General features: G+C 38.6%; 14 protein-coding genes, 1 long non-coding RNA gene and 1 other non-coding gene across 22 annotated transcripts in view; 9 read left to right on the top strand and 7 right to left on the bottom strand.

Annotated features, from left to right (window-relative positions):
- Positions 1-2,821: 2,821 nt before the first annotated feature.
- On the top strand, positions 2,822-8,506 carry LOC131772673 (bcl-2-related ovarian killer protein homolog B-like). Its single transcript, XM_059088635.2, has 2 exons — positions 2,822-3,944; positions 5,151-8,506. Exons 1-2 carry the CDS (start codon positions 3,387-3,389, stop codon positions 5,361-5,363), a joined length of 771 nt encoding a protein of 256 aa, XP_058944618.2. The 5' UTR covers positions 2,822-3,386; the 3' UTR covers positions 5,364-8,506.
- A 1,672-nt stretch (positions 8,507-10,178) lies between these two features.
- LOC131772661 (far upstream element-binding protein 3) lies at positions 10,179-21,021 on the bottom strand. 2 transcript variants are annotated; one of them, XM_059088618.2, is made up of 22 exons: positions 20,902-21,021; positions 20,777-20,834; positions 20,625-20,657; positions 20,469-20,510; positions 19,680-19,743; positions 18,989-19,050; positions 18,823-18,894; positions 18,293-18,362; positions 17,859-17,916; positions 17,366-17,444; positions 17,022-17,053; positions 16,482-16,661; positions 15,630-15,707; positions 15,109-15,211; positions 14,646-14,743; positions 14,078-14,189; positions 13,155-13,256; positions 12,703-12,977; positions 12,141-12,171; positions 11,650-11,742; positions 11,165-11,414; positions 10,179-10,436 (listed from the first exon to the last, which is right to left on the bottom strand). In XM_059088618.2, exons 1-21 carry the CDS (start codon positions 20,998-21,000, stop codon positions 11,185-11,187), a joined length of 1,971 nt encoding a protein of 656 aa, XP_058944601.1. In that variant the 5' UTR covers positions 21,001-21,021; the 3' UTR covers positions 10,179-10,436; positions 11,165-11,184. The 2 variants fall into 2 exon arrangements, with proteins under 2 accessions (XP_058944601.1, XP_058944602.1); XM_059088619.2 differs by having other exon boundaries at positions 16,515-16,661.
- Positions 19,354-19,426, bottom strand: Trnai-gau (transfer RNA isoleucine (anticodon GAU)). Its single transcript has one exon. It is a non-coding gene; the product is annotated as a tRNA-Ile (tRNA).
- A 1,471-nt stretch (positions 21,022-22,492) lies between the features above and the next one.
- On the top strand, positions 22,493-24,646 carry LOC131772637 (uncharacterized). Its single transcript, XM_066165164.1, has one exon. The coding sequence runs from the start codon at positions 22,493-22,495 to the stop codon at positions 24,644-24,646; it is 2,154 nt and encodes a 717-aa protein (XP_066021261.1).
- A 3,256-nt stretch (positions 24,647-27,902) lies between these two features.
- LOC131780829 (uncharacterized) lies at positions 27,903-43,486 on the top strand. Its single transcript, XM_059097421.2, has 7 exons — positions 27,903-28,034; positions 34,148-34,294; positions 34,506-34,607; positions 35,878-35,980; positions 38,568-38,642; positions 39,035-39,069; positions 39,237-43,486. Exons 2-7 carry the CDS (start codon positions 34,154-34,156, stop codon positions 42,915-42,917), a joined length of 4,137 nt encoding a protein of 1,378 aa, XP_058953404.2. The 5' UTR covers positions 27,903-28,034; positions 34,148-34,153; the 3' UTR covers positions 42,918-43,486.
- Positions 43,487-45,522: 2,036 nt separating this feature from the next.
- Positions 45,523-46,058, top strand: LOC136280244 (uncharacterized). The gene is made up of 2 exons (XR_010717200.1): positions 45,523-45,591; positions 45,829-46,058. It is a non-coding gene; the product is annotated as an uncharacterized lncRNA (long non-coding RNA).
- A 4,196-nt stretch (positions 46,059-50,254) lies between these two features.
- LOC131772648 (syntaxin-binding protein 1-like) lies at positions 50,255-65,943 on the bottom strand. Of its 4 annotated transcripts, none has more exons than XM_059088604.2 (31): positions 65,865-65,943; positions 65,737-65,786; positions 65,536-65,617; positions 64,824-64,900; positions 63,747-63,822; positions 62,893-62,937; positions 62,398-62,450; positions 62,103-62,189; positions 61,133-61,198; positions 60,766-60,833; positions 60,159-60,246; positions 59,754-59,794; positions 59,454-59,499; positions 59,124-59,167; positions 58,826-58,872; positions 58,302-58,356; positions 57,881-57,941; positions 57,305-57,370; positions 56,706-56,789; positions 56,375-56,463; positions 56,018-56,067; positions 55,684-55,744; positions 55,333-55,381; positions 54,845-54,940; positions 54,315-54,399; positions 53,899-53,914; positions 53,703-53,736; positions 53,524-53,610; positions 52,768-52,804; positions 52,408-52,483; positions 50,255-51,836 (listed from the first exon to the last, which is right to left on the bottom strand). In XM_059088604.2, the coding sequence occupies exons 1-30, from the start codon at positions 65,890-65,892 to the stop codon at positions 52,422-52,424; spliced, it is 1,830 nt and encodes a 609-aa protein (XP_058944587.2). In that variant the 5' UTR covers positions 65,893-65,943; the 3' UTR covers positions 50,255-51,836; positions 52,408-52,421. The 4 variants fall into 4 exon arrangements, with proteins under 4 accessions (XP_058944587.2, XP_058944588.2, XP_058944589.2 ...); XM_059088605.2 differs by having other exon boundaries at positions 53,899-53,911; XM_059088606.2 differs by lacking the exon at positions 61,133-61,198.
- Positions 65,944-66,431: 488 nt separating this feature from the next.
- Positions 66,432-67,592, bottom strand: LOC131772671 (serine protease 23). Its single transcript, XM_059088633.1, has 2 exons — positions 67,461-67,592; positions 66,432-67,331 (listed from the first exon to the last, which is right to left on the bottom strand). The coding sequence occupies exons 1-2, from the start codon at positions 67,537-67,539 to the stop codon at positions 66,526-66,528; spliced, it is 885 nt and encodes a 294-aa protein (XP_058944616.1). The 5' UTR covers positions 67,540-67,592; the 3' UTR covers positions 66,432-66,525.
- A 4,039-nt stretch (positions 67,593-71,631) lies between these two features.
- On the bottom strand, positions 71,632-73,158 carry LOC131772689 (zinc finger protein ZFP2-like). Its single transcript, XM_059088652.2, has one exon. The coding sequence runs from the start codon at positions 73,156-73,158 to the stop codon at positions 71,632-71,634; it is 1,527 nt and encodes a 508-aa protein (XP_058944635.2).
- A 9,532-nt stretch (positions 73,159-82,690) lies between these two features.
- Positions 82,691-87,816, bottom strand: LOC131772652 (transmembrane protein 115-like). Its single transcript, XM_059088610.2, has 9 exons — positions 87,748-87,816; positions 87,542-87,669; positions 86,872-86,941; positions 86,538-86,612; positions 86,308-86,399; positions 85,516-85,627; positions 84,715-84,914; positions 84,016-84,168; positions 82,691-83,444 (listed from the first exon to the last, which is right to left on the bottom strand). Exons 1-9 carry the CDS (start codon positions 87,808-87,810, stop codon positions 83,246-83,248), a joined length of 1,092 nt encoding a protein of 363 aa, XP_058944593.2. The 5' UTR covers positions 87,811-87,816; the 3' UTR covers positions 82,691-83,245.
- Positions 87,817-89,894: 2,078 nt separating this feature from the next.
- On the top strand, positions 89,895-91,210 carry LOC131772669 (serine--tRNA ligase). Its single transcript, XM_059088630.2, has one exon. The coding sequence runs from the start codon at positions 89,947-89,949 to the stop codon at positions 90,805-90,807; it is 861 nt and encodes a 286-aa protein (XP_058944613.2). The 5' UTR covers positions 89,895-89,946; the 3' UTR covers positions 90,808-91,210.
- Positions 91,211-93,316: 2,106 nt separating this feature from the next.
- On the bottom strand, positions 93,317-94,817 carry LOC131772674 (adenosine receptor A1-like). The gene has a single exon (XM_059088636.2). It carries the CDS (start codon positions 94,693-94,695, stop codon positions 93,730-93,732), a length of 966 nt encoding a protein of 321 aa, XP_058944619.2. The 5' UTR covers positions 94,696-94,817; the 3' UTR covers positions 93,317-93,729.
- A 1,337-nt stretch (positions 94,818-96,154) lies between these two features.
- LOC131772656 (uncharacterized) lies at positions 96,155-105,366 on the top strand. The gene is made up of 3 exons (XM_059088614.2): positions 96,155-96,234; positions 97,770-98,780; positions 98,971-105,366. Exons 2-3 carry the CDS (start codon positions 97,772-97,774, stop codon positions 103,986-103,988), a joined length of 6,027 nt encoding a protein of 2,008 aa, XP_058944597.2. The 5' UTR covers positions 96,155-96,234; positions 97,770-97,771; the 3' UTR covers positions 103,989-105,366.
- A 1,970-nt stretch (positions 105,367-107,336) lies between these two features.
- Positions 107,337-118,562, top strand: LOC131772640 (putative helicase MOV-10). The gene is made up of 18 exons (XM_059088593.2): positions 107,337-107,442; positions 108,800-109,266; positions 109,793-110,031; positions 110,642-110,885; positions 111,563-111,667; positions 111,735-111,897; positions 112,300-112,445; positions 112,775-112,954; positions 113,543-113,687; positions 114,091-114,252; positions 114,441-114,553; positions 114,764-114,969; positions 115,287-115,470; positions 115,761-115,992; positions 116,377-116,559; positions 117,027-117,115; positions 117,273-117,388; positions 117,876-118,562. The coding sequence occupies exons 2-18, from the start codon at positions 108,812-108,814 to the stop codon at positions 117,947-117,949; spliced, it is 3,036 nt and encodes a 1,011-aa protein (XP_058944576.2). The 5' UTR covers positions 107,337-107,442; positions 108,800-108,811; the 3' UTR covers positions 117,950-118,562.
- Positions 118,563-119,960: 1,398 nt separating this feature from the next.
- On the top strand, positions 119,961-136,188 carry LOC131799811 (putative helicase MOV-10). Of its 3 annotated transcripts, none has more exons than XM_066165160.1 (18): positions 119,961-120,060; positions 121,252-121,738; positions 122,565-122,803; positions 123,370-123,613; positions 124,088-124,192; positions 124,260-124,422; positions 124,834-124,979; positions 125,425-125,604; positions 126,204-126,348; positions 126,758-126,919; positions 127,098-127,210; positions 127,340-127,545; positions 132,234-132,417; positions 132,711-132,942; positions 133,308-133,490; positions 133,938-134,026; positions 134,184-134,299; positions 135,250-136,188. In XM_066165160.1, exons 2-18 carry the CDS (start codon positions 121,263-121,265, stop codon positions 135,321-135,323), a joined length of 3,057 nt encoding a protein of 1,018 aa, XP_066021257.1. In that variant the 5' UTR covers positions 119,961-120,060; positions 121,252-121,262; the 3' UTR covers positions 135,324-136,188. The 3 variants fall into 3 exon arrangements, with proteins under 3 accessions (XP_066021257.1, XP_066021258.1, XP_066021259.1); XM_066165161.1 differs by lacking the exon at positions 119,961-120,060 and adding an exon at positions 120,487-120,686; XM_066165162.1 differs by lacking the exon at positions 119,961-120,060 and adding an exon at positions 120,789-120,878.
- A 1,966-nt stretch (positions 136,189-138,154) lies between these two features.
- LOC131772639 (putative helicase MOV-10) overlaps positions 138,155-140,321 on the top strand; it is a 24,142-nt gene continuing 21,975 nt past the window's right edge. Inside the window, exon 1 of the mRNA XM_066165157.1 lies at positions 138,155-139,478. Within this exon, the coding sequence (XP_066021254.1) occupies positions 138,242-139,478 (1,237 nt within the window). The 5' untranslated portion in view covers positions 138,155-138,241. The remainder of the gene's footprint in view (positions 139,479-140,321) is intronic.

The following is a 140,321-nucleotide window of genomic DNA, read 5'->3' as shown; positions in this document are numbered from 1 at the left end:
ATCATCCCCTACTAGCTGGCGAGAGAGCGAATTAACCGACTCGGTGGACGGGACGTCCCGAGAAAACGCGAGTAAGAGTAGTGAGTAACCACGCGTGATAAGGATTCCACTTGGACATGCTGCTGTACTGACCGTTTTCGGTCATGTCTTCTCACTCACACGTGTGGTTACGTGGCGTATGAATTACCACGTTTGAAAACCCGAGGCCTCTGCTACGCTCACTGCCTTACAGCTGGGAATCACGCAAAAAATTACAACATAACTGTAAAACAAAGAGGGAGTGGGAATGTAGTGGGGCTTCCGAAATGGACGACGCTAGGAGGCAGTTATCTCCTACTCTACCAAATGCTTACGCACGTTGCGGTGTGTGAATTTGTGCTGTCAGTATAGTGATTTCTGTTTGTGTTGGTTTGGTATCTGAAAGCACAAGCGACACAAGTGGACATACCTCCGACGCGGAAAATATTCGCTATAAATCATGAGGGGAAGCCTGGAAGTCCGCTGTTGCTAGACGCCAGAAGACAGGTGGTGATAGTCGCAAAAGGCGGGGAAGCATTCTGGCTCTTTCGTCAAGGGTGTGGTGTGGTGTTGGTTGGTGGGGGAGGGTGGGGGAGCTCTATATAGTATTACAATATTAAAATCCATTCCTCTGATTCCAACACTCGAAACAATTTGGAAGAGATTCCTAAACCCATAGTTCAAAAGTTGCCATAATGGCCTCACCAAGTTTCAATGCCTAAATGAAGTTTCATTATTTTTAATTTTTTTGACAAGAGCGTGCTGCGCATGCACGTATCTCAGCATTTGGAAAAGCTCCAGCTTATTGCCGAGAGCGACCAGTGGTCCATGGCAGAGTTTTTACGAGAAGTAAAGATGAGGTATCCAAGCACTATGTTTAATGTTCCATGTTGTATTCAAGGAGATTTGAGACGTACTAACCTATTTTCTGCAGAAACTCCAACAGCAACAAAAAGAAGACATTGATTTGTACCTTTTACTTGCACTTTAGAAAACCATTTTCACGGCTGGGTGCGCTGTGCGTTGACGCGGAAAGTATCGTTCCTATATCCAGCTTTTACTAGACTAGTTTTGCACGTTCTCCCTGCTCATATCATAGGCGTAACCCATTGTTTTTTGTTCCTTGGTGGTTTGTTGTAAATTCAGACTGAGAGGCGTTACAACTCCAAACTGTTTGACATGAGGGACCGGCTTGAACAAGCCAACAGCACAACACGGAGTATGCAGAATTACGTCTCCTTCCTAAAATCATCATACTCTAATGTATTTGATGAACTTGAATCACCAAGATGACCTACATATCGTTAGCTACCTTAAATGTTTCCTTAATAAGACTTACTTTTAATCAAAATAGTTTTTTAAACGTCAAAACACACCTAACGCTTTTTACTCGCCTTCCTAAAATTCGTTTTGTTATCTGTATATATTGCTGATTACACCTGGAAAACATCTAAACTTAACTTTTTGTCTCTAAATTCAGCATTTTAACTTGGTCATTTCCATTTACATTTTTAGTAAATATTATTATGACTTTTATACACACCCAAACATCCCCTATATAAGAACGGATGTAAACATTTTATATTTTGCATTTGTATAAAAGTTATCTCGTCGTGAGAGGTCTAGGGCAAGAAATATGTATCTTTTATTTTGTCCATTTTTTTTTATTCAAACATAGCCCATGTTTTAAATATTCTTCTTGTCGATATTAAAGGGGGTTTTTATTACTGAATGTTCCTGCACTTCATGTCCCATATGAAATACACAATACTGACAACCCTTGCGTTTACATTACGCCGGATTTTTTTAGAAACGTAGCGTTATTTCAATGGTTATGCCTACGTACTGTACACGCTAATTCGAATGAACTCTCCCCTGAAACAAGACTTTTCGATGACGCTTTTCAAAGTGAATTAATTTAAAACGCGGGCTTTAGACATAACAAAGTCGTGGAAATAAAACTTTTCGAAAAAGCTGACGCACCGGCTCTTGTCTTTTTTTATTTTTTTTCGGCGTAATGCACACGCTTCAGGGTGCATTTAAGCGTTCCTGTCACCAGTAATCGTAGTGTGAACACACAATATTAAATCTGTTAACCAGTCTGGACGGACAGCAAGTGCTGCGTTTCAGGTCGAAGACGCCCTTTTCATGTTTATCCGGCCTAGTGTGAACGGGGTCGTGGGAATCGCTTTCCTCTTTAAAAATATAAACCCAAGTACCTGACCACTGGGAAAATGGTAGTGCGCGACTGTAAAACGTTAATTAGGGACTGTCAGCGTGTAGTTGTCATATGGAACATGCAAATAGAAAAGGAATAAAATGGGTATAACTGATCTAAGGCTCATAGGCTTCTTGAAAAGGCAAATACATCAAAGGAAAAACGTTTTTGATGGTGGTGTTTGTTTTTTGGAAGTTTTATGTGGATGTCTCCTGATTAGAGACCAAGGAGATCTGTTTAGATGTATCAATGGAAAAATTTGAAGTATTTCTTGAGTTTTCATCCGCCAGATTTTCGCAGTTCTCTAGGCCGTCCAGCTCAGCGACAAGCCTTGCGGCCGTGTAGGCGCCGTTTTCTCAGGTCCGGTCTTCGAACCTCCTGAAAAGGCTGGGAAGGAGGGGAAGAACGAGTGCAGGCTCATTTTCCCGAACAGCGGCTAGTAATCTACCCTGTAACAGAGACGAAAATAAGTTCAACTTGCAGACGTGTTAACCTTAAAAGAACTCCTGTGTGGGATACAGACGCTGCGATAACGAAAGGTTTGGCCTATTTCACACCCGGTTAGTGAAAACGAACGAGAGAGCGTGAACAAGAAACGGTGGACTGGTGCTACCGCGGTTTTTCTTGCGCTCCCATAGTCTCGTTTCCTCGGTGCACATAATTTCCGGTTCATGCAACTTCCGGTTCGAACTAACTTCTAATCCTTCCCTTAGACGGATAGCAGCTTACGGCCATATCATGATCTGATATTTGGTTTGCGCCTGTATCACAAGATAAATACGTGATATCCAATGCATGTCACTCTGATATGCAGGTTGCTTTGGAGACACTGACGTGTGGTCATAACTCACTGATCACTACAACACAACCGCGCTTTTCACGTCAGCTAGCCTTCGCTCTTTTTACTGAGAAACAGTTCTGTAGGAAACCCCGAGTTAGGTCATCAGTGACTACACTTTCTACTCTGAATTCACAATTTAAAAATGAAACAGGACATAATGGTGAAATTTAAACAAATCTGTCGGTGGTACTTGTATGTTAATTTTTAGTGACCCGGTAAATGTTCAACCATTAATCTTAAGTAACGCGCGCTCAGTTTTGATCACACAATAGGGCTGCGTGTAAGCAGTGATAGAATCTGCTCGTCGCGATGAAAATAATTTTGGATTTTCTAACTCGTCTGTGGATTACTGTCATGAATTATTTATTTCCCAAAAAGATAAAGGAGAGAAAACGAACGCTGTCGGTTGAGGAAACTATTATTTCAGAGCAAGCCGCTTTTCTGTGTCAGAAATACATCGAAGCAAGATTCACGCGATCAAATTTGTGCTACTACAACCCGAAGAGCCGGAAGAGAGACGGAGAGCCCACAATTGCATGTCCCGAGGATGTAGTCAACACATTGAACGAAATGGGCGCTTTGCTTGAGAAAAGCTACCCAAAACTCTATAACAACGTTTTGGATCAACTAAACTGGCGGATAAACCTTGCTATTCTCGTTTGTAACATGTTCAATCGCGTCTCCGAGCAAATTATAGCTTCTGGCGTGAACTGGGCTCGGATTATCGCTGTTTACGCTTTCGCCGGCGCACTAGCCTACGATTTAACACAGACAGGAGACACAAGATTCATCCGATGTCTGTCGAGGTGGATGGGTCATTTCTCCGCTAGACGTTTGAGTCCGTGGATCAGACAGAATGGAGGATGGGTAAGTTTGATTTGCTTTTAATTTTTTTTTCGCCTTCGTATCTGGTTGTTACCTTTTGTGTGAGGACTCCACGAGATATTGTTTGCTTCTCTTATGGTAGCATATCATCATTTGCATATATCCGTGTTTCAAGAATATCGAATGAAAATAACGAAGCGGCATCGTGTTGGTTTACATTTTCTGAAATCTGATATTTGACCCTTGATTTTAATCCTTTGAAATAATGTTAGTTAATGGGTTCCTCTTATCAAGGCATGTTACCACAGATGCAGTAGTCTACGCGAGTTAGCGTTACCCTTTTAAGCTGGTTATATCAACAGCGTGTCGTCAACATACTTTCAAATCCCATAATCACTTCATTTTATTTGTGGAAGCTCGTCGCCAAGTGGTAATTAGTTTCGGTTGGATGGAAGCCAGAAGCTGGATGCCGACTCACGCTCGTCCCATCCACGATCGTCGTGTAACTTCGGTACCAGTCTTTCGGGATGTAGTTCTTTGATCAATACAGAAACGAACGAGGGCGATCGTCACTCATGGTTTTCCGACTACAAGTTATGAGCTGATTTCTGTAAAATTGAGAAACTTTGAGACTCCGACGATTTTTAGTGGATGCGTGGGAAGAATAGTTGTGTCGAAAGATTAGCTGTGTAGAAAAAAATAATTCATGTCATGTCTCCTAACATTGACCACTACCTCACAAGGCGTATATTTTTTTGTAAAATTTTACCCCGATTTTCTCTTTCATGCAAGGATAGAAAGGAGGAGGAATTCACCAAATTTAGTTTGTGACCAAGATCGTGCTGAGTATATAACAGGAAAACTCGAAAATATTTTTACTGCGAGAGTTTTTCTTAGTAACAGCCGTGAGGGGCTTGGTGAGGGCCGGGAGTACCAAAGCAGAAGCCACCTACTAGAAACCGTTCACCAGTACACGAAAATCAGCTGAAGTTCTTACTTCTAAATTTAATACACCACAAATTGGCGACGAGACGCAGCGCTAGACCTTTTTTGGGGGCGCTGTTTGCTTTTCGGTTGGCAAAATAAGAACACCTACTCGCTCGCCATTCCCTCATTCCTCCTTCACGCTTTCCCCGCTTTCCCCCCCCCCCCCCCCCGCGTCAAAAGGTGTGCGTATAGTTTCACCAAGTACATACAGTTTGCTTGCCAACTCAATTTTATTCAGTTTTTGTTCTCTTAAATCAACAGAAAGGCCTTGTGACACATTTCAAGGAAGAGGAACAGTCAGTGATGGGCTCGTTAAGTAGATGGCTTTCAGGGAGTCAACCAAGAAAGGAGCAACCAGAGTCTGAAACAGCCTCTTCGAGAGGTTCAGGACACGAATACAGTACGGGAAGGAGGACCAAAAAACTTAGTTCAGTTTTAGTGCAAGTCAGTGGCAACTTCAAAGTGAACCTCTAAATGCATGGAGCGCGAATTTTCAAAGACGAGTGTCACTTGCACCAATTGAATGGCACGGTGATATCAATCAAGTTTTGAGGTCAGCGGTGGATATGAGTCGCCAGCACAGGGAATTTTACCAGTTTACGTGGTTAAGTAACGGAAATGCAAGCTATCAGATATTCCCATTTTGGCGTTTGTTTCCCGACTTGAGATTCTTCTGCCGAGGGCGGGTAGTAATTACTCATACAAACTTAGTACGTCTAATTTTCATTGACGTCTGGAAAATTTTAAAAAATATATAACCAAAAAAGGAGGCTTCGAGTCAGTGGACTGGCGTCAACTTATCTTCTCGATTTTGCACATGAAGTTTGTTTTTCTTTCTCTAGCGCAAACCGCTTGATTCAGTCTCGAAAGAACTCCCACGATGGGCCACCAGGCACTGTAATTATGGGCTACTAAATTAAGTTTGGTTAGCTTTGCAAACAACGAATTTCTTATGTTTCAAGTCATAACTACAAGTCTTTTTCTTACCTTTGTCAAATCACAGCATTTCTTGTCATTGAAAGGTTCTTTAACCAGCTTTGTTTGCGAACCATATGTTAATATTTTCCATGTTTCTTACATGACATTTCAAATCAAAAGAAAAAAGACATTTGCTGCCCTTATCGAGGACTCACTCATACTGGATTGATAACAATGGAATAGTAGGCGTTCGAGTTGAATCCAGTTGCAAAAACTCATTCGACGCTATCAGTCTTTCTCAAGCCTCCGTCTGTTACCCGTATCCAGAGGAATGAACGCTTCTCAAGGGAACCACGATTCCATAGCACTTCCCGTCCCGCTCGCGCTTCGCTCTCTAGGAAAGCCCTGAAATGCTGGGGAGACACTTGGCGATTTTATTCGCCGATCGCGGCGTAAATTGTCGATATTTGACACGCCAAATATCGGTGTCTAAAATCGCTAAGTATGTCGCCGGCTCATGAAAGTCCCGCTTGACACTTAGAGGGCGGTTTTGGGGCATTCCATGAGAAAATTCGGCCAACAGACGCGCGCTTATCTTTCCCCGTGATGACTTCATAGGAAAGTGTACCAAGGAACAAATACTCGCGACAAAAATCAAAGGAAACAACTTTAGAGTTTCCACATTTTATTATTTGCATCATACAACAACCCAAAAACCCAACGTAAACAACCCATGTAACCAAGGTTTAGGTTCAACAGAACGCAAATACCATGCAAATTAACATACAATTAGCAGAAAATTAAACAATGTTTAGATTAAAAAAAAATTAAGGAGATCGAGTGACTGTACCTCCTTCTGTTAACTTCAACTATCAATCACAGCTCACCCACTTTGGGACGAAGATTGGAAGGTTTACTTAGTTCAAAAAGTAACGATGCTTGGTAAGAGGCCAACCGTGCTGTAAACATGTCATTTCATTTTATTATCCAGAATTTAGTTGTAAAAGGTTATCAGTTTGTTTTGAAATCAAGAAAAGCCTGTTCCAGGAGTTCAGTTAGCAAAACTTAGCGAAATATCAAACGGCGCGATAGTAGCGGAAGAACGAAAAAACCGAGGGAGAATTGGGTCTGGCCGGGTTCAATATGCGACCCGACCTTGACACCCTGCGTTTTTTTCACTCCTCCGCAACAAAAGCGCAGTTCACTATTACGCTTCGTTTTACAAAATTAATGCCAAGAACAGGCTAAAATAGGAATTGATAATACGTTCCCAACTTTAGAATCGGAAGGGTAACAAAAGTAACAACATTTACGTAGACACAGAATAGACACAGAAACGCAAAAAATAGAGAGATTAAACGTTCCTAATCAAGCACTATGAAATACTCAAGCGCACCTCTGACCAGGATGGACTGCACAAGCAGCTAAGCCCACACCAGTGGACCCGTTTCTTGTTAACTCTGTAAACAGTGTAAACTATCAACTAACAAAAATCACCCACACGTTAAAGACAATAAATTGTTCCCCAAAAGGAGTTTCCTCTCCTCCATAAAAAGTCATGCAAACGGGAAAAACGATTCACTAGCTTACTGTTGTTCAAAACGTGCTCCTTGTTTCTCGCCTCTAACTGGCCAAACAGTTTTTCCACCCTCAGAAGTAAAAATTACTTCACCCTCGTTTTAATTCAGTTCTTTAAATACTTCGCGATATTGCTGACACTGGAAGGCAAGACTTTTCTTTCCTCAAACAATTACCACAATAAAAAGCCACTAAAAACAATTAGTTTCAACGGTTTAATATAAAGGAAATAATGAAGAGATAAACAAAAAATTTGCAGAAAGCTTACTTTTGAGGAAGCAGGCTCTTGTCGATGCTAAATTAGTCTGTAAAAGAACACTACTCATTCACAAAAATGAATACAACACATCAATCACATGCTGTAAGGAAACACAGAAGACCTGAAGTTCCAGAACTAACCAACAAACGTTTACAAAACTCGATATGAACACGAGATACAAAATGAGGATGAAGCAGATCAAGATATGCCTAGAAAGAAATCTTTCTGTTGATTTACTGACAAAATAACCAACACGGGTTAATGGAAGAACAAGGGAAAAGCTGTAAAAGAAACTATAGACACTGCAGTAGGGAGAATGGAAACCACAGGGGCGACATAATAAGACAACAGTACGAACACTATATGAGGCTGTAGCAATAAAATATAATCATATTTATGAATATCTATCGCTCAAAGCTTACTCATGGCGACTGAAGAGCGCGTTTAATTACCAATGCTTTAGTTCATTCTGCAAAATAGCAATATTAGTTTACAAGTGTGTACGCGATTTTATTACATAGAAACCAACACTGCAGAAAATTCAAGTTTAAACAGTTCAAATATTGTTCTGAATGACAACAAGGTTATCGAAAAATATTGAAGCTGGGAAAATGAAGACACTATAATTTTAACACCAATAAATTAGCAATTATCCACCGAACTGGTGGATTCGTCAAACCAGATCCTTTGATTCCTTCCTAAGACAAGGGTTGCTGTGCATGTCATCTGCTTTCAAAGCTTACTGTTGGAGAGAATATGCTCTGGCCAACACTTTACACTTAATGAATGCAAGTATTAATGTCATAACTGAAATATATGCTATAAAGTTTAAGATGTCAAATTCAAACAACAAATTGATCATAGCTTATCTCATTATATCGTGAAAAAGAATAAAAATGATGAATAAAAGTCTTGAAGCTACCAGCATGCCTGTAGTGGACGTCAAAGTTAACATTTCAGCAAAAATTACTCTAGTAATGTGCAATGTATCTACAAGGAGCATCCAACCCCAGTTGAAAACAAAGGGGACTGCATTCTGAAGCATGCACATTCCATCAATGATCAGTAATGTAATTGTAATAAAAATATAATAGAGATTGACAGAGGCATCAACAACTCAAAGCTTACTGAGCTTGGAGAGGCATACTCTTTGCCAATGCTTGCGCAGGTCTGGAAAATAACACTATTTATTCAAGAAAACACAACGTTTGAAGAAACAGTTCAGAACTCCAACAAGAAAAAATTTAGTTGAACGACGACTGTCAGAAAGATCTAATGATAAAATAGGAAATGATGCTGATATCACAATGAAGTTATTAAATCAACACAACAAAGACATGGCAAACCATTGAATACAATAACATTGTTTTCAAGAACAAATCAAACTCTGTTATCAAAGAATCACTTCATACAACAAGCTTACTGTTGAGATGAACAGTTGCTCTGCCTCTGAAAAACAACTTTGTTGTCAGAGCAAATAGCAATTCAAGTAGCTAGCTACAAACAAAAATGAAAAACACTAGAAAAAACTGAAGGTAAAACTTTAAAGAATCAGCAAGAGACTATCAGAGCCAGCTATGAGCTCCACCGTCTCCACTGACTTTACAACAAATGTACAAAATTTCCCCGAACGTTGTTTTAGTCTGAAAAGCAACATGGTTATTCAACCGAAGCATACAAGAGCACGACAACCTGAAAAGACTCACTGTCTTCCATAATTTTAACAGGAAATGTATATCAATGCTTAATAGCAACCTTTAACAGAACACTAACAATAACCATGATAATGATAAACTGTTGATCTTCTGGACCACATCAAAAATAGCTCCTCTTTGAAAAGACACAGGCCACCCTGTGTTTTGCGTTGTGATTACGCCAGCCCTTGGTAGCCTTGCCAAGATGACCACAGCAGATCAATTTGTGACAATACAAATTTAAGCATTTACGAAAGTGCAACACATTTTATAATTAACAACAATGCATGGAAATAATTAATAAAACTGGCCCTTTTTAATATAAGCTCAAAAATTACGTGGGAGGACGAGGTAGGTAAATAGATTGCTAACCTATGGTCAACTGAGACTAAGAACGACACGATAAAGAACGTCCGTCGCTGCTTCTGTAGAATGTAAAGTGTAACATGTACCACATGCAAACAATACATAAAAACACTGCATTTCGATCAATTTCATTATCAATGCATCAACAATACAAAATTAACAAAACATTGCAAGTTTGAATACAAGACTAACTCTAACGAGCACGCATTGGCAACAGTGTATCAGTTAACATTTCAATGACTTTTAAAGCAATGAAGACAAGAATCAAACCAGAGGAAACCTTCAAATGTAACAGCTTTACTAAGAAATAATGCTATTGATAATAATATTTGATGTCCCAGACTACTTTTTTAACCCTATAAATCAATCACAGGTCTGTACAACTAGGAAAGTAAAAGCTTCATCCAACACCAAACCTGCAGATTTATTTCAGTGAAGTCAAAAATAGCAATAGTAGAATTACAACAAAATGCACACAAGAAATAAAATGTATCCTTTAATACCACGCCCATTTGGTTTACTTCGTGTCCTATCCTGTAAATTCATACATGTTTACAAACTCAGAGCATATTTGATAGCTGACTACAAATGCAAATCATATTAAAAATCAAAATGTCTATAAGATAGGCTAATAGGAAATCAATGCTAAGAGTAGAACACCAAAATCCTTTGTAAAAAAAAGAGATCTTCCTTGCAAAAACAGCTTTCTTGAAGACACCTCTACCTCTCTTCCTAGAAAGAAATGTGTGATAGAAATGGTATCGTTTAGAATAGCACTTACCATAATTTCTAAAACAACTTTAAAATTTGCTGGTAGGACTCAATAATTCACAGTGACATTTGTATGCACCATTTCAGCCCAGTAAAAATAAATAATTCCCAATATAATTCAAATAACAAAGGAGATATTGGAAATGAATAACAGCCACTTTGCTAAATATTAGCATAAAAATTTAAAGATCAAACTCAATCATGACAGAATGTGCATTATTTCACCAGCTGACCTGACTGCAATTCTCTGACTTTAGCCTTGTCCTTCTGGCTACATTTTAGTGGTTTACTACATAATTTTAATCTCATAATCATCATTAGTAAATGACAACAATGATGGAAAGATCAATGCTTTCAAACTGCAACATTATTAAAGGCCAAGCAGAGAACAAGCTCATGTATGTTTAAAATTTAAATACATGTACATCACTGGCACAAAGGTTAAAAAACAGAAAAGTAACAGTTCAATTGAATAACTAAAAAAAATTGTCTGCCGAAGAGAAAAATACAAACTCATGCTAGAACAATTCATTTGAAATAAAAACAAAGGGCAAATGGACAAACAAAACAAAAAACCAACTGATATTAAGCAAACAGGAAACTTTTAAGAACTACCAGCACAGATCAAGTTACACAGTCTCTTTTTCTATCCCTTTCTTCTCCCTCTTTCAATATAAGTAAAAACCTACCTTTACAACTTATGTTCCTGCTACTGGCCCTGTTGTCCCCCAGGGGGTCCAGGTGGAGGTCCCCCTGGCTGTCCCCCAGAGGGTCCTTGCTGTGGTGGTTGTTGTTGCTGCTGCTGTGGCTGTTGTCCAGGTACTCCTGGTTGCTGAGGCTGTCCAGCTTGTTGGTAGGGGTAGTAGTAACCTTGCTGTCTGTAGAACTCTGCCCATGCTTGTGTGTAATCAGGCTGCCCCCCCTGTCCTGCTGGTTGACCTGTATGGATTGAAAAACGGAATTAAAGGCAACTTCCATCACTGGCAATCTTGGCTAACTACCTAGCTCTAGCTAGTTGGTGAGTAATGCTGGCATCCAAGTTACTTGCAATCAAGTGCAAAGAAAATCTTGTTTTGTGTTATGTTTTGCAAAATTGAAAATTCATGTATGTAGACAGTATTTAGCTCTTGTTTGATGTTTACTGTTCTGGGAAAAGTTTACATTATTCTTATACCTGGTGCTTGTCCTGCTGCCATTACTGCCTGTTGTTGGTAGAGTTGTTGATAGTATGCTGCCCATGCTGCAGAATAATCTGCCTGGCCTTGAGCTGTAATAATAAACACAACATTATTCTTGTAAATAAACAGAAGCAACAGCAAACTCCACAGATTTACAGGGTTAGTATGCTAAAAATGCAAAATGTTTCCTCAAAATAAGTCATTTAGAGATCAAAATTAACTAAATAACTAAAATTCCAGACACAGCTAACTCTCTAAAACAGCATGAAATTTCCAAGAGTTTTTCCTTCCACTCATAATTTAAAAACATTATTTTTGTTCTTTACTGATAATGGTGATAATACTGTTGTGCTGCATTGACACCAAAACCCCAAAATTTTAACACATCACAGGCATGTAAATGTTGCCACTTTAAGAGAAGGCTGTGTTACTATGTATATACATTGCATAATTATGTGCTGTTGAAAATCAAGGAAAATATTCTTACCCTGACCAGGTTGCTGGCCTTGCTGTTGGCCCTGCAAAACAAACAGTTATTTAGTACAGAACAACTTTTTCTTTGCTTCCTTTTAAAACCTTTTTATCAATTGTAAGACTTAAGAGTACAGTCAAGCTCAGAAATCCACAAATAACAGAATTATTTTGAAATGAGGAAAGCATGTTGACAAATCACATCAGAAAACAGGCCTCATAAGCCAACTCCTAAACCAATAATACTTGCTATTTTTATTTTCTAAAGCAGAATCTTAAAACCTCAGAACTGATTGTCTAATCAAGCATTAATAACCACTGCAGCTTTTTACAATATGGTCCATGGTCTGGAATTTTTTTCACTACATTAGAGAGCAAAGTGGCAAAAAGGAAACCAGCACAAAGAACTTGGGTGTGTTTTCCTATACAGATCTCCAGCTCAGTAAATAACATAATATGTACTTTTAACAATTTGGTTCTCTCATTTCAGACTGGCTTGTTCCTCTTGACACTTCAATCCAGAAATTTTTCTGGTGTTATTGGTTTTTTTAAGGTTCAAACATAAACAAGCCACTAACTTGTTGCTGCGGTGGTTGCTGACCATACTGCTGCTGCTGTTGGCCATACGGCTGCCCTGGTTGTTGTTGAGGTTGCTGTCCATATTGCTGTTGTTGCCCATACTGACCATACTGTGACCAGCCCTGCTGTTGCTGCTGATGTGGTTGCTGCTGTTGTTGGTTCCAGCCAGGCTGGTTCCAGTTTTGTCCTTGATTGTAATTTCCTCCCCCACCTCGTTCACTTTCTATTTTCTCCCTGATCATTTGTTGGGCATGTTGTATCTGCTGCTCCGTACCTTATGAACACATAAACAGCTCTGATTATACTTTTTCTTGATCTTTCTTTTCACATCTAAGAAACTCTTATTGTGAACCACCATGTATGCACAATGTGTAAAGTGGATGAAATCAAATAATGGAAGCCTTAAACAAGTTTAGAATGTATAACATAGAACACAATATTGCCTCAATACCTCGGATTATAAAGCTCTTTGTTGGAGAGCTTTCAGGAATAGTTCTGTTTAATTCTACATGTGCACCAGTCATGTTTATAATCCCTCGTATAGTTTCTCCTCCTACAAAGAATACAGAGAAGAAACAGGTTGACAATTCTTTACTGGCTTCCATCTACAACAATCATCATTATTAATACAGTCAAACCTCCTGTAAGCGACCACCTGAAATGTCAATTCTTGGTGGTTGCTTACAGGAGGTCAAGCCACAGGGGTCCATATTTTGGGTTATTTGCATGACGTGACTGGAACCTTTTGCCAGTGCTTATCAAAACCTTTTGTACTAACTTTTAGCAGCTTGTTCACAGAAAAAATATTAGGACCTAAGGTGATTGGGAGGTTCAACTATATAACTACATTTCCCTGTCAGTCTTTTCCCATGCAGTAAAAGGCATGAATCAGGCCAACATGAGACTGCACCTACATGTCAAATACCACAGAGATAGTGTAAGGACAGCTTTTGCGTAAGAAATAGACAATTTCCAAGTAAAAACATGTCTACATATACCACAAATTCTCACACCCATGAGGACTGCTGAATATTTGATTTCTTTTCAATCTTTTTCTCTACTGTGTCATTTTAGAGGTGAAGTTTTTTTCATAATTACCTTTTTTAATCAACCAACAAAAATTAAAGTACAAAAATTACACAAAGTAGTAATGACCAATATGAAAAGGACAGTGACTCTTTCTACACTGCTACAGTGTAATGGTTCACAGGACAGAAGTCCTGAATAGGACTCTTGTTAGTAACAGATATTTCTGTAACCATTGTTTAAATTTTGTAATGCCTTTAAAGTCAACAGAAACATTACTTATCAAAAAAACACAACAATCACACTATACACAACCTCCTGTTACTCCAGTTATCATCATAAACATACCTTTTCCGATGATCAGGCCACATTTATTTCCTGGTACTGGGTATTCAACTGAGGTAACTCCAGGCATATTTGCTGGGGCACCTCTAGGGGGTGGACCTCCTCGCTGTCGAGACTGAACATCAAATCAAAACAGCTTGTTGAAACTAAAGTACTTTCCATGGTTAAATGCTTTTTATATACACATGTATATTGACACAAAAAAATGAAACATGTCGCAATTTGACCAGCAATTGAGATACAAATGAAGAAATGAACTTCAAGGTGAACTGCAATTCAAGAAATTGCAGAAAAGAAGCAAGAAAAATTTAAGCTTTGGTGGGATCCAGATCTGTGAAATTTCTGCAATTCCTTTATTTTCAACTCATCTGTCAGGAGCATGTCTTATATCTGGTCACATCTCCCTTGGACAACACCTTGGTATCGAGGAGAGTTAACTGTAGCCTCCAAATGCCCATTTTAAGGAATTCCCAACTTATCAATCTCCATTAAATGCAAGAGTCAACTTTGCATTTGCTCTTTTGTCAAGGCTGTTTCACATTTACTTCGACATGATTTCAATACTATTCACCTGTTCTACTATGTCTTGAATCATAGCCTGGACTTTTTGCACCTGCTCTGGTGTTCCTTGGACAGTTGCCATTCGTTCAGGAGCATTAGAGTTGTCCTCTGTAATTACAAAAAAAAACATTCAACAGAGCAGAAAGCATGTGCAAACATTTTAAATGTACCAAAGCAAACAGACTTTTGTGTACTAAATCAAAAATCTCAGAGCTCATGGTAGTTCCATCATGGATTTTTGTCTGCATTTTTCCCCTCATGTTCAAAATGACTAATGTCTTCTTTCATACATGGTATGTGGGTATAAAAATAGAAACGATTTCACACTACCAATCTATACAAATGAATCTAATTTGTTACCACAATCTATTCCTTAGTTGAAATAAACTCATCAAAGATCCCACTAGAAGTCTTTTCACAGCTTCTGGAAATTAATTCAATCCAAATCACAAAGAATGCACAAAACAACATACTCATATTGAATTGCACTTTTGCTCTGGTTTCAGCCTGTATTCTTTTGATGGTTTCCCCATTCTTTCCAATAACAAAACCAACAATCTCTCGAGGAACAGGAACCTGCCACAGAAAATTATTATCCTGTAATTAAAACCTAATGTTCCATAGCAAAGCTTGCTGTACGATATGTTTATTTTCATATAAAAGAAAGAAAGAAAGAAAAAGATTATAGCACAGTTTTGAAGTAGGTAGTTTTATTTTGTGGCCAAAGTGGCTGATTTTGTATCAGAGCAACTTCTCTGCATAGGAGCCACCTGAGATCACAGTGTTGTGCTCTTGGGTATGACACTGGTGCCTCTTTCCATTCAAGTTTTAAAATGGAGAATTTTCATAAATTGTTGGGTAGTACCTGTGATGGACTAGCATCATCTCTCTAATTAAACCAGGACAAGCCCTAGCAGAAGGGGGCATGTAAGCTTGTAAGACTGTACCTATGCTATAGAATGTGTTTGTGGAAGATATTTAAAGTTTTACATACCTCTATCTGTTGCATGCCAGGCTGATTTCTGTCCATCTGATGTCTGTTTCCTTTATAGTCCAATCCAGGCATGTTTTGCTAAGATTCAACAAAAATTATTCATAAACATCACAATTTGTGTAAAGTTTTAATCCAAACTATGGCAGGCCAATACATTTGTTGTCTTGCCTGCTAAATGAGCATGTGCAAGGTATTCCTTCTGTCATATATCAAAAAAGAGAAGGTTCTATTTTCAGTGTGGACACTTATTTCTGGTACACAACATGAAAACTGTACCAAGGATGATACAAAAACAGTGTTGTCTATGTATTAACTTAGCCTTAAACTCAATTTTTTTCAAATTTGCCATTGATTCGGCTACCTAATATCATAAAATGGTTGCCAGAAATGAGATTTCAGTCAGCAGAAGAGGGAAAGGGAAATCCTGGGGAATGCTACATGAGGTTTTGTACAAATGTTTATCTCACTTTAACTTTGTTCAAGTTTATAGAAACATTCTAGCTTGCTATATAACCACCAAACTTACCTGTAGGTTGCCAAATTGACCAAAATTCCTCTATTGGCCATAGCAACCTAAAATGTTGCAGCTCATCATGCTACTTAAGTTACCTTCCTCAGTGTTTCATTACTTAAAGAAATCCCTATCGTTCTCTAATCATGCAGATTATCAATAATATTTAGAAAAGACCACTGTGTTCTGCATGAAAAGTAACATCTCAATCACAAAGCCCAATTAACATGAAGTGCTTGGTTTCAAAAACACCACCAGTCAGACTCAACCACCTTTCATAGTAAACAAACAAATTGGTCTGACTGTGAATTCCAGTAAATCCCTCTTCGACCTGTCATCACCTGCCAATTCCTGTTTGTCCCTTGCCCACTGACCTCAAGCTCTTTCTCAGTAAGTAAATCTTGTACAAGATCCTTTCCTCTTTGTGTTCTCATGGCATCGCCCATGATTCTCAGAGGTTTCTCTGGTGCATTTAAATATGGCCCATCTTGTATCATCATCATTCGACACTGTGCTCTCTCCTACACATTTACAAGGAAAGTTACTTTCTAATATAATTCAAAACTCCAACAACAGGTAATAACACAAATTTTAAATTGTCTTTTGGATCAGATAATGGTAGGTTCCATACTTAATTGATTTAACCAAATCTTTAGTTCCATCCAGCTATCAGAGAAGCTAATTGCTTCATTAATAACAATGGCCTCAGGTTAAGCAGATATATTCAACAAAACCTAGTGAGATCATGGTCTCACCAAAGTACACTGTAGTGTCCTTGCATGGAGGAAAATCTTCAGATAAACAGAGGAAATGCATTAGAGAAATTTTCAGTTTCTCTCTTCTGCAGTTACTCAATAAATTCAAATGAGAGAACAACAAACCTGTAAAGCCTTGATGGTCTCTCCTCCTTTCCCTGTAACAAAAAGAGAATTGAAAAAGGATCAGCAAGATTTCTGTAACAAAGAGGTGTTCTAAGAGGAGCCCTTAAGTACACTGTAAATCCAAGAGAATCTTTCTGGCTTACTACCCTAGCAGAATATAGCATATAGAGCAAAGGATATTGTTTTTCTTTGAAATATTGAGGACTAAGGGTTATCTTTACTCTAAGCTAAGCTGACAGTTTTTTGTTCATCCTTTATTTTCAAGAAATACCTCCACCCCTTGAAAAAAACATGTAAAGTAGCTTATCAGTTTAAGAGACATCTCTGGTATCTTTTAAACTCACCAATAATCAGTCCCACTTTACTAGCAGGTATCATCATTTCAATGACTTGTTCACCTGGGGCAACAACTGGTGATGACATCTGGAACACAACAATAACACTCTACATTTACTCCTTTACACATCACATATCTAGTGTGGCTTAACCCTTTAACTCCCAGAAGTGATAAACATATAATTTCCCCCAACAACATCCCTACATTATCCACCATACAGGTTGTAAGAATATTCAAACTTATCAGGTACAAGTTCTTACCTTGATCTAACACCAAATTCTCATAACTAATTTACAAGGAAATTTGTATCAGCCAGTGGGGAGGATTAACAATAAGATCTTGGGAGTTGACAGTCAACATAACAAAAATTCTAACTGTTTCACATGCTGATAACTATCAGACACACATGTGGTGTAACCTTAGTTGTCTCAAAGTTAGCTCCTGTTTGTTGATAATGATCAAGGTTAAAACACATCCTCTTATAATAAAACAATCCTCACCAAAGATTCTGGAATCTTTCCATCCTCGCATATTTTGTTTAATAAATTCCTTGCCTTCCTGTTTTGACAAAGAAGGGAACAGCAATAAAATAGGGTCAAAAGTAGACCCCTGCACTAAAATTCACCTTGATCCATAAATATTCCTATGGTGCTTAGACTTGCATTCCTATCCTGAGAAAATTGAACCTTCAATTATTCTATAGCTAAAAAAGGGTGAATTCTTGCTACAGACCCTCAGTGAAGCAAATAAGATAAAATAACACACATTAAAGTACCAGTAACTAAAAATCAAATACATATATCCTCTCTTTTGACATAAAAGCTAGTCTATAAAAAGAGTAACATTTGTAGTTGGGAAGAAACTGCCATTAAACCAAGAAATTGCTGAAGAATCTTTAGTACAATGCAGCCTATACTGTAGAAGACAAACTTACTCTACAGCTTCTCGTGTTCCATTTATGGAGACATGACGATCTGGAGGTGGTATCTGACCAGGAGGAGGATCTATAACAAACAACATGATCAGTTCCCTTGTATATTGCAAGTTTCTAGATAAGAATAAGCCATCATCCCCAGGTGCACTTATATTACATTTAAAATGATGTGAGGATTTCCTGTACAAAAGTTTAGGAGTGCCAGTCACACCTACAACTTGTACAACCTAGTTCTGAGATAATTGAATATGGTCTTGCTGAACTCTGTTAGAGTTCTTTGGACAGTTTACAAGTGTTTTCCAGGGGTTTCAAAATGTTTTGAAGTAGGCATCATACTTGGCAAAAGTAGGGGACAGTGGAAAGTTCATTAAGGGCCAAAAGGTAATTATTTTGACCAGAGTGTCTGGTGAAATGTTATAAAGTAGCCAGCAGAACTCTTGTGGTCACCGGCTTCTTACGAAATCCCTGGTTTTATAAGTTCAAATTTAACCCTGCACTTTCACTTCAATGGAAAATAACACTGCCTTTACCTGGAGCAACTTGTATTTTGGCACCAGTTTCTGACTGCAATTTATTAATCTGTTCTCCACCACGTCCAATAACTGAAAGAGGTGAGAATCAATGAGTAACTGAAACTGTTCTGGATTTAACTCAACTATAACTCATAAATCTGAGAAATTATCTCTTTGCACTTACTTAATCCAACAAATCTGTTTGGGATTTTCATTTCCTCTGCTACTAATGACCCTAGACCAGCTCTGTTAAAAAAAAAAAAGAAAAAAAGGGCCTTGTTACTCTCAGAGAAAAGGACACCATTATTCAGGGTGGTTACATACAGAAATTGATAAACTGATAACATTTGCTCCATGTTATTTTATGATCAAATTGCAGTAATGGTGGTTCACTGAATAAGTTTGCTCTTCATCAGGAGAAAAAGTTACATTTACATCTGAGAGGAGACACTCACTCTAACCTCATCCCAAATATTAAATATAAAAGCTATCCTCACAGTTATGAATACTACAGAACTAGTAGTGAAAATAAGGCCTGAAAAAAAATTCAGGCCCATACAGGATTTGAACCCATGACCCCTGCAATATCAGTGCAGTGCTCTACCAACTGAGCTAACAAGCCAACTAGGAGCTAGTATTGCAGAGGTCATGGTTCAAATCTCGTACAAGCCTGAATTTTATTTCAGGCCTTATTTCACTACTAGTTCAGTAGTATTCATAACTGTGAGGATCGCTTCTATATTTGTTTCTTCAACCACAGTACATATACATTATTTTCATATAATTACAATCATGTATTAAATATAGGTTACTTCTTTTGTACTCAAATTTCGAAAGATGTCTTAAACATATGAGCATGCACAACTTAATATTACCTTTGTGCTAAACTTGCAGCCACTTGCATAGCTATTGATTTTGGATCTTTTCCATCCATGGGAGCTGGAAGCCAAATTTATATATGTCAACTAACTTAATATTCTTAATCATTGAAAAGGATGCCACTTTACTTACATTAACAAATATATGACCCCACTAAGGACTTTTTGTGCAACTCACTTGTTATACACCAAAAGTAGAATAACATAGCTTAAAATTTTAATGAACCAGATCTCCCAACAGTATCACCCCAGAGTCAAACAATTTAGTCACAAGAATAAAGGAAATGATCACAATCTAAAGAAGCTCTTGATTATTGGCCAAATTCTTCTTAAAAGTACCTTAAGAAATTTATGGAAAATAGTATGGAGGATATGCATACTGATGTTAAGATGTTAACAGTTCATAGAAAAGCACAGAAGTCCAACAGGTTGACTTGACAGCTAACAGATAAATGTCTTCAACTGGCAAAATGGTTACCTGCAATATGTTGCTTTCTTCTTCACAAAACAACATACTGCAAATAATCATATTACCATTGGCACGACTATGACGCTAAATACATTGGGCGATTCGAGCAAAGTTTTTTTTAAAGTTCAAAGCAAGTAGTCAGTTTCTGATTCATCTAACTGAGGTTCTAACTGAGGTAAAAAAAGTCACAACCGTCTTAAACTAAATGATCCAACTGAGCTAATTCAAAGTCGAAATCCACCATAAACAAGCCCTTTCGACAATGTTCAGCTTATCTTGAATTTATCGTTTGTTAATTTTTACAAAATAGATCCCACCTTCCATCGCTGGTTTTTTCATAGGAATTTCTTCATTACCACCTGGAAAAAATCAGACAACATATGACTTTGCGAGAACTTATACAACAAGGGAAAAAGCATGAAGATCTCAAGCTTTTATTAACGATTGATTTCGCTCCCATTTGCAAAACTCACCGTCAAACTCGAATGGTCTTTTCTTGCCGATTTCTGCCCATAAGAGACAAAAACAAACAATAATTAAATTTTGAATTCCTTTTAGAATTTACAATAATTTCTTTAACGTAATGAGACGGATAATTTCAGGCCGAATCAAAACATTTACACACCTTGCTCTGACGAACTTTCTGCAGCCGCGGCGCTACTTGATCCCATCCGAGCGGCGATCTAATTAATAAATTTCCTGTTAAACCGGCTCAGAAGAACACTTACAACCCCTTAGAAGCAACCTTACCTCTTTAGCTCTTTTCAATGCGTCGGCAAACGCTGAGGTTGGATCTACCGGATTTCCCGAAGGCGGTGGAACGTTATTGAAAGAGACAGCGTCCGCCATTTTCGAGCACGTGAAGAAGAGTAATGGCTAAAAGGGGACCGAAAGGCCTGATGGGTCCCGCTGCTTCAAAGCCTTTACGAGCGAGACAGCCGATAGGAATTTAGTGAGTTGGACTGTCGAATAACAACATTTTAAGAAACCGAGCCTACATGCAATTGAATTACAATTACGCTTACCCCTAATTTTTTTCAGTAATGATAATAGCAGTACTACTAATAACAATAATAGCACATCTTAGGACGCATTTCACAAGTCTCCCCATGTGTTTGATAATTAAATCAAATAAATTGGAAATAGACATAGAAAATAAGCACAAACACCCCAACTGCAGCCATGGAGGTCAACTCGGGGAAACTGAAAACAAAACCAGTGAGTAGTAAGGTGGAGGGCTTGAAACGGGGACCATCATATTTTGTCAAAATTTTTTTCTATTCTTCTTTTTCCTTCATTTTTTTTTCCTTCCACATATTTTTTTAGATCTACCAGAACGCAATCAATGTTACACTCAAACACTTGAACTCCAACTTATTTTATTAAATCCAAGAGGGGTAGATTTACTATTCATATTCATACAGCCCCTGAAACTCACGATTGGTGAAACTGGCCAGCCAGTGCAGTGAATTTCCATTGTGTTTGAATGAAGAACGTTTAAAGTACGCCCAGGAAAACTGATAACTTTCGCTGATAGGTATCACTTACAATGAAGTATTCAGATTATACCGGCTGGAAAATTGAGAGATGCTCCGGCACATCATTACATGTAAGAAAGTATGGAAGGAATCCGTTATGTACCTTTTCATCCCATCTTGGTTCTTTTAAATACAGTAAGGTTGAGAGCTATAATGAGGCCAAGCCTTGGGGTGAAGAGCCAGCCAGTTAACATCGACTACAGTCGAACCTCGATTATCCGGACTCATCGGGACCTCGGTAAATAGTCCGGATAATCGAGAGTCCGGATAATCGAAAATATGAATATTAATGAGATAGAAATGTGAAATAATTATCTGCTTATCTTTAATCAATAGAACGGCTAGCTTTCGCTTCGTAGGCATGTTTTTGATTGGAGTTTACGATGGGCGACCCTAAAAGCCAGAACGGCGGAATGGCGGAATGGCGGAAAATGACCCCAAATCCTAAAGCACGGAACGGCGGAAAATGACCCCAAATCCTAAAGCACGGAACGGCGGAAAATGACCCCAAATCCTAAAGCACGGAACGGCGGAAAATGACCCCAAATCCTAAAACACGGAACGGCGGAAAATGATCCCCACTATATTGGATTGGTTGGCTAGGGGATCTTTCACCCATACCAAACGCCCCTGTGTGCTTCTTTTTCAACCGAAAAATGCTAATATTTTTTATAATTATTTTTAGGGTTGAGTCTGACGATGACGACTCTGAAACATTTGTGAACGGTTCTGAATCCCAGGATCACAGTGAAACTGCGTCTTTTTATCTTGGTGATAAACACATACCGGTTTATGCCTCAGAGATGAAGGAATTGTCAAACAGCGACATTGCACGGCTATTACTAGATCCTCCTGAAGATAAAGTCGCTTCGAAACCACCCGTAAAGGGTCAAGAAAACAAAATTTTCATCATTGATAAAAAATCGCCGTATTTTCGAAACCCAGACGACTGGAAAGCAGATGGCCTTGGAGTCTACAAAAACGATGGAACTCATGTTGTTGCGTATTACGAGGACAAGAATCCGGAAATCCGCTGGATATCCAAAACAAAACCAGAAGATTGCAAACGCTCCACAGTTCTTCTCAAGAGAACGTACTGGACGCACGTACAACATCCTAATTTCCGCAGAAGAGCTTATGAAATACTCAGATATAGTGGGCACAGCTTTACGCCCGAGCGATTCGTACTTTTACAGTACAGTTTCAGCGGAAAACCACATGCGATCACGACCAAACCACACGGCAATTCTAAGTCCGAGAAAGCTTTTACTCGCACCAAACCTGGAGTTTTGGAGAGCATCAAGGGAAAGGTGAAAGGTTCTGCTCCTCCGTCCAAAGTGTATGACGAAGTGTTTGAAGAGGCTGGGGGCCTACTCAGGGTTTTCAGTGTCTCAGGTGTTCCCAGAAATAGAAAGCAAGTGGAGAACGCAAAATATAAGGGAAGGGAAGTTCGAAGTCAAGACGAGTTATACGACCTAACCCTCAAATCAAAAGAAGAGGAGGAAACGGGAAAAATTTATATTCGACGCCTGCAAGTTGCACCTAGTCCGGCATGCGTTTTGGCTTCTGATAGGCAAGTTCAGGATGTTAAGCGGTTTTGTGCCAATACAACTGAAAATTTTTCAGTGCTCTCCATCGACACAACTTTCAACATTGGCGACTTTTATGTGACACCTACAACCTATAGGCATCTGCTGCTGGACGACAGGAGAACTGAAAACCCCCCTCTTTTACTTGGGCCAACACTAATACACACGAGAAAGGATAGCGACACCTTCAGCTACTTTGGAGCCACACTTACAGGACTTGAAAACGGCACTAGAAACATACGATTTATAGGGTCAGACCGAGAAGATGCCGTCGAGAAGGGAATGAGTCCTTATCTTCCCGTTGCAACATGGCTTGCTTGCAAACGTCACGTAGTAAAGGACTGTAAAAGGAAGCTTCGCTTGTTAGGAATCTCATCAGAGTACCTTACAGCTTTTTTACGTGACATATTTGGGTCTGATGCCAACCATGAAATGAATGAATTCCACAAGTACTTTGTCGCACACGTTGCGGAAGACATGAAGAAGAAGATGATTTCCCCCGTTAGAAAACGTGCTGGCCTAGGGGAAGCCTTTTTTTACAACAACACAGCAGAGTCCAAACATCAGCGGATAAAAGCACGAAAAGGGCAGATGTACGGGGAAAGAAAACTCGCCTGGACTGAAGTAGTTGACTTGCTAAAATCTATTTCTGAAGAGGAGGAAAGGAATTGCGAAAGGGCTATTGTGGATAAGGGTCCTTTCAAGATAAGGCAGCAATACAGTTCCAAGCTTCATGTTCCCTTCTCCACCTACATCGGGAAGTCGCACGCCCAAAAGGAGAAGATTAATAGGAGAGTTCATGAAATTTCAATGGAGGCATTTTTACAACTGGAAGAAGGCTCGATCAATAATGCAAAGGCTAAGAACAAGAATCTGACCAAATGCGCTTACAAGAACATGCCAAAGTCAGTCGGTGGGAAACCTGGAGAAGCCGAACGGAAAAGAAAACGTAATCCCCAGTCCGAGCGTTCAACTAGCAAATACACAGAAAGAGTTCCTACCCCTCCGAAACCAACACTTAACACCAATACCTTCAAAGTTAAATGGCTCAAGAACTCGAGAGTTTACAGATGTTATGGGTGTCGGCAAAACATCCGTCCCAAACCCCAGAAAGGCGAAACGGAAGTTGTTCCTCCACCACCTTGGGACTTAGTTCTCGCACGACTGGAACTCCGGCTAATCTCTAATGGTGCTGGTGAGCTGAAGATGTCCATCAAGCCGGAACCAGTGCATTATCAGCCAAAATTGTCCTGCATTCACAACGCCCACGGCAAAAAGTATTATCCGTCGGTGGAAGTAACGGATGCTGACAAGGAGGTGATGGATGATATTCATCTTCGGCATTTACGAAGCGAGTTCGGTCTATGAACAGTCTGCGCAATAGTGACTACGAGGCCATAATTGCCGTATTTTCTCGAATAAGCGCTCACCCCAACTACAGCACAATCAATGCAGGTTAATAATCTCCTATTAAGTGCCCCCCTCGATTAAGTTCTCTCCTTATAAGAGCCCCTTCTTTTAGCCAAAAATTTAGATGAGCGCTCGGGTGCTTATTCGAGGAAATGCAGTACTTTTCAAGCCCGCTCGGCTCAGTTTGGTTTGTAATGATAGAAAAGTAATATTATTTCAAATACCTCGAAGCTTGTGTTTTTATGTAAGCAATTATAGCAAAAGTTTTCGCTTGAGTCGACCATTGTTTATGTTATAAGACGAAATCTGTGTGAACATTATTTCCAGTTTTTTCAAATCAACATCATTCTCACTTTTAAATTAAGCAACCGTGTAGCATATTTTGTCTAAAATTCACTCATTATTATTATTAGGGTTAGTTGGTGAAACCTGTGTTAAGATGACTGACATTGACAGGTCCCGTTAATATTAGATAATGGTATTCCTCGTTGATTTAAGCTCGATATATTTTCACTGATAATGTCGAAGTTTTAGTTAAGATTGCATTAACAAGAAGTAAGTCAACGCTATTGATTGCATCACTGCATGTGGACAAAGTCAAACCCTGACAGGCCTAATGTCAATTTTACTCAAAAAAGAGAGGTTGATAAATTAGTTAATGGACGTCCACAGCATGATATTAAACATTATTACGAGCAAAGATTTTTTTTTCCGGTATTGACTTAATATCCGCGGAAGTTATCCTCCTAAGGGGAAATTAGTGTGGGTACACTTGATTTTTATTTGGCTCTCTTATCCTTTGGCCTTGCCTATAATTCCATCTTTTAGGCTTTGGGGTAATTTTCCGCCATGCCGTCTTTTTTTCCTTTTGCTGCTAGCAAATGACTGGAAAAAATGGGGTCAAATCCAAGGGAAATTGGGTCTTGTTCGAGTAAGCGGGGGTTTCGCTTAGGGTTCGAGCACTTAATTTTAGTCACGCGCGTTATCGTCGTGGGGATAAATGAGCCAAGCGCTTGGTGTCTTTGTACAAAATTTGTGCAACATGCCCTGACATCCGTTCCGTGTTTTAGGATTTGGGGTCATTTTTAGCCCTTCGTCAGAGCGACTGTCGCTCTGACGAAGGGCTAACGCTCGAAACGTCAGCTTTTTTACCCTTTACGGTGGCTAATTTACGTTTTCAACCCAGTTGTTAACACTAAATTACCTGCTATACTCTCCCACCGACGCAGCACCACAGTTTCTTTAGAAACTTACCCCTTTATTCATCTGTTTACATAACCCACGCGGAAGGAACTAATCAAGCATGAAATTCCCTTGGCAACAAAACAATTGAGCCAACCATATTTCAGCTGAACGCATCAGAATATTTCTTTGTCTTGTCGCACTTTCGAATTTTGAAAAGCGCACAGGTTAATACGCTGTTTCAACAGTCTTTTGAAAGGATTATTGGGCTTTTTGCGACTTTGAGTTTTCAAGATCACAACTAATTAACAATCATGGAAAAATTGGGACCAGAGAAGGAAGTCCGCATAATCGAATAGTCCGGATAATCGGGGTCCGGATAATCGAGGTTCGACTGTACCTTTAATTCACGAGTAGACACAGCGCTAGCCAACTTCAAGATTTAAAATTCAGCCTCGCGGTAAGAACATATCTGCAACCATCCACTTGTTCTCTAAGACATTTTATGAGATTTAAGGGCGAATTTCTAATGTTTACCTTAGACACTTTAAATCAAAGGACTCGATCAGAAGTAGAAAGTCCGCATATTTGAATCTGATAAAAACGCTCAACGCATATTCGAGGGTAATCCGAGCAAATTTGCTTAATTGATCGTCATGTTTCTTGTAGACATGTGGAATGTTTCTTCGTGCTGAATAAAAAGTTTTTTTTACCACACGCGGTGTTGTCTCTGCACTTTGGCAGCGCTTTCGTAGAGAATCACATGGAGAAAAATGTTACTCTGCGCTTTTAGTAGAATGAAATGTCCTGTATGTACTAAATATTTTTAGTAGCATGCTTTTGTCGTTGGTACCTCTTGTTCGTGCACTTCGCTGTAGAACGAGGAAGACACCGACTTTCCGGCACTTCATGTAGTTCTTTAATTTGAGTACAACTAAGAATACTCTTTTTGTTTGTGCACTTCGGTCGTGATCTGCACGGATCATACGAGCCGACACACTTAGTCATGGCAAAGGAGGCTTCAAGTCTCTCCAATGGGATTCACTAATTGACTGGAAAACTTAACGACTCATGGATGCATTCGGCAAATCGTTTAACCGTCAAGGAAAAATCTTTGACGAAATTCATGGATTGTTAGCGCAGCCTTGTGACTCGAGAATACATTAGACATTAGGCATTAGACTCGAGGCAGTACATTATACGATCCGACAAGGATTGACAACTCAGCTTTCCGAATTGTTACAAGCCGTGGTATCGGACATGGATATGAGAAATAAAATAATATCTTGCCAACTAAACCTACAAATTGAATCTTTACTTTGCTCGCATCCAGTCATTTTTTATTTCAGTTATTTGCTTGACCTGTGTAACAACTGTCGCGTTATAATTCACGACTATAGAGGGGAGAAAAGAGTAAAATATCTCATGCCAGTGTTGGGTAAGGCATCACTAAAAAAAAACTAGATTTCAATGAAAATGTTAATAACGAAGAAGAGTGCTTTCTAAGTGCGCTGAATGCCTATCCTAGATATATTTATGAAGAATTACTATTTTTTCCGAAGAGTCGCAAGTGAACCAAATGTCTCCCCGTCAAATAGAGACTGAAATGTTCAAAATAAAAATCCGCTTACTGCTAATGAGCATAGCGGGGAAATTTTCACCGGTTGAACTGCCGAATGTATGTTGGCATGTTGTTGGAAATGAGGTTATGGCCCGGTTTGGTGTGCTAGTCATGCAGTATTTGTTAGTTACGAAGATTACTTATCACCCCCTTGTCGGTGAAATGCTAATGAACATTTACCGATACATCTATTCATATCCACTTTGGTGAATAAGTGTTTCTTCCGAATTACTCGCCTTGTCGTGATTGAAAACCATACATGAAACTTTTCGCCTTAGTTATAGCATCAATGCAGAGAGAGATTACAGAACCCTATTGTAATTAATCGAACAATTTGTTTGGGATTTTTTACATTGGTCACGGTATCTAAACACGAGGCGCATGCGTATCTGTCAACCCCTCGTTGTTATTTTTCTGGGAAAGATATATGACGTTTGCAACTTCCTCAGTCTTCGAATTTAGCTTCCTTCATATTTTGAAGAGATTAAGTTTCTGGAGAAGCATTTGTTCCACAAGCCAAACTTCTGGAGAAACTGGGTTCATGTAAGTTTCGATTTTTTTCCTATAAATTTTGAATTAGCAGGAAAAGGGGGTAAAGATGTTCTCTACTCAAGGGCTAATGGCCTCTTAAAACGCGATCTTGTCACGCTATTAATGATTTCTTTTCAGCTATTCTGTTATCCTAACTGAAACCGGTTAAGTAACTTTCATCATTATCTACGACTGGAGACTGTTTTAAAGTGTGGTTGTATATGGATTTACCAAGAAGTCGCTGACGAACCGTGAAATAAAGATAAAATTTTGAACGCCATCTAAACAAAAATATAACTCGCTTTCTCTCCGCATGCTTCAGTGGTCTTGCTTTGCTTTTAATAATCAGAATCCCACCTAAGCATATACGTGTATCGATACAGAATTTTTGGCGCTTATCGTAATATACACCGAGAATTCGATTCGCGGTTGTGAGACTTTCGAAACGTCATGCTGACTCGGATCAAAGGAGATTCAGCACAAACAAATCATAATTTAAACCCGCAGAGATAAACTTGAAATTTCGTAAGTTAGTTCGTAAATAATTCATAAATGGACTGATTATAGTTAACCAAAGAAGGCCAAGTTGCTGACACCGACTATACACTCTATGTTCGAAAATCATTTTTTTGGGAAGTGCATTTTGATAAGTTTTGCTGTCATTACAAGAGAGACCCGAGGTTTTATAGCTACGTAACACTTACGTAATTATTTTAGTTTAATGCTGATAGAGGTTTTTCTCACGCTCCAATAATTTAACAATTAATTTTATTAAATTTCTTTACTCTTATCGAACAGATAGTCTTGCACTGCGCTAAGGACAATTAGTTGGCAGTAATACAACATAAACATATTTATTATGGGGTCTGGGACCGAGTTGTGATATGCTAATCAGCGGTATTTTCAAGAAGCTGAGGACCTTCGTTGGGGTTCCTGATGTTTTGAACAAATTTTCGAAGACAGGGAATGTTTTCTTCCTCAGATGTAGTGTATGATGTCAGCATCAGTTGAAATTATATTTTATTGTGCCTGAGTGATAATTTCCGTTTGAAAAAAAAAGGGGCCAAAATTGAAAGAAACGACGGTAAACAACTTCGAGCTAAGACTTGACCGGTCGATTGAAGAGTATACACGTGAGAACAGTGAGTTTGTAAAACAATACGCCAGAATCGGGGTTCTCCTATATCTTCTCTTGAAGTTGCCAGGTATGACTGCTTGCTCCACCATTTTTCCCTGACGTCTCAACCTCCACTGATAAGCGTAGAAAATTAAAAGAAAAGTCATTTTCAACTCACGTTTAAACCTGTTATTTATTATTATTTTTTTACTTTTTCTCTTTTGGCTATTATCGTTTCATGAGTGTCCTCTGGCTGAAAATACATGGCATCTTTTTGGGATTTTTTCTGTTATTTAATTCGGTAGCCTCTGCTGTAACTGCATATAAATATAAGTGTCTTTAAGCCAGCTGTCCATGTTCTTAGCAACTCTGTCTACTGAATTACGAAATTTGTCTAACATGTTTCTTGCGTTACGTAAGTTTAAGGAGGATCCATGGGGTTTTTGGACCGCGTAAGATCTGGGTGCGAACAAAGCGCGAGCTTTAAAAGTGTCAACATGGCTGTCGACATGAAAAACAAATATGGCGGCTCGATACGATCGCACGATTGTTATCTGAAATGGTGTATTAAAAACAGTTCAACTCAATACAGTCTTATGTGATGGAATCAGGGGTTTCCCGAAACTGCTTTCGTAATATTCATAGGCCTTCCACCCTTGAAAAAGAGGTAAACCGAAAAGGAAACACCGTGGGAAAGATTGACCGAAGGCGAAAGATTCGAAAGTTTACGCATGCTCAGATATAGATCTTGGCGAAGTTATATTCCATCACGCAATGCTTTGCGACAAAGAAGATAGGGATCTTTCGAACAAGATTTATCGCGTTTCTGTCGGTGGAATTTCCTAAGATTTAAGATTTTAGATATATGAAAATTCATATATTTGCACTGCGGTGGAGAGATGAAATTAAGAGATCCTCGCAGCTAAGAACACTACTGAAACGAGTAGTTGTAAATAGGACCTGAAAAAAGTTCAGGCCCGTATGGGATTTGAACCCATGACCTCTGCGATACCGGTGCAGCGCTATACCAATTGAGCTAACAAGCCAACTGGGAGTTGGTCAATGAATTGGGTCCAAATAAACATCCAAGTGAATGAAGATTTTAGATGTATGAAAATTCATATATTTGCACTGCGATGGAGAGATGAAATTAAGAGATCCTCGCAGCTAAGAACACTACTGAAACGAGTAGCTGTAAATAGGACCTGAATTTTTTTCATACGATAGTCCGAACCTTGGTCATTGCCTCCTAGTGACTTTGAAAAGGAGCGCGCCAACAAGTAGAATGACAAATCTGAGGTAGGCTTAAAACAGAATACAAGACTCCTTAACAAAAAGAAAACATTGAGTAAAAACACCATAATTAGAATATCATAATTAAAACTTAATGACAAAGAGAGACTTACGATTCTACCATGAAGATATATATATAGAAATCTAGAGATAATACCTGCATTTAATTTTTACATTACAGAAATCAATTCCAAACATCAATCAAGTGTTCTCTTAAGTTTAAAAGTTGAGTTGATGTTGAGTTGGAATGGGCTCGCTCTATTAAAGAGGTTGAAAAGTTTTAGATGATATTCCCTCATTTTTGCAAATAAATGAATTTATTGGAAAGTGGAGTTGTTGTAACATGTTAACATGAAACGCAACAATAAATGTTACTGATACGTAAAAACGATTCATTGACCATCAACCGGCAAGTCTGCAAAATATCTCAGGCCCAAACATTTTCCACAACTTGTCAACACCATTACAAAATTTGGTTGAAAAATTAGAATTCAACGTTGGCCGGATAAACAAGATTCTTAGCAAAAGAAATGTGAACCAATGAAAAAGCTGAGAAAACTTTTTACAATACCCACCTGTGCCTGTACGGCACATATTCGAAGTATTCACAATCCTGGGTTTACTGTTGAAAACACACACACATGCAGATTTCCTATGACATGTAGTTCCAGTGTGCCATGACTTCAAAACTTCGATGCACACCTCAAAAAGAGGACAAATAAATTTTACGTTTCTATTTATTCAGTTCAGAATCAGGTAAAATTGAGTCAAACTTTCATGTTACAACAGGATCAAGAGAGGAGGATCCCTGCTTTTCCAGATTCCCAACCTTTATAACTCACATATCTTGTGACTAATTCTTTATATCGATGTTTAGTTTAGGTATGCGCATTTGTAAGAAACACCATGCACTATTGAAAGCTTGAGCAAGAGTATTTCATTTGGTGACTAACACAACAATATTATATAATCATACAATTCCAAACAAAGGAAGTCAGGTTATAGACTCACCTGCTTCAACTTTTGAGGGCTTACGGTACAGAGAAAGAGATATGTTAAACAGTTAGATTAATACAATCGATGCAGATAATAATATTGCCTTTAATTTGAAGAAACAAGAAATACTATGCTGTACATCTCTTGGTAGCAAATTACTGCTTCTTAAGTTAATCACAGATAATAGTAAGGATAACACTGGGTTTTTAATGTGGATTTCAAATTATTGCTTCAGCTGTATTTCCCAGCACAATAATATGAAAACAAAAGCAAAATTTTTAAGTACTATATTATAAGATTCAGTCCTAATGGCACACTTGACATATTTGAAAAAATGAATGACATAGATTTTCTTATTCAGTCATTAGTAGATATTGTAAAAAAACAATTCCAGAGTAAAGATGTAGAATATTGTATTAAATTTATATGTTGTGCAACTAACTTGTCAAATGCTGGAAGACAAAAGGTAATGGTAAAACACAAGTCTCATAGTCAGAAAGAACTACATGCAAAAAGGAAAAAAGGAAGCTATGCACAAATGGAACCTGCCATAAAAAGACAAGTTTTGTCTAATAAAGCAATATGGTACAAGTCACTGGATCCTGCAAAAAAAGAAAAGCTTTTATCTCGCAGAGCTGAATGGTATAAATCACTGGATCCCGAAGAAAAAGAAAAGCTTTTGTCCAAATCAGCAGATTGGTATAAATCACTTGGTTCTGCAGAAAAACAAAATCTTTTGTCCAGCAGAGCAATTCAGTATAAATCACTGGATACTGCACAAAAACAAAAGAGAGCAGAATGGTTTAACTTGCTCAATTCTGCACAAAAACAAAAAAGAGTAGAATGGTATAAATCATTGAATCCTGAAAAAAAGGAAAACTTTTGTCTGAAAGAGCAGAATGGTATAAAACACTGGATCCTGCAGACAAAGATAAGATTACATCACAAGTCCAAGTTAATAAGGAAGCCCATAGAAACTCAGTTCAACATGATTTAGGTCATAGGATCCTAGCTTTTCAAAGTAAGATTAGGGAAGGTTCATATTATATTTGCTCTGTTTGTAACAGAATACTATACAGAAAAACTGTTAAACAAACAAATGTACAACACTCAGCAAGAACTATTTACTGAGTTGTATACCCACGATTCCTTTCCGTCTTGGAATGACCCATCACTTATCGCCTGATGACAACCTTTTTTGAAATAGGTGTATGCCCTTGGCCAGACTTGAGCTCACTATTTCAGTATACTAGTCCGACACCCGTAGTATCACTACACTTGATCCCAAGGATCCAGTACCATCCAGGTATCTCAGTTACCCTGCTCACAGGGTCTAGTTTAATTCTCAAATGTTTGACGGGTTCTCACATGACAACATTCTCAAAATCAAATTACCGCCTCAGACTTAATGTAAACATGAACATCGCTGACTCAATCTCACTTTATTTCAATTTTCGGAAAGGCCATTACGTTATTCTTAAGGTAAACCCACACATCTTCGCTTTGAAATGTTATTTGAGCGATGAAATGTTATTTGAGCGTGAAGGTTTTAAAGCAATGAATGCCAAAGTTTTTACCGAAACGTGATTTAAATTATAATGTGAAGCTTTTCAATTTTTCTGGGCCTTAACGTAATAAAAAAACCCAGATAAGACTCGGCTGACCTCCTCTTCTTTCTCAATTCCTTTGAAGTTCGCTTTCTCTTCGTTGATGACCTCTTTTCAGTCTGTTTTCCGGAGCTCTTTGTATTTTCTTCTCTAGATATTCGCCTTTTTATTTTAGCCTTTTCCTGATCTCTTTCACGTTCCTCTTGCCGTACTCTGCCTATTTTAGCGTCCTTTCTAACTCTCTTTCGCGTTTTTCTCGACTTGTTTTATGCCTTTCACTTCTTGCTCTCATCAGTCGCGCTGTCTCTTTCTTTCATTCAAAACCATTTCTCCACGAACTTGAATTATAATAATTTCCTCCGGTTGACAAAGCGTCAGCTCTACCGGTGTTGTTGCTTTGCAAGTTGATTACAAATTGCAAAATACTGAGAATTACTATTCAACAACAACCTCACCAGTATGATACATACATACATAAATATATACTTTATTTAAGCTCGAAATTCAGTGTAGCTGTAGAGCTAACATCTTCGCGAAAAAAGCTAAAATGAAATAAAAATATGCTGTCTTACAATTTCAATATTATTTATAAACTATATACAACTAAAAGCTAAGAGGGAAAACTAAGAGGGAAATATAACTTGTAGATCTACTGTGGAAAAGCTTCATATCTGAGGATCTCCTGCTTGATTTCCCGCTCAAAACGCGGGTTACAAATTACCCAAGTTATGAGCGGGAAACATAGTGGTGAGCATACCCCATTACGCACATTAATGGGGTATTCAAGTTACGCATGCAATTGCGCCTGCACATTACCTTCCCCCTCACCCCTCCATTACGTAATGGCTAAAATAGCGCCCGCACTGCAGTTGGCCGCGCATGCTAAAAGTAACACGTTGTACGGTCGTACGGTCGTAAGTCCAAATTGTTTCGGCTTTATGGGTTACTATGTTCTATAAGTTATGGGCTACGCTTTGCGCGCTGCGAGCTCCGCTTCTAGTTTATTTATTTATTCATGTATTCCAAATTTTAAGAGGGAATTTGACATAATCAACTAAGCAGCTAGGAAACTGAGTACACTGTTTTTCTCCCTTTATTGGTTATTTTTCTAGAGCTTCATGGCAACAACGAAGAAACCTAAACGTTATACGAGTTGTCCAGCAGAATACAATCAAGACGTAGAAAACCCATGTGTTTCAGGCCGACAACAGAAACCTCATTATCATTGCCATATTTGTAAAACATTTACTGCTTTCAAGGTTGGTTTATCTTGATTAAATCAGACAATCATATCATTTGTAAAATGATGATAAGTAAGAACAAAATAAGGGGATTCATTTTCTCTTGGTAAGGGTTGTGAGTCCTATGAGAAGTATCTTGTTTTTTGGTTCGACTATGGGGTTACAATTAATGACGTTGGAAGGCCACAAATTTATCAGGGTTCCCTTTCTTTCCATAATTTTACGGCAGCCAAAGAGCATTACCACACACATAGAATTAATTCATGGAGAGACGCATGCCTTGCCGACCTCATCGATGACCGCTAAAAGGGAACAAATCAACGTCAGCCAGGTGTGTGTTGATTGTCAAGATTTAACAAAGTATACGACACAGTGGTGAAAAAGCCTTCGAAAGAAGCTGATAAAATGTACGACACAAGAATTCTATTACTGTTTCTAAAATGTCCGTTTTTTTTTTTCTACGCACATTTCTAGCATCAGTATCAGACTAATACATAAGTAGTTCGTTTTAATAAACGGCCTTCAAGTGATACAGTTCCTATTTGGCATACGACTTCGCAGACTTCGCTTATGAAAGGAATAAGGTATCAAATTGGAAGTTAGCTATATTTCATCGGTACGAAAAACCAGTGAACTTTTTTCAGTGCCATGGATTTGCATTCAAAATAAATTTCAATATAATGTTCACTAGCTCGTCAGTGAACTATCCTTCTAGCAACTTACACTGTTTCCTTCCGAACGATCCCAGAGTCCTTTGCGCGTAACACAAAAAATCCGATTCATCCGATCAATGGCAACCCATTTATCGAGCTGCGTTACTGCACGCAGCTGGTCGACAAGAAACATGACTAGCTAAAGATCCAACGCGACTAACCGATAAAAAAAGGCATTGGCGCTACTTTCCGCATTTTGTTACGCCATGCTTCGGTAGTTTAATCAGTTCGACTTGACTTCAGTTTTGCTGTTCTAGTTTGTCCACAAAATGATGCAAAACCTTTTAATCGGTAACTGCAAGCTGAAGTTTTTAATGCTTATTTATAAGTTTTGGCTAAAATCAAAAAAGACAAATCAGACTGAAAAATCAAAAACTATGATATTGTAATATATATTTAAAAGTTTTCTAACCCTTTCGAGACAAACGTTAAGAAGCGCTGATGATTAAAGAATTTTTGGTTATTCAGTTCAGTTTATTCCGAGAGATAAAGAGAATTTTTGAATGAGTGACAAGTTTAACAAAAGCAGAGGAGGATCAAGTCAGTTATCATGGCCTATACAATCAAAATTTAAATGATTTTAACTGTAGTTGACCTGTGACTGAGTTAATTTATCCACGGTTGTCTCCTACAAAGGTCAATATACGACTCATTTCATAAGTATTGTGTGGTATACCTGGAAAATCTTTAAACATATAAGGATAGGCAGCAAATGCAAATGCTAGTTACTATTGGAAATATCATCAATAACACAAACGCTAAGTAAAGAGTCAAAGTCTTCTTAAGAAACCTAAACAGCCAACTTTCGTTCAAAAGATTACCAGTAAGCTCGATTTTGTAGTGTGCCATATAATATTGCTCTAGTTGCCTCATGTGTTTGTATCACAGATGGTTACCGAAGATGGTGGAAGCAGAACTTTTGAGGAAGCCATTTCGACGGCAAGTCAGCCTGGAGATTCAAACAATAACGAAATTGAGGAAGACAGTAATTGTAAGTACAGATAGCGAATTTCAATTGGGTTGCATCACACCCATAACATCACACGGGTTCAAAAGCGCCAGTATAAAAATTCTCCGCTACAAACCTTGAAGATATGAAACAAGTGCATCCTAAGCTTTAAACTTCCTTGACAGGACTGCATGCAATTGGCCATTTCCAAGTTTTCTTTTGTTAGAGATCTAGGTTGGGTTGGATAATGCTACCCAGTTAAAGGCCCATTTTCACCCTTGATGCAACGCGCGCCACGACCCAATTTCGTGTAACACGAAATTCTCAGATTACTGAAAACCTTCTAAAATCGTCTTTCTCGTGAGCCATCCTGGACATATAGTCGTCTGTTTTACGGTTAATACATTTTTTATAATACAAGAAAATTTTTTTTAAGTGTCACGCTAGGAGCTGCACGTACACTGTGTACAGCGGGGTCGGCGAAAAGGACAACGTTGGAATTTTTTCAGTTTCTAGAAGCGCTTGAGGATTCTAAATAAAGATAAAATATTTTCCAATAGAAATTGGTATTTTTCAAAGAGAAATATGGAAAAATATCAGACTGCCGGACGTGAAGTTATCCGAAGACCGTGTCCGGTAGTGTTCGCAGAAAATTTTTTAAGTGTCACGCTTGGATCAACATTTTGACCCTCCGCAGAATATATTCGCAAGGATTTTCGTGGTCCTCTTTAGCAACAACCGATCCATAAGCGTTTACTGCCTCAGAATCTGCTAAATCAATGGATTCATCTGATTCCATACCCGGATTAAAACGTATGGTACTGTTTTAAACAGAAATATTTTGACAAGTTCACCAAACTCATCAGGGAGTACGCAGAAGCTATTTTGAGACAACGTGACAAGGTAAAAATAACTGACCAATCAGAGGCGCTATTTAAACAAAAGCGGTGGCTCAAAACAAAAACAAACGACTGCGTTGCATCAAGGTTGCAAATGGGCCTCTAACAGATAAATCACTTTCTGGCGGATAAGTGTTAACAGAACATACTGTGATATCCACTGGAAAATAATTTCTCCAGAGGATTTCATTATCCACCCTTTGAACAACCGGGGTCAGGTGCCGAAATTACGACGCGAGAACGAGGCTGAGTGCGAGGTCGTTCCCCAGGCTCGAAAATATAATCTCTCAGGGAGAATATTTTTGTCATTGTAACGAACATCTCGTGATGTTTCCAGAATGGTTTATTGTTCGGTTGCTTGCGACGCCAATAGATTCGTCGTGCTCGTGTTGGTGTTCTAATTCCATAGGGTACATGGAGTTGATGATGTATAATCAAAACCTAGCCATGCCATATTACTAACGGTTCTTGAATTTAATTTCCTATCGTGCCATTGTGTCTAAGCTTTGTCATGTACCATGATATCTTTCTAGTAATGTGTGTAAATCACTTTGGGTGCGCGCTCATTGAACGACTATTTTGTGATTTTGATGACGAATTGAGTCAAATGGACTCATCCAATATATTTAGACGTGAACCACGAAAACTGTGGCTGGTGCAAAAGGTCGAGGCTTCAGAAACCGATAAACTTCTTGAAGAAAGCAACTCGTCCTCTTGTCATTCAATTCCTGAATTCAAAACAAAAATATTTCGAAAAGGAACGTTAACAGGATAGCACGATCAAGGAAATTTGCTTACTAGCTTTCTTATCTGTATCCTGATCATTAGAAAAAAAAAACCTTAATCTTCATCCCCTACGAGAGAGATGTTAGCTAAGCCCTTCGAGCCTTTTTTACCAAACCGTAAAGGACTGGTGACTCTACAGCTTACAAAAGCCTCAGGTCTGGGAGAACGTCCGATATTCTGAGAGATCAACTGAGTGAACTGCTTGCGACACGGGTTATAAAAAAGTTCCCTTTTATCAGAAACAGTCTTCACAGCCACTGTTTCTTGTGCCAGGAAGGGAGGACCTATGTATCGTGTGATGAAGCTAGGCTATTATAGTTTTTTCCAGATAATAAAACTTTGTTTTTACCAATGTGTTCATGACAAATATAAGGATGTAAACTTTTCCGTAACAATTCACCAGTTTTCGTTTCATTTGGGCCGGAGCATGTTGTTAGCTCACGGCCCCTCGATCGGTCTTTGCTCCATCCAAAGAATATTCAAAACCCTATTAAATCGGTACTAGCCTTCCTCACAAAGAATTCAAACCTAGTCCGGCCATATAAATGAATAACTAGATGACTCCTTTCTATAACCGCAACAAAAGAGGAAGCTATCCAAAACAAGACGTTCGAAATGAGCAACAAAGTACTTGAAACAAGAACTAAAACCTAAACAAAACTTCCCATTGAGGACTATCAGCAAGGTCTAGGAAAAACCCAAACACGAATAGCGATGAGGATTATCGTACAACGATCATACTCTATTAAAACAGTCAAGGACACATCTCTCCAAAGGTAAAAATGAATGTGTGGTCTTGCAGCATATGACAAACCAAGGCTCACAACAATCGCACCAGGATTTTCAGATAATTTTACAGGCCTTTGCATGTAATCAAAGAACACGTGGGTTATTCAGAACTTGAATTACTGCTATCATTAAAGCCAGCTGTTCTTCATTCTTAGTGCAATGTCAAGAACAGTTACCAGAAGACACCGATAACGTCGTCGCTATTAGAGATGACGGCTTTGGATATCGAGGTTTGTTTTACTTTATTGCTTCAACCTGGTTTTTGAAATTTCATTGCAGTAGCTCTTAGTTGATTCTCTATTCTTACCTAGAAGATAACTTACTTTTTAAGAAAGAGGGAAAAAAAGTGAAAGTTCTTGCAAAACTTTATCACTTTCGAGAAACTATTTGACACGCTTGAAGAGGACCTGAAACGCTGAAAGGTAGTTCTACATCATTCATTCTATTTACGGGGGATAGTGATACTGGTATGAAAAAATGAACGGGAAAGGTATCAAAGCATAAATAGTTTGTGTAAAAATAGTACCCACTTTCAATACAAATAGAGTGATATATAGCACAATAAACCATTTAAAGTTTTCTGGGTGTTCTTAATTTTCAAATACTTCATCATGTTTTTCAGAGAAATTTCTTCGTGCCAATGAACCAAATAAAATGGTAAGTTCGAACTTTGTTTAATTTGAAGTAACATCAGAATCAGGATGATAATTTAAGACCTGTTTGGGTTTTTAGCTTTTCTTTTCATATCTGTGAAAATGATAAGATCCATTCGTTGCGGTTGTTAATTACCTTCCATTTATAACATTTTTTTCTCGTTATCGTAGGATTACGGACAAGAGTATCGTTTCATTCTTGACCTTCTGCTGCTGGATTTGCTTAAAGCCTCTAAACATCAGACAATGACGCTGAGTAGCATGGAGAGAGAGGTGCGACAACGAACTGGCATAGTCTTTCCTGCTTTACACGATATTGTTGTTGAAACTGAGTTAGGTTCACAGGGCGTCGAGGACTTCATAGACAACGATTCCCACTTCTTAGAAATGGTCAATTTGACGGACGAGATAAAGGCAAAGGATGAAATGGAAATTGAAAATCCATCAAATCAAGGGGAGACGAAGATCGATCTTGCACACGCTCGCTGTCGTTCTTGTAAGGATTACGTAGAGAAGTGTAGACAGGTGCCAAATGCTACCACGGCCATAATTGGAGAAAGCACCTTTGACGACGAAGCGGCAGTGGAGAAGTGGCCATTCGGAGTGCTCAACATTCTTTGTTGGTTTTGTCCAAAAATTCACCACATAAATATTACCGGTTGTAAAAAATCTGGTGACTTTCCAAGAATCATTGATTATCTGGATCCTTCATTCCTTGTCCATTGCAAAGACGCTGACGAACAAATTCGAAATATCATATCAGAGGATTCGATATCAACCTTCGTAATTCGTAAGGGTTGGTCTCTTCTTCATAGCGCCGTATTTCTTGGGGACGTTAACCTGACAAAGGAGCTTCTCGCCAAAAGAAGTTGGGATGAGGAAGATATTTTTAAAACTTCAGTAGAGTTGGCCATTTTTTTGCACAACTGCGAGGTTTTGGAATTGTTTAGAGAAGAAAAAAACATTGATAGTTTCATGAGCCCATTAAGACTAGTTGAACTGAGTCTACTATCGTCCTCCCTGTCTACTGACGTCCACCCTGTAGAAGTAATAATCAGCAACAAAGACGTCTTGCAAGCAACAATGGATGTGCACAACTCTCCACATCATTGCAGTTTTATGAAACTGCTTCGCACATTTTACGGAAAGGATGACAAGGATTCAAAACTAAAACTTGAACTTCTAGAGGGAATATTACGAACGATACGGGCCAATGCAAGATTAGATCGTCCTCCACTGTTTTCATGCTGGAACGAAATTGCAATTCGTGACACTGTGGAAGAATTAATGAAAGAAACTGGAAGCTCATCCAGCGGCGAAGTGGAAGGTAATCCCTACTTGATGTTCGCTATACCCAACGTGCCGCTGGCTCGCTTTCTTATCGATAAAGGTGCCTACATCGACCAGACGGATGATTCAGGGTGTACAACTCTTTTTCAAGCTGTAAGCGAGTGGCTGACTCGTCCCTCTTCTCAAATAGAAGTATTCGTAAACTTTTTACTTGTTAGAGGAGCTAATCCCAATTTGAAAAATAACTGTGGAGAAACTCCACTTGCAAAGAGTTTGTCGACATTTGAGGCCATAAGGAATAAGGATCATTTGCTAGAAATTTGGCGTTGTCTCTTAGAATCCGGAGCTAGGGCCAAAACCAAGGACGACTCTGATAGATCTCCCCTTCATATACTTGTAAGCCCATCTCGCAAACTATCACCTACATGTAAAACTCTATGTGAAGGCATTGAACTCTTTCACAAACATGGATGCGCAATTAACTGTAGAGATGCTGACGGGAACACTCCACTGCATCTATGGGCGAGGTTACCAGTTAAGAACAAAAACAACGAGGAAGTTGGAAATAGAATAATCGACTGCGGAGGAGCCGTCAATTCAAGAAATGACAGCGGGGAGACACCGCTGCATCTCGCACAGTTCTGGGAACAGGTAGATTTGTTACTAAGACAAGGAGCACAGCCAAACGCGCAAGACCTCAGCGGAGAAACCTCTTTACACAAGTTCGTTAACAGAGAGACTTTAATAACAGATAAGGTAAAGGTGGGTCGATGGAAGAAGTGCTTTACCTCTGGAATAGATCCATGGGTGAAAAATGAAGATGGAGTATGCCCATTTCAAGTTCTCTTAGAAAAGGGCTTTCTGAAAAGCTCGTTGAGGCTACTGAAAGTAATTTTCGAACACTGTGATAAAGAAACGTTTGAATCTGTACGATGTTTTAAAGATTCCGAAGGGAACTCCCCACTGCACTTGGCTTGTATCACTCAAGCTGAGGCCATCTGTGAGTATATGCTTCAAAAAGGGTTTGACGTGAACAAACAAAACCATCGTTTGCAGACACCGTTGTGTTTGGTATGCAGCAGGGTGGGAGGATTGCCACTGAAAAACATCCAAAACTCCATCCTTTTACTACGGAAATACCACGCTGATCCCAAAATACCAGATGCTGATGAAAACACGTGCCAGGCGTTGCTCAATGGGCATGAGGACCTAAAGAGATTACTGCGAATAGATATCGAGAAAGAACCAATTTCACCCATTATGAAGTGGCGCAAGGCGTCCGAAAAGCACAAGGATGCACTCTGTGACATTTCCTGTGGCCAAAACTGTCAAAGAGTTGAGAGCTATTATCACCACAAACGCTATATTGGCAAAGGCTCGTTTTCGTTAGTCTTTCCTGCTCTGGATGAAAGAGATGGGAGAGAATTAGCACTAAAGCGACTAGAAAAAGCCAGGTTAGAAGATGCGAACTTCAGAAGGGAGATTGAATGTCTCATGAAACTTAATGATTGTCCAGCTGTAGTAAACTACATCTGCAGCTTTAGCAGCTCCGACTTCCAATACATAGTTGTTGAGCTAATGGAAGGAACACTGGATGAATATCTCTGCACAGAGCATGAGGGAGTAAATGCAGTTGGGATCTGTTTTGACATATACTCTGGTATAGAGTATCTACACAAAAATGAAGTTATTCACAGAGATTTAAAACCTCAGAACATCTTGTACAAAACTACGCCGTCGCTAAAGATGAAAATTGGAGATTTTGGGCTGAGTAAAATTCTTCAGACGACGAAATCTTTTAGCTCGAGTGACACAGTAATGCACTCAAGGGTTGGAACAAAGTGTTGGAAAGCTCCGGAACTCCTCGCAAATGACGGTCAAAGCAAGTATAGCAAGGAGTCTGATATTTTCAGTTGTGGTTTGCTCTTCCACTACGGCCTATCCAGAAGAAAGCATCCCTTTCATGACTTGAAAGAGTCTCCAGGACAGATGGGTTCCCCGAATACAAATGAGAACATAAAAGATAACATCAGAAAAAATAAGACATACTTTTGTCCCTCTCTTTCGGCGGAGGCTGTCCATATTCTGAAAAGAATGTTGTCAACCAAACCTAACGAAAGGCCAACGGCTTCCTCCCTCAAGACCTTTCCCTTATTTTGGGATAACGCAACGAAGATGAACTTTCTCAAAAAAGTGGCAATGGAGAATGAGTTCAAAGAGCTTAGATCTACTCTCACTCGCCGGTTGACCGATGTAGAGAAAAAATTAGAGAAACAAATGAAAAACGCTCTTCCGTGGACGTCAAATAGTCTAATCAAAGATATACATTTGGAGGTCACAAGTAATTCTAAATGGAGAAGTGAGTACGACACAAATTCGGCTGTCGAACTCGTGAGGTTCATAAGAAATGCGCACGACCACCCCAAACCTCTTTCGAGAAAAGTCAAATCTTTACTGGCTAAAAATGTTTTTCTAGAACATTTTCCTCATTTGGTTACGGACGTTTTCGAATCATGTCAACAGTGGAAAAATAGAGCAGGACTCAAATCATTTTATGAGTAGGTTACACTAGCACGTACCGATGGAAACTTTATACTCACCACGATATATTTCACTTCGGTAAATCGGACACGCACACCACGGTCTCTTTTTGGCTTTGGATACTGAGTGTACCATTTGATATCTTCACTTGCTGTTGTATTGCTGATACCCCACATACAAATACCCTAGACAACATATCAACACAAAGCTCTCCACGTGTCTCTATCCAAGCAGTCTCCGAGTAACTAACTTTGATCAGCTTCACAGCGGTGACAATGGCTTATCTCATAGAAAATAAGTTGTTTAAGATTATCCCGAGGTATTTCGGGGGACAGTAAAAATAGGACATTGTGGAGAGTGCTGAGAAAGTTGTTCATTCACTAACGGTGTTTAAATGTAAGCTGAGTCAGGATTAACATTTGCTTGAACAATAAAGGATTGTTGATTGATGTTAAGATAGTTTTTGCAGCGTTTCTTGAACTATACCGGGCACGTGGCTGATGAAACTCCGATCAGCAGTTGAGGGGCTTGAATGAAATGATGAGGAGTCTGAGTTAAATTTCGAGTCACTCCAGGATTACTCTGTGAACTGCGGCGAACTTCTGGAAGCTTGAAAGGGAAAGGTAAAACCCACAGGTTTTCCTGTTTCCAGAGATAAATCGATTCGAAAGAGGAAAGTACCAGAACACACCGTCTGAAGACATGTCAAATATTTCATGCAAACACACATGTTTGTTGGTTGAGGTAGTATAAGATGAACTTTGCCTTTGATAAATGCTGTAAAAACCAACCCCTCTCCTAGCCCCAGTCCACGCGGCTATCCGTATAAGTTTGACTTTCGCGCGGATCATGCAAATAAAAGATGTGAGCTCGACTTGAAATGTAATCGCACGTAACGTTACATTTATGCCAGCCGTATTCCAAAATCGTTAGGTAAATTGCCCTTTCGTCTAGTGTCTTTTATTTCTTATGTTATTAGTATTTTCTTTGTTATTTCCAATCTTGTAATTAGTTGTTCCATTCTTAATGTATTATGTTCGTAATCAGTCCGGGCCATAACCATTTCTGGATACTTGATGACGTCACCAACATGGATGTCGTAGTGGGACATCGAGGAAACTCACTCATTACTTTATTCGAGCCCTAGCGACTTAGTTCCCTACCCATATCTCATGAAACCTTGCAAAATTACAGAAGACAAGCAACTACACACAACAAGCAAAGAGCTGGTGGTGATCGCGATGACGAGAAGGAAAAATTCAGATGAAAAGTCGGGTGGAGGTCCATGTTGCGAAGGGCTCGATCGAGGAATAACCTCTATTTAGTCGAGGTTTTCAGGTATGCAACATTTTTTTTGATTCCTAAAAAAAATCTTTTAAAAAACTAGAATAAATTTGCTTCCAATTTGTCAAAATTCCAATCGAGTGCACGAGGTTTTTGCTCGAGTGCACGAATGTTGAAAGTCTGTTAGTGTGCAAACTACCAGACGGATTCCTTTGTTCAGATCCATTGGAGTGTTGTGTAAACCATAAATTTTAACCATACGTTGTGGCCGACCAATTTAAAGTAAAAGGACAATTATTTATGGGACCTTTATAATCCTACATTGTGAATTTCAGATCAAGCCAACAGCATGGATGAACACATTCAGTATCTCGAGAAACTTTGTTGTCTTTGTGGCACAAATCTGCCACGGACCTGGGTCAGTGCTACAAACAAAGAATCTTTTAAATCGGAGCTCTGGATGAAATTTCGAATCAATGTACATCTTGACATCAGAGAGATTCATTCAGCCAAGGCGAATGCACACTAAAAAATAATTTCAGGAAACCACGGATCTAACACATAAATGTGATTATCCAGCGAGTAAGTTCTCCTTCGGGCAAACATAAAACAAAGAGGTATTCGTTCACTGAGCTCTCACATCTTTAGGTATCGTATCCGGGAAATGTGCGATAAGAGCGGCATGAAGATGAAAATAAAGAAATCACATCGGTGGAAAGCCTTGCCGAAGTGTCTCTATTACAGCATTCCGGAAACAAAGGTTAGAGTTTAAATACACGAACTGATGAGAGTGAAATTTTCGTCTAAAACCACAAGGGACTTGTCTGTAATTGTGAAACTCGTTGAGAAACACCGCTCGTGCTTTCACATTTTGCAGTGATTACCTAAACAAACTTTCTATACAGGGTGTTCAAATCAAAGGGTAATTGTAGAGGACATATTATTGCTGACTAAAAGCTGTAGGACCGAATTTGTAGTGTTCTGAGACCTAGATTCTCCCGCGAATCGATCAATAGCGCGTAAAATACCTTGTATGATTCTCTTGCGTTGAATTCGATCATGTGTATTCGTCTTAATATAGATTGTGACTACTTGATTTTATTTTATCCCACTCATGTTTTTATTGGCGTTTATTTTCCAGGTATCATAATTTCAAGATCAAAGCTCCACGTGGATCACCGCTTGTTATTCAAAGTGAAGACGACGACACGTATGACTCGCATGCACTGGCTTGTCTTCTTCCACGAGAAATGGAACGCATTCCAGAGGCTTTACGAGAAGTCCAGATTTTCAGCAAATCGCAGAGAAAGACATACACTTTAGGAGGTGTCAAAGGGCAGCAGTTCAGCACTTTCTAAACATACAGCTGCATGCTTTGCTTCGATGTGGCAAAATAACCAGGAATTGAAGGGTGAGTTACTGTTTTCTTGCTTTACTGTTACTTTTTCGTAAAGGCTTGCTGGACTGAAATTGATAATGTCTATTTAAAAATCGGAAAGAAGCAAGATATTGTCTTTCCTCGACCTATACTGGAGAGAAATCAAATTGTCCCGATTCCGCGATCTCACACCTCACTCGTCCCAATTGTTATCAGTGCGCGTTATTTGGTTCAACTTTATTTAATTGGTTTTCTTGTAACCCAAAATAGGGAAATCAACGGAGAACGGACAGTAACATCGAGGTCAAGCTTTACCCAGAAGTTCTCCAGATACAAACAGGCTGGCGGAGGAGCTTTTATTCCTGTGACGCTCTTGGTGGAAGGACCACAGCGTTACAAAGAATTTGTGCTAGAAAGAATCCGCTTTACTCTTCCAGAATGCGAGAATGTCGAGGACATGCATGTTGAATGTTTGAAATAAACGAATATTTTTAATGGTACCTTACGTCCAGTCCTTATTAGCGAATTTTGTTTCAGCTTACTACCTTACTACCGCATTACAACATGGCCGCCACAAAAAAAAAAAAATTAGCTTTTTCTTGTTTCCATTACCTCTCGGCCAAATTTGCTTTGTTTTGGTTTTGATCTCACCCAATCACAAAGCTCGAAACCGATATCCAGAAATGGTTATGGCCCGAACTGGTAATACTTTACTTATACCCCATTCACACCAGCAAAACATGTTTTGTTAAACTGGTTTTCATTGAATGAAAATTATAAACAGAGAACTGAAAAACTTGATTTTCCATTGGATTCAAGTACTAGTTAACTTGTATTTCCAATGTGCTACATTCAAGTCAAAAATATTCGGTTAAATAGTTTCTATGAAGAAAAAAAAAATTAAACTGTGTTTAACAAAACAACTTTTAAACATGTTTAAGCTTTGGTGTGAATGGGGCATTAGAAACCACTGGCAATGGAGTGTAAATAGAAGCGTTCGGTCGAGTCTTCAGGAAATTAGACTCTTCTTAAATTTACTGCTGGGCGTCGGTTATAAATTCAATGGCGAGCGACCATTGCAGATTTTAAAGAGTAATTTTAGGAACAAGGGCACGAGCAAACTTTTATCGGGCTTGAGGTTCTTAGCTACATCCAAGCCAGTCGTAAGTTCACTGATCTGACTTGCGTAGTTTGACATCTTTCTCCTCCCCAATGCCACTCGAGCATCTCTCTCCCACAGTTAAGTTGGGAGGTGCTCGCATTGCCCAATAATACAATCCGTGATGAGCTTCCGATTTTAATATGCAACGTTTCTCGACCAAAGAAATGCATTACGGCTTTCACATAAATTTCTATAAGTCCACCGATCTAATAAGCACCCACCTTCGACCTGAGGTCCTAAAAATCAATTTAGAAAAGCGTTTGCAGTATTTAATCTAAAGGTTTTGTCCCTTCCTGGACACAAGTAGATATCACCGATGTAATCCTTTAAAATTGAACTAAGAATTAAAATGCTTACAACCATCGTCCTTTTCTTTCTTATAAGATCATTTTTAAACTTCGTCTCATTTTTCAATTACTTATTTATTAGCATATTTCGTTTGCTTTCTTTTACTCCAAAGGACTCCACAAGTAATAACAAAGCAGTAAAAGTCTGAGAGTGATTTTAAAGCTTATTTGAAAACTGTTCTTCTAAATTATTTCCTCGATCACCACGGCCAATTTTTCCACTGCAGAAGACAACAGTTTTTCGTTGTAGTGAGCGATACTCAGGCGAATGCAGTTTTTGATCCTATTAGTAATGGATGAGAATCTACAAAAATAAGAATATAACAAAAGGAGAGTCAGGACTCAAGAGGGAGAAAGTATGTTTATGGAATACATCAAACCTGATGCAAGTAACAAAAGTTAGGCACCATTATAAACTGGGTAAACTTGTTCTAGTTGCAGGTCATGTTTTATTACACTTACCTTCAACCTTCTGAATGTATTCTTTATTTTACGAGCCATTTTATAAAATAGGGAAGAACTTGTACAATACTGCGCCGATCAACTCAAAGCTTCAACCCGCCCTTCACCTACGGGCATTTGACTGTCGACCGTGCCTGGGGTGGGGAACTTAAACTTTCAAGTGTTTGGGTGGCGTGAGAAATATGAACCAGAACTGTCAAGTCTTTCTAGCGGAATAAACGTGTTTTATCTTTTAATATGGAGGTGTTTTAATGTAAAAAGTTCACCTTCGCAAGTAGATGGCTCAGGAGAAAACGTCTAGAAGAAAGCCAGGGATGGTAATCTTGCCTTTTACAAAAAGATTGGTGATCAATTCCGGCGTTTGGCTAGGGCATTTGAACACAGTTTTGCCTGGGGGCGTGAATTTGAACGAACCAGTCTTCAAAAGTTCAAAAGCCAGGGGGTTGCCCGAATTGATCGAAACATAAGGAGACCTGACCAATTTGCATCATCCCCAAAAAATCGATTCAGTGCTATGCACTTGTGAGTAGCACATCTACTTCTTTACTTAAGCTTTCCTCGCGCCGTCTTTGCGTTCCCACGCAAAGATTCCGACTTCTCCAGCTGTTAGGATTCCTATAACCAATAAATTGGCAAGAACTTTTCATGCTTATTCTAGGCTTTAAGTCAGTGGGGAAGAACGAAAGATAGCTGGCTAGCCATTTCACCAACGACCGAAGCCACTTGCTTGCCACTTTAGCATACCCACTTTTTCCCTTTTTTCCACTGACTGCTTATTAAATAAGTGTTAAGTCTTGTGGCACTAAAATATTTTTCTGAATGCTGGACAAACTACATCCTACACACCTTTAATTCCACCCACCCCTCCCCCTAAAAAATTGTGAATTTGAACGTTAACCTGCTTTTTAGGCTGCAACATTACTAAATAAGGGAGGGAAGAGGAGGGGGAGAGAGAGAGAGAGAGAGAGAGAGAGAGAGAGATGATAAACAAATGAAACGTGGGGAAAAGAGATGCAGTTCTTAAAATTATAGTCTCTCCAACAAAGTTTCTTAAGCATGCTTGAAATAGCACTAGCACTCAACAGGAGCGCCCCCCCCCCCCCACCCTACTGGTTCCCTGCTTGTGTCCCTTTAGTTCCACAGACCTGCAACTTGAAACTTAAATGATCTTGAAGGCCAAGAATTCTTCTTTGATTTACATGGTAGGTAATTTTGAAACAAGAAAGAAATCTTGCGAGTTGACCAAGTTCTATAACACTAGCGATCACTCCACTCAGAAACTGCTGACTTGAACCTAAGTGGCAAACGAAAGAACTGCAATGAAGAAAATTATTTTAGCAGCAGAGTAAGGCACAGACTAGAGTAGATGGGTGAAGGGAAGGGGTTAATTTATTCTCTCCGTAGAAAGCAGAAAGATTTATGTCCAAAACTGCTTTTTCCAACTGAATCTGTCAAGAGTCAAAAAAAAAATATCATTAAAGGAGCGTCACAACATGCTGAGTCAACTTTTGAAACATAAAACTATGCTCAACTTAAGGGAGACTTCAAATCATTTGTTTAATAAGGAAGAAAAGTAAAGAAAAGGCATTAGTCAACCACGAAGGAACAAGCAAGGCCAAGGATGGAGGATTCACACTGATTTCAAAATGACAAACTTCAACAAGTGACTGAAATGCTTCTTTGACAGAACGTAAGATTATCAACTCACCTACTTTTCCACTGGGCCAATACATTTTGTGGGGCTTCGAGGTACCTCATTCTTAAACCAGGACTAAATACGGTTGAAAAAGATCCAAGAGACACTACATATCCATTTCCCTCTGAACGCACCGAACTGAAACCAAAAACTCTTAAACGGTAATTCAACAAATTTATTTTCTTATGTCACATAAATTCATTAATATGACTTTGCATTTCAGACAAAAGCTGCAAATGTTTAAAGATGACTGCCATGGTTCATAATTCAGTGTACATACTATCACAGCTTTAGCTGACACATTTTCTAAAATAGAGTCTGGGCAATCCAAGAGAAGCAAAGCCTTTGGAAAGGATCATTTCTTCCCCTAAACTCTAATTTTGGAAGGGAGGGCACTGGAGAAAGGTTTCTATTGCAATTCTTTCAAGATGTCCTCGGAATTTTCAGAACATGTCGAACTTCATAAATTTGTTGTTCCCTCAGATGTAATGAGATTCACAAAAACGAAAATGTTACACCTCTGAATCAAAAGAAGTTGGTTGTTATGGAAACCACTGGCTCAAACGTACTAACCTCCGATCATATGCAATCAGTCTTACTGGTGCTGGTTTAAATGGGGGATTGCCGGCTAAGACAGAACTTAGTTCCAGTTGCCGATAGGTAGCCTTGTTTCAGCGTGATCTACTGTGATATAGCTAGCCAACCCAGCAACATTCAGTTACAGTGAGAATTTAAACTGAAGGTGATCCAAATTACAAAAATAAGTAAATGAAAATAGAATTACATCGAAATTGGAATTTGAGTATAGACTTCTCTAAAGGAAGGAAACCTGGAGAATCCAAAAACAAAACCACAAAATAATACCTTTTAGTGAGATGTCTCCGCTAGGGATACAGTTCACAAAATTTTTCACTCGTGGGACACGCATGGCACAAACCTAACAGAGCTCAAGGAAACTTTAAACAAATTCCAGTGAGTTGACGAGGAAAAATGAACAAAGCCGAGGGCCACAAAAAAGCTCACAAAATGTAGGCGAATAACATTTTATTTCCAAAAAAGTATCTTAACCTTAAGAAAAATTAACAAATCTTTGGTTAAGTTTATGTTTAAGTAATAAAGAAATAAAAAATCAATAACTGACTCCATATCTCTAGCACCAGCGTCTCATTCTGCTAGTCAATAAAGTGTGTTGCCCAAAGATTGTTGTCTGCATTGTAGTCTGCGTTTGATATTCATAGTAATTACATTTTGTTTCCAAAGAGTAACTTTGGTTTAGTTTATGTTAAAGTAACAAAGAAATAGAAAATCAATAACTGACCAGTAAATAAAGCCAGCCATATCTCCCGATGCCTTGATTAGGCACACTGATCTGCGCGTTTGCTGCAAGAGCTGCCACTTGGTATTTAATTGTTTCTGTCATTGTTGCTGCCGCTTTTTTGATACCTTAGAAAATTATGATCAAAATTTTTCACGATCGTAATTCACAAATCGTTTCCTCGAAAACTCTTGTCCCTTCTTAGAGATCCCAGAGCTCTGCTGCTTCATCATTACCTCTTGTGTGTCTCTCTCACACATGGTATTTATATTAACGCTCTTCAAGTCTAGGGTAGTTTTTGCAAGACGCAAAAACTGAATAAAAAAGAAGGTAACTTCTCTTATTATCAAACAGTAACCTGTTGTGTTATGCTAATTAAGAACGCACGCAATTCGAAAAGCGGTCGAGAAATAAAAGACTTGAACTCGCAAATTAACATTTTCCTGAGAGGCCCCACTAGTGAATTGAGACCAAGATCTCTGTACACAAGAAGCTATTGATAAAATCTTAAGGTTTTCCATTCGCCAAAGGAATATTGGCAACCAATTAAAATAATGGTATCACTAAACCTAGATTGAGTGAAAGAAAAAAATTTAGCTGACAAAAGCGCTTTTAGGGAAAGGCGAAAAAGGAAACTGCGTGTAAGGCAGGTTAACGATAAAAATGGCTCGAATGTACTTTCAGCCAAACGAAGAGCGCAGTAGAAATTTATTATTATTCGAGGCACTTATTAAAAGCCGCTATAAATAAAATAGTAAACAAATAGATTCAATTTTGCCGTGTCTGTGCAGTCGTGGCGATGTGATGTGATGCCAAAAATAAAACACGAGCCTCAGGCGGGTGCATTGCCTACGTTCTTGCCAAATTTTGACATCGTCTGTGATTTATAACTGAGCAGACACACCAAAAAATAAATCTATCTGGCTTGTATAATGAACAGAAAAGTTAAATGAGCAAAAAGTCTAGACTTTTTACTTTAATGTTAGTAAACAGGTCCTTCAAACCATGTTTCAAGAAACACAGAACAAAACTTCTCCATCAATGAACAATCCCTAAGCTCGAAATTTTCAGTTCATTGTACAATTTCCATGAGCTTGTGCCAGTGGCAGTCTTTTCACAGTGGCACAAAGGTAAAGAAGAAGCAAAAAAGAACAACAGTGAAAAAAAGAGAGGAGATCATCACTGCCGATAAGAAAAAGACTGCCAGTTACACAAAGGGTGACTACACCTTATTGTTGTCCTACTGATAACTTTATTAATTACAGACAAATATCATATTCTCTCATCTTCTATTACCTGAAAGAAAAAGAACGAAATATCAACCCTTTAACCCCTCAGAGTGACAAGCATCCAATTTCTCCCAACAGTACCAGCCTTAAATCAAACATTAAGGTCATGAGGATAAAGGAAATGATCTCGAACTTAAGAAGCTCTTGATTGTAAGACAAATTCTCCTGAAAGGTACTACAGGAAATGCATAGAGAACAGTATGGAGAAAATCCATACTGATATTAAGGTTAAGATAAGTCGTACTATGGGTGATCACTAAAACAAAGACAAACTGACTACAAATAATTTGACATAAGCATTCTAATGGCGGAAACAATTGTGTGGAGAATATGGTGTTGCTCGGAATAATAAATCAAATTGTAGTCACATTACGACTTAAAGTCTTGTTCGTTATTCTATTCTCAAATTTATACTCCAACAACATCTGGGCCTTGGTACTAAAATAGCTGTGGAGTCGTTCCATGTTTTACAACTATGGACACAATAAAAGAAATCAATCAACTGCTTTTTATTTGTTTGGTTTCCTTGAGAAGGTATATGTACTTCTACCAAGTCTGGTATGAAAAAGACGACTTACCCGTGTTTTCATGTTTAGCCAGCCAACTCTCTTAATGAAGCCAGAAAACTGTTGGGAGTTGTGATGTGAGTGGAGCCTGTACAATGAAACAATAAACATGGCAAACACCACATTTGAAAAAAAACTGATGAAAACGTTACTTAGATTGGCTATAAAAACACCCTCCCTTTCTCTGCATACACATACCCAAAGCATGTGTAGTTACTACAAGTCAATTCTCTTCCGGCGTCTTCTCTCATGAGTGAGAGTCACGTGAGTTTGGAAATACCTCGAGCGAGGGGGTGATTTGCACCAACCAGCAATCATCCTTATTCTGTATACTATTACATAAAAAATGTTTTAAATTTGAAGGTCACTTACCAATTAACACTTCCCAATCCTTTTTCGCAGCAGTTACCTGTAGGTCAAAGGCACAAGTTGATTCTCTTTCACTGAACAAGAATTCGCAGTAATGGTTGATACATTTTAAGATTAAAAAGTGGAAACGGGGATAGAAGAATCCAACTGTGACGTGTAAGATCTCCACATTTTACCCAACAACAAAATAAATAACACACATCCTCTATTGTTATAAATTCTGGACACATTTCAACCCTTGCCCATCCCATTCAACCCATCATCCCACCCCAAACAACTACATCTTTCAGTGATCTGCAACTTCGGAGCTTCTTATGACCTCACAATTACTACGTTAATTTGCCATTGATTCATTTGAACATGAGAACATCTGTAGCAACGCTCTACGGCAACGCGATCTCTTTACCGTGGACGACGTTCTCAGATAACATGATTAATCGTTGCTGAAAAGCAATTCAAGGCAAATTTCGATGACAAACGAAGAGATAGAACGTTCGTTTTGCTCTACTTCGCTCTGTGATTAACAGAACGCGCGCTCCTCTCTCAGCCAATCAGACGCAAACTGAAGCTAAAACCAACCGCGGCTTTGTCACTTCTGCAGCACGTACTGGTATTTTGCTCGTTTGTACAATGCATTCTCATTGGCTCCATTTCCTTTGTTTTGATTGGCCCTTGAGACCACTTTGATGTTAGCTCCCGGATTAACAACTTGCCTTCAAAATGTGCTGTTATCGGTTGAAGTTAACAACACTTCGTTACCTCATACGCCGTTCTTGTTTCTGAGAAACAAACTCCACCAACAATGAAGATGATAAGGCGTGGGCCGGCTCGAGCTTCGGTGGAGCCCTGAAAGAGAACATTAAAAACTGTTTTCCAGCTGCGACTTGAAGCTCCGGGGCAGTCTTTGGAAATGAAAAACGGAGTATAAAAAGGTGTACCTTCTCCTTATGCCAATGACCATAAAGACGGGCACTGTTAAAACAATGAAAAAATGGTTACAAAAAAAAAATACTGGAACGGTTCTCGTCCGATACTATTTGACAATAAGTTGTTTCAAAATACATCTGTCCTAACGGAGACATAAAAAAGTTAACAATAACACAGTGCCTTCTTTTTATAATAAAAGACACTTACCTCACGGCTTTGCCTGCTTAAGGAAATGAAATATAACAAAAATGGTGTAAGTTTGGGCGACATTTTTAACAAGACAGTTAAGGCATCAACACTTATTCATCTCCCCCACAGACATCATAATTTCACCTCTGATTATATATATTCACGCACCGTGCCCTACCTCGAGTATTTGTGGCTGCACGACTGCTTCCTTTGAATAATCGAGTATATGACGATAAAAATCCACTATAACGGGTCGCTATTCTGATTTTCGCTATTTTCTGATAGTGTTTGGTGTTTTCAGGTTGCATATGCTCAGATAAATGTAGTCTCTATTTGGTGTTGTCAGTGCAGTATGTGAGGTAGGTGTAGCCTCAGTATAACGAAATCTCTGCAGATAGTGTGACCTAACGTGACTACAACTTTGTGTCACGTACCTAAGTTACTGCTCATTGCACCAGACGCTGTCCGTTGTGAAGCGAACGGGTATGAAGTGCTGCTGAGCTTTTCCTCCACAGCTTCCTTAGAACGAAAATAAACAAAACATCGCATGGTTAACTCTTAATAAGGAAGAACCTCAACTTTTAATACCCAGCAGTGGAGGAAACAATAAAGAGAAGCCGTCTGTTGGTAGAATACTTGCAGTTGTTGAATATCAGATCTAGCACAGCATGAATCTTGAAGTCTGTGGAATCGGGCACCCTCTTGGTCTTTTCTTTGGAGTTTTTTCAGCTTCTTCTTTTTTTCGTGAAAAACAATGTAGCTCGTTTGACAGTAGCCTCCCAGCAACCTCTCTCGCGGGGTGCGGGGGGAGGGGGGGGAGAGGGGGGTAGGGGAGACTCTCATAGAGAGCTTACTCGCAGGATAGTTTACAAGAACCATGCTTAAATATAGATTTCCTTGCAACAAACCGCCAAATATTGCGTTACGTTCCTAAAGGCGTAGAGAAAGGTTACTATATTCGTACCTCCATGATATCTTTTACGGAGGGAACCCAACGTGACAACTCGTACAAAGACTGACGTTCTTTTCTTGCCGGCTTTGCTCCTTTCCTTGCACCAGACTGAAGCAAGAATAATTAAGAAAAGCATTGTGTCAATAAAGAAAAAAATTTCCGCGATTAAAAATTTAAAAATTGTCAAATGGTTCGGACCCAGGTGTAACGATTGAAATCGGCCAAACTGACCAATCACAACTACCGATGGTTATTTGAGTCTTGCATTAATAGCGTCACAGAAAAACAAACAAATCAGCTGTTGCCCACGTCGTCACAGAAAAACAAACCAATCCAAACCAAACCAAACATACAAAATTCGGACGAGGACTTCTTAGGATGCAATTAGAGTTTTACGTCCTATGGCAAAGACGTATTACTCGGAATAGCACAGCTTAAAATCGCAAACTCAGAGACGAAATACTATCCCACAATCTGAGCATAACAAGAAGAATACATACATCTTGTAAAATGGGAACCCCAAGATACGCCATGTTCTTTATTATGGCACTGAAAACAACAGAAACAAATTCAAGGTTATCCAAATACGTACTGTATTGACAAGGTTAGTTAATGCATGGTGGAAAACGAAAATGAACCCGTAAAATTTATAATGATTCTCTTTTGATTTAATACTGATTAACACAGTTTCATTTCTTAGCCACTAAAAACAATACTTGTCGAATAAAACGAACCAAAATTTTTTAGTTATTTCAACTCTGTATTTGGTCAGTTTTCAGTCTTCAAAATGATCAGTAGACGAAAAACATAATATGCAACAAGATTAAAATGAAGGAATAGGCTTGACGAACCGGTAATCGGGTGGAATCTGCGCATGCTCACAGAGTTTTGCCAAATTTTCCTCGCTAATACCTATTAAAAGAAAGGAAATAAAACGTAGGGAAATATATTTAGCGACTGAAAATAGCCTACGCTTGTAAAACAAAACATTGTCCAATTCTTCCTGAAACATTTCAAAAGAGTTCAAAACTTACCATTTTTAAAAATAACATACAATAGGATGATCCGAAAAGAAAGGAAATAAAACGTAGGGAAATATATTTAGCGACTGAAAATAGCCTACGCTTGTAAAACAAAACATTGTCCAATTCTTCCTGAAACATTTCAAAAGAGTTCAAAACTTACCATTTTTAAAAATAACATACAATAGGATGATCCGAATTTTGTCAGAAATGCTGTAAAGAAAATAATAAGGTTATTTTGGTGGTGGATAAATAAATTTGATTAGTTACACCAACCGTATGAAAAAAAAAACGACAAGAATTGAGTATTTTCAATTGAAATCTTTGCGATTATGAGTCAATCAAATGTGAGGCGACGTGACTACACTTAAGGGCGAAAGAACTCAGCTTTAAGGCGACATAACTTGCGATGGGACGAAGAGCCATCTTCTTTTCACTCACGCTTTTCAAAACACTTGGTATATGTTTCCGCAAGTAGTAATAACAATAAGTAAGGAGGAATAGAAAATTTCATTCGTACTGGACATTGCCATCTAACAGCAGTGGTACAATGCTTTTCATGGGATCTTTGATTCCTTCACCATCTTTGTCAACTCCTGTCGCAAGATCCTAGGATAAAAGCACAGGTTCTAAGCTACTTGCATAAGCCTTGAAAACGGTTGACTCAATTGTTCAAAAGTTTGACGTAATTGTTCAAAAGTTTGACTTCTGTAAGCTTTCTTTGCAATTATATGTGAGGCAGGAAAAACTTAAACAAAGCACAGTTTCTGTGATTAGTAAATTTAAGACTAAAAGTTTGAGCATGGCTTCACCTCCCGACCCTTGCACTAATCTGATTATATCAAACCCACCTGTTCAACGGCACAAATGTCCTTGAGAGCTGTTTGGTTATACTGTTTCATACAGTCTTCAGCCAGGTGCAGATGAACGATGAACTGAAAAAATGTTCGAGATTTTCGTGTCAAAATGATATAAAATAAACGATTTTTTTCCTAACTGACCACATGAAAGTCAGCAAAACAGAAAATGTTTCCATACTGCAGTCTTATACCACACTAGTATCGAATAAGACCGAACCAATGTAACACCCTAAGTGTCGGCCAATCCGTCAGCTACTTGTTGAACAATACATAGCAACAAAGACCTTGGAGAACTTTATCGTCCTTTTCCAAGATATGCCACAAATTGATATTAATGATTCCCAAATTGGCCTACAGACCTTTGTTGCTTTCATCTTATGTTTTTTTCTTAGCGCTCGCTCTTTCGCTCATTTCTACAAACTGAAAGCCCAACACTGGCTAACTGTATAATTATTGTGAGCATAAAAAGGAACTTTCCTTTCAAAGCTACCTCTACATCCACAGCTCATGCTACTAAGTTCATAGTGTTTTAATGCAGACAAACATGTGGGAGGGAAAAACCCTTTTCTTAAACTATTCAATACACACACCTTGCTAACTTCTTTTTGATACTGCGGCATTTTCTTTAAGATCACTTGGAGATCTTTCATTGTTGTCTGAAAAACAAAGAAAAGGTTTCCCTGATATGGACTATGATTTGGAAACCTTTCAAATGTAGTACTCTCTAATTATGTGTCAATTTATGCAGTTCTACTAAACTAATGACCTTCACATTAAATAGAGTACAAAGCATAAAGGCGTTAAGATATGATATATAAAATAGTGTTAAAAAAACCTCGTCATAGTCTACTTTATAACCTTTCACTCCAAAGATCTCACTAGTAATTCTCCTTACTGTCTGCCGCACAATACTCACGATGTTAGTTCGGAGAATTTGGTATTGGATCAACTTATAAACCCCTGGTTGATATTTTTCTTTATTCTCATCACTTGTCTGCTCGATATTGTATTGCTTTTGTAAGGAGAAATTCTGTCTTGGTCACTCACGAGGTTAGGAGAATCAAAATGAGGCCAGGTTTTCAAGATGACTGCAATACAGTGAGAGGCCTAAATTTTTCTTTGTTTCAAGAAGGACAACCCATATCAAACAAAATCTCACATGGTACCTTGTTAGAAGTGGAAATTTTCTTGTCTGCTGCAAAATCTTTAATTTGTGAATTGACCTTCCTATAAAAAGTAATAATGGCTTTCAGCAAATGACGAAATGGTTCAAGTAATCTCAATATCAAATTGTATCATGGTACGAGGCCCTCCAATAATTATCAGTTAAAGAGAAAAAAAGGCACTAGAGAAAGTACATGCACTGTCCAAATAGAAGATCGTACCGGTAGATTTCAAAAATGTCTTTTATCACGCATTCGCACCGTGAAAAAAAGCACCAAAAATCAGATAGATAGATTGACACGAAGGCCGCCATTTTGTACAAAGATTATCCAAAACGGAGCTATAACGTTAACATTAGACAGAATTGTTTTAAAAAAGAAGCCATAAAGTTGAAAGCAACTACTGTAAAATGCACAACTGTACCTCAAGACATCAGCAATGTGTTCATGACGATGCCTTGCCCACATTTCATCATTTTCTGCAAATAGAGAAAGTATGACTTAAAAGACGAACAGTTTTTGTTTAGTAGTTGAACTTCACCAGAACCGTGACTTTCTGTTAATTTTTGAGTAATTTGTTGAACTTACAATAACAAGACTCTCCCTGGGTATCAAATAAACATATCGATGTATTTTTGAAGATTTTGAAAGTTTTCATCAAGGTTCCCCAAAAATTCATACAATTGCGGTGCATGTGTGTCGAGAATGGTTGGCTTTCCATCAGAGGCACAGAACGAGACAGGTGATGCCTTCCATAACTATTAATGGTGATTGTGGTAATCACTGTATGCTTTTATAGTCTTGTTACCGTTTACAGATGTGTATCCTGATTTCGTAAATCGCTGCATGAAGTACCGTTACAGTGAGAGGTCGAATATGACTGGTCTCCTTCTTGTGGCTACACTCAGTCAAAACACATCAATGCCACGAACATGATAATGAACTCACCATCAAGCACAGTCTCCTTTTCTTCATTACCAGATGATGAAATATATCTACCACAACAAGATTACCAGTAAACAAATGGTACATCAATAGTAATAACAAGAAACGTGTTGTGTAATACCAAACATGGAACTAGCAAAGTTACAGCTTCCCTTCACTATCATAAAGCAAATTTGTACATTGCTCACTAGTAAAATATCTAAGTAACTGATATTGGTAATTTAATTACAGTGACCATGACAACAAGTGCTTATCATAGTCACATTCTTTAGCTCCATGAAATGAAGTTAGAAAAACTCACTTGTAAACATCATTGACAATTGAAAGAAGATCATAAGTCATTGCCTGGAGATTTAGAAAAAATATTTGACATTGTGACTATGCAAAACTCTCTCAAATGGTACTGTAGAAACTGAGCTTGAAAAAATACAAAAATAGCAGGGAGACAAAAGAGAATGGGTTGCCTTTTGAGACACCATCCACACTAGTATTGCTTAAATGTAAATTATTCAATATGACCTCAGGTCTATACAGTTCTCAGATTTTTCTTTTTTGGAGCAGAGTCCATGCAATTGTTTAGAAGAGTCCTCAAGAATACACTTTGTACTTTTGAGTAACAGGTATTACAAACCTGAAATGTGAGTTCATGCAGGAGAGGTGAAACTGGGTCAAATCCTCTGGAAAAAAAGAAAAGTATGACATGATGATCCAGCATCAAGATAAAAATTTCCTACAAATTTTCTAAATACCCTTTAAGATCTATTGAATTGCACAATATAGAAAATAGTGGTAAGTTATATGACATAACCTGTAAGACATGCCAAAATGGCCAACAAGCTCAGCTGAAAGAAATATTATCTAACTTTCCTGCAGGACAACAGCATGTAGAAATAGATAAAAAGTGATAACTGAAGGTATACTAAAGAAGTACCTGTCTAGCAATATCAGTTGTGAGCGATGCTTATGTGGACCCTGCAATACACAAAATAAAATGCATGAGAGCAAGAAATATGGAAGGAAATTCCAATTAATTTGCCATGTAATGACCTATCCAGCTTTAAATGCTACTTAACAGAAGAGTCATAGTGTATAATTTTCCCTTGAGAAATTGAGGAGGCAAGCACTTGCTATATGGTAAGTACAAAAAAATGTGGCTAAATCTGAAGCAAAAGTCTCCATGTTGGTGACTTGTTTTCTGTAGCCAAGTAATATGCTATGCCATAAGATAATAATTGAAGAAAACATTGTATAGTAGATTGTCTAGTAGTGCATGACAAGTCCATGACCACTTTTTTACTGGCAGCTAAAATTTTTCCTCCAAAAGAGTTTCACATACCTCTCCCATACCAGCTGGATCATCTGCCTTGTAGGCATGTAGTTTGGTCTGCACAGCGTTTGCCAACTCAGCAAGATGAAGACCATCCCTGTTCAAAAACAATGTGTTACATAGCTGCCTCAGTTACAAGGAAGATGGGTGCCTAGGTAATCCAAAAAGCCTTTTAGTGTAGAGAGAAGACCACACCTAAAGCTGGAAAATCAACACAACCCAGTCATGAGCTCCCTTTCCAGGAACATATTAAAACTGATTGGACCATTAGAAAGATAGTAAAGAGAGAAAGCTATGAATGCCAAAACAACCATTACAAAACTGCTGAGGACTGCTGAAAAATAAATGTCATGTGGTTGCCTGGGAACTCAACAATTGAGAGGAAACACAGTTGCAAAGTTCCCAGAACCAGCACTTGTGCAATTGAAGGCTGACCAGAGCCTACTAAGTTTTAAGGACTACATGTAACTTTGTAAAACTGCATTTTCATAAATATAGGGATGAAAATAAATCTGTGGAAGAAGAGATCATTGGATATCATACCGAGTGAATAAGTCTTGGAAAAAATGTTTCATAATGGTTTGGTTGTGCATGTCTATCAAGTTATTTTACTTACTTTCTGTATCTTACAGATGGATATTCACCCAACGTAGCACACAGAGTTGCAATCTGTTCAGCTATTTTCTGTGCGAAAACAATCAGGCCATAAAAAACTTGGGGGATTTTTCTTTTGTTTTATATGCTCATTATCTGAGCACCATCACATACTAATAATTACAACCAAGGTATTGATAAAATGTTCACTGTCTGTCTTTAACCCTTTTGATGGCAAGTAAAATAATAAGAATTTGAAAAAGAATTCAACATTGTTGATAGTGAAGAAAAGTCAACTCAATAGCTTCAAGTTCTGAATACATAATTTAGATGATTGAAAGGTTAAATTGTTAAAGGGTTAGAAACAGTTCAACCAAACAACCTTGTACCTCAAAATGTGATTCCAGTGCACTAGCAGTTGAAAATGTTTGAAGCTGAATGCTTCCGGAATCACTCTGAAGTAAACAACACAACAGCAAACGCAAATGCCAAATATTATATTTAAATTTAAATTTGACATCTGGGCATTGTTAATTAAAGGATGGAAAAGGCTTCACTTATCATCTACTAGAGAGCTTAGTATTAAATGAATAGCATATTAAACTGCACCTTTTAACTAAAATGGGCGCAGCATAAAATTAAGATAAAACACCCTCAACTATCCTACAATAATATTTTATTACCTTCACACATTTTACAACAGATGGTCCTCAAGTAGTACTTAGATGTCACTATTTGTAGATTCTGTTCTATTTATTTTTCAAAAATTTTGACCAATGTCCTGGTGTGATAAAAGGCATTGCTCTTTTTCCCTCTTTCCTCACCAGTAAAAATAGTGATAAGCTAATAGCAATATCCTTGAATGAGCTGATTAACTACAGTTTTGAATTAATTATCGATAATCAGTTTTTCCAACAAAATTCATAACTACATGTAAGAAACCAAAAATGATTTCAAAAAGAAAAATCATGGAAGGCCTTCAAATTTTGTATTGTAGCCTCTCCAACTTTAAACAGCTTTTTGCTCTTTATTCCTCTGTTATTTTCAGCCCTTTATAACTGTTCCAAGTAAAAACTGCCTTATTTTTCCATGCTAATGGATTATATAGAATTCAAGGGGAAGCCAGGAAGAGAAATATAGGTCAGGATGATTCTAAACTTGATAAAGATAAAAATCCTATACACGGCCTCACTTAATTTTGATTCCACTTTAGGAATATGTGACATATGAAAGGAATTTAATAAATCTGGAGGTATTGTTGCCAAACAAAACTTTGCACCCATTTCTTACATGTAGTTCCCTTTTTTTGCAATATCATGATTATGATCATTAATAGTCCAAATTTTAACAGATAGGTACCTCAGAATATTGGAATCGCTGGGACTGGTCTGATGGTTCAGGCCCATAAAAACTGTGAAATGCTTTTGGAGTGTCCAAAGAGTAAACCTGAAAAACAAGTGATTGTTCAAGTTGGATCATTCTTTTAATATTATTAGTAGAATTAAATTTATTCTGTGATAGTCTGGCTAATACCTCCATACATTTGCTGACTCTGGGTAAATTTATTGAATTTACAGCTAAAAATTTGTGAAAATTCACTCTCTTTTAACAGTTACCAAGTACATGCAATAATTTTTTAACTGCAGCAGTTTACCTGAGACTCATATGGTAGAAATGCAATGTTAATTTCTTTCAGGGTCTTCACATCTAAGATAAAACACAAAATGATTGAAGATGATTATCAGACACCTGCAGACACACTAGCATAACGAAAGGAGGTTTTCTGGGTCAAATTTAGAACTTGAAAGGATGATTTTTGTGGAGGGAGGAAAACTAGATAACCTGGAGAAAATCTTTGAGTAAGGACAGGAACCAATAAAAACATTAACCCACACAGGATTGATCCTCAAAAGCTTATGACAGTACGAATACCTCACAAACAGATTAGCCTTAGCTTGTACACCAGAGAGTGACAGCTATAACTGTAAAGACTGTTAATTGCAAAGACAATTCAAATTGTAACAGGGCCAGTGCATGTTTTTTTCTTTCACCTTAATGTACATAGAGTACATATTTCCACTACATATCAGTAACCTTGTATCCAGTTCATTAGTATTGTACACTAAAGAAATACCAAACAAGTACTTACATTTGGAAATCTTTGCAATTTCACTGATTAAGGAGTCTGGACAAACTGGTGTGGAAAGAAAGGTACCGCAAATTTTTTACATTCCATAATGATACGATACAAAAAAGTAGAAACTTTCAGAACTCAAAAACATTTCAAACTAGTGTTAATCTATCTGCAAATGGGTTTATTCTAGAGCAACTTTGCAGGATTTCCACAAATTGGAAAAAAATGCCACATAAAATTTATGTTAGTGCATCAAATGGGGTACAAAATAAAAATTTAAAATAGACCCCAGGATAAATACTATTTTTTGGAAATAAATTATTCAAAAACATCACTGACAACAACACTGATTTGATGGCTGCTCTATAAACTTACTTTAAACTATTATAGCCTCTTACTGTCTAAATTGCCTTTCTCTTCTTCATTTTCACTTCACTGGTAAAACATCTCGGATTCTGCACTAATTCAAACCCTGGTTTTTTTCTGTTGCCAGGAATATTTCAAGATGGCAGCTGAGGGTCCAGCAAGTTTGACCCATGTTAAGTCTCAAAAAGGACTCAGTTTTTTTGGATTTGGTGCCAAATAGCCTAGTTGGACCTTGTTTCTTGAAAAAGGCTCCCCTAAAAATAATGAAGTGGGCCACACAATTTGAAGTCCCTTACTTTTAGTCTAATCCCCAGAATAAGAAAATTTTGCAGAAAATTTTGGTGTTTTCTTAGGAGAAGTGGGTTACCCAAGAAGGTTTGAACTCAAGACTATTTGGAACAATCCAAAACATCTGCAAAAATTAATACTTGAAGAATTCTTAATTATCCCAAAATATTTACTTTGTGCTGATATATACTTCTATGCACCATGGTAAACTGTACCTTCTGTAAAGAATACATGAGCACCCTTATATCTGTGATTTCCTTCTGTGAAGTCTTCAACCAAAGCTTTAACTGACTGTAAGAATTTGAAACCAAATATATTGAGGTCAGTTACTCAATTAAAAAGAACACTGAAACAGTACTACTTCATACCTGTAACCAAGATCACTTACACAAATTAACCAATCACACATAGTGTAGTCATTGAATGCATAATAAGTTGAGAATCCAAGGCCATCATATCAGCTCTACAATGCAGGTAAGGCCTTGTCATGCCAAAACTACTGTTCAAGGTTGAGGGTTTAATAGGTTCCCTTTTTGTTTCTTTTCTTAGGTAGGAGAGAGCAAACCTCATCACCTTTGACACATTAAGGAGTAACCTCTGACCACAACATAATATTTCTGCCACATCTATATCACCATCTAACAATAATTACCAAATCCCACTTGCAAACTATCAATAGCTGGGCTGTCAATAAGTTTGAAGAAGAGGGAAAATAAGAAATAGCATGTAGCCAGGTTCATGGACACTTCATTCATGTGTTAATTGTTTTCTCAAATTACACCCTTGACTGGGTACTATTGACAGTTGAAATGTCCCAGGCTTTCTAAAACATTTGCTTTTAAAGAAGAACTCTGATTGTAGAATTGATTGACACATCTAAATCTGTCGTTGGTATTCAATATCACTCAAAAACTGGGAAACTGCAGTGGCTGTATAATCTTCTATATTGGTATTTTAATATTTGTGTGATTTTTCATCTACATCTAAGGCAAATTAAAAATGAGGCAAAGGTAGTTATACAACCCACCTAGATAATTTTGGTAATTATCAACTGAGTTCTGAATGTCAATTGGCAACTACAAAGAGCTTCAAAGCTGACATGTCAAGCACTAGCCCTTTGTCGAAGCAAGTGTTTTGGCCCTGAGAAAGGGTTAATGCTTGAAACATCAGCTATGAAATTCTTTACAGTGGCCAATTTACATTATCAACTCAGTTGATAATACCAAAATTATCTTGTTATACTTTCCTAACAACGCAGCACCATAGTTTCTTTAGAAACTTAAATAACCCACCGTTTCCTCGGGTGTCAAAATGTATATAGCCTCAAAGGTTGGTAGTGGTTGGCGGACTTTGGAAATATCTTCAACAACTGAAAGAAATTCATCATGCAGTAAATATGAATATCATTCTGGGCAGGTGTGATAAACATAAATACATCACAATAGTAAGGGCTAACACTTGAAATGTCAGCTTTCGAATGTCAACTCACTTATCAACTCAGTATGTAAAGCAAAACTAATTCAATTAACCTAAATTCTACTGTCCTTCACCAGTCTGACAATGAGTACATACACAAATCTTGCAACTAGGCATTATCCGTTTCCCTCTACAGAACTTTCAATTTGCTGATTACAAAAAAACTAAAGAGAAAAAATGAAATAAATTACCTCTAGCCAGTTTTTTTATTCATAAATCTATTTCAAGATAATAAGAAGGTATCAAGTATACAAACGATATCACGTCAATGGACATCATATTCTAAATACAGCAGTGCTAGTAAAGGATCGATTTTGATCGAACAGTAAAATATTTACGTGCAATATTGCTGCAACATTTCTGCAGATGACGTTGCAGGTTCACCGTTGGGTAATTTATTTCATAGTTCCATGGATTTCTATCTGATAACGATGAGAAGTTATCACAATGATAGTCTTACAATAACCATATCTCTAAAGCTCAAACTTCCAGTGTTGAAGGTAAACAAATTTAAAAAGAAAAACTTACTTGTTATGCCTTCCTCGACGATGTCGTGCATTTTGCAGCATGATGAAATTATCCTGGAACTCAGACGATCTACCACAAGAACCTATTATTTTGAAAAATTCAAATAAATTATATTTCCTGTGTTTAATGGTGCTTCAGTCAGCCATCAAGTTAATGTTTACATCACTCTGACAAGTGAATCATAGTTTACTGTGTACTTACCTTCCATTCGTTGGCCGTTTTGACTTCGCGAATCACGTCTTGCATTAGACCTTCATGAAGTAAAACAAAAAACAGATTTCATGAATGGCTTAAGGAATAAAAATAATGAGGTAAAATATTCAACTCACGCTGTCCAACCACAGCCTTTAAAGACATGTTTCCTTCTGCTTCGATCACTTTTTATCCACAAAAAAGATGGCGACTTCCCTCAGCAACCTGGCCAAATGGGCGGTGCACACTCCTATTTCGCGCGCGGCGCGTGCTTAGGGCGCGTGAGAGCTCGATACGATAAGAGAGCTAGCGCCTCTTTTTCGAAAGTGTTCGTAGTAATCGACTTTCAACTTCGATCTTGTTTTCTCATTCTGAGACCATGGACTAGCAGCGAAAAAACTTGCCGAGTGTAATAAGATTAACGAGGAGCAGTTAGTTACTCCACAATAGTTTGAAAGAATTAAAATGGACACCTTTGTCCACCTATATTTAACGTGACAACTTTGTTTGCAATTTTATTTAGACATTCGGGATAGCCTGCAGCTATTTAATTCGCTATGTTGATGTTTTTGGTAATCATAAACTTATGAATTCAATTTACAACAAGCAAAGGAAGGAACAATCTTCTCTGATATTTTATCATTTATTTGTGACCTCAACGAAATTTGACATTCATTAAACGATATCTTAATTAACTTTAAATTCTACACTTTTATGTCACTAAAGGATTGCTGAAATTATCATTTTAATTTTAATTAAACTTGTGTAATCATAGAATCGATACGTAAGCGTTCAGTTTTATTGAATACCACTGGTGCGGCATCCTGATTTTGCCAACCTTCCAATCCAGCGACAAATTTCCTTCACCTTTTTCGAGGTCAAGCGTGTCATGACATTTTTCGCCTTGCTATTGACTGTTCCCGACAACACCCCGATGACATATCGATTTTGGTTCCTATTGTTTAACACATAAACGCCGGCTCCCGAGCAACCTCCAGCAGCGTCGCAGGTGTTCATGATGACTGTTCGGTAGGTGGTACTGTTCGGCTGCCAACCGACAGGGCACGTCGAATACCACATTGAATTTTCTCGTTTGTCGTTCGGAAAGCAGGCGAAGTGCATGGCGCTGAATTGCTGGAGATTCTTCATGGAGAAAGCTTTGATGCGGAGATACGGTCTCCCATGGGGTCTCTTGAGGGTTAAAATTGCATAATCGATTTCAGGATTCATAGGGGTTGTGCCGTACCATGCACGCGGGAGAGAAACTTGTCTGACACGATACCAGGTAAAACGTTGGTTACTCTGAAGCACACCAACGTTTAACGATCGCCTCGGTGCCAGTAACTCATTTCCGTTGTGAAAACAGTGTGCGGCAGATAAAACGTGCCGGGGCCCAACCAGGACTCCGGAGCATGACCCTGCGCTGGGACTGATCTTGACTTTCACCATAGCTCCAAATGGCAGGCGTTGCACTGATTCAGGTTTTACGCGAAGTCTATCATCTGAGCCCACGATACTCTTCCTCTTGTATTTGTCAAATTCATCTGCGTTTTCTTGTTCAAAGGTAGCCTTCTTAATCTCCACTTCATTTACGTTAACTGCATCTGTAACAAAATTGAATTTTTGGAAATTAGAGGGGAAATACTTTTTTAGAGCTGAAATCGACTCTCTGTTTACTGGAAGCATTGTCTAAGGCAGTAACTTAAATCGAAACGTTCTCTGTACTTACTTACCTTGATAATCATTTTCGAAACCTCGGCAAGAGATGAAATCACTAAGAATAAACACGAAAAGAATTCTGGAGCAAAGCATTTTCTTCACCAACCAGCGTTGAATTAACCAGTTTTCTTCTGGGTTCGACTTCAATTCTGATCGTCTTTTATAGAATTTGTTAAGAATAACTTAATTGGGTTTGTAAAACACGTACATACTACGCCCACGGCAAAAAAATTGAAAAATGACTATGTCAAAACAGGATAAACGAAAAGCTTCGTGGGGACTTCCTTTTTTTTTAATGGAGTAAAGAAAGTTACATAACAAGTTCTAATCATAAAACTCCAAAGCTAGAGCTGCACTTCTTCATTCCGAATCTTATGAAAACTAACAGAAAGGATTGTAAAATGTTACATTTGTAATAAAAGGTCGTCCAAGCTCCGTTATACGATCATATCTGTAGTATATTAGCAGATAATGCCATTGCGCAATGGGAAGATTTGTGTAAGGAAACAATTTTATTTACAATTCAAAAAAAAAAAAATGAATGGGATTTGCACTAAGTAAACTGATAAGTTGAAGTCTTTTGCTTCAAATCGTTTGGCGCTGAGAAAGTTGGGAAAATTTTTCTCAAAATTTAAAAACGCTTGGGGCTGACATAGCATTAATAGTTATCAAGCTTATCTAAATGAGATACATTTCTTCACAGATACATCGAAAGTGAATAGAACAGCCGCAGAATGATTCTTCGCTACAAAGTTAGTAAACAAAGTTGTCTGTTTATCTTTCAAACTTGAATTGATTAAGTTCATTTAACGCCAGATATATTTAGAGCCACTCTGATCTAAAATAAAGCCACACGTGATTACCCTTCTTAGCCACAGTTTATTGGAAATTATTAGCGACAAACGTTGAATAATGGGGAAATTATCTTTTATTAAAACAAATGCGTGGGCAGTATTTTATGAAAATGATATAAGGAAGAAGTTTTATTCAACCTTTGGGAGTGATAAGCTTTAAATTGCAACACACAATCAACAACACCCACAATCCATATTTAGGGATTTCCCAGATAATTGCTGTTTCGCAGTAGAAGAACAGTTTGTAAGGCTTATAGAGAGTCATACCTGCACGTGCTAAATAATTTTGTTTTAAGCTGCAAGGGAATCATTTTACAATACACATTTTTGATATGTCTGTCCTATATTTACAAAATTTACAGGAAATTTTGCAATTGCATATGAACATCTGGAAAACAGTCACGCCGTTTGAAGTTGTCGCAAGGAGTGTGAAATATCCCAAGAATAATCTCTGCAGCCTTTGAAAGGAAACAAAAACAAACATAAATCCAATTGCCTCTAATCTAAAAGTAAGGTTGGGAGAAGAAAGTTTAATTAAAAAAAACATTTTTTCCGCAGTTTTATTTGATTGTTCCGGTTGAAAATCCATTAGGTGTTAACAACGTGTGTGACTCAGACCCGACCAAAAGAAAACGCGAGATCGCTGAAAAAGCGTAACTAACATCAAGTTATCAGATATACGTTCCTGAAAATGCAAACTGCCAATGTCATGCAGCGTGGACCAAGGTCGTGAAACAAAAGCTTCCTTCTATCAGAAAAAGTATTACCATTCGAGGAAAAAACCCCTGAAGATATTTTCCGTATTCTATTCCGGGTTTAGAGCATTAAGGATTAGGAACTGTTCATGATAAAGTTTTCTAATATGGTCTTAGGTCAAAGTGCAGTTCTTTCATTGTATTTTTTAGTTAGGTTACAAACTAATCAAATTTCTTCAATATCTATTCCGATGCAACTCAGTCCAATCTTCTATTGCAGATTGAATTAATGACAAATGATCCTCAAAGTATAAAGAAAATAGAACCAGGAAGTTTGATATTAAATATAGCCTTGAAAAGATTGATTGATTAAGCTGACTCACACGTACTAGTTTCTCGGCATTCAAATTCACTCCCGAAACAAGCAAATTATCCATTTCCCTTTCTCATGACCACTCCCAAAATCACCGAAATACTGCTTAGTTACGCAAGAATTTTCGAGAAATAGCTCTCTCAAGATCAAGTATATAAATACCATGTATGGGAAATCATAAAAATGAAGATAGTCCAAATAAACACAGAAGGGAAAAAAAGCTATTTTTAAGGGGATCTTTTACATTCAGTATCGCCAAAACTGAGAACTTTCGCCCGCCCCTTTTATAAAATAAAATACAAGATTATTTCCGATGATCAAACAATATTTAGATACTTTTCTAAGACTTAAAGTATAGGTAAAACAAAACATTGCTCAAACTATACTGTACAAGAAAAAATGGTATGCTTTACTAATTTTGAGGTTATTTTGCCATTTCTGTATCTGTGTATAGAAGCATTAACGTCTCTTCTTAATTTCGTTGCTGCCTTTGTTTACACTTACAAAACATTAAAGGACAAAAGGTATATAATAATCAGAATTTTAAATCTGGGAGCCGTTACATATGTAAGTAGTCCAAGTAATTATTATGTCGTGCAAAGTGTAAACACAAACTTAAAATACCGAATTTCGGTAGAGGTAAAAGGTGAGTAACTCGTCGAATACTCAGAGTAAAAGGAAACCAGTGTTTCATTTTTGGCAAGCCTCTGTACATCCTTCACGTACATCTTAAAGTCATTATCTCGTACTTGATTTTTTTTATAACCATGACTTGAGATCTAAATTAGATCAATTTGGAGTTGGAGTAGAATTTTAAAATTGGAATACGAGTCCGACTTGGAGTAGAGGTGTAAGAATACCTAAATAAGGGAATTAAAACTTAGTTTATCCGGCTTCACGACTGTATATGTAGCAAGAGCAGAAATGACCACAAAAGCTTTCATTGCTATAAAATAAACGTAAGTTACTAGGATAAACATTAAATGCTAACCCACAATCGTTTCTTATCTAACACTGATGCCATAAGACAACATAAAAAGTTCAAACTAATAGTATTGATTCTTAATTTTCATGAAGAAAGGTTAGCATGATGGTGAAGATGTTTCATTAGGATTTGTCAGTAATAAATCCTTGATTTTTCTTAGGCGAAAAGTCCATTGCAGCTTAGAATGGTTTGTGATTATGCAACTACTTGCTGATATGCAGGGTTCCCTTTCGAAATCAAGGGGTGTTTGTAATATGCGTACAGCTACGAAATTTTTCTTCCTTAGAAAAAACTGACCATATTACTCTTTATACTGGTACTGGGTTGTGCGCGCCAATCATGAAATCCCCATTATTTGCTATGATGTTCAATACCCGGCTCTAAAATACCCCTCCCTGGTTAACCCCTTTAACCCCTAAGAGTGACTAACATCTAATTTATCCTTACAACATCAGCCCTGAATCAAACATTAAGGTCATGAAAATAAAGGAGATGACCACCAACTTAAGAATCTCTTGATTGTTAAACAAATTCTCTGTGTTAGAACCTTAGGAAATGTCTAGGGAGTAGTATGGAGAACATGCATACTGATCAGGTTAGAGAGTAAAGGGTTAATGAATAAGGGGTGGTAACGCCAAGGTAAGCCTGGCATACATTATTACGGTAATCTATGGAAAGCCAGGAAAATTATAATAAGTATATGCGTGGTTGTTCAAAACAATTATTATCCTCTTCTTTTGTATGTGAAGCAGAGTGCTTTAAAAGAAAAACAAATTTAGGCGAGGTTAACAAACCCCACACATGTTCTCTCTCGTGCAGCACTCAGACGAAAAGGTTGTGGAAGTCAGTAAAGATTAAAACTTTATTTGTAACATTTTTATCCATTTATCACCATTACAATCTCCAAATCACTCTAACACATATATATAACAATTCAGTTAGTTATAAACTTCCACCTTAAGGGAAAGAACCAACCAAAATTCTTAATTACAGATCATTCTTAATTACAGATTTTTTAAGAAAAAAAAAGCATCAACGAATATTTTATTTTTATAACTAGCTTCAAAACTCAGCTATCCGAAAAATTAAGCTATCTGCAATCTTATCTTAAGGTATCTAAATATTTTGTCAAAATGTTTGCTAGTTAAAATATTTTATAGTTTTGCCATAGTTATTGCCAACAATACAAATCAGCCCAAATTAGGAAATATTGTGTACTGCTTCTTTTTGGAGGATTCTACGCGCCGTTTGAGTCTCTTTTTAATTTGTACTACATCCTCACAACAGAGATACGCCTCCTGTGAAAGGATGAGAGGCGATGTAATGAGATTTAAGGGCATTCTTCTGATAAAAAGCCTTCTCACAGTACTGACACTGAAATGGCTTGTGTGGCGCATGTGTTCTCTTATGTGTGTTCAAAGTTGAAGCCAGTGTAAAACCCTTTCCGCAGATATCACACGTGAATGGTCTCTCTCCCGTGTGACGGTACACGTGCGCCTTCAGGTTTCCCTTCTGATTAAAGCCCTTGCCACAAAACTCACACTTGTACATGCGCACGTCAGAATGTGTTCTCATGTGGTAGGTTAAATGGGTCAGCTGCTTGAATCCTCGCCCACATTTCTGGCACTTGTGGGGCTTTTCTCCCGTGTGCGTGTAGCGGTGGATCTTCATGTCGACTTTCTGGTGGAACCGCTTGCCGCAAAATTCGCAGCTAAATGGCTTGTAGTCGGAATGTGTGCGCATGTGGGTGTGAAGGTTAGAAGCGCGGTTGAATGCTTTGTTACACTGTTGACAGATGTATGGCTTGGACGTTGTGTGAGTAAGCTGGTGACGAGTCAGGTTACCAAGCTGTCTAAAGGCGCGGTCGCACTGTTTGCAGACGTAAGGCTTGTCTCCAGTGTGAATTCGTTTGTGCGTTACGAGAGTACTGGAGCGAGTGAATGTTCTGCCACACTCATCACATCTATGCTTGGACCTGGGCTTTTTAGCATGGCTGTTTTCATACGCCATCATGCGTTGCTGTTCGCTAACAGCTGCAGTATCGGGGGAATTAGCGATGTCTGTTGAATCCACTGCTCCTTCATCACAAGTGTTAACTTTTTTGGCATCCAGTCCATCAGTCCGCTCTCCTTCAAGGGGAATCTCGTTTGAATCCTCCGCCTCCGTAACATTACGGGGAAAAGACCAATTTCCTGTATCTTGAACTCTCTCTTCACTCTTTTGGACATCTCTTGGCTCCTTCGCTATACTTTCTGTAAATGAGTTGCACAGTGGAGGCCTGGTATTCCAGTACATGGCCGAGATGTTGATCCCAGTCTCCGACTCTTTACCGTATGAAAAAAGCAGGGCCTGGTTGAAGGCAGCCGCTGATTGGCTATCCTCATTTGCGTTTGGCGTATTTTGGAACCATTGTTGAAGTGTCTCGTTGTTTTCTTGTTTCACTATTGAAGCTCTCTCACGTTCAAACTTTTCACGGAGGAAAATGGTACTGTGGTCAAACAAGGATGGTTGAATAGCATCTCTTCTAGGGAACATCGGTTTGAAAACAGGGTCAACAGTGTGACAAATGACGGACGCACGGGGGTGGTGACAAGCAAAGCGTGGTGCTTTTGGCTGCGGCAAGGCAAGTGATTTGACTGACGTCCCTGGTAGACTTTGGAACTCTGTCATATGACTGTGATATGGTAGATGTAATGACGGGTAGAAGTAACTTGACGCGGCTGGCTCACGATGGTACATAGAGCCTCGATGAACAATAGAAAACGCTGATCTGTGAATAACCGGTTGCATTTTCTTTGCCGCCATTGATTCATCAGGGTTCGAATTGTCTGCTGATAAAAATAGAAATGATGAGGGGTTGGAAAAATGAGAAAGTAGGAAAAAAAAAACATTTCGTAGGCGAATATTATTACAACATTGTGGTAGCAAAAAAGCTTTACACGTTTAAGGAATTTCGCAATAACTCTTAAAATGAAAGAAGCGTGGAATTTTTAGCCCCTTCTCTGCATTAATTAGTTGCGGCAGATCAGAACGCAGCGGAATTAAAATAAACCCCACATTGGTTAAGTAATTAGTGTAATAAGTACTTAATTCAAGAGATTGCAAAATCAGATTGTTCGTTACGAGGTCGAAAAAAGAGACGTGCTCAATCAGTTTAGATTTTAAAAGGAAGCAGTATCCAAAACAAGCATCGAGAAAATAAAATAACTCGGATGAAATTCTATCGAATTTTTGATGAATTTCGTTTTTGCTTGAAAATTAGCAGATACTAAGTTTTTTAGGTGGTTCATCGGCACAAAAAAACGGGCTAAATTTTATCAATCTTATTTGACTTTACGTAGAAATCAGTGTATGAAAAGACTAAAAGCTATGTATAATATGTTTCTTGACGCCATTTGGGTTTTTAAAGCGGTTCCAGCTATTTCGAGCCTGTCTTAAAATTTACCCGCTGTTGCGCAAACGTTGTCCAGAACATACTATTATTCAGTTAAACTGAAATAAAATAGTAAAAAAAGTGCAATATCATACCATGCAAAATTTCCAGTTAAGTAGAGACAGCCATATGGGTGGGTACAAAAACAAACGCATTAAGAGACCAAAAAATCCTAGACCACTTCTCCATTCAATCCACAACCATACATTCGATAAAAAAACTTACTGCGGCTGTTTTCCGCTGCAACGCCAGTCTCTTCTTTGATCTGATTACTCCTTACAAGAAAAGCTCGAGGCATCTCAATCTCTGTTAATGAGTATAAAACCTGCAAAAGTCCAGATGTAAATAACACAGTTATTTCACAATGGACTGGTGAGGCATATCTCTACGTAAGTACTCCAATTGGAAAGTTAAACGAAATCGGATTTTGAGTGCAAGCTTACCGTGCAATACCTGGCTGGCCTCTCTCGTGGTTTTCAGCACCGATGTGCATTTGAGTTCGAGCTGTTCAGAACAAATGAACGCTACTGGGGCGCACTCCTATATCAGTCTTAATTGCTGTACCTTTTGTTGCTTCGCAAAAGAGAAATACACCGACGTCATAAAGACTTTTACTGATTAAAATGTAAAACGTTAATTGCTTTTTAGACATCAATGGTAATAGACCATTATTTGAAGAACCTTTAAAGTTATGCAATAAATTCTTGACTATAGTGAAATTTATCCTCTCTTTGAGATATAAATTCACTTATCATCTGCAAAAAATGTTTATAACAGCTTCCAGTTTCTTTTTTTTTTTGACAGAATTGAAAATTTCACATACCATGGAAATCACTACTTTTTCTAAGTGCTATATTTAGCGCCATTTATTTCGACTGCTCGCCCATGTTTTAGGTCAGTCAAAGCTGCATTACTCAATAACAATTGGAGCCATTTGTTACCTAAGCTCCTATTGCTTCCTTTCCGCATAAAGTTCATTGAACTAACATTTCTGATCCATTCACTAATACACCAAAAAAAAACGGGTATCATTGTGACTCGGAGTTTCAGTGCATCAACGTAAAAAGAAAATCGGAGATCTAATTGAAACCAAGCAACGTGCTTTTTCTTCAAGCACGAAACAACTCACAATAGGAAAAGATATTCTTGCGAAATAAAAATGAAATTCATTCTTCTCTTTTTTAAAGGAAGTGACGGATTGACCATCGCACAAAAATAAACAGAAAACATCAAATCAGACAGGTTTATTTTCACACGTAATCAGTATGTTTAGTTTGTGCACAATTGGGTCGTAGAAAGAGAGGTAACTCATTGAAAAGAAGAAAACCTTTGAATAGGAGTGTTCAACCCTCACCCTGTTTTCTTGTTTTTTTGTTGTTGTTTTATTGCTATTTTTGTTTTTAAAGTTTTGGTTAAGTGAATCCACAGCTGAAAAGTTCATGAATTTACACAGTAAGATAATATAACTCTCAAGCTTGTAAACTTCTTTTTAAAACTATCTTCACTTCTCGGTAGCATTAACTGTATTTTACATCCAATTGTGGTTAAATTTATGAAATGCAGTTGGTTCCAGGCAGCTGTTCACAGCTTCTTGAAAAAACTCAAATGACAAACAAGACAGGCGTAATATTTGAGCAGGTGAAACATCAGCGCAAGCGTTTGTTTAACTTATATTTGGTGAATTGTAGTTTTGAAACCCACAATCACACGTAAAATGGGAATTCAGGAAAAGATTCAGGCAGTTGACAGTTTTCCATCGTCTGATGGAAACTTTCCTGCTGCCAAAGGAAATAAAAATGAAATTCAAACATGAAATTCAAGAAGGTTCCTTTTACCCGCGCGAAATGTTTTAAGTAGCATGTAGCACGCATGACGCGTGTGAAGAACTTCAATCTCGTATCCTCGCGACACAAAACTTCAAATCTTTCAGGAAAATTATGCCTGCTGAACGGTTGGTTTCCACAGTTTGGAAATTTACACAGGTTTTAACTGTCTACACTGTTTCTCGTATCGTTCTAAATATGGAAAATCCCAGTTTCTCTCTCCTTCGACCAAGTGAATACTTAATACACCACATAATTTTTTCTGATACAAAAAAAAAAATTAAAATGCGTTTGTGAAAATATTTGGTTTTTTTTTTTCACGATACTTGATTTATCTAAAAGCCTATTCTCTACGTTTGTGCAAGGAATTGTAACATGAGAAGTAATTGGCCCATTGAATTTCTGATAGTTCGATTGAAGAGAAAGAGTTTCTCGATTATTGAGAAGTTAGCTTTTTTTCTGCAAATAATTTTACTAAATTAAACAGTTATTAACGGTATTTCTCTAAAAATGAAAATTTATCATGACAGTATTTGTTCTGGAGACTATTCACCAGTTAAGAGTCAATGGAAACTAAGGGGGGTGTGTCTCTGCACAATTCTTTTGTAGAGAGAAACAGGTAGACACCGTATTTTAACAATGGATATCAATCTTATTTGTTCCAAGTATCAATAAAAGGCATTAAAAATCGAGTATTCATTTTAAAAGACTTGGGATAGATATTCGACACAAAAATGGCTCTAATTGATCTTTTTGTCCACACGAATTTAAATGCAAACAATAACTTTCAGGCTCCAGCAATAAGCTAATGGCCATCATGAAAAAGAGAATTTGTTTTGTTTGTTTGAAGAGATAGTCATTGAATGATGTCTTTGAAACCGCTTTCCTCACCAAAAATTCACCTATAAGGCAAGTAGTTTCACTTAAAGATAAGGGAAATGATAATTTCAGAGTCAAATGGAGTCCGCCTTATGTACTCGAGTGAACACTCTCTTGGTGAAAACTATTAAGCGATCACTTTGTGAGTAACCTCTTTGTTTCTCAGTCATGAACTGGCTGATGCTCGAATTCTTTAAATGTCCGCGATCACTGAAGTGGGCAGACATTTATCAAGTTCTTTTGTTCTGCGTCTTCTGTAAACTGCGACCGCACATATGATCCCAAAACAGTTTTTTGTTATCAATTATATAAATCCAATGCAAAATATACAACAAGTCAATCGAGTACTCTGGATATCATGAAAAAAAAGGTAGCTCTGTTATGAGAGACTAATTTCTAGTCCAAGTTCCAAAAACGAAAATGAATGACCGAGTGGATTTCGTGAAGTATGTTGCTTGAAGCAGGAAACTTTTTCTTACTATGTATTTTTTCTTTACTGTGACTTATAAAGCAAAAATATCAATAATTAGTAGATCTACGTGGTTTATTACTTTAAGCAAACGCTTTCCCAGCACCAAGGAGTGCCTTTTGAGAGACTGGGCGTAACTCAGTTGTTATAAGTTCCGATGCAATTTTCAAGCATGATTTTTAACCAAAGATCGTAATGTTCATACACTTTCCACACCTATACATAGTTCTCCGGATTATTTATGTTAAAGTTACTTCATTTTACGTCTGATTAGTACTTTTTGTAAAATGACAAGCGCTTCAGTAAAAATAAAACGACTTTCAAGAAGAGGGTGATAATGATGGCAAATAAACTCCTTCTGGTTGTTTGCGGCTACCTAATAACGACCTTCCTCTCCATCAAGTATTACCAGAAACCTAAAAGTACTTCTCTTCTACTGAGACTGGTCACTGTCATTAAGTTTTAGCCAGTTAAGTAAGTGCGAACCGACAGTACCAGATCTTCACAGGATAAATAATTTACCAGGAAGTCGAAGATTTATCTTTCTTATGGCGGTTGCGCTGCATAGATTAAGCTTTCAACGAACAATGCAGAAGAGAACAGTGCTTTTCATCTCATAAACACGACAATCGGGCAATCACGGAGTACAAGGGTCACTACACGCGTTAAAAGGTTTCAGTGGAGTGACAGCTTTTACGGCTAACGGTTCATTCCTTTCCACTGTGATTAAAGTAATAAATTTTCTGCGGTTTGGCTTTTTTACGACTACCAGGTAAAAATTTGTTAAGTTTTTTCGCCTAACGGCTAGCTTTTTTGACCGTTTTATGGCTTAACACCATTGAGACCCTCGTGTTACACATGGTAAGGGCATCTCAAGGTGATACTTGTTCATTGGGCTGACAAGTAGGTACCCGCTGTACTTAGAGTTTTTAATTTTTTCCTTTATTTCCCAAGCATTTAGATGAACATGATAATTATCGATTCATTTCTTGGCTCATCTGCGTTAAATGAAATGTTTCATTACACTCTTGAATCCCACGATGCCACTGCAAATAAACTGTTCAAAGCTGAGGTGACATTTACCTCTAGTTTCCGTTCGAAGAGCTGCCGTCGCACAAGAATTCATATGAACGTTTTTGTCAAGAAAAAAATAAGACACAATGCTTTATACAAGCTTGGTTTTTCATAAACCTGTAAAGCAAGTCTTTTATTTTGTCGGAACTATCGTAGTAAAATCATTTCATAATGAGAATATTTTAACAAGTCTCAGCATGAATTGATGGTAACAGTACGTGAGGTCTCTATTTCCAAGGTAGAGGATAAAATCGGGATAAGTTGTTTCGGAGTGTTTACTGAACATTATTTTCAAAGGGATTAAATCCGTAAAATCCGTATTCTCCTTCTTTTAACCGAGGTTCGACAAAGAACTGATTCAGGCCCATCAGAAACATTGGTAAAAGATTTACATTGTGCCTGAAAAACTTAGTGAATTGAAAAAATAACTCTGAAAAGATCAGACTGGTAGTATGTTGAAAGGTACATTACCTAAACGTGCAAGAAAATGGTAATCTCAGTTTTTTTTTAATTTGAAAGAGCCACTACATGCGCCGATTATAAACAGCGTTCAGTCTTTCAATAATCGGCGATCATACGAAATGTCCACTAAATCAGAAAAACTGAGTAATCCAAATTTTTTTATTCAGTAGAGAGAATTCTTTGTAGTAGTCTGAACTTTCTTTTGTATATAATTAGGCATTATCTTTCGAAGGAGTAGACCTAGGTCTACAGTCCCTAGCTTGTTCCAGAGTACGTCCATCACCTGTTCCCGGTGATAAGAATACTCTGAAGCCTCTCAGATACCCCACCTCTCCCATAGAGACAGACACCTGAGAAAAGTTAACAGACTGAATACTGTGTGAGCAACATTTATTGTTATTCAAGTACATATAAATCTGCTATAGTGTGAACCCTACAATGGAATATTGAAAAAGAACATCATGATGGTACAACCCCTTAAATCTAATTTAAAGACTCATTTCTCCTTGTTTACCGCAAATGTGTAGCTACTTTTGTTCGTGTTCAACACTTTTTCCTTTTCCAGGTATGCTTAAGGCCTTGATTGCTTATCGCTTTGACATGTTAATCTTTTCAACCGTTTAAACGAATAGTTAGTGGTGATAGCCAATTAACTCTTTTCCGCTTATCCAAGATCATAATTCATAAAAATCCTATATTCTTTAAAGAGCCACACAAATCGTTTCACTTAGATTACGTACCATTTCCTTCAAGTGACCAGTTATTTTTCATAATCTTTCTATTTGAAAGAGAGTAATCATAAGGAGATATTTGCTCAAAGGGAGTTTAATTTGCAAAGATGTAGTTTAACTGAAAATAAACAATAAATTCTTGTCTGCATTCACATCTTTTATCATAATACACCTCATTGTCACCGCTTGAGTTTTTATTGAGAACCTCCTGTAGTGTAGCAACTGAGCGCCGGTGTATTGTGCTTTGAGTAAGGATTACTCTTTAACGTGTACTGTGATCAAAGGTTGCAGCATTTCAGATTATCTTTTGCAGGTAAAACTAACAATAAACAATATTCTATTGTAGGCAGTCTAACAACAGAGGGTCGAACTGATGAATACTGCCACCCTAACCAAACCCTAACCCTCTTTCCAGTTATCTTTGTCATTCAAATGTGATTTCGTTGAAAAAAAAAACCAATAAAGATAATGCATCGTTGACTAAATGACAATAGTTGTTCCTGTTCAAGTTAACACGTTGATTTACAATTGATTAATAATTGATTTCTGATTAAAAGGTCAAGGCGTAACCAGAAAATTAACCTTTGATTCATAAGTCAAAGAGTTTTGGCCGCGCGTTCGGTTTAAGAGCACATTTTCTTCCCCTAAAAAAGCTGTTTCCTGACCCGCATGTTATCGTTTGACCGGAAAACAATTTGGCTGGAAAACGCCAATTATACTCTAAGTGATTTCATTTTGGTCCTCTTCCATGCAATTTTTATGAAACTTTCGTAATTAGATTTCTTACTTATCATGTAATTCCTTTTCATGAGATCGAATAAAGACGTTATACGATTTTAAGTCCAGCGAATTGTTGGAACAACACTGTGGAACAACAGTTTTCAAACGAGTGTCGCAAGTAATCTGGACTATATTGTCGATCGATTGCATTGGTTTTACTTTACTTTGCTCAGAGGCCAGAAAACTCGTGCCACTCTCTCAGCCAATCTGATGTAAGTCTAACACCAAACTAAACTTGGTCGCCCGTGTCTTCCCGCCCTTATTAGTTTTAGTTGGCCTTGGCTCCTCAGGTTACTTCCCTCTCTCCTTATTGGCCGTTGTAAATACATCTACTTTGGTTAACTTTGGTGTTGTTTTTACAGCACTCGATCGAAAAGCGCTTTAATGAAGCTTATTTCCCACTTATTCGTTCACTCAAATTAATTTCGACCAACGACTCTTAGACTCAGTGAACCTCAGAGCTATTAAATTAGGAAACCGCTTCAGGTAAATCTTTTAGTAATCCAATCAGAGCGTGAACCCATTTGACTTTGTTGACTACACTTAAATTAGTTTAAATGTGGCTCATACTCAGGCCTTTTTTCTGCTTGATTGTGCCAGGGAAATTCAGCGATAAACCACCAGAGAAAGCAAGCATTAATGGGCAAAGTCCCAAAAGCCTTCAAATAAGTTTAGTCCAGTTATTTTCTCCAATTAAAATACAATGACACCCATGATGTCTAGATCTCAGTGTACCACCTCATAACGTAATCGGTTTAACACTTTTTTCCTGTAAAGAATAATTTGTAACCTGTTGTCACTGCCGCTCCCCCTTTTTTTCTTGCTTCATAAACCGGGCCTTAAAATGATTTTCTTTTTTGCACTTCAATTGAGTCGAGGAAAGCAAGTGAGGCTTCTCATGAGTGAGACGAGGAGTGCATCCTCTCGCACGCGACTCCTCCTTTACCTTGTGCTTACTTTTGCTCGTTCGTTCCGGATCAAATCATATTGGTGAAGATTTCCTCATCTAGGATCATCTGCGTAGCTGGCGGATTTCGAGCACCCAATGACGATAATCAAGGTGCGCAGATGAGAAGCAATATTCTTTCCCATTCCTCTAGCGGCTTAGCGTCTCATTTTCACGGTCCATCGCTTAAAACTGTCACTTAACCCTTTCCATCACAATATTTTATTGGTAATTCTCCTAACTGTCAACCAGACAATTCTTATAATGTTAGTTTGGAGAATTTGTTATTGGATCAACTAATAATCTGTTAATTCACATTTATTCTCGTAACTTTCCTGCTTGATATTGTACTGATTTGTAAGGAGATATTGTCTTGGTCACTTAAGGAAGCAACGGGTTTACAACTATTGGCTAGATTCACGATATATTTCTCCTAGCTACTACATTATCTGACATTATAACATAGCGCGTAAATTTGTTCCATAAAATTCAATTGCGTGAGCGTGCTTCATATTCCTATTGTGCACGCTCATGACGTCCGCAAACAAATCCCTCGAGAAAAAAAATTTTCTCCGCCATTTTTTACTCTGGGATTTTACTATTAAAAACTGGTTAAGACTTCGGCGGGAATTTAAGCTACACATGGAAAGTTGTGAGCCAGCTGATGAGGAAGAAATGTTTTCCTGAAACAAAATTATCAACGCGCTGAAGCGTAGCAGAGGGAATATTAACCCCTTTACAACATTTAAACCATCGGGTTGAAAATGTTATAAAACAATTGGTTCATACGTCAGCTGTGCGTTCATTGAGATATGAAGCACGCGGGAAGTTTGAAGAGCACGAAAGATGCGTAAGAGTTGCTTGAGGCGTAGCCGAGGGCAACTTTAGCTTCTTTCGTGCTCTTCAAACTTCCCGCGTGCTTCACATCTCGATGAACGCACGCTGACGTATGAACCAATTATTAATTGAAAACTGGCTCAGTGAACCTTTAAGATTTGAGCATTTCACAACATAACTTATTTAGAAGATACCTATTCTGATAAATTCACATAAATTTCATTCTTTATTTGTAACATTTCCTTTTACTGAACTAAATCTTGTTCTCTCTCTTTATAACTATGATTAAATCATGTTTATAGATACATCAAAAACGTTTTTTTCGCATTTTCACATCCGCATGTCCCAACAAACTGGACTTGGTTGTAAGAATTCGTGAAAATACGAGCACCGCTTTTCAGAAAGCGCTCCTCCTCTAAAAATTGTTGAAACTACAAAACACTTCCAAGGAAAAGCTCGGCAGAGTATCAATGACTCGTGAAAGGGAGGCACTATGCTGTGATTCGTTTACATTTATACTTCCGTTCATCTTTTTTTTTTTTCGCCACGTTCTTTATCGTCGAAAGATTCCCATTATTCCATAATTCGTGCATAAAATATAAATACATAAATAAGCGAACAAAAATTAGAGTGAGGCAATTTTCAATTGACTGTCGAAAGTCATCCGGGCAATGCTCTTCCTTGACTTCGCTTTGTGATTACTCGAGAAAACTCGTACTACCCTCTCAACCAATCACACACAAAACTAAACCTTGGTCGTCCGCGTTTTCCCGCACTTCCGGCAGTTGGCCTCTTTTTACCCTGAGGTCTCAATGACTCCTCGTACTATTTTCCTTGATTCTGACTAGCTGCTGTAATTTCTTCGGTTTCGTTCAAGCGACACTCAATTAAAAAGCGGTCCACCACCACACCATAGCTTTAATGAAACGATCATTAATTCAATAACACTGTAAACGAGACAAAATTATACATATAACGCTTTATCAAAAACCGATAGCTCGCCACAGGTCTTTCTCTTTGCATCCGGTTCGTAAAATAGATTACTTCGCCGACAAAATGAACATTCAGTCAGCAATATAATTTATAACTCTTCTAAAATGTGTACATCCAGCTGCGCAGCAAGATTCATAGCTATGCAGAATGACTCTAAACTTAGGTGTCTCTCTTTGAGAGAACCGACCTAAACGCTTATCCTCACTGCAGTGTCTGCATATTTTACCTAACTAGTGACTTTACCCTAATCCAGAGCGGAGTATATCAGTTGCTCTTGATACCAATTTCAGAGAGTATTTAGAATTATTTATATATTACGTTGAATCGACGACAAAAGCTGAGCCAGGTTGATCAAAAGCTGTCTAGCACTATTCCAGGGTTTATTGCATATGTTACTGGGACAATTATACCTGAATTAAACCCAGTTATGCTTTGAACAACTCTACCCAGCGCAAATTCTATCTGTTACGTTGGGACACTTGAACTGTTTGGCACTCCTTCAGTCCTTTTTGATGTGCCCTGATCAACCACTATTTCAGGTACCTCTTCCACAGCACCTGGACTTTGTGGACTGTCTTTTCCTTCTGGTCCATCAAGCGAAGGCCAACTAGAGGTCTGCTCCAATTTTTGAAGCCTCTCATTTAAAGCTTTCAGCGCCTTTTGTCTAAAAAAAAAGGAAAACGAGGAAGCATTTGAAGTACAGTTCTCAAAGTTAGAGATTGAAATGGAGTAATGTTCAAGAGGGTTATAAGGAATCTGCTGGAAAATACAGAACCAATATGGTATTGTGTCTACAATTGTAGAGCAAGCTTGATATTTCCATCACAAGGTCCTCTACATGAAGCCCTTGGCTCCTGCCTCTACCAAATAGTTCAAAGAAACTCTTCAAGCACTTGATTGCAAAAATCCAGTCTCCCAAGTGATACTTAATGTTATATCAGTAAAAAGTCAGTTTCATCTACTCAATACCTATCAGCTGGTGGATAAAGAGTATACCTACAGCACATAGAAAAGCTCTGTCTAAATTTGAATTTACTCTAACTTTTAATAGAGTTAAGAACTTAAGAATTGAATAAGTTTTCAGATATTTACTTCACCAGTTATCAAAATGTTTCCTGTTTTCTTCCCAATTTTAATCAACCCTTACTCTACAAGTACCATGTCCTCAACATGATTCATGTACTGACCACTAAGTCTCAACCAGCACTATCTTCTGTCAAAGAAAAACACTCTACCTTCTCCTTTCAGCATCTGCTGGATCCATTCCTGGTAAACTGATTGTTATGGCTGATGGCGCCCCCACATCGTATGTTCTGATAGGTTTGTGGCACACTTTCAGACCAATCAGTGTGTTAAATACAATTGTTGATATTGTCTTCACTGGTGGCCTGTGTTAAAAATAGAAAGCATAACTATTACTCAAATTTATTTCCTAACACCTTTAGAGAAAATACCCGCTATTGAACCAGAAAACCAGAAAACAGGAATGTGTCTACAATGTTTATCATGATTGGGCCAATCACAATCTGGACATGAGATCAAACCAAAAAGCCAGTTAAGAAAAAAAGTGTTACTGCTTTCAGTTAAGTTTTTCTTTATCTAAATTTTTTTTTTGAGGTCACATCACTATTCCAGAAATATTTCAAGTGTTCAAGGTTTTTTGAGGTTCACATTAAAATACATTTGTTGCTAGTGTAGAACAAGAAAATGGGATAATGGTTGGATGATCCATCACTGAGCAAGAGGGAACTCATAATAAGCTGGCCATAACCCCTGAACCTTTAGAATCCTTAGAATTCTCATGTGTATATGTAATTCTCATCACATCTTAGCTGGATCATCTGTAAATATTGTAGGGTGAAGTTAACACTGGTCACTTCTGTGAGTTAAAAGTCAGATTAATTAAATATAAATACTTATAACAGCTCACTTACTGTGCAGCCTCTGGGAAAAAGCTTGCAAAGGAGAAACTTTCACTCAGGTCTCCTTTAACACCTTTGCCACGTGGCTGATAAAATCTCAAATAAACCCAGGCGATTATTGTTCCTGATAGAACCATGATCAAAAGAATGACAGGAAGAAAGCCAAGTATGCACAGGAAACTGTATACAATGACAACTAAAGATGGCACATGCTGAAAAAAATTGATAAATCATAAAAAGTAAAAATTTTCCTATTATCACTTGTAACATACTACTTGACCCTTTAACTCCCAGATCAAATGTTCATTCTCCTTACTATCAACCATACAATCCTTATAATGCTAGTTCTGAGAATTAAGTATTGGATCAAGTAATTATCCCCAAATTGATATTTTTCTTAATTCTCATTGCTTATCTGGTTGATATTGTATTGATAATGTGAGGAGTAATTCTGTGTTGGTCACTCATGGGAGTTAAAGGGTTAAGGTAACTTTGCAAAATAACCTCTTCTTTTCCCTTCTGCTGTGTTCTATTTAATAAGACCAATTCTCAATAAATTGTCAAAAGAAATGGTTTAGTTAAACACCAATATGTATGCAAACTGTATTTAGCTATGCCACTACCAACAAATGTTACAAAAATTTTCAAAAAGGGTGCTGCACCACATGTAACAACAATTTCGTTGACATTTGAATAAAATGTCATTATCCATCAAAATACATAAAAAAAATAAAGTGTTATAAACAGGGTGAACTCTGAAACCCACTTGAAACTTTTCTCCCAACCTGTGTAAATGTGCCCTTAAAAACTTACCTTAACACGAAGGCCAATTGAGGACAAGCCTAACTCCTGTTCAGGTTTGATCTGTTTGAATGCAACCACCATCCCAGATAAAATACCAGTCATGCCACTGAACTGTAAAAACCTTGGAGTGAAATAAAGATGTTAAACTTAAAATTGACAGTCTCTGACTCCCACTCTCACAATAAAAACCACCTGATCTTTGCCATAATTTCCTGGAACCAGATAACTCTTACAGTCCTATGGGGCCAAAGCACATCTTGGTTCCTGTAGCAAAGAGCAACTTGAAGTAATGCAATCCCCCCCCACCCCCCACAAGATGGAAAATTAGTAAGCCTGAGTATTATTTTTATAAAATAAAATCTACCCTGACAGTTCACTGATGACCATTTATACTTTTGAGCAAAGAGTACTATTGTAAAAAATAATGCAGTTCTACTTTAAGACAAAAAAAGATTCCTCAACTAGACCTGGCACCTTTAGTACTTGATTGAGAGTCCTGTGCTTGAAACACTAAGCTCTTGTGTTTCATAACATTGAAAAAAGATACATTGGTGGTTGAAAGTTACCCCTCTTAAAATCCCATGATAAGAGAAGCAAATGAGAACTTAAAGGAGAACAACCCAGGAAGGCAGGACTTAAAACCAACTTCTTGTTGTTAAGAAAATCCAACAAAAGACAAGCATGAAAGTTAAGGAGGTAAGTGTAAGAAAAGCAATTTACACACAATTAGGTCTGAGGTTTTACCCTGTTTTTCTGTCTTATACAAAGGAACTCAATAGGTGCCAATGATACATGACTTACCACATATGTGTGTCAAATGTTGCAACATATGCTATCACACAAACAGCTGATGTAATAAGTGATGTTCCTATATCCAAGATCAAAAAAAATTTCTACAAAAAGGGAGAGAAAGAAATCAAACTTTTAGTCCAACACTAAAAATTAAGACTCTTGTTTCCAACACATGCAGCAGTGACATGACTTCTATTATCAATATTTGTATAGAAAATCACAAAGAATGCCACACTTACCAAGAATTCAAGTGCTCCCCAAAGAGGTTCTAGCAGCTGGCCACACAACACAAGAACTGCAATATCTATTAACATCTAAAAGACAGCAAATGTATCTCTGGTTGATCATTTTTAGTTTTTAGTACACCTACAGTAAGGAATCCTTTGACATATTTTCTGAGCACTAAATAAAACGGTCACCTAGTACATGAGGTCTGAATCCTACTGAAGCATTTGCCATACATAATGTTGTAGAGAAAGGGCAATTCAAGTCATATCCATACAAAATTGATTCAAACTACATACATCAGTATATTTTTGCTTGAAATAATCAGAACATTTGGTATACACTCACATTCCAAATTCTATATTCTATAAATCCTCCAGTTATTAAGGTCCATATTCTGAAATGTGGTGGAATAATGCTGCAAAGATATATCATGTCATCAAAATACAAATAAAATTAAAACATTTCCTGGCAACAGTTAAAACAGTTATGACCTTGTTATACAAATAATAAACACATTTTTTCTGACAATCACAGTGGCTTAACCCCACAGACAAGTTTCTGGTTTGAGAATCAGATGACTATGTAACAACATAAATATAAATTATATTTTAGTAAAAATCATGAAAAATCGAGATGATATTACTAACACCACTTTCTTTTGATATTAGAAAATATTAACAGTAATTAATGTCAAGTGTAATGACATATTTTTAGCTTGAATCTTAAATTAAAACCAGCTCTACCCAGGGCATGCATGAAAAGTGTAGGATAAGTATTAAGCTTAAGTACAATTTTTTAAAAAGGCCCAAGATGCAATTTAAGTTTCAATATGTCTGTGGCTATCATTTTAACTCTAAAAGTGCAAGATAAAAGCTCTATTTACTTAAATTGCTTAGAATCGAAATTAGGAGAAAATAGAAATATAATTAATCAAAAATTCAGTTTAAGAAATCCATCCACAAGATTCGAACTATACACAAAAACATACATTAAATTTTAAAACATAGCAACTTACAATCCAGGGGTAACAGCAAGCACAGAATAAACATTAGGTAAAAAACTCAAGCAATACAGCAGACAAACAGTCGCACAGGAAAACTTTACTACCACAGAGGCATCCCCCAACGCCTTGTTTATTTGTGCCTAAAATCGGACATTCAGGGTGAGTACAAATGAAGGTGAATTGTTGGAAATTCATGAAAATTATCGTCATCCTGTTACCTTCACACGATCGAGATCAAAAGCAGCCATATTTGTTTGGATGTTCTTGCCACGCATGCGCATAAATCACGGATGACGAGTCACAAAATGACGTGTCTCGGTCCAGTCCTTCTGGAGAGATTCGCTGTCAGTCACGATATAAGACGTGATGATAAATTGAAAAGCAAAAAAAACATATGTATATATTTATAGCGAAAGAGCTATAGTCCATTACGGCCTTATTCAACTTCCCAGGGAAAGACTAGCATGAGAGAGACTTTCTTCATTCATACAAAGACGAAAACTCGAGGTCTGCATAAGGCATGAGGCATTACAGTAACATTTCATTCAGTTGCAAACTTCGTCATGTTCGTCAAAGTATTTCAAGCATTCTACAAATATACCTGACTGAAATTTTTCCCAGCTGTTCATTTCAAATTTATTTTGAGCGACATATCGCAAGTACGTGCTCTAATTTACATAACTAATAATTAATCCTCACCTGGGCGGAGAAGTTTAAAATGGTTAATTGGCAATGACATTTCACGCTGGTGTTCCATCGTGCACACAAGTTCTTTCACCTTTGGAGAAGAAACATTGTTGATCTCGCGGACTGAACAACGAAGCTTACACACAAAAGAGAAACCCCTATCACCAAATGCACTGTTTCTCTGCAAATTTAATTAAGCACAACATCAGGCGCAATTTCGTGATCAGTAACAAAACATCTATCGGTGTTTTTACTCAAGCTATTGAAACTTAATCTAATCAATTACTGGAATACAACGCGTGCTGTGCTGTGACTGATTAAAAAACCAAGAGGATTAACCCTAAGATTTAGGTACAGAAATTGTCGAAAGCGCCGTGTTAAACTGGTAAGGCAGAATATTCAGTACTATAGTTTTTTTAAAGACCGTTATATCAGGAGCGCGATTAGCAAAATAGAGATTCTCATACATCATCATACATTGTTACGATTGCCCAACCGAAAGATCTTTTCAAACCACAAACTGCAAAAAAAAAAGTTTGGAAGTTTGAGTAGTGATGCATGCTTAGCATGCTGAGTAATTGACGGTTAAGACTATTTTGGCTTTGATTTTATGGCACTCAGTCGCAAAGGACTCTTGAAAATTTTCTTTGTTATTAACGCAATTTATTAGCAACCGAATTTGTGATAAATTTGAGTTTTTTAGGGTCTTAAGTTTTATTACCAGTGATATACGTGACTATGGATGGCTTCACAGTAAATTCGAATGATAGCTCATCCAATTGACAACCAATAAAATCTACTTCAAACAATCTTACCGACACTTCGTTTATAAGTGTCGTGAGTTTACTCAACAAGGAGTGGTAAATAAACAGTTTGTTAATCCCTGCAGCTATTTTAGGAACTTTGGCACTAGATAATAAGTATCATTACTTCCCTCATTCGCTAATATTCACTTAAAAGAACCGCAATATGTAATTTTTGGCTTCATTCATTGACGATAAATTAACAAAGAAGCGCCGATCACACTTTTGCGAAGATAAGAAGCACTTAATTGTTTAAAAATTTAATTCGTTTCCGAAAAGTTTACTTTACTCATTCTGCTATTAATCAAAACTCATTAAAGTTAAGTTGAGTTGCAGCTCGAGACGAATGTAAACTGCAATAAGATGTTAAAAAACTTAATCCTATCTTCCGGGTCAAATATTGAAATCAGTAGAGTTTATACCACGTTTTTGTCTTTAAAGCAGCATCAAATTGCACAATTATACGAAGGAGTTTGATTGAAATGGTTCGAGAGATTACTTCAATATTTGCCAAGGAAACGGACAGCAAACCCAGTGTAATGTTGAGAGCTGACCAGCAATGGCTAAAGTTCCCTCTTATGAAAATTAATTATAAACTCCTGATGACTTCATGCCGCCGCGAAAACCTTAGCAGGGGTCGATTTAAGCCAAGTTCGTATTTTCACCGGTAGGCGAATCAAATTACGAAAAGAAGTCATTAGGTAAAAGGATGATTGCAAAATTCTAAAAGATACACGAAAAGTCAACAAATATAATCTTTTGTTGCACAAGATACAACAAGCTATTGACAAAGAGGGACGCTTGAGCAATCGTAAATTAAACCGCAAGTGCATGAATAAAATTAAGTACAATTTTATGACAAGGAGACCCTGAAATCTAGAGTTCATTGTCACAGTCCTATGAGGCAAAAAAGGAATTGAGAACAAAATGCACGGGAGGAAACACATGGCAGGTAGATCGGAAATTTCACAAACTTTAAAATTTAAAGGGATGAGAAACTGTCAAGAATCTAAGAAGCTTAATTCTTCGGTGGATAGGTTTAAAAAGGAATACGAAAAGAAACTTCGGGAATTGTCGGTGCAGCAATCAGTTCTCCTCGAATCTCAAAGGAGACGAGAATCCCGAAGACGCTCTCTCCCCTCAACGGCTGACCCAAAGAGCGAAGATGAAATGAGAAGCGTCGCCGAAAAGATCTTGCAACGGAGTTCTCTCTCCGATTCCGCCTTGGATCAGTACGCTAAGGGGCTAAGATCTGGATTAAAGGGCGAAAACAAATCTCCATTATCGACGTCTCCTCTTCTAAAATTGCCCAGTATAACAATCCAGAAAGATGCAGGAACAGGGAAGATAGAGTTAGAGGATGTCACATCGATAAAGACGCCAAAAAACAAGCTCAAGTACTCGAAACAAGCGCAAGCAAGGCTGGATATACAAGATTTAACGACCAAGCTATCGAACGGTTATTCCGCATCCATTATTGCATCTCCACCAATGACGAGATCAGCGCGAAGGGGGAGTTTACAAGTCACGAATTTGTTTTCTTCGGCTGTGGAAGTAGCTGTCTCAAATCGAAGGGTGTTGATGCGGAGAGGAAGCTGCCCTGACTTGAGCTTAAACCTGTGGGCTAAGGACAAGAAATTTATCGGGGGGAACTGTAGCGGGACATTCGAAAACCAAAACTTTACCAGACAGGTGGAGGAGATGAAGAGGTGTCGATATTTGAGGTTTCCCACTTCCATTAGAGAGGATGATGAAGAAAAAAATGAATCGGGTTTTACAGAAAAATGACCATCTTAGTAGCGAGTACGGCAACTGGGAAAGGTGTAACGATTTTGGAGGAAATCGTGTTTAAAGTTCAGAAACTAACTCTCACTGTGGATTAAAATGTAACAGCTTATTCACGGATGTACCTGATTCCAACAAAAGAATAAGAAGGCAAAGGTGATCCATTCTTCTGCGACAAAGTACAATGTTACTCAAATGTATGTACTGCACATTTCTCAATTTGTATTATGACTTACTCTTTTCCAAAGGCATGCACTTATCAGTCATCGATGTAATAAAGGGATTTCTGAAGAACTGTCTCTCGCTCGACTGTAGACTGTAGAATGTAACGGTTTCGCAAATTTTCAAACTTTTTTTGTAGTCCTTTTAACTGTGAATCATGCATTTTATGTTGGCAATATACAAAAAAAAATCCCTACAGGCTCTGAAATTATTCCCGGAATAATGATGCTGGAAGCTAAAGAAGTGATTAAAAAGTATGTTTTTTACGCTTTAAAATCAAAATGTTTGTTTGACAAAGTCGATTGAATGGTATACCTATTTAGATCACTGCCGAGATTGTATGAAGATTATGAGAACATAAGACATACAACAAAATAACTCAGTGGAACTAACAGCTTTTTCTTTCAATCAAATTTATAATTTATTCAATACCCTTGACACTATTGCCAATCGGTGAATGCATTCTCAAATAGTGACGATTACCTGCTAACCCTGAGCAGCCTACGAGCAGCCCTTCATCCTACGCTTCGGCACGAACTGTGGAAAATGTTTCTGTGACACCAAATAACTCACTTCAACACATGGGTCTTCATAAATTAGGTTTTAACAACAAAAACTTTCTCTCTCGCTACCAAAATTCGAAAACGTCCTGAGTCGTGTCAACACGATGTAAATTAATTTGCATAAGGTAATTGCCATATTAACGAACTTGTCATGCAAAATAAACGAAAACATTTCGGGTAGAACGCTTTTCCGCCCGTCGGAAGGTACGAGGCCTTAAGCAACGCGAGAGATCTGAAAGGGGTCTGGTACTGATTTATTGTTGCTATCAGACTCGCAATTGAGCAACTTTGGGCATTACAAGCAAGAACACTCCGCAACAAGTCATCATGCTACATGTACCCCGCGTTGCTTTACAAGCCGGTTGGCATTTTGCCAGCAATAAAAATTAGGAGCTTTATACAGTTGCAATATGCTACATGGCACGAGTAACAGGAAATGTAACCAAGCAGACTTAACATACAGTGAGTTTATGCTCAAAACCTGACCAAAAATATCAATTAATGTCCCCCGAAGATCTCTTCAAAAGAAAACAAACGCATGAATACCACACCTATCCCTAAAAATCTGCACAAAATTCTCAAAATTGTTGTTATCAAACAATATGAACTAAACTGGGCAAAAATGTCTCTCACAACCAACAAAGACAGCACTCGTAAAATTATTTCAGACAAAAAGACTCGTGCCTAGGAAAAGGACCGCTTTTAATAATAATAATAATTTATAAATCCTCAAAATCAAAAATTGAACTAGACTACCACCAACGTTAGTGGAGCAAGGTAGAAAATGCTAGATAATTAGTTACATGTTCTACCGTAAGTGCCTTATTGTCTAAAAATTTCCATGTTATCAAAGAAGTTTCAAGAATTAAACACAAACGAGACTGTTTACTGATAGTGAAGTCGACTAAGATGAAAATGAGTCCATTGAAGATCGGTATTTGTTTTTCTTTGCAAAAATTGGCGTCATGACCACCTCACCCGCAAAGAATTTACGTTGGCGGTGGTTTTCTTTGGTATCTGACACCTAAAATACGGTAACTAATGGCTTTGTTTAGTGGCGTGTCGACGACCATTACGTTTTTTGCATAAAGCGATAATATTTCAGTTTTTAAAATTTCTTTATATCAGACGATGGAAGGATATTTGTCACAAGAAATGCAAATAACTAAATTGAATGATAAAAACCTACACGAAAAGATGTATATGTCCAACATTGACGCCAAGACACGAACAAACAAACAGCATTTTCCCGTTCATCTTTCCAATTATCCGAATGGCCAGCTAAGTAGCCGGGGTTTTTCTCACCAATCAATGAACGTTTCATGTTAACATTTGAACTGAATAACTATTTTTTTTTTAACCAATTGATAAATTATAAACCAATTCCTAGAGACGAATTCGTACAATGGGCTCAGAAATTCGTCTTGCTTTCAAACCTACGGCCCATAATCATATCATTTTTTTTTAATTGGAAGAAGATATTATCTACCGAGTCAATATATAGCGTCTGCGTTTTAATCGAGTGCGCCAGCTTGTCTGATTTGTTTTCGTTATATGAATATGCATTTAAGATCATTCAGTTATCATGTTCTAAATTTAAATTTGTTGAACAAAAAACCAGAGTCACTGTAGTCCCACGGAAGAAGTTTTGATGTCCAGAATTATTCTCACAAATCTTTGGGTAAAGAGGAACAGCGAGGTCTGAGCATTTTAACTGGTTTGGAAACTACACAGCTGCCAAATTTTATTTTACATTCAGAACGATCCAGGCCCTGTTTTACATTTGAAAAAAACAGGAAAGAACTTAATCTTCTTCATTAAGACATCATCGCTTACAAAAATTTCTTTTCTAACTCATTTCTGCAAATTTTCTTAATTCAATAGGGCTTTAATTTAAGGTGTGAAGTCAATGTATTCCTCAGTGACTTGTTCTCTCGGTTATCTCTTCCGCATACTATTTACACATTATCTTCCTTGTTAAATGCGTGGCAATAATTGTCTGGTTAAAAAATATGCGCCCACTTGCGCTTAAAAAATGGTTTTAAAATAAAGAAGCTGTTTACATATGCTCATACAGCTGTTTGCATAATTTTTGAAAGTTTTAAACTGAAACTGGAAAATTTCCTCTGTAAAGTTTTATTTATACTTTAGTCTCTTCGCAAAATTCATTGACCAGTATAGTTTCATTGCCTTTGTTTGGAGGGAATTCGTTATGACTTGTTCCTCCCACACGATTTTGTTTTCTGGAAAACAAGGCTTGAAAGCTTTGACGGTATGGCTGCATTCTCCAAGCGTACAACAACGGGTTTAGGGCAGAGTTACTGTACAGAATCGGGATGGACAATCGATAACCTGCGATGCACCATTTTTGATGAATACACTCTTTACAGTAACGCCGGATGGTGGTGAATACCCAAAACGGAACGAGAGAAACGAAGAAGACAAGAATTATCAGACAGGCAGTCGTCATCAGTTGTTTCTGCATCTCAGCCGATCGCCTGGATATTTTCTCTTTTTGGTAGAGTCTTCCATGTCGATGTAGCACCATATAATAAGCTGCCGAGTATGTGAAAATAATCGTGACAAGTGGTAGGACAAAAATGAGGTAAAGAAACACAACATCGTACAAATCTCGCTCCACTACCAGCTCCAGACAGCTTGTAACAATGGCTAACAACCAACACAGCACACAACAGAGGATGGTTTTTGGGATGGTCACGGAGCTACGATAAACGTACGGGAAGGCAACAGCTATGAACCGTTCAACCGCAAAAATGATCATGATACAAACACTCGCGCGCACGGTTATCTGCGAAACGATCTTGGCCTGAAGCATGACATCTTGCATTGCCATTCCTTCCAGAATATGTGCTATTCCAACGTCTACGGCGGTTACACATCCCGTTAGAAAGTCTGCTATGCTCAGAGAGACCACAAGAACTGCGGTGGCGTTGCGAAATTTCTTCAGCGGATCTTTATAGATCATGAACAGGAGGATGCCATTGGAGATCGATATCAACAACGCGAAAAAGAGCAGTACGCCTCCGTTGATAATGAAGACATGAGATTTGAAGTCTTCATTGCCTTGATTAAGGCTGGCGGTCATCTTTACCAAAGTAGCAGAAGAAAAGATTGGGGACCTTTCTGTTTAGCGACAAGCGACAACTGGCGTTAAATGCGGAAATTCAATGTATACTAAGTGCTTGTGGTTTTCACGAGTCGTTTCGTTCGTTCAAATGATAATCATTAAGTTGCTATTACCATAGTACACCTGCCTACTTTAACAAAGGACAAGTGATTGTTATTTTTGTTTCCTCGTATTCGCCCGGCTGAAACCTGATTGGGAATCAGCCTCTTTGGTAGAGGATCAATGAATTTTAAATTATTCTGAATCACCGACTCCTTTTTAAAGGAACGCTTTCTTGAAAACCCTGGTTCACCTTGACGCACTTCAGTTAGCGCTGTTAATAATGCCCGTTTTAAATTATTGACTTGAGCATTATAAAATTTCCCCTATAATATTTATGTCTTTTAGGTTAAGTCCTTAATATGGGCACACATAAATAAGTGCTTTGTGATTAGCTCTGACAAGCCATATAGTTTTCCCCGCGCCCCATGAAGAACTCGACCGGATTGGAGATCAATATCAGATCATTGCAAAACAAGTTGGTGAAAGGAGTTTGTTTCCCTTGATACAAATTTATTTTCAAATTGTCTGTTTTCTGATTTCTAATGTAAAGAAAATGAGATGCTAAAATATATTTCGGACTCTCATTCCCGTAGTAGAAGAAGAGAAATCTGGCTTGAATAAATCAAAGGTTAAATTCCCTTTAGGTGCAAAAAGGACAGCTTTAATAGAATTTTCAAAGCAGAGAAACACTGGTTTAACTTGCACATACCAATCTAATCGAAAGCTTGAATGACCACATTTAGTTTTCAGGCCAGGCGCAATTCCAAGAATTGATGATCTTTTCTGGCTCTTCTTTTATCTACAGTTATTTCGTGGATAGAAGAAATGATTTGCTTTACCACATAAATCACGAAAAGTATTGAAAGTTAGCCGTTGAGAACAATAAAGTGATAAACTTAGTACACACTAAAATATCTTTATCGTTTCAACGCTATTTCAAACACGATCTTAGCCAGGAGCAATGAACTGAGACATATTTGCATCCACATTTAAAATGATAACAGTAAATCATTGAAGAATTCGTCAGCATGATTTGCAATTCATACTCTCTTCTTCTCCTATTGCACAACAATTTTACAGAAATATTCACCGAATAAAGACACAGAGAAAAAGTGCTTCTCTTGTTTCTGGTTTTTTCTCCTCAACACCCTTCAATTCTACTGGCACGTTAACACTTTCCGATTTTCATCGAAGATTCGAATCATCTGTAAATAAATGCAGCAAACAGATTCTGTCACGAGAGGTTTAAAAGTTGGAAGTCATTTGATGTTCCTCGCACTCAGTCTACCTCTCCTAATTGAATTTTAATGAAGCCCGCAGTGAACTATGGGAACGTATCCGAAAAAAAAAATCAAAGAAAAATCCTTTGGTTTCCCAGAAAGGTGACGTAATTATATGAATGATACCAAGAAAGTTACTCTACTAACTAACTACGTTCTTAAATCGACATTTAAGGTGAGTTTGATCCGAAGATGTAATATAGCGTCATTATGGAACACTTAAAGAGGAACTAAGTCAAGTTAGGGCTTTTCCTTTGGCGCCTTTTGCGGTAAATCAGCTCGAATATCTCAAAACATACTTAACGTTGAATATTATGCTTAGAATAGTTAATTAGAGCTGTTCTTCAGTGATCTCAACGCTCACTGTATATACTTGGAATAGTTACTAAGAGCTGTAATTCAGCGATCTCAACGCTCACTGTATCTAACATCAAATTGGAACTTAGAAATCATTTTATTTCATCGTATGAATAAAGGAACGACTGACTGGATACGGAATTTTGTCTACTTCAATGCGTAAACATCAAACTAATTAACTGTTCGTTCATTTGGAACCTGATGTACAAACAAATTCCTGATGAACATTCTATCAGGTTGCGTTAAAAAAGGAAGACAGATTAATAACCATGAACACGGTTGTTAGGACAAACAATGATTTTAACTTTTTAGTGACTTCACATTCTGCGGTGAAATCGACCGAGCGACTGTTGATGCCGACATTGTCAATTTTTCTCAGCCGGTAATATTTACGAGTTAGCCGTGAAAACATACTTGATTATCGAACTTGATGCATGAACCAGCTACTCCGTCGCTTTGTAGCGTACCTCTACCCGTTGTTACGTCTTTTTTTCCATTACTTTTTACCTATTGCTAGATGTTTGAAGGTAGCACTGCCAAGGACACATTTGAAGCAAAATCGAAACCGGAAGTTGAAAAAACAATTGGCTACGCTCAGACAAAAACTATTTATGTCCAAGGCCAAACCTTTTCAAATAATTCAGAGCTTAGCCGCCACTTTAGTTTTTGTTAAGGTTAAGAACAAGTTGATTTCAATAAAAGCTTTGAATTCGCCGACCACCATGCTTTTAAGTTGTACCGTAGCACGCTGATGGAACTTCTGGAGAGCCCCAGAGTAACCGACCTTACGATTCGCAATTACGACGTCTCAATAATGTTTTGTTTTGTCTTTTCTGCAGTCCTCGAGGTTTTGATGGTTTTCAATAAAGGCATTAAAAATTTTCGTAGAAACAATTAGCTAAAGCTCATTGCGTGTATTTTGTCATCTAAAATTATCTTCAAGTTTTAAACTCAACAAAGACAGCTTTGTATCATCGTCACACAATTGGCAACTCAGTGGTATGTTAAGTGCGGGGATTCCCCGAATTCAAAACAGAAGATGATGCAAAATAATTTCCTTCATAGAGCTTCTAACTTTAATTGCTTCAGCCACAACTTTCTTAACCGCATTGGATTAACACTGATTACTTTGTTCAGAGGTCGAAGATAAAACTGTAACGATAACATAAAATAAAGGATGAACCTTTTATCTGCTACTCCCATGTAGTCCGGCGTATTGGGTGACAAACAGTACTTAATATGCAAATCAATTATCGTCCATTCGCAAGCACTTGTTTATATTGAATCAAGACGACAAGATACCACAGTTTTCTAATTCGCTTCGTATCAATTATTTCTGTTCTTTCATTGAAGTAATGCCCTCCCCAAGTGCTCCTGGGACGATCGGACAACTAACAAAGCCGGAGTACAGAAACTGGCTTGCTCTCGGTCATGCGTTAACAACGGAGCTGCGTCACGGTCTTCGCCCTTTCGTTACCCGTGCGATGGAGTCATTTTATAGAAATGTGTCTGCAAGAGTTGCCGGACCCTGCACATGTGTCCATATCCCGAGAAGAAAACCAAATGAATACCACGACATGAGGACCTGTCAGTGGGCTCACATCCTTCAGGCACATCATGACAAAAACAGGCCAAATTGGAAACAAAGTGATGGTAGTAAGTGGATGGATCCAATCCTAGGTCCTTGGGAAATAGCCAAGCTCTTCCTCCCTGATCAGGGAGGCCATGCAGATATCAAGAGCGCAGATGACATGGACATCGCTGGTATTCTAAATCTGATGTCCTGGTGCAGCCACTTTACTGTTTCACTGCCCTTGATCAAAGCCGTCCGTGACATTCGAAATGACAAGTGGGTGCATGTGCCACAGCTAGAGTTAAGCGATGCCGACAAGAGAGTCGCCTTTGACACAATTGAAAATCTGCTTCAGGATCCCAATATAGTTCACGATCCAGACGCTCAGCAAGCCTTAAGAGAAGTTAACAACCTTAGGCATGTTTCAGACCTGCAGAGTATGGAGGCACAAGTGTTAGCCGACTTAAAAGAAGTTTTGACAAAAGAGATTTCTAGCATTAATGACAATTTGACAATGTTGATGGAGGAGTCCGCCAAGAACAAAGAGCAGCAAAATCAGCTCCAAGAACAACACGAGATTCTAAGAAACCAACTTAATGATTTAAATTGGACAAGATTACCTGAAGAAAGTCAAACCTGGCCTAATACATTTGGAAACCTGATAGGAAACCTATTAGGAAACCTGATAAGAAATATCAAGCCCGTGAGAAAAATCCACCTCATATCGTGGTTCATGTTTATGCTCCTATGTAACCTCTGTATCGTTTTAGAGGATTCTTACGACGGAGATGGTGAGTAGATAAAACTTTAAATCGGAAATAGGGATACGTGAGGATGCTTGATAGTTAGATTATCTATTCACTGTTTGGAATTTTATCACGATTTATCAGCTCTAGATCTGAAGTGGTGATCAAAAATCCCAAACGTTTGTACATACACCGTATTCAAATTTTCAACAATTTGTGAATCTTGTTCCTGCAGGATGTACGCTCCAAGATTATAATGATCAGTGGGAGTTGAAGAATTTCGACTTCAGCGATTTCATCAATTCATCGAGAGCAGAATTCATCGGCCGGCAGTGGCTGTACCAAGAAATGGAAACTGTTTTGGAGCACACTGAAAAGCGTGGTGTTTTAATAACTGGAAATCCAGGCTCTGGTAAGTCTGCTTTCCTTAGTTATTTGCTTTGTTCCAGAACATCAAGCCCACTTATTCACAGCAGAATCCTTGGGTATCATTTTTGCATGCACTTCGACAAAGGAACGCAGAATGGAGCCAAGTTCGTTCGAAATCTTGCCAACATGATCGCGTCGAAACTGGAGAAGTACGGCGAAGTCCTGGAGACTGATCCCTTTGTTCGAAGAGTATTACACAAGGATTGTCCTCAAGACTCAGAGTGGTGTTTCGAACAAGGAATACTTACCCCCTTGAAAAACCTCGGACTGGAACTTGAAGAACCTTGGTATATTGTCGTTGACGCCTTGGATGAGTGTGCAAATGACAAAGCAGAGGTTCTCAACATTCTTAAATCCAAAGTTCGACGCCTTCCAAAGTGGCTGAAGCTGATTTTGAGCTCACGGAATGTACGCACCATCACTGCAAGTTTCAAAGGGCTTAAAATAGTAGAGTTACGGTCGGACGACACAAAAAACCTAGATGACATTGATACATATTTATCCTTTAAGGTGTTTTCTTGGAAAGATTCCCTCGTGCATAAAATTAAAATGAACCTTGCAATCACAAATAACGAGGCGCCAGCTCAGAAAATTGTTTCAATTTTAACCGAGAAGGGTCGGGGAAACTTTCAGTTTGTTAAAGTTGTGTTGGACTTGTGGATGGAATCAACCCAAAGTGTCAGTTTGGATACGTTTCCTCAAACTCTTGACACCACATATCAGCTATACTTCGAGAGAAAGTATGCCACACCCGAATCTTTTCAACCCCTGCGAGCAATTTTTGAAGTACTTGTTGCAGCATATACCCCCCTTACTATCCATGAAATGCACTTAGCACTCAAGCTTGGACACCCAGCTCTTGACTTAGAGTACGACCTCATACCAAAACTAGACCTTGTATCTTTGTTCTTGTGGCATGGATCAGGAGAGGATCTTATTCGGATTCATCATGCATCTTTGTCTGAGTGGCTCACGAGTGATAAAAACAAAGGGAAATTCTATTATATTAAGAAGCAAAATGGTCATAACCGTCTTGCAAAGTACTATCTGAAAAAGGCTGAAGAAAGCAATTTCCCCCTCAAGCCGGATAAAGCCTTTTACCTGGCGAGTCATATTGTTGAAGGGGGTCTGGATGATCCTTTGGTGGAGCAATTTCTGTCCCTACCCTCACGCCATATTAATTCAAGCGACGCTTTGACTCAAATGACAGCACTTCATCACAGTTCCAGCTGGTTTAATGCAGATGTTGTTAAACTTCTCGTGGGCCACTTCAGCGATGTTGACATTGTAGATTACAACCAACGTACACCAGCGTTTATAGCGGCAACTTCTGGATACTTGAAAAACTTGAAGATTCTGTTTGGTAGAGGAGCTAACCTCAACCGTAGAGCAGCATACTTGGATTTTGAAAGTGCCTCTCACTCCAAAAATCCCATTAAAGAGTGTAGAAGAAAGCTTTGCGGATATTCATTATTGCATACAGCCGCCCAAGAAGGTAACAACGATGTTGTAGCCTTTCTTATTCAGCACAAAGTGAACATTTTCAGCACAACTGGAGCAAACAATACTGCTGTGCAACTGGCGGCGGCAAACGGACATCTTGAGACCGTCCAGACTCTTCAGAGCGCTGGGGGAGAATTGGATGACATTTCACTACATCACGCAGCAGCTGGGGGTCACAATGAGGTCGTACAATACCTATTGGGAGAAGGAGTTGTGGATGACTGTGTCCAGAACATCCCGTTTTTTGCCTTTTCTGATGCAGATGAGTTTAATTTCGAGTCTACAAAATTACGTTTGTATGATAACCACCATCTTCACCTGCGTGAAACAGCCCTTCATGCGGCAGTCGCTCGAGGACATATTGACGTGATTAAAACTTTGTTGAGCGAAGACCAAAACGCTATCAACTGTCCAAATTCTGCGACAAGACTCCCCTTACACGAGGCTGCGTACGCAAATAACTATAACATCTTAGAAACACTGTTGAAGTCTGGAGGGGATGCCAATGTTCATTGTGATGATAAAATGTTATCAACGAGTGCTGGTTCCTTTACAGATGGTACATTGCTTCCAACTCGCTGTCCGTGTGGATTTACTGCTTTGCATATCGCTGCTAAGCATGGCTACCATAGTGTTGCCGAGCTGCTTATTAAGTACGGAGCAGATCCTGACACGTTGGATTGTAATGGCTCCATGCCACTCCACATCGCCTCCTGCCACAATATGCCATCCCTTGTGACACTTCTGGTCAGCAGTGGGGCAGATATGAATGCACGAAGCCTGAATGGATCGACACCCCTGCACAGTGCCGCGTCATGTTTTTCAAAGGACGTTTTCGGGCCTCTGTTTGACCTGGGATGCGATTACCAAGCTACTGATGGCGAGGGAATGACGGCTTTACACTACGTGGTAAAAGAAGTAACGCACGTGGGTTCTGAGTATTTTGCAGACTTATACGTCACCAATCCCAAGGGTTGGATAGAGAAACATTCCGGAGCCTCTCAGACGATCATGAGCGAATTGGATATTAAATATCCTTGGTTGTATACCTTGATCAAGCTTGTTAAACTGGTTTCCAAGAAAGGAAAAGCTAATCAAATTGATACTCTAGCTATGCAAGACCGGAGAAATCGAACCTTCTTCCATATATTAGAAGAGAAAATCAGTGCTTTCAATTACCTAACAGGAAGCAGCCGTTTAAGCAAAAGTTTTCTTGTGTTATCCTTAACTCCTTTCGTTCTTTCTTACGACATTGCAGTCTCTGAGAAGTTGAAGAACCATGTTGTTGCGTTAAATAAGCCATATGAACAAGCTTTGGTTGCAACGTCTTTAAAGAGGGTCATATCGCGAGCGTATACATCAACATTTACGAAGTTTAACTGTTCATATCTGCTTGATTATGTGAGGCTTCATTTCGTTTATGCCGCCAACACCCTATTACAAGCAGGTGTGGACGTTAATTGTCGAGGTGCCTCGGGGTTAACTCCTCTGCTCGTTTATTTGCGCATCGGTGGCCGTCATATGTCCAAAGTTCTTGTAAAACATAACGTGAAAGTGGATATCAAATGTGGAGATCCCTTCGAGGATTCAGTCTTCCACTTAGCATCATATCACAAACTGCATTACCTTCATTACCTTTACAAATATCTAATGGGGAGTGATAGCTGGCAAAAATATCTGCAGTCAGAAAATGCGTTGTTCGACTACTTTCTGGACAAATACGACGAGCGCTTCGACAACGGAAACCTGAAAACAATTAAGACTGGCGATGGACCACTGACCTTAGCCATCCTGTCTCATCCTGACGGCAGTAACGTTTTAGATGAATGTTTTGATGCAGAGGGCTATAATGCTCTACATAGAGCGGCTCAGGGTGCAAACCTGGTAGCAATTGAGAAATTTCTTTCTTTAGGTGCTAACCTAAGTATAGAAACTCATGACGGGTCCTCCCCTTTATGGCTTTCAGTATTATATGCTATAAAATACAGGCCTTTTCTAAACCTCGAAGTACCCAGTGCACTCACAGCTTTGGAGGTTGAATTCGCCTCACTTTCGGCCTCAGCTATTTTAAATCATTTCCTTAAAGATGGGACCTTGGATATTGGCTGTAGTGAAACGCGTTCTGATCTGACCCTTTACCACGTTGCAGCTACCCGAGGGATGTGGCAATTTATTGCACATTTGCTCTCTAGCAGTGAAATTATTGGCGTTGATGTGGACTGCCCCAATAAAGACGGAATTACTCCAATGTACTTAGCGTTATTTATTGGCGGCGACTCGTGTGAGTGGCACAGTCCATGGTGCAAAGTTGTCGACGTAATAAAGAACTACGGTGGTACTCTTCGATATCCCTCGCTAGAAGCAGAGTACTTCCTCATCTACAATATGTTCTTTGGAATGAATCCTAGCAGGTTGTTTCTAGAGCTTACGGAAGATGAGATACTAACTCTTCAGGAGGGCTGTGGGCGCGATGAATGCCGAAAATATAAGGCTGCAAACGTCAACCTTTTCAAAACATCTGACGAAGTAGATAGAATTCGCGTCGATTACCAGAAGAAGGTGGACAAATGTTCTTCATTCATAGCAGATTGTCCAGCTGACATAAAAAGAGGTTTACCCCATTTTACAATTGTGGTGATTTTCCTTGACCGCCAACAGGCCCTAAAACTTAACTTTCTAGATACTCGAAATTCTCTTGTTACTTTCCTCGACGATGAAATCGAGCGACTGAAGAACCTTTTGTTTGTTGCCTCGAGACCTCATGCAGAAATGCGTTGTACAAAAGCTCCAAAAGATTACAAACCAAAGGAAGAAACCATTGATATGTGTTACCAGTTTCGTGGTAAACAGGATCTCGAAACTCTACTTCACAAATTTTATCGCATTTACAAACAGAGCCTCGATTTAGTCCTAGAAAAGTCGGATGAAGTGAGATCTCACATGCCTTTAAATGGTAAACTGCCACGATTTTTATCAAAGATGAATTTTGCATTAGCTGATTACGATACTTCCTTAAATTGTGACTGGCAAGCAATTGCAATCAAGTATGTGCAGCTTAGTTTCCAGGTGCGCAATTTGAACTATTGGATTCAGGCTACCCACAAAACGTCTACAGTGCCAAGCGTATCGGGTTTTCTTTCGAAAAGAATGGAAAATGCTATCCTGCAACATTCAGAAGAGTCACTTAAACTTGTTCTCAAGCTGGCATCCGGACACCCGACTGAAGCCTTTAATTATCTAAGAACTTTGAGATTTACACGGCCACCTATGTGGTATGAGACATTTGGTGTAGGAAACTTTGGGCAGAGAATGGGTCCGTAGGAGATAACAATTTATGTCCACTTTTTTGACTGACCTAATGAAGAGAACTCCAAAACATTCGATTCAACTAAATTTTAATCCACTGATCGATTCATTTTTTATTACTGAGTGACATAATTAATTTGACAATGTAACAGCTCGAAATAGCTCGTAGACAAAATTGAATTTTTTACGGAGTTAAGGAAACACAGTCCGTGGTTTAAACAGGTTTGAAAGGGCCTCATTTGACCATCTGTCCACTGGACTCGTTTGCTTGTTGTGTTTAACGAATGTTTTGAGTGGTCCCATTTCCCCCTGTTTTTATATCTCTATAAATATATATCTTTCTTGTGAAAAACGTTTTTACTTCCATCATATCTAAACTTGAATCGCGGTTAAGGAGGGAGTTTGCTTTCTCGCTGAAAACTCAAATATTAATTTTTGTACATTTTGATCAATGAATCGTCAAATCAAGCTGCTAATATAATGTTTATTTTTTTATAATGCCTAGAGAACATCACAGCGGAAAAAAAATGGTTTCTTTTAGTATTTACCTAAAAAAGCCATAGTCCTCAGTCTCCGAAAAAAAAAGTTAAATTTCTCTTCCTAAAATCTACAGATTTGGGTCGATTATTCAACTGAATAGGAGTTTTGTAAGCTGTTTTAGTTTTAATCTAGCTTGTTCAGTACTCCAGTGAACAATTAGAACGTAGGAGTAAAATTTGATCGTGTAGTCCGATCGTCCTGGTCAGAGTAGTCCTGAGAAGTCGCCGGTTGCAGAGACTTATATTTCGATAACCTTAGTGGAAGTCCAGCAAGAGTCTTCTGAGAATGACTTCCGCTTAGGTTGCGAAACGTCGGTTACCACTACCCACAGTGGTCCTTCTCAGGACGATCAATTCTCTCACGAACGATGAGCCCAACGCGATCAAGGCGTCAAGCAATTGCAAGAACCCCAAATATGACTTAAATAAATGTAAGTAACTTTCTGAATTAAAAATAACCAAACAGTAAATGGGACGTTAGCAATTTTTCATTCGAGCTCTATTGAGGCTTTGGCTAAGATTCTGTGACTACAAGGCTGAAATACAGTAGTTATGAGCTACCGTAGAAGAGATTGGTCAGAAATCCGGCAGATTTCTTAGGCAAATATATTTTTTAGGCCTTTTGGGTTTGGCATTCCAATTATTTTGAGCTGACTGATCGATAGAAGCTTCTCATCAACTATCTTCAGTATCAAAGTGTAAAATCAAAAGCAGAGCAGTAGATAGGGCACGGTCAGAGAAATCCCAACGTAAACGGTAACACCGTTGTTTTCACCTATTCGAATCTTCGCTTTGTGCTAGCTTTCCTGACCAGTCAACTCTACCCTGACTACCGTTAAACGTACCAAATTATGTCAACGTTTTTACTTAGAAATAAAGTATTGTTTTGGAAGTAATTGACTCCTTATTTACTCCTCGAGTTACCGACATGGCCAATAGTTTGACAACAAAAAAAAATCGAACGAAATCCCAGATAGCTTCGCAGCTAGCCTGCCAGGCGCCTTTTAAGGACGAATTTGGGTTTTAAGATTGTTCAAACTCTCGTCATCTTAGCAGCAACTGAGCAAGGAAACCCTTCAAATTTAAGGTCATCATCCCTGTAGCTGCTTGACTTGTTTAAAGCCGATGAAAGGTATTTTATTGAACAATGGACAGCTTCAATGTAATTCATTTTGAAAATTTAAAAAAAAAAAAACAGCGAAACATTTCTTTAACTCATCTCTCATATTTACTTAATGTCAAGTTTTGCCGACTAGGCTCAGTTTTCAGGCCAGGCGAGCCTCTTAGAACTACAAGTGTCTAAATATATCTCAAAAATTACAGGTCTGACAAAAGCGGTCAACTGAAAACAATTTGCATCTTAACTATTTGAGCGAAGAACTGAAAACTGCTTCAGATCACTTTGCCAACATGATTTACAAGCTGTTCGTGTAGACAACAAATTCTAAGGAATTTTCTTCCACTATGTATTGTTGAAATTCTCTAACTTCAATTTATGAGACATAACATATGAATTTAAATTATAGGTTTTATAAATTCTACGCTCGGCTAGCTCTTGTGTATATCGACAGCATCCATTGCTATAATCTTTAGCCGTTTTGTTGATGAGTTCGGTCGGATTTCCTTGATAGCTTCCAAGGCCTTTTCCATTTCCTCGCTGTTAAGCCGAGCTAAGCGATCCACGGCATCACAGATCATTTCCTCTTTCTTGATGATCCATTGCAACTCTTCCTCCACAGCTCGCTTTTTCTCGTCGTCAAACCAATCTTTGAAGAGGAAGTCCCCGCTTTGAAAATTCTCTGCGTCAAACTGCTTCCATGTTCTTATCCCCGTGAAAGCAATCAAAAATGATCCCTCGGCAACGGAGCGGAGCTTTTTCATTTCTTCCTCCCAACAGACCACTCGAATGGTTCCACTGTTCTTGTAGCCAAAGCCATGATGAAAAATGCCTCTCCTGTCCAAGAAGCAGACCAGAGTCCTGGACTCGATGTCATCTTTTTTGCAAAGCATAACTCCATGCCCAATATCGTGAACTCGTTTACTCAAAATGTGCAGCAGATGCAAAGTATCCATTGTAAACAAATGTAAATAAACGATGAAAACGAAGTACGGAGGAAAGTGAAAATAACAGCGCTTTCATTAAAGGACTGGGCTCTAGGTTTCTGTCCCCCCAGGTTTTTTCCAATCCCTACTCGCCCGTAAAAACCCATGTTTGAAAATTTTATATTCACCTGGTTTTACTTGAACTCTCTTCATTTTAATGCTAGACGTTTGTCCCTTTGCATTTTCGTATTACCTCCTAGGAAAAAGTAGGGCTTGAGTGTGAATCTTAACATCGCACTGGAGGAAAGTAGGTCTAGGTGAACGTAAGTTGCCAACATTTATATAGCAAAACAAAATCCAAGTCTATTTCCACTTCCGCTCTTCGGATGTCATGCAACGCTTAAACGCTTCCTTTCAAAGGAGAAGTGAGTGACATCTCAAACAACAGCTTCGAAGAGGTCTGATGAAATTTAGTCCCTTTTACCTCTTTTTTTAATTGTTAGCTCACACTATCCGAATTCACTTTGAGAAGCATTACCCTCGAGTTAAATGGCAGATATATCAGCTTCGTTTCAGGGATAAACAGTATTTATTTCGTTTTGAATTTTAAAGTACTTGATTCCCAATAATCTTATGCAAAATTGTGTTCCATATCATTGAATTTTAATGTTTGAAACCACTATGAATGACAATTCACGAATATATGTACAAGTACATATCCGGGACATCTAAAATAATAAAATCGGGGCTGTTTTCTCGGAAATCTGACGTCATAGCCCAGCAATACTGAGAAATCGACCAAATCAACAGAAAAACCGGATGAATAAAATTGTGCTTAGTTCTCGTAATATTCAGTGGAAGAGATCGAAGGCATATAAAGCTTGAAGGTGAGTTCTAAAGTCGAGGATTTTCGTAATCATACTGGTGTGTTTCTCAATTTTTTTTCTGAATTATGAGGACGATCTCTCTTTTGCTTTCCCTGGCTGGGTTATCTGAGATTCTGGCTTCGTAATTTTCAACTCGTTCTTATTTTAGTCTGTGACGTTTTATGCCATACAATTTTTTTATGGGCCTTTGTAAAACCCTCGGTCGTGAGAAATCCTCATCTAAATTGGCCGATCGATTGTGCGATGAATATACTATGCTCGTTTCTAAGAAATGACATCATCGGTGTAGTTTTCTGAGAATTCTGTCTTGGAGAGAATTAGCTAACGCAATTGTTCATTCAATACTTACGATTCGTGCGCAGTACACAGATTTGACTTCAAGTGCAGCAAAGTAACGATGAAATCATTGGAGATTTTTCGAGCTTCGTTAGTGCCACCGATGTAAGGAGAATAAAAGAAATTGAAAGTGTTTCCGTATGACATTTCGCACCCCAGGTGCAAACGTTTCTCACATCCGGTTGCCGTTGTCGCAGAATATTTCCGTAATGCTCGAGAGTTTCGTCGACTATCTAATGCTGCATCCAGTGAAGATCGCAGGTCGAGAAAGATTTAAAATTTCTTGTAACGTGATCATAGTTTATAACAAAAGTTTCAGCCGGCCGGTGGGGTAAAGCCTCATAATTATTCTTAGCGAGCAGTTTGATTGAAGTTCACCGAGCACTGCTTTCATTTTTGTCTTCAAAAGACGAATTTTAATGGTCAGGAGTTACAGTAGACTTTTTTAGTCAGTCTACCAAATTACAACTGTCTGATTTCAATAATTAGTGCTTCTTAAGGTGCCTTATGACTTGGCTTGAGAGCTCGGTATACGTAAGAAACGAAAGTAAACCAAACATTAAGGATTACTTATACAGTAGGTGTGTACGATGTCACCATCCTGCAAACCTTACACGACTCTCGGTTTAAAGCATCGAACATAACTTCCTGTTAGCTTCATTTTAGTCGAACGGGTCAACAAAATTATCTTTGGTATTGCATCAATCGTCGTATTTCCGGCCTGATTTCCCTGAATAATTAGTCAGTTTTGGCGAACATATTGAAGGGCAACGACTGAACATTTTGGAGTTAAAAGCAGCTCATGCTACTGAATATATTTCTCCTTTCCTTTTTACGTAGTTTCTTTTGTAAATCATTAACTTTGCCTTCGCGGAGACGTGACTATTTTCACTCGGTCTTTCGCCTTGTGTGAAGTGCATATCATGTTTCTTGTTTCACTTTAATTTGAATCAAATGCATGTGCGAATCGCAACTGTGAATCTTTTTTGTTTAAAAAACGGTTTGATCATTCCCATTACAGACATATTCCACAATGTATCGTAGTCGCCGCCCTAGGTCGAGCAGAAGTCTTGAGCAGGAGAAAATTATTGCCCAAACGTTTGTTAAGTTTCTGGAGGACAACAATCGTAAGGAAGACATGTTTGTAGACGAATTGAGGCAGATATACCAAGAAGAATTTCGCCGTCTGTACAGCACGCTGGGTATGTCATTCTCCAAAATTTTGAACACACTCACGTACCATATAAATGCTTGTCAGCAACTTCAAGATCGTGTTATCTTCGGTGGTGGAGAAGCCGCAGCTCTTCAACTCCTCACTGATGATCCTGATGATGATCTTTGTTACCGCTCGCCCTCGAGCTTGAGCCCTTTCTATTGTAATATATGTAAAAGAGATCTTGGAAATGATAGAGCTTACAGCAAACACATCGAAGGGGTGAAACATCGCCAACAGTACATCCTCATAACGATTCGAAAATCACTGAAAAAGTAAGTGTTTTCCTTTGCAAGGTAATTCAAAGATATTCTATTGTTCTGCTTTTTGCTAATATCTATTTCGTTCCTGAAGAGAGTCAGGAAAAACTAGTTACAATACTTACAAGATTACAGAAATAATGATTTAATTTACTTCATTGTTTCCATTTAGCTGCATGATTAAATAATGGTTGCTTTCTAGTTTCTAGAATGCTCACATGTAAATTAGGGACAATTTGGACGTGTTCAGATATGATTTTATATTTTTCTTCCACAACTGTTCTTAGTACGGGAAGTAAGTTTCCCCCCTACTGCTGTCCCGTCATGACTAACCCCCTTCTCTCTGGTTAGTTAAGTATTTCCATAGATTTATATGACAAACATCATTGAAATCTGAGGATCAAAATTGAAGATATGTTTCTTGTATGGTTGTCAAAATAAGGGGCGATGTTTGTTAAGTAAGGGAAACAGCAGACCTGAAAAAACTTTGAGACAATTCCTAGGTAACAAGTCATTTTTTTTTCTGTTTTTGTTCATCCAGGCCAGAGCTTGTCTTTGACAAAAATGGGATAAGAGTTACTTCAGATCCCGCTGGAGATGAACATGGTGTGATTGAATTAAAAGTGGAGAGTGGAAAATACGGACAAATTGTGTTAATCATCGAGAACCTCAGTGAGGAGACCATCACCCTTGAGGATATAACCCTACTGTGGAGTGTGAACTTTTTTGATTACTCAGAAATATCCAGTATTGGGTCTTATGTGGGTCAGCTCCACCCAGGTAATTTTTTGACCGGCTCACCAGAACACTTACGAAATTTCCTTTGTTAAGTTTCTTCCAATTTTCTTTTAATTGTGACATTGATATTAGAGAAATAGAGTTATGATGGAGAAAGAAGATATATTTGCTGTAGAAGAGAGAATTTTCCTCTTGATTAATATACATATTTTCCCAATAAATCCTGTCTGACAGGGCACTCATTAAATGGTTGAGATGATTTGCTATGAAAAACATTTGTCTCTGATGGTTTAGGACTGTCCTGAAATCGCTGCCAAAATGCACATCAAAGACACCGATCTCGACGCCTACAGACTAACTGTTCTATTTCAGTGTGACTCGACGTTTTTAAGAGTGTGAACTTAATAACAAGGTTCCACGTAAAGCGCTTCTAGTTTCTTTTTTTCTTGTAGGTCTAACTGATCATTCGGCGCGAGCAAAAAATATTACATGTATTGTGTTTAAATTGCGCATATAGTCAACTGCTTTGGACTCAGTCGAACGAGGGCAGTCCATTATCTCGTGAAAACTGCTTTACTACTGAGTTTAAATTGCTTCGTAATGTTATGCATATCTCTACAGTGACGTGAGGAAATGGATTTTTATTTGACAGGTTGTCAGAGGAGGTTCAGGATTGGCTGCAAACGTCGCCGGGAGTTTGGTTATTCGTATGTTCCCGGTGTGCTTACATTTCAGACCGAAGACGGGGTGGAGTTTCACATCCTTAGGTTTTTTTCTGTGCGCATCGTGAGTGACTTGTACGATGACTTGAAGCAGACTTCAGAGTATAAACCTCCCCAACGGGCAACAGAAATTCCCAGGGATGTTAAAACATTTGGAGGGATACCCCTTCCACGGTACAGTATGGCATTTTCTGCGTTGCTGACTTTTCAATTATCGGTTTTTGTGATTGTTCTTTTCCATCATCCGTCTGCGTTGGTCCACGGAATACCTGAAGAAGTGTCACTGAAATACTTTAATTCATTGAAAAAGCTAGTATGAGTTTGAAAAAAAATTCTTTTGAGGCATCAGTACCACTTGCCATAAGCCAACCAACCTACAAGGCTGAATACTAAGACGAAGGACATGCACCTTCAGTGTACAGTTTCAGTTTCTAGAGACGCTTGTTAAATGCATCTCCAAACAAAAGAGTTTCGGCGACTGGTTATGCAACTAATTATGCTCCAAAATGTGTGTTTCTTGGCATTCAAAATTTCCTCCGAGGAAGTCTTGTATTAACAAGAGTGACTCTTGTTACTAGAGTGCTTATTATTTTTATTATTATTATTTTTTTTGATGAAAAATGCGTCCAAAACTTTTCTGAGACTTTCCTCAAATCGATAAACGTAAGTAACACGTACTCATAAACCAAGATATGGATTCGTACATGATTATTTTTTATTTACTGACTTTCAGGCAGAAAACGAAGTAACTCAGAGGTGATAACTCATGTGCTCAGTTATGCAATTCAAATATTGCATAACTGATATTGCAATCACTGATATTTTTTATTTTGATCTTCCTTGCCTTTTAGTTTACAGAGGAATGGCTTAATTATGGAGAAGCTGGACTTTTACGAAATCCCTTTAACTGTAAAAGCCCAGGTCATTAAAAGCAATCAAATCCGAGAAGGACTTTGGTAAGGAAACTTTGTGCTTTAAAAGGAGGTGTATAATCTGCAGCTCACCTGCTTGTCTTGTTTTCAGTGAGCGACTGAAAAAGAAGTTGAGCTTTGACAATTACAAAGAGAAGTTCTCTCTGCTTCTTCACGTGGAAGAACTACAAATGCAGAAGGATATCAGAAACTATGATATGAAAGGAGTTGAATTTCAACAGGAAAGAGGAGACAGACGCTTTCTGATCTTAGAGGTGGGTGTATATTCTTAATAACACATGCTACATTAAAAGCCTTTTTTGTTCGCCGAAATAACACCGATGCTGAGAGGAGCAATTTTTCCTCGTTTATTTTCCATTTATACCTGAAAGATTATTTTCTTTCGGCCACACTGCTTGCTTTCGAAAACCTCTGGGGTCTGGGGTTCAATTTTCTTCGAGGACTGGGGGAGTTTAGCACTCGTCCTTCCATAATACGATGATGAATTTTCTATAATTTTTCTGTTGGACCACTTAGTTTACATTTTCCTCTCGAGAAAAAGAAACATGCAATAAATAAATACATAGGAAGAGTTTATTGACTAAAAATTTCAGTTTCGTGGTTAAGTTTTGATTTTATATTTACATTTATTTGTTGTTATTGTGTGTGAATTCTAGGTACCTGGTCTTGCAGAAAATCGCCCGTCCGTGTTACGCGGTGACAAGATCTATGCCTACGAGCCAAGTGTATTACAGCGGCGATACGAAGGAATCGTGCACAAAGTCCAAATGCTGGATGTGAAACTTGGCTTTAACATGAACGAGTACGTAGTGCATTAGTCAAAGTATATCATAAGAAGGTATCATTGTTCTCAGAGTCTTGCATGAGTTCCTTTTACCGGCCTAGAAAGCGAACCATGAAAATTGTTACTTTACGATAGCCGGCTTATTCTATATAGTACGATTAGACTCGGTAAACTACAACGACTTATTGGGAAGAGACTGACGACTGAGGAAGTAGCAAGGTTTTTTACGAAAGCATTGGAGAAGAGTTGAAAGCAGAACCCGTCATAAGAAAATGGCTCTTTATAGGAAGTCACCCCCAAGGGGTTAGGAGTGTCTTGTGATCTCGTATCTCATATTTCCTCCTCAGTATGCCTTATGTTAAGGGTAAGAAGTTCGACATCCAGTTCACTTTTCATCGACTTCCAGTACAGATGGAACATCGCGCGTGCGAGCAGATTGCGTCTGTGAACAGGCAAGACATGCGACACGTTCTCTTTCCATCAGATGACTGTCTCGATCAAAGAGGAGAAATTAACAAGGAGGTCCGGTAGGTTATAAATTATAAGGACATAATCCTTTAGTGATAATTCACGGTATTGCCATGCTCCACACTAAAGAGGTGCGATTACAAAATGGGAATCACTGCGACGATGTATAAGTGTTAAAACAAATAATGTACGAGTCATAATATTTTGGCCTGTGGATAATTAGTGATATAGACTGATCACCATAAGTGAACTACAAATATAGAAACTGCAGAAAATCAAAGTCTGGAAGAAATTATAGGGATTCGACAGCGCTTCAGACTCATTCCAGTTCTAGAAACCGACTGGGCACGATACTACCATTAGAGTTTTGAAGCTAGGACTTGCCAGATCTTAAAGTAATTTAGCTCTCTAAATAATGAATATCCCGAGAGAGCATCTTTTTCTTCCAGTGCGATCTTACCAATTGTCGGCGTAGAGATGCAAAGCTTCTTATTGTCCACCTAACTACATATATAAAGCTTGATCGTTGACATTTACCTCATCGGTGTTATTCTTTTTTGGTACAACCACATGCAAAGTAGATTTTCCGACTTAAAGAGCACTTTTGAACGGTTCATACACAAAATACAGTAATTTCTTGTTTTCAGTTTCTTTTACGACCGCAACCTGAACAGTGAACAGGAGCAGGCGGTCCAAAAGATTGTGTCAGGATCTTCACGCCCTGCTCCATACCTCGTGTTTGGACCCCCCGGGACTGGAAAGACGGTTACTTTGGTCGAGGCGATTAAACAGGTGAAGAGGATTTATTGGGGAGCTTTCCCATTTCTCACCTATTTGATAAAAATGGCTCTAGCTCTGAATTGAAATATTAAGTCGATTCCTAGCGTACGAGTTGCGCTTTACCGCCTGTAACCAATGTAAAGTGTCACCGGAAATTTTCAGCAAAAACGCTTGCGAATTTTGCAAGTAGATCTCACAGGAGCGTGAATCCTGACTGGCTATGTACTCGTAGGTAAACGCTAATTCGCCTGGTTGGTTTTCAACGCTGAATCGTTCTATTTAGGGTCTACTGGGTTATCCCGACGAATTGAAAGTTGTCTAGGTTATTTATTTTTATAGCATTCTGGCATTTTCATTAACGGACTGAAAAATACAACCAGTAATTCGCTGTCTGTCTTCTCTTCGTTACTTACAGGTGCACGCTTTGATTGGCTCAAGCTACATTCTGGCATGTGCGCCAGAAAACAGCGCTGCTGACTTATTAGCCGAGCGCCTGTTGCCTCACGTAGATAAAGGCAAATTGTTCCGGATTTATGCTACGTCAAGGCCGTGGGACTTTGTGCCTCAAAAGCTCAGGGTGAACAGTCTAATCCTTTCCTCTCATTATTATACAATAGAGTCATTTGGACAGATGGTTCCAAGATTCAACTACCATAAATATTTAGACCCTAGATTTTACAGAAAAATGTTACGCAAAGGCTACATCTGAACTAATCATAGTCGGAGAGATATATCTAGCTTCTTAACCTAATGTTCACTTTTCAGGACGCACGAGTGGTAAATTTTGACCCTGTGTTACGTGAAGTGTATTTCCCCTCTAAAGAGGACTTGATGAACGACTATCGCATAATTGTCACAACTCTGATAACGGCAGGAAGGTAGGTGGTAACACTGTGTCTGTAATTGAAAATTTCAAATTACATTACAAACCTGCCAACATCAAAACTGATGATAACGCCACGTAGGCATCTGAGCATATTATCTCCCTTGCAAACAAGAACGTTTAGGAATTAAGAAAATCAAACTCGTGTTCTTTCTACAAGAACGTTTTGACTGCCAAAACTTTTATTTTTGCATCGTTTTCTCAGGTTGGTGTCAGCATTGTTCCCACGAGATCACTTCACGCACATTTTCATAGACGAGGCGGGTCATGCAACAGAACCTGAGTGTATCATCCCTGTGGCGGACCTCCTGGACCCCAATAATCCCAGTGGCGGTCAGCTGGTACTTGCGGGAGACCCTAAGCAGTTAGGCCCAATCCTCAGATCCCCAATATCACAGAAATATGGACTGGGTGAGTATGTCACAAATAATATCTGCAACAGCAGTCACTGTATACATATTTCCCTGTTTTTCTGTTCCCTTATAGCCCTTTATGATCATCTGTTCTAATATGTCGAACAGAAGACAACAGGAACATTCAAAATTCAGGCTAAAGTTAACATTTCAGACAAAAGGTTAAAGTCAAACCTTCAGCTCTTTGAAATTCGTTTTTTCGATTTATTTAAAACAGTTATTTCCAAAGTGATAATCAAAGAGTTTTGCTACTTACCCGCCTAAAAGGAGGGAAAACTTCCTTTTAAATGAGTCGCCTTTGTCTCACATTCACAGAAACTTCTCTTTTGGAACGGCTAATGACGTCATGTCCTGCCTACGATCGTGGTCGCAGAGGGAGTTATAATCCAAATCTGTTGACAAAACTTGTGAACAATTACCGTTCACACAGAGCCATTATCGAGATTCCTAAGCAGCTGTTTTATGAGAACGAGCTGAATGAATGCGCTGGAGATTTCAGGTAAAAAGAAAAAATAATTCGCATTTTTTGAAAAAAAAAAAACCTTACACTACAAAGCCATAGCAAATGAGAAAAAAGCTACACTTAAGACACTAAGTACATCAAAAATTAATATTGGCAATAACTTATTAGCGAACTACCCGTAACACAGGCAGTGATACCCGTTGGAGAGTTGTCTTGAGGCCCAAAAGCATGCTAACGACTCGCGCTTTATTTGACACTACTTTCCTACGTCAACCGAACCGGAATGTAAAACATTGCACTGCTAATATTTACCTGTTTTGTCCAAGAAATGTGATGATAGGCTGGGAAGAGCTTCCGAATAAGAACTTCCCGATCATTTTCCATCCGGTGTTTGGTAAGGACGAGAGAGAAGGTAGCAGCCCTTCCTTCTTTAATGTGGCTGAGGTGGAAACTATTGAGCGATACCTGAGGAAACTGTTAGACGATAATGTGAGGAGCAGAGGACTAAAGCACTTAAAACCTGAGATGATTGGGGTGATATCTCCTTACAAAAGACAAGTAAGTACAAGTGTGGAACTTATCTTCCATTGTTCCTGGCGTTAGACGATTCGATACGTACATTCTGTGATATCTTTTTTACATGATTAAATCTTTTCAAACGGCATTCCAATTCATTATTTCCCCAAAAGAATGGATGTCTACTCGTTTGCGTTACCAATTATCCAGTTGTTGTCACCAGGCCTCGTGGCCCGGGCTCATTCCTCCAACTATAGGGTAAAGAACTTGGCATGCATCACATCACGCTCAATATTTTAGTGATCCGAGCTCATCTCTTAAATTGACAGTTCCCCACCCTGGGCGTCCAACATCCCGGCAGATCTCATCATTAACAGTTAATCTTTCACTCGTTATTGCTAATTGGAATTCTCTTTTCATGGCAAGGTGCAAAAGATTCAGAAAATGATTGAAAAAAGACGCTTTGGTGGCGAAATCAAAGTTGGCAGCGTGGAAGAGTTTCAGGGGCAAGAAAGAAGAGTAATCATCTTGTCAACAGTCAGGAGCACCAAGAAAGAATATCTGGAGATGGACAAGGACTTCCGCCTCGGATTCCTCAACAATCCTAAGGTATGGTCTCCAGTTAATCTTTGCGTTTGACTAAAACTGCAATATGCAGGGGCAGGTTCATTGGTGCTTTTTTTATTTCAATTCCGACCATTATTATTTTGTTAACATTATTGGTACATCAAGGTATATAGATTCAATCGTGGTTGGGGGAAAGTTAGTAAATTGAAAATGGCAGAAATTATGGCTGACTACATTTTTAAAAAGGTTCAGAACTCCTTTGAAGGGTAAGAAGTGGCTGGTTTAATCAATTTTACGTTTGTCATACCTCTCCTTTAACCATGAATCCCAAGGTTTATAATTTTGGTATTTTCCTTAACTGAGGGCAAAACATTTATGTCATGCCCAAAGAAGCTCGGGTATGGATGAAAAAGTAGTTCATGGATATACAGGGAGACTCCGGTATCGCACATCCCTTTGGATTATCTAAGGCACTTTTATCGAGTAACATTTTTACTCTTATCCCCCAGAGATTCAACGTGGCCATAACTCGTGCCCAGGCTCTCTTGATTCTCATAGGGAATCCAGACATGCTCTGCTTGGACGAGAACTGGAAAACGTAAGTGGGACAGATTACATATATGACAACTGTTAGAAAATAAAAGAATGTGCCAGATACAACTTGAGTAACTCAAACCTTTGCTCTTTTAAACTGTATAGGTTCTGTGCTCTCTACTAATGCAGCAAAATCTTATTTTAACTTTTTTTTTTACTAGTTTTGTAGATTATTGTCGAGAAAACAAAGCTACTGTTGACGTGGAAAGGAAAGAAAAGGTGGAAGACATCGCAGATACTTTAAAAAGACTCAAAATCTTCTCCTCAGCCGCTTCAGGTGAAAAGCAGAATTGATTTACTCCCGCTGTAAAAAAAGAATCAGATAAACCACAGGCGGCCCAAGCTCACGTCTCGAGCCAACGACGTGTGACTCGGTGTTAAGTTAGGAGAAGAACGTTTGAAAATTTGAACACGTTATAAGGATAAGTATGGGGAATGAAATATGGTCGCTTCACAACGATAAATATTTCGAAATAAAATTAAATAGTTGTTAAATATTCGAGTTAAGATGTCAATCGTCTTTTAAAGAGATAAAAGGAAATAGAGAAAAAATCTGAGTCCTCCATGAAAAAAACCAGAACTCAGAATTTGCAGACAAACGCTCTATCACTGAGTTACAGGGAACATAACTATGAACAAGGCCTCTACTATGTTCATAAATTTAACAAGCGTGAGGAATGATGATACGTTGTTGTTATTTGTTTTATCCATGTTGTCCTTTTTCCCTCTAATACTTAATACCGTTATACACAATTCTCTTTTAGAATATGACGAAGACGGCTCAGAAATTAGCCAGCGTCAGCTTCAAGAACACCCAGAGTGGACTAGGCACGAGTAAATGTCTCTATTCCTACGCTCATCTTGTAATTAATATTTAAACAAATCATCTTCAAGGACTTTTTATTTGAACTTTCAGTGTTAGATTTTGTAGGTTAGGTTTTGCAATTGTGACAAATATTATTGCTACACACTTAAAGTGACAGGCGCTGTCTTCAGATGATGAATAAGTCAGTATTATTTAAAGAATTTGTAAATTATTGTTTTACACGTTAAACTAAGAAAATTGCGAACACACGGCTCTGAAAGCTTTATATACTGTAACAGCAGTGTATGGTTATGTGGTTTAAATTTCAAATGTAATCATTCTGGTCATATTAATGTGTTTGTGAATTTCATGTGTTCGTCATTGTTGCTGTTTTTGAACAGTATTTTAGCGAAAAGTTCACATCTGTAAGTGAACACATCTGTTAGTAAATTTATTACAACTTAAGAGTCTTTGAAAAAAAATCTGTGCTAGCAGTGAAATTATTGGTGTTGATGTGGACTACCCTAATAAAGATGGAATTACTCCAATGTACTTAGCGTTATTCATTGGCGGCGACTCCTGTGAATGGCACAGTCCATGATGCAAAGTTGTCGACGTAATAAAGAGCTACGGTGGAACTCTTCGATATCCCTCGCTAGAAGCAGAGTACTTCCTCGTCTACAATATATTCTTTGGATTGAATCCCAGCAAGTTCTTTCTGGAGCTCTCGGAGGATGAGATACTAACTCTTCAGGAGGGTTGTGGGTGTGATGAATGCCGAAAATATAAGGCTGCAAACGTCAACCTTTTCAAAACATCTGACGAAGTAGATAGATTTCCAGAAGAAGGTGGACCAATGTTTTTCATTTATAGAAGATTGTCCCGCTGATGTAAAAAGAGGTTTAACTCATTTTACAGTTGTGGTGTTTTTCCTTGACCGGCAGCAGGCCCTAAAATTTAACTTTTTAGACATCCGAAAATCTCTTGTTACCTTCCTCGACGATGAAATCGAGCGACTGAAGAAACTTTTATTTTTTGCTTCGAGAGATCATGCACAAATGCGTTGTACAAAAGCTCCGAAAGATTACAAACCATAGGAAGGCACTATTGATTTGTGTCATCAGTTTCGTGATAACAGGATCTCGAAACTCTTCTTCACAAATTTTATCGCATTTACAAACAGAGCCTCGATTTAATCCTGGAAAAGTCGGATGAAGTAAGATCTCACATGGCCATAAATGGTAAACTAGCACGTTTTTTTATCAAAGATGAATTTTGCATTAGCTGATTACGTTACCTCTTTTAACTGTGACTGGCAAGCAATTGCAATCAAGTATGTGCAGCTTAGTTTCCAGGTGCGCAATTTGAACTATTGGATTCAGGCTACCCACGAGACGTCTACAGTGCCAAGTGTATCAGGTTTTCTTTCGAAAAGAATGGAGAATGCTATCTCGCAGCATTCATAAGAGTCACTTTTGCTACGTCACGCAGCGCTCCAATACATATCTGAGGATGGGTTGCGTGACATTTTGAAGTAGGGCTTCGAAGGACCTGTAGGAAATCCAGCCCTATGCAACTTTTATCAACTCTAAGCTCATATTTCCCATATCCCACTTGACTATGACCGAGTAAAAAACGTTTTCAGTTCCTGGCTGTAAGATTTAGTATCGATAACCGTTACCGACGAAGTTTGCTAATCAAGGAGCTCCCTCAGTTTCCGTCATTCGTTTCTTACGGCTCATTTCTTAAGCGATGCAAATTTTCCATGGCATCAAAGCACTGAAAGGACTTGAAGCATTACCCTCAAGCTCGGCGACAAATGTATCAGCTTCGTTCCAGGAATAGAGGATTATTTCATTTTTTTTTTTTAACTTGAAATACTTCCTTCTTAATAATCTCATGAAAAAATCATGTTATTTGGGTCCACATCACTGAATTTTAATGGATTAGCACTAAACTAATCGACGGACAAATACATATCCGGGACATCTAATGTAATCAAGTCGCAGCTATATTCTCGGAAATCTGACGTCATAGTCCTGTGATACTGAGAAATCGAACAAATCAGCAGGAAAACTGTATAAACTTGTATTTGCTTCTCATAATATTCAAAGGAAGAAACCGAAGGCATTTATTGCTCAAAGGTGAGTTCTAAAGACAAGGAATTTAGTAATTTTGCAATTACGTTTCTTAATTTGTTTGAATAATAAGTGCGATCCCGGCCTGTGTTGCTGGCTTGATGCTCAATAAGAATTTCAAATTTTCAACTAGTACTTATTTCAGTCTGTAACGTGTTATAATAATAAAGTTTTTTGTGGGCTCACGTAGAACCTTCGGTCGTGAGAAATCCTACTCTAAATTTTCAGCTCCATAGGTGCATTGGCCGATCGATTGTTCGATGAACATATTTTGCTCGTTACTTAGAAATGACATCATCGGTGTAGTTTTCCGAGAATTCTTTCTCGGAGAGATACAAGCTAATGCAATGTTTCACCAAGTTACTGAAATTTGTGAGCGGTACATAGATTTGACTCGGGGTGCAGTAAGCTTATAGTGAAATCCTAAGGAGTTTCAGGGTTTGCTAATGCTATCGATGTCACAGGAGAGAAATAAGAGAAATTGAAAGTGCTACAGCTCAGATGCGAAGGTTCTTCACTTCCGTTTAACTGGGTCGTAGATAAATTTTTGCAACACAGGAGAATGTAGTCGACTATCTTATATTGTGTCCACTGAAGATCGCAGGCCGCAAGAGGTTCTGAAATTTCTCACGGTATTTAATAATTCATACACACACTGGTTATGCAAAGCCGCATAATTATTCTTGGTGAGCAGTTTGATTTAGGTTTGTTGATCGCTGCTTTCATTTTGGGATCCAAATAACAACATCCAGAATTACAAACATTCTGCGTTCAACAATTGGTGCTTCTTCTCTGGCAGTTTCTAATATTGTCTTGAAAGCACGGTGAGAAACGAAAATAAGATGAATATTAAGGATTTTGAGAACCCTCATTTCTAGCCTGATTTCGCAGAGGTATCGATCCATTTTGGCGAACGAATTAGAGGAAAACAACGGACCATTTGGGGGTTAATAGCGGATCGTAATACTGAATTTGCTTCTCTCTTCTTTTTCTGTAATTCCTTTTGCAAATCACGAACCATGCATGCCTATGCGGAGCCGTGGTTATTTTCATTTAGCCTTCTTAGTTTCCTTGCACCTTGTTACGCAGATCATGTTTCTCTCTTCACTTTAATTTGGTTAAAGACCATTAAATATAAGTGTAAATCGCAACTGTAAAGCTTTTTCATTTCAAAAGATTTGATCATTTCTATTGTAGACCTGTCCAATATGTTTAGCCGCCCAAGGTCGAGCAGATCTGTAGAGCAGGAGAAAACTGTTGCCCAAGCGTTTGCGAAGTTTTTGGAGGACAACGGTCGTAAGGAAGACATGCCTGTGCTTCGACTGAAGAACATTTACCAAGGAGAATTCCGCCGTCTAAATCCCTCCGTGGACTGGGGTATTTCATTCTCCAGAGTTTTAAACGCTCTCACGTATCACTTAAATGAATGCCAGCAACTTCAAGATCGTGTAATCTTCGGTGGTGGAGATGCCGCAGCTCTTCAACTCCTTACCGACGATCCTGAAGAGCCGCAGGATAATACTGATCTTTGTCTTGGCTTGCTCTCGTGGACCTTTTCTCGGCCTTTTTACTGTGATGTTTGTAAAAGAGGTCTTGGGAATTCAATAGCTTACCAGAAACACCTCGAAAGTGTGAAACATCGCCAACAAAATATCCTCATAACGATTCGAAAATCACTAAACAAGTAAGTGCCTCTTCGTTTCAATATATCTCAAAGACTTTTCATATTTGAGAGTCGGCTATCAGACTTCACCCCCCGTCAAAAAGTAAAATGATTCCAAAGCTTATGTATACCATACCTGTCGAATACATGTATCAAGAATCATCCGAGTAGTTCTATTCCTGATTCCTTTTAGTCGGCCCTAGCTCTTCCAACGCACTATTTTGCAAAAATGTTTAAGAAAATTGAGGGGAACAGAGGAAAATTTTCATTCTTTCCCTTTTTATGATAAATTGGAAGACCCATCCCATACCACTACTTAATGTTGAACACGAGCTAAGCGAAAGTCAAACATGGGGAATTTAACAGTTCTTTTTTTAAAGAAGAAGAAGAAGAAGAGGGAAGTTTAGTTATTATTGAACTAAATGCTCACATAGCGGAATGTATGAATCATTTATGTTCCACTCGAGGCAGTTAGGGTCCTGCAAAAATTGATCATTTCGATGAGCAGATGAAAAAGAAAATATATTATCTGAACTATTTATTGAAGATGGTTAATGTGGCTTACACCCCGTATAATACAAGGATTCGAAAATCAACGGAGAGCTATCTAAGTATGGAAATTAAGTTTTCTCTACTAGCTCTACCGTCATGTAACTCTCTTCTCCCCCTTTTACTAACTTTTAATAAGAATTTGCATGGCAAAGATCACTAAATCAAATCCATTCCTTTTTATTTTTGGTAATTAAAGTAAGGGATGATATTTGTGGAGTAAGTGAAACATCATACATTGAAAAACTTTTGGAGATTTCCCAGGTTGAGAGCGAATTTCCCCCTTTTGTTCATCCAGACCAGAGCTTGTCTTTGACAAAAATGGGATAAAACTTACTTCAGATCCCGCTGCAGATGAACATGGTGTGATTGAATTGAAAGTGGAGAGTGGAAAATACGGACAGATTGTGTTGATCATAGAGAACCTCGGTGAGGAGAACATCACCCTGAAGGATATAACCCTACTGTGGAGTGTCAACTTTTTCGATTACAGGGAGATATCGAGTATCGATCAGGATGAGGGCGAACTCTACCCAGGTAATTCTTGAATTATTCTCTACAACCCTAATTGCTAACTTTCATCCAGTTTTCCTTAAAATTGTGGCCATTGATTTCAGAGAGATTAAATTATTGTAGAAAAAGAAGACATATTTACAATGGTTACAGTGAAAGGGCAAATTGTCCGTTGGATGAATGTTTGTATTTCTCATTTGCATTGGCGAAGAATTTTCCAAAAATGCATCACATAGTAAATTTAGGTCTGTTAAGTACGTAGTCAAACTGAATTGCTGTTAAAAAGCCTCAAACACGCCAAGATCCGACATGGTCAAGGCCCACACACTCTGTCCATGCGATTTCAGAGTATAGTTAGATAAGAACTTTCAACTCTATACACTTACACTTGTTTTGTTTCCGGTAGTTCTACCTGATTCTCGAACGCCGGAACAAGGCTTTATCATGGATAGATTTAGCACATAGAAAACTAGTTTGGACTCAGTCGAATGGGAGCAATCCGTGTGCACCTAGTTACGACTGAGCCCACAGTTCTGCGTAATGTTATGCATATCTTTACAGTGACGTGAGCAAATAAATTCATCTTTTAGGTTGTCAGAAGAGGTTCAGGATTGGCTGCAAACGTCGCCAGGAGTTTGGATATTCGTATGTTCCTGGTGTGCTCACATTCCAAATGGAACACGGGGTGGAGTTTCATATCCTGAGATTTTTTTCCGTGCGCATCGTTAGTGACTTGTACGATGAATTGAAACCGACTTCAGAGTATCGACCTCCCCAACGGGCACCAGAAATTCCCAGGGATGTTAAGACATTTGGAGGGATACCCCTTCCTAGGTATAGTATGGCATTCGTCACGGTTCTCATCTTGTAATAATCGTCCTTTATAATTGCTTTTTTCATTATTCGTTTGCATTGGTCCACGGAATACCTGAAGGAATGGAACTAAAATACTTTAATTCATCGATAACGCAAGCGAAGGTTTTTCAATATTTTTCAAAGTGTTTCATTCAAGATTTCCTCACTTTTGCTGGTGGGGTGTTTTTTTTTATTTTATTTCTTATGAAAAATACCTCCGGAACTATTCCGAGACTTTCACTGTCTCTGTTTGTCATGTCATCATAAAACCAAGGTATGAAGTCGAGCAACCTCCCCTTTCCAACGCTCAAAACTGTACTTTTTTCTCGGCTTTAAAATCAGGCAGAAAATAAAGTAAATCAGCGGAAATAACGCGGTGACTCACATATTCAAAATAATTCAAATATTCAAAGTCACTGATTTTTTTATATTTTGATTTTCCTTGCCTTTTAGGTTACAGAGAAATGGCTTAATTATGGAGAGGCTGGACTTGTATGAAATCCCTTTTACTGTAAAAGCCCAGGTCATTAAAAGCAATCAAATCCGGGAAGGACTTTGGTAAGGAAACTTTGTGCTTTAAAAGGAGGTGTATGATCTGCAGCTCACCTGCTTGTCTTGTTTTCAGTGAGCGACTGAAAAAGGATTTGAGCTTTGACAACTACAAAGAGAAGTTCTCTCTGCTTCTTCACGTGGAAGAACTACAAATGCAGAAGGATATCAGAAACTATGATATGAAAGGAGTTGAATTTCAACAGGAAAGAGGAGACAGACGCTTTCTGATCTTAGAGGTTAGTGGATGTTCTTGAGCCAATCAAGAACACATGCTATATTAAAAGCCTTTTTTTTTCCAGAAATAACACCAATGCCGAGAGAAGCAATTCTTCCTCGTTTATTTTCCATTTATTCCTGAAAGATTATTTTTCTTTCGGATACACTGCTTGCTTTCGAAAACCCCTGGGGTCTGAGGCTCAATTTTCTTCGAGGACTCGGTGAATTTAGTACTTGTCCTTAGAGAGTACCATGATGAATTTTCTATCATTTTTTTATTGGACCACTGAGTTTTTACTTTTCCTCTCGAGAAAAAGAAAAAAAAAAGGAACTCATAGGAAGAGTTTTATTTACTAAAAGGATTTCAGTTTCGTGGTTAATTTTTTTTTTTATTTTTACATTTATTTGTTTTTTTTGTGTGTGAGTTTTAGGTACCTGGTCTTGCAGAAAATCGCCCATCCGTGTTACGCGGTGACAAGATCTATGCTTACGAGCCGGGTGTATTAAAGCAGAGATACGAAGGAATTGTGCACAAAGTCCAAATGCTAGATGTGAAACTTGGCTTTGACATGAACGAGTACGTAGTGCATTAGTCAAAATACACGGTAAAAAGATATCATTGTTCTCAGAGTCTTGCATAAGTTGCTTTCACCGGCCTAGAAAACGAACCATGAGAATTGTTACTTTACGATAGCCGGTTCATTCTATACATTCTAGACGATTAGAATTGGTTAACTACAACGATTAATTGGGAAACTGACTGAATGTAGTAAGAAGGTTTTTGCGAAAGTATTGGTGAGGAGCTGAAGGCAGAACCCTGGCCGTCATAAGAAAATGGCTGTTTATAGGAAGTCACCTCTTAGGGGTTAGGAGAATATTGTTCCGAAGATACCACACCCGAGACAGATACGAACTAATTCAGAGAGAGGATGGTGCCGTCAAAATATTTCTTATGCCTTTTATATTCCTGAATCTCGTATATGATGCGTGTTACTTTAGTTATCTCATAATTTCCTCCTCAGTATGCCTTATGTTAAGAATAAGAAGTTCGACATCCAGTTCACTTTCCATCGACTTCCAGTGCAGATGGAACATCGCGCGTGCGAGCGGATTGCATCTGTGAACAGGCAAGACATGCGACACGTTCTTTTCCCATCAAAGGACTGTCTCGATCGAAGGGGAGAAATTCACAAGGAAGTCAGGTAATTTGTAAATTATAGGGATATAATCTTTTAGTGATAATTCACGGTATTGTCATTCCCCACACTGAAGAGGTACAAAATCGGAATTACTGCGATGATGGATAAGTGTTGAAACAACTAATGTACGAGTCATAATATGTTGGCCTGTGGATGATTAGTGATATAGACTGATCCACACAGGTGAACTGTAAATATATAAACTACAGAAAATCAAAGTCCGGAGGAAATTATAGGGATTCGACAGCGCTTCAGACTCATTCCAGTTCTAGATACCGACTGGGCACAATACTACCGTTAGAGTTTTGAGGCTAGGACTGTGCCGAATTTTAAAGTACTTTAGCTCTGTAGGTACTGAATGCAATCAGGAGAGCATCTTTTTGCTTTCAGTGCGATGTTACTAATGGTCAGCCTAGAGATGCAAAGCTTCTCATTGTCCACATAACTACATCTACAAAGCTTGATCGTTAACATTTACCGCATCGGTGTTATATTTTTTTGGTTCAGCCACATGTAAAGGAGATTTTCAGACTTAAAGTTCACTTTTAATCGGCTCCTACACAAAGTAAGTGAGAGATAATACGTTTTTTTCTTGTTTTCAGTTTCTTTTACGATCGTAATCTGAACAGCGAACAGGAGCAGGCGGTCCAGAAGATTGTGTCAGGATCTTCACGCCCTGCTCCATATCTCGTGTTTGGACCCCCCGGAACTGGAAAGACGGTTACTTTGGTCGAGGCGATTAAACAGGTGAGGAGAATGTCTTAGAGAGCTTTCCCATTTGTTGCCTATTTGATGGAAACGGCTCTGGCTGGCCGGTGTAAATGGAAAGATTAAGTCAATTCCTATCGTACGAGTTGCGCTTTGTCGCCTTTATCCAACGTAAAGGGTCATTGGAAATTTTCAGCAAAAACGCTTGCGAATTTTGCAAGTAGATTTCACAGGAGCGTGAATCCTGACTGGCTATGTACTCATAGGTAAACTCTAGTTCGGCTTGTTGGTTGTCAGCGCTGAATCGTTCAATTTAGGGTCTGCTGGGTTGTTCCGGAGAATGGAAAGCGGCCAAGGTTATTTATTTTTATAGCATTCTGGCAGTTTCATTAATGGACTGAAATTGAAACCAGTAATTCGCTGTCTACCTTCTTTTCGTTACTTACAGGTGCACGCTTTGATTGGCTCAAGCTACATTCTGGCGTGTGCGCCAGAAAACAGCGCTGCTGACTTATTAGCTGAGCGCCTGTTGCCTCACGTAGACAAAGGCAAATTGTTCCGGATGTATGCTGCGTCGAGGCCGTGGGACTTTGTGCCTCCAAAGCTCAAGGTGAAGACTTTCCACTCATTGTTATGCAATAGCATCATTGGACAGATAGTTTTAGCATTCAACGGCCATAAATATTTAGACCCTAGATTTTACAGAAAATGCTACACAAATTCTACAACTGAACTAATCATAGTCGGAGATATATATCTAGCTTCTTAACCTAATGTTCACTTTTCAGGACGCACGAGTGGTAAATTTTGACCCTGTGTCACGTGACGTGTATTTTCCCTCTAAAGAGGAGTTGATGAGCGACTATCGCATAATTGTCACAACTCTGGTAACGGCAGGAAGGTAAGTAGTAACACTGTGTCTCCTAGAGAACCCTATCATCAAAATTGCTGATGACGCTATGTAAGCTTCTGAGCTTATTTTCTCCCCTGATTACCTAAACTTTTTTTTTTTTTTGCATCGTTTTCCCAGGTTGGTGTCAGCATTTTTCCCCAGAAGTCACTTCACACACATTTTCATAGACGAGGCGGGTCATGCAACAGAACCTGAGTGTATCATCCCTGTGGCGGACCTCCTGGACCCCTATAATCCCAGGGGCGGTCAGCTGGTGCTCGCGGGAGACCCTAAGCAGTTAGGCCCGATCCTCAGATCCCCAATTTCACAGAAATATGGACTGGGTGAGTATATCACACATAATATCTGTCCCTGTTCCCCTGTCTCCTTCCAGCCCTTTATGATCATGAGTTCCTTTATGTCTATCAGTAGACAACAGGAACACTCAAATTGACATTTCAGACAAAAGGTTAAAGTCAGACTATCAGCTCTTTAAAATTCTTTTTTTCGATTTATTTAAAACAGTTATTTCCAAAGTGATAATCAAAGAGTTTTGATACTTACCCGCTTAAAAGGAGGGTACATTAGGCAGAATGCCTATTGTTCTCGCGACATTTACTTGCAGTGACGAAAATGTTATAGATCTGTAATATAAGAGGCGAAGCGTAAACAGGGAGGCTGTAACATATCAACACTTGACCGCCATGTTGGAGTTAAACAACACAAGTGTTTTTATTTCATGCTGTGCCTGCAAGAGGTCAGCGGTATACATAACATTCCCCCTTCTCTCTCTTGATAATATCAACAACAACAACAAATATATATATGTAACTGAACGGAAACAGAAAGTGTTTGCACAATTAACAGTGTCTGTGATTGCTACGTTTTCAATGCCTGTCCAACTCTGAAAATTAATTATAGGTCTAGTTTCACTGGCTTCTTGACTTGTCTGTCACTTCGAGTTGTGTACAGGGTCGAGCCCCCAGTCGCTGCTACTTCAGGTGAAGGCGGTATCTTTCTTGCTGAGCTTTTCCTTGTGACTGACTGGTCTGACTGGTAATCTAATGGTAGCTTCTCCGTATGTGTGTCTGGCATGGGTGGTGGCATTGCATGCGGCACTACACGTGGTTTCTCAGGATCTGTCTCTGCCTCCTCGATGTTTGCATGACAGCTCTGATACCCAGCATGTGACTTGGGGGAGTCTGTTCTTAGTGTCGCTCTATTTCGTCTGATTCTTCGGCCCCCTACATCGACTACGTAAGATCTGGGTGATGTATGTTGTTGCACAACTGTCGCTGCTTTCCATTCCTTTGATCCCGTTTCGGGTTTCATTCTAACAAAATCACCAGGCTTAAGCGGGGGTAACTCTTTAGTACCTCGGCGATCATGGTAGTATTTCAGCTTCTCTTCGCCATACTTCATTCTTGCTCTTATCTCTTTGATGTTGTGTGCCTCAGGCTCTAGCAGACCACAAGCTACTGGTAGTGTTGTCCTTAGCCTACGTCCCATGGAGAGCTGAGACGGAGAGAGGTTGATCCCTTGGATTGGGGTTGATCTGTACTCTAGAAGTGCTTTGTTCTTGTCGTTGTTTTTCCTCCATAGTGATTTTACTGTTTTGACTGCTGCTTCTGTTTCTGCTTCTCCATTTGCACGGGGGTACTTGGGACTTACTAGGATATGTTCAAAGTTGTAGCTTCTGGCAAAAGTCTCAAATTCGTTGCTTGTGTATTGGACATCACAGTCAGTCACCAGTTTTGCTGGAATACCATGTCTGCTGAAATGTTCCTTCAGTGCTTCGATGGTATCCTGGGAAGTAAGGTCATTGAGTTTAGTTACTTCAATGTACTTGGAGTAATAATCAACCAGTACCAGGTAATGATGACCTTCAAAGGCGAAGATGTCTGAAGCAGCCATCGCCCACGGCAGATTCGAGACAGGACTTGGCATCAGGGGCTGTTTCTGCTGTGCAGGCGTGTAGTTGTGGCACATGGTACAGTCTTTTACTTTGTCTTCTATTTGAGCGCTCATTCCAGGCCAATAAAGCGCTTCCCTGGCCCTCTGTTCGCGCTTCACAATTCCAAGGTGTGTTCCGTGTATTAAGGCGAGCATGGCTGGTCTCATGGACGGGGGTACCACAATCCTCATCCCTCTGTAGATTACACCATCTAAGACTGCAAGTTCTTCACGTGACTCCCATTATTCTCGTATGCTGTGTGGGACCTGTCGTTTTGTTTCTGGCCACCCTGCTTGAATCATAGCGTACAGCTCGTGGAACTTGTTTGCAGTTTTTTGTTGGAGTTCTGTATACTTTGGCTCTGAGATGGATATTCTTTCCAGCATGGTTACTTGTAGCTCATCTTCGTCCGCTTGTAGTTCATTCAGACTTGCTCGCCTAAGAAATCAGCAAGAACTTGCTTCTTGCCACTTTTAGGTCATAATCGCTTACTTTCAACATCATTGCTTGTAATCTTAATGGTGCCGTTGCTATTGGTTTGCGGAGAATCGTCTCTAGGGGCTTATGGTCGGTCTGAACCACAATCGTTTTGCCTAGAATGTACTCTCTAAATTTCTGTCTACTGAACACAATTGTCAGCATTTCTTTCTCAATTGGGGCCCAGTTGATTTCAGATTCTCGAAGTTTGCGAGACGCGTAAGTTACTGGCCTTCCTTCTTGGAGTAGGACCGCACCCACTGCTTCCTTGGTGGTATCACACTTTATAGTCACGTCCTTATTGACATCAAAGTAGGCTAGCACAGGGGCTTTACAGCACATATCTTTGAGCTTTTGGAATGCTTCTGCCTGTGGCTTATCCCAATGGAAAATTACTTTTTTTCTAGTGAGCTCTCGCAACGGGGTTTCAACGTCTGCAAGTATTGGGAGGAACTTGGCCAAATATTGTATGGATCCCAGGAATCGGCGTACATCCTCTTTTGTTTCTGGAGGTGGCATATCCTTAATGGCTTTCACTTTTTCTGGGTCAGGTTTGAGTCCTTCTGCTGAGACAATGTGGCCCACATATTGGACTTCGGGCTTGCGTACTTAACCTTGTCAAAATTCAATCTGAGGTTGTAGCTTTTGGCTCGCTGGAGCACTGCCTCTAGCACCGAGTCATGATAAGCAACGTTACGACCTGTTATTAATATGTCATCCACAATGGCATATGCATGATCGATACCTTCCAACATTTCATCCATTTCACCTGGGTTCTGGTTATTGATCCTGTTTATTTCTAGACTTGCTACATGTAGTAGTTGTAAGTCCCTATCAGCACCTTCCTCATCACTGGAATATTCGTCTCCCGAATAGTCTGTTTCATTCAACAAGTTAACAATACTTTTCCGACTTCTGCACACTTGGGCAAAGTGTCCAATTTTTCTGCACTTATTACACGATTCATTCTTGGCTGGACACTTTTTTTGTGGCTTGTGTGCATTGTATCCACACCTGGCACATTTCTTAACCTGCTCGTTGTTACCTTTCGGTTTCTTGAAATTTCTCGCCTTTTTATGCTGCTCAGAAGAATCCTTCTTCCATGTAACTTTACTAACTCCAGGCAACATTGTCGTACTCTAGGAGTTTGAGGTCAGTGACGAAGGAAGCAACGTTTCCCCTTGCAGTTGGCGTCTTCGATCGAATTTGACTGCCGCCGTTATTGGGTTCTTTTTGGCTTCGAGGTGTACCTTGAATTTTTCGGCGACTCGTTCAAGTATGTCCCTTTCACTGATGCCATGTCTGTTTTCCCCCGATCCAACTTGAACGGTGTCCCACTGGAAAGTGAGGTAAATCTCTCGGCCCTTGTCACCGACAAAGCTCATCAGGTTGCATATTTTCTCTTTTTCCGTGCGCTTGCTGAGTGGTCCTCCGAAAGCAAATTCGCAGTGTTGATAAAATCTTTCCCACTTTCCCATCAAGAGAATAGCCACAACGTTAAAGTTGCTCAATAACCTTTTCAGACTTTGGAGCATATTTTCGCCAAACCTAAGGATCCTGTCACGAAAGAACAACGAACCGTCGCCATTTATTCTATTCCTTGCAATGACTGTGACAACGAATACATCGTAAAGACCAAACGTCAGTTTGGTACACGGTTAAAAGAGCACCAAAAAGCGGTTTTTCTTTGCAAAAAGGGAAATTCAGCTTAATCGGAGCATACATGCCTAACCAACCATACAATTGGGTAGGATAATTCTAAAATTATCACCACTAATCGGCGTTATCACCAGCGCCTTTGTTTGGAGGCTTGGCATATTAACTCCGTCCACGCTCCTTTAAATCGTGACGATGGCGATTTGCTTCCTGGCGTCTATTTACACCTCGTCAGAAAAAAGGCCGCTAATTAGTGATCATATAAAAGGACCTCTTGTTACAGCGTTTAGATCACCCCTGATGAAGGTGCTAGACAGGAGTGTCGAAACGTTGGGTCTATGAATTGTAACTTCTTCAGTTACATTCATTAAATCTGCAAACCAGAGTACAGCAAACTATGTCTTTCCCACTCTTTACCCAGGTCCGTGGCGGCCCAATTCATCGTTGGCCGGTTGTACGACGCGTTAACGTATCCTTCTGCCATATCTTTGTGCTAAGTTTCGTTCGGGGGCGCTCGAAATCCCACTATTCTGACACCATGTAACATATCAACATTCGACCGCAATGTTGGAGTTAAAAACAACACACGAGTTTTTATTTCATGCTGTGCCTACAAGAGGTCAGCGGTATACATAACAGAGGCTCTCATTGGTCGAAGATCACGCGCGTTTTCCTCCGAAGGGAATACTGCCTTAGTTCATTAACTTGTCAAGGCGGAGCTAAGAAACAAAGGTCTCGAAACTTATTGCTTCATCTATTGTTTCTGATATCACACTTAAAGCGCGCGTATTTCAAGCTGGCTATGCGTTGTATTTTTAAGGTCCTTTACGTTCGATTTTTTCAAAAGCCATAACACTTTCATCTCTTGCTACAACCTAAACAACATACATTTCACTTCGTTTGAAACTTCCTTTTAAATGAGTCGCCTTTGTCTTATATTCACAGAAACTTCTCTTTTGGAACGGCTAATGACGTCATGTCCCGCCTACGATCGTGGACCCGGAGGGAGTTATGATCCAAATCTGTTAACAAAACTTGTGAATAATTACCGTTCACATAGAGCCATTATCGAGATTCCTAAGCAGCTGTTTTATGATAACGAGCTGAATGAATGCGCTGGAGATTTCAGGTAAAAAAAAATCATTCGCAATTGTTTTTTTTAAAGAAACCTGATGCTAAAAAGCCATAGTAAATGAGAAAACAGCTACACTTTTAGACACTAGCTACATTAAAATGTAATGTAGGCAATAGCTTTTTAGCAAGCTGCCCATAACACAGGCGATGATACCCATTGAGTTGTCTTGAGGCCCAAAAGCATGCTAATCTACGCATGACTCGCGCTTTATTTGACACTAGTTTCCTACGTCAACCAAACCGTAATGTAAAACATTGTAGTGTTGATATTTACCTGTTTTTTCCAAGAAATGTGATGATAGGCTGGGAAGAGCTTCCGAATAAGAACTTCCCCATTATTTTCCATCCGGTATTTGGTAAGGACGAGAGAGAAGGCAGCAGCCCTTCTTTCTTTAATGTGCCTGAGGTGGAAACTATTGAGCGATACCTGAGGAAACTGTTAGACGACAATGTGAGAAGCAGAGGACTAAAGCATTTGAGACCTGAGATGATTGGGGTGATATCTCCTTACAAAAGACAAGTAAGTACAAGAGTGGAACTTATCTTTCAATTGCTCCTGGCGTTAGACGATTCGATAGCGTACATTCTTTAATTTTTTTTTTTTAAACAAAATCTTGGCAAACGGCATTCCAATTCATTCAATTCCCCAAAAGAATTGAATGTCTCTCGTTCACGTTACCAATTATCGTTTTGTAGTCACCAGGCCTCGTGGCCCGAGCTCATTCTTCCAACTATAAGGTAAAGGCCTTGGCACGGATCAAATCACGCTCAATATTTTAGCGATCACAAGGACACCCTGGTCTGTCCAACATCCCAGCAGATCTCATCATTAACTGTTTATCTTTCAGTCGTTATCGCTAATTGGAATTCTCTTTTCATGGCAAGGTGCAAAAGATCCAGAAAATGATTGAGAAAAAACGCTTTGGTGACGAAATCAAAGTTGGCAGCGTGGAAGAGTTTCAGGGGCAAGAAAGAAGAGTAATCATCTTGTCAACAGTTAGGAGCACCAAGAAAGAATATCTGGAGATGGACAAGGACTTCCGCCTCGGATTCCTCAACAATCCCAAGGTATGGTCTCCAGTTAACTTAATGCAGAGACAGGTTTTTCTGTGTTTTTTTTTTTATTGTAATTTCTACCATTGTTATTTTTATTATTATTATAATCGATTACTTCTAGGAATAAAGATTCAATTGTGGTTGGGGGAAAGTTGGTAAATTGAAAATAGTAGAAATAATGACTGGCTACATTTTTAAAAAGGTTCAAAACTCGAAGGGTAAGAGATGGCTGGTTTAATCACATTTACGTTTATCATACCTCTACTTCAGCCATTGAATCTCAAGGTTTGTAATTTTGGTATTTTCCCTAATTGAGGGCAAAACATTTATGTCATGCCCAAAAAAGATCGGTTATGGATGGAAACCATCATGGATTTATAGGGAGACTCCGGTATCGCACATCCCTTTGGGTAATCTAACGCACTTTTATCGATTAACATTTCTACTCCTATCCCTCAGAGATTCAACGTGGCCATAACTCGTGCCCAGGCTCTCTTGATTCTCATAGGGAATCCGGACATGCTCTGCTTGGACGATAACTGGAAAACGTGAGTGGAACAGATTACGTATATGACAACTGTTAGAAAACAAAAGAATGTGTCAGATACAACTTGAGTAACTCATAACCTTTGCTCTTTTAAACTATATAGGTTCTGTGCTCTCTACTACTGGAGCAAAATCTTATTTTAACTCCTGTTTTTCTAGTTTTGTAGATTATTGTCGAAAAAACAAAGCTACGGTTGACGTGGAAAGGAAAGAAAAGGTGGAAGACATTGCAGATACTTTAAAAAGACTCAAACTCTTCTCCGCAGCCGCTTCAGGTGAACAGCAGAACTGATTTACTCTCGCCGTAAAAAAGAAACAGATACACTGCTCTCTATTTGTCACGTTCTCTATTTGTTCAGCTTTTTTATAATTAATATCCACCACTAGCCACTTCAGTGAACAGTTGTTAAATACTCGAATAAAGGTGTCAATGGTTTTTTGTTTTTTGCCAAGAGCGCGAGAAAAGAGAAATAAATCAAAAATCTGAGTCCTCCAAAAAAAAAAACATAGACCTCAGAATTGGCAGACGAACGCTCTACCACTGAGTCACAAAAAACTAACCAATGAACAAGACTATCATTCGGTAAATAAATTTAACAAGCATGCACAATGATGATACGGTGTTTCTATTTTTTTGTTACGAGTAATTGTTGTTGTAATTATAAGCCTCTAGAAATCTCCAGACTGCTTGGTCATGCTGACATGCGTACCAAAGAACTTTCTAGGACATTTCCTCAAGTCACGCCGTTATAGTCCTTTTGTAAAAAAAGGAAAAAAAGTCTAAAAAAGGACTATTTCGCAAAATAGTCCTTTTGTAAGCTTCTGAAATGTTCCACTTTGTGAATGTATGTAAGGACTCAGTTATGTGGTAGTAGTCGTTGTTGTTGTCGGGAGTGACCGACTGTTTAGAAAGTTTTACCCTGAGAGAGAGCTACAGTGGAAGATTGCTAATTTCAAGAAACGTTGGAGGAAACTGTGAGTTTGGGTCAGTGATGAGCTAAGATATAGACTGTAGTGGGCTTAAGTAAGTTTATCGAGGATAAGTACTGTACTGCCTTTAGGAGTCGCTCCTTATCGTTAAGAATATTACTCGTCGCTTAATAAATTAGTCAAGTTTGTAGGATGGTAGTGCTTTTCTGTCGGTTGGATTATACCGTAACAGTTTTATCCATATTGTACGTTTTGCTTCTCATACTAATTACCGTTACACACAATTATTTTTTAGAATACGACGAAGACGGCTCAGAAATTAGCCAGCGTCAGCTTCAAGAACACCCAGAGTGGACTAGGCACGAGTAAATGCTCCTGTTCCAGTCTCCAGCTGCGCTGAAACCTGGTCATCTTGTAATAATTTTTTTTAAACAAATCATCTTCGAGGACTTTTTATTTGAACTGTCAGTGTTGGATTTTTTAGGTTAGGATTTGCAATTGTGATAAATAGTATTTCTACACACTTAAGTGACAGGTGCTGTCTTCAGACGATGAATAAGTTAGTGTCATTTAAAGAATATTGAAATTATTTTTTTAATCATCAAACTAAGGAAATTACGTATACACGGCTCTGAAAGCTTTATATGACAGCAGTGTATGGTTATGTGGTTTAAATTACAAATGTTATGATTCTGGTAATATTAATCTGTTTGTTAACTTAATACTCACTGTTTTTGAACATGATTTTAGCGAAAAGTTCACATCTTTAAGTGAACAGCTGTGCTTTTTTTTTTTTTTTTTTTTCATTTTCTTTGTGTTTTACATTAATCTTTGTTATGTCTAGCTCGACAGTTGTAAGGCTGACTTTGGCCGGGTTTAGCTTTTGCTCGCATTGACAATCGTCAACTTCGCAAGTTAGAAAACACAGACAGTAGGGTATATAAGCACCCAGCTTTTTGTTGATTTGATAAAAGCCATAAAGATTGGCGAAGCCATGCGGTAGCGATTTTTATCGTATTTTTGATGAGACTCTTTTGCCTCTTGCACGAGCAAGATTACTTAAGCCATTTCCTTCTAACAGTTCAACGGTGTATACTTCAATGCACCAGAATCAACTTCTTTCTGTAAACAACTGAGATCTCTGAAGCCCGTCTCAGCAATAAAGGATTGTTGTTTTATCTTTGTATACTTCAAGCCGCTTATCTTCTTAGCTTGCCAAGAATTGTATCATAAGTCGGCTCTGAATAAAGACAATAAACTAGCTGATTTATTTACAAATAAGGTTTCGTGTTGTGGAGATTGTAGGAAAAATTCAAGCACTAGAACAAATAATGAAAAAGGGCAGAGGGCAGTGCTTTGGTTGTCTATTAAGTAATTAGTAGATTTCTTAATACTGAGTTTATCAGCGAAACGCGAGTTCATCCCAGCCATTGTGTTTCTGATTAAAAAAAAACCACGCTTTGTTCTTGCGATGGGGAGTGATGAACATTCACTGACTTCACTCGAACATTGCTTAAATCATTAAAATCGTCGTCGAGAGTGTGCATACTTAGCTCAAATTAAAACATGACCATAAAAAAGGTTTTTCATTCGTTTGAAAAGAAACTATCCAGCTCATAATTAACGTACTCGCAATCTGAATTTGTAATCGGTTGAAATTGGTTTAACAATGAGACCTTGCCTCACCCTCATGCCTATGTTTTTTTTCTTTTCTTAATTCATACTCAAAAATTGTAATACTGTACTATAAATAATAATTACATAAATTCTGTTAAATTTAACGGTTTATATTGCTTGTATTTTTGGTGGTAAAAGTTTCCCGTACATCTGGGGGCTGTTATTTGAATGGTAAATAGCACTATCCACTGGATGGGTCACAGTCCGGTGAATAGCCTAGTATGCTCCGTACTAATAACTTAAGCACTTCATAACGTCTTATCTGTAGAATGGCGTCATCCGCCCTTTGGATATCTGGGCTCTGATTTACAATGAATACTCGGTGATCGTGTAATTTTCTTTTCAATCGCGCTTTTTCTTTATAACTGTAGAAATTGCCGCGCGCCCGATGGTCGAGGGCCATTGCTTATTTAATAATTATATTCCATATTTGACGCCGTCAGTCGCATCGTCTGTTCATTTACTAACGACTACAATGGTAACGACAAAAAGGTGGCACGCGGGGTGTGGCCGAGAGCCTCCAAATATCATTTATTTTAATTCAAGGATTCGACTTTAATTCAAGTTAAAAAATAGAAGGCTACTGAACGCAATGGAAGAAATAACTATTAACGAAATGATTCGTTCCTGTTCAATAATTTGAAAGGCGACCTTGGATCTTCGGAGAATAAGACGATAGGTAGATCTGGAAACTTCAATGAGGTTTTATTACGGAGAAGACAGACCGATCTGTCACATTAGTTGAAAACAAGTAGCGAACATTACAACTGTTCAAAGGGTAGGAAGCTTTCACCTAGGTACGTCATGTATGGGAAATAATTATCTACTCAACACATGTTATGTCTTATACTTTACATACATACAGTAATATGAGAGTGTACTTGAGCAGTAGTGAAAAGAAGGCTTGAAAAAAATGCAGGTCATGGGTACAAATTCCGTACAGGCCTGAATTTTTTTCAGGCCTTCTTTTCACTACTGCTAAAGTAGTGTTCATAACTGCAAAGATCTCTCTCTCACGTCTTTATCCGCATTTCAAATATATGACTTTCATTCATTCATAGTCGTTTACATACAGTAGTGTCCATAATAGCGGAGCTCGCAGAGCGTAGCCCCATAATTATACAAAATAGTAGTAACCCATCAAGCCGAAAAAATTTGGTTGTACGACCATACGACCGTACGAGGTGCTACTTTTAACATGCGTGGTCAACTGTACCGCGGGCACGCCAACGCCACGGCTTTGTCCAGTAGTCCAGTGGTCAGTGCACTGGGCTTCGAGTCGAACGACCCGGGTTCTAGTCCTGGCCCGGGCAAGGCGTTGTGCCCTTGAGACGTGCGGGGAAAAAAATGCGAGCTCCGCTTTTAGGCTTGGCTAAATCTATATATTAGTTCTCCATACATGACAGACTTACAAGCTTTGTTTTGAGCCTTCAGCTCTTGAACCGCTGAACAGATAGCCATTTGGATCTGTAGGCGCAACTTCCGTGTTTATACAAAAGGTATGAATGAGATGAAGTCAGACTTGAAAGCCCTTTGGAATTTCTACCGACTGCGGTTTTCAGGGGATTGAGATTTATCCATTGATAAAGGGAAGCGTAGCATTAATAACCATGGCGTCTTCCAAAGCTTCTATTGCTGTTAGTAGCCTACAGGAGCAGAAAGAGCAGGTTATTGATGTCGTGTTTCTCTGTGACGAATGGAAATCTTCGAAAGGTGGATTATCAACTTTCAATCGAGAATTTGCAATTAACTTGGCAGAAACGACAACTAATAGCATGAAAATCCACTGCTACGTCTCGAAAAGCGATGATCAGGAAAAAGAAGATGCCAGGCAATACAGCGTAAATTTAATCACAGCTCGAAGTATTCCTGGTTCAATTGACTCCCTCGAGTGCTTGAAATTTCCACCCCCAGAGCTCCCAAATCCTCATCTGGTGATAGGCCATGGAAGAAAGTTCGGCAGATGTGCTTATTTCCTAGTACAGGCTACAAAGTGTCAATGGATACAATTTGTCCACGTTTATTGTGAGGACCTTGGGAAATATAAGAAACCAACTATGGCTGACAAAGATTTAATAGAAGAAAATGAGAAGAAGCACAAGATGGAAATTGAGTTGTGTAAAGCAGCGGATGCAGTTGTCGCTGTTGGCTCACGTCTACAACAGAAGTACAGTGGAAATCTGCCAACTGTCCAAGTGGAGATTGTTACCCCTGGAATCTTCGAAAAGTTTTCTTGTGAATCACAGTTTGCTTTACACAGATTAGTAAAGAACTTTCGTGTGTTCTTGTTTGGCCGAGCTACCTTTGAGGATCTTTCCCTTAAAGGATACGATATTGTTGCAAATGCCATAGGTTCTCTCGGTAAGAACTTTACACTGACATTTGTTGGCTCACCTCCTGGTGAACATACAAAAGTTGAGGAGTGGTTTCTTGGCAACACGTGCATCAACCGCAACCAGCTAACCATCCGTGGTTATTGCAGTGATCCAGAGGAACTCAAGATGATGTTCTATCAGTCAGACTTGGTCGCTCTCCCTTCCCGTACCGAGGGCTTTGGGCTGGTTGCCCTCGAAGCCATTTCTGCTGGCGTTCCTATTCTTGTTTCTGGTGAATCTGGCATAGCTGAGGCTTTAGAAAAAGTAGAAGGTGGAAACACTGTCATTGTTCAATCAGATGAAGACGTAGGTGAATGGGCACAAAGGATTACAGAGACGTCTGCAGAAAGTGCAGAAGAGAGAGAAGCCAATGCTAAGAGGCTGCGAGAGAACTACAGGAAGGTTTACTCTTGGAGAACAGAATGTGCAAGATTCAGAAGAATGATTGAAAATGTAATGAAAACAGCTAATGGTGAGCTCATTGCATTTACATCTGTTTTTACTCAGATTTGCTGGTATTTTATGTTATGTTGTAAGTTAAATCCAAGGTATATTTTGGCCACATAAGAAAGAGGGTCCAACATAGGTTTGCTAAGATACAGTATGAGTCACCCTAACTCAAATAGACATTGGCAAGTCTTTACATGCTTTAGAAACAGGCTTAATTAATGCTCCTGTGCAAATTGGGGTTGACAGGCCTAAATGACTCTATAGTGTCTAATTTTCTCTGTATTTAAGTCACAAGTGTTTACACAACTCCATAGTATATCCAGTTTTCTCACCTTCCTTATAGTTTTGCTCTCATGAGTATGTTTGAGTGAACGTCCCTTTCTGCATGATGTTACCGCTGGTTTTTGGAAGATTTCCCTATTGTAAGTAATGGTGGTTGCTGTACTAAATGCACTTGCTCATAAGGATTTCCATAAGGCTTGGATCTGTTGAATAGTCTTGTGGTATTACAAAGAGCAAGATTTGATTGTTTGTTTTTCCCTGTTAGAAGGCCCATTTTCATCATTCAAATTTCACTTCTGAGAGTGTCAATAACATTTTTTCAGGTACTCAGGTTTCTTTGGTTTTCAACTGTCCAATGTTCACTTCAAATTTTTCTTTTGAAGAATACGTCATGGGGAGTCATAACACCTAGCCTTTAGTGAAGTCTTTCACCCTGTAGGTAACACATTGTGTAGAGTGTGTATTAGAATGTTTCTGTTGGTTTGGAGTGGGTTCCTACATTGAAACTAACTCCCTGTTGAATTTTCCACTCTTAGAGATAGTGGTGTCTAAGAAAGTAGCTTCTGAAAAGATGTTTCAGCAG

Source organism: Pocillopora verrucosa, chromosome 4 (assembly GCF_036669915.1).
Source record: "Pocillopora verrucosa isolate sample1 chromosome 4, ASM3666991v2, whole genome shotgun sequence".
Taxonomy (NCBI): Eukaryota; Metazoa; Cnidaria; class Anthozoa; order Scleractinia; family Pocilloporidae; genus Pocillopora; species Pocillopora verrucosa.
This window is presented reverse-complemented; position numbering and strand designations above follow the sequence as displayed.

Excerpts from the sequence above, each read along its gene's own strand:
- LOC131772669 (XM_059088630.2), top strand. The coding sequence starts at position 89,947 with ATGCACGGGAGGAAACACATGGCAGGTAGATCGGAAATTTCACAAACT.
- LOC131772652 (XM_059088610.2), bottom strand. The coding sequence starts at position 87,810 with ATGCGCATGCGTGGCAAGAACATCCAAACAAATATGGCTGCTTTTGAT. Across the intron at positions 85,628-86,307 it reads ACATTTGACACACATATGTG|GTTTTTACAGTTCAGTGGCA; the intron begins GTAAGTCATGTA and ends TTTCACTCCAAG. Across the intron at positions 84,915-85,515 it reads CAATTGGCCTTCGTGTTAAG|CATGTGCCATCTTTAGTTGT; the intron begins GTAAGTTTTTAA and ends AATTTTTTTCAG.
- LOC131772671 (XM_059088633.1), bottom strand. The coding sequence starts at position 67,539 with ATGCTTTGCTCCAGAATTCTTTTCGTGTTTATTCTTAGTGATTTCATC. Across the intron at positions 67,332-67,460 it reads TTTCGAAAATGATTATCAAG|ATGCAGTTAACGTAAATGAA; the intron begins GTAAGTAAGTAC and ends ATTTTGTTACAG.
- LOC131772689 (XM_059088652.2), bottom strand. The coding sequence starts at position 73,158 with ATGGCGGCAAAGAAAATGCAACCGGTTATTCACAGATCAGCGTTTTCT.
- LOC131772648 (XM_059088604.2), bottom strand. The coding sequence starts at position 65,892 with ATGTCTTTAAAGGCTGTGGTTGGACAGC. Across the intron at positions 60,247-60,765 it reads CCATCTGTAAGATACAGAAA|GGATGGTCTTCATCTTGCTG; the intron begins GTAAGTAAAATA and ends GTTTTTGAACAG. Across the intron at positions 58,357-58,825 it reads AAAGGAGACTGTGCTTGATG|AAAATGATGAAATGTGGGCA; the intron begins GTGAGTTCATTA and ends CTCTATTTGCAG.
- LOC131772656 (XM_059088614.2), top strand. The coding sequence starts at position 97,772 with ATGCCCTCCCCAAGTGCTCCTGGGACGATCGGACAACTAACAAAGCCG. Across the intron at positions 98,781-98,970 it reads GGATTCTTACGACGGAGATG|GATGTACGCTCCAAGATTAT; the intron begins GTGAGTAGATAA and ends TTGTTCCTGCAG.
- LOC131780829 (XM_059097421.2), top strand. The coding sequence starts at position 34,154 with ATGGCAACAACGAAGAAACCTAAACGTTATACGAGTTGTCCAGCAGAA. Across the intron at positions 34,608-35,877 it reads AACAAATCAACGTCAGCCAG|ATGGTTACCGAAGATGGTGG; the intron begins GTGTGTGTTGAT and ends TTTGTATCACAG. Across the intron at positions 39,070-39,236 it reads CCAATGAACCAAATAAAATG|GATTACGGACAAGAGTATCG; the intron begins GTAAGTTCGAAC and ends TCGTTATCGTAG.
- LOC131772674 (XM_059088636.2), bottom strand. The coding sequence starts at position 94,695 with ATGACCGCCAGCCTTAATCAAGGCAATGAAGACTTCAAATCTCATGTC.
- LOC131799811 (XM_066165160.1), top strand. The coding sequence starts at position 121,263 with ATGTTTAGCCGCCCAAGGTCGAGCAGATCTGTAGAGCAGGAGAAAACT. Across the intron at positions 126,349-126,757 it reads TGGTCGAGGCGATTAAACAG|GTGCACGCTTTGATTGGCTC; the intron begins GTGAGGAGAATG and ends CGTTACTTACAG. Across the intron at positions 127,211-127,339 it reads ACTCTGGTAACGGCAGGAAG|GTTGGTGTCAGCATTTTTCC; the intron begins GTAAGTAGTAAC and ends TCGTTTTCCCAG.
- LOC131772661 (XM_059088618.2), bottom strand. The coding sequence starts at position 21,000 with ATGGCGGACGCTGTCTCTTTCAATAACGTTCCACCGCCTTCGGGAAAT. Across the intron at positions 17,917-18,292 it reads GGAACACGAGAAGCTGTAGA|GAAGGCAAGGAATTTATTAA; the intron begins GTAAGTTTGTCT and ends TTGTCAAAACAG. Across the intron at positions 11,415-11,649 it reads GGCAGCAGGACAAGCACCAG|GTCAACCAGCAGGACAGGGG; the intron begins GTATAAGAATAA and ends CAATCCATACAG.
- LOC131772640 (XM_059088593.2), top strand. The coding sequence starts at position 108,812 with ATGTATCGTAGTCGCCGCCCTAGGTCGAGCAGAAGTCTTGAGCAGGAG. Across the intron at positions 111,668-111,734 it reads CAAATCCGAGAAGGACTTTG|TGAGCGACTGAAAAAGAAGT; the intron begins GTAAGGAAACTT and ends TCTTGTTTTCAG. Across the intron at positions 115,471-115,760 it reads GAATGCGCTGGAGATTTCAG|AAATGTGATGATAGGCTGGG; the intron begins GTAAAAAGAAAA and ends GTTTTGTCCAAG.
- LOC131772673 (XM_059088635.2), top strand. The coding sequence starts at position 3,387 with ATGAAAATAATTTTGGATTTTCTAACTCGTCTGTGGATTACTGTCATG. Across the intron at positions 3,945-5,150 it reads TCAGACAGAATGGAGGATGG|AAAGGCCTTGTGACACATTT; the intron begins GTAAGTTTGATT and ends TTAAATCAACAG.
- LOC131772637 (XM_066165164.1), top strand. The coding sequence starts at position 22,493 with ATGAAGGAATTGTCAAACAGCGACATTGCACGGCTATTACTAGATCCT.